Below are 144,179 nucleotides of genomic sequence, written 5' to 3'. Positions count from 1 at the left end.
ATAGTCTAAAATGTAAACCATAATATAAACCATAATGTAACCAAAAATTTAGGAAAGTATACAGTCTAAAATATAAATCATAATGTAGGCCATAATGGAACCATAGTTAGTAGCTATATTTCAATATCTGTACATCAGCTGTAGCAAATATAATATCCACATATAAAAATATCATTGCTGGGAAGGGGAAAAAAGAGTTTGATATTGGGTATATAGGAGTCCCCTATATTGTATATGTGACTTTACTATGCTACTGTGATCTAAAACTTTTTAGAAGACAAAATTTAAAAAATTTAAGAAAAAAACATGATGTAGACACTGAGGAAGGAATGGAAGAGATTGCCTTGCCACTGTATATGCAAGGCAACACCTATTACTGTAATGAAAGGCAAAGCACCAAAAACAAAGTTTTATTTTATTTTTATTTTTTAATAGCCCAATCTATTTTTTACCTTATTTTAGTTTTTCTAAATTATTATGTATTCTATTTCTAATTTTTAAATCTGCCAATAATATTTAATTTTCCTACTAATTGAATCTGGCAATATATTAGGCTTCATTTTTTTAAGAAGTTTGGATCACAGAGGGGTTCAACTATGGCAGGGGAGGAGAACTGGTGTGGGATGCATGGGTGGGAGGGAGTTCTCCAGGGTAGGCGTATAGGGTATATAGGTATGTTTGAATGTATGTTGGGTATTGTCACAATGGACAGAGTTATATATGACAACTGAGGGAATGTTGAGGTCACATCCTGAGGAGCTCTGTCACATTCCCCAATGCAACAGCAAAAATCCCCCAAGTATAACCACAAAGACCAGTGAAGAAGGATGGTCCAATGACGGCCCTTGATACTGATAACTATGCTTATGAGCCTGTGTGCTTGAAATTTCAACTAGTCCTAGAGCTTCAGGGTGCCTAAGAGTTACCTCCTGAGACCCTCCATGTTGCTCAAATGTGGCCACTCTCTAAGCCAAACTCAGCATGTAAATGCATTACCTTCACCCCAGCATGAGACATGACTCCCGGGTATGAGCCTCCCTGGTGCCGAGGGATTACTACCATCACCAGTTGGTGATGAAACTAGAAAAAGACCTTGAATGAAAGGGGGAAATGATAAAGACAAATAAGTTTATATGCCTAAGAGACTTCAAAATGAGTTAGGAGGTCATAAGAGGGGTCATGCTTATGCACACCTCAGGAGGATCTCAGAGATAGCCAAAGTGGATACAACCCCAGGTACTGGTGCTCCTGAGGGCTACGGAGACACACAGGTTCTATGGTTGTGACAGATAGCTCTGGAGTTCATTACCTTCCCAGTTGGCCCTACTTTGGAATTTGTTCTCCTGAATATGATGGAGTTGAACTCAGGTGTGACCTCTCTACACATACCTCTTCTGTCACTTTTACTGAACCTGTGATTGGTGCTAGGGTTTGTGTATACTCAGGAGACTTGAATTTCTGGACAGTCCATGTGCCAGCTAAGCCCTGAGTCTCAGCAGAGTTGCAACACCTAAATCCAGTTCATTGGACTTACCAAGGTCGGCTAACAGGGAAGTGAGAAGGGTCAACCACCACACCAGGGAACTGAAAGTGTCTAAAACTGCAAGCAGGAGAATTGCCATGTGGGATCTAAGACCCCTCTTGATTTAGATGTGGAATGGACATTTCCATCCCAGGGTCCTTAGGATGGAGTAATATAACATGGATTGGAGTGGAGCAGCTGGTATTCTACTATAGAAGTGTTGTGACTCTAGCCATGCAAGAAATTGTATTATTGATGTGGAGATGGTAGCCACAGGAGTTGCTGTGGGCAGGGAGAGGGAGGAAGAGGTGTGATATGGGGCATTTTTGGAACTTAGAAGTGTCCTGAATGATATTGCAGGGACAGATGCAGGTCATTGTATATCCTGCCACAACCCACTGGATGGACAGGGGGCAGAGTGTGAACTATAATGTAAACTATGGCCCATGCAGATTGGCTGTGCTCCAAGGTGTATTCACCAAATGCAATGAATATGCCTTACTGATGAAAGGGGATGTTGATATCGGAGGAGTGGGGGTGGGGTGGGAAGTGGGGTATATGGGAACCTCCTAGGTTTTTTAATGTAACATTTGTGTGATCTAGTTATTTAAAAAAAAGACAACAAAAATTTTTTGAAATAAAAATCTAATCCAATCCTGTGGTTGTAAACCATTGTAAATAAGATCTTTTGGTTAGGATACTTCATTTATGCTGTGACTCATCTCATTCAGGATGGTTCTTAATTTTCGTACTGGAGTCATTTGTGAAAGGGATGAATACGAAGAAGAGAAAGAAAGCTACAGAAAGCAAGAAGCGGTGAGCAACAGAACTTGGAAGAGAAGGGAGACACCAGCACAAGTTGCCATGAATCTTGCTATATGGCAGAGAAGCCAAGAATGCTGGCAGGTGGTCTTCGTGAAGAAAGCATTATCTTGGGAAACGGACTTTGGCCCAGTGGTTAGGGCGTCCGTCTACCATATGGGAGGTCCGCGGTTCAAACCCCGGGCCTCCTTGACCCGTGTGGAGCTGGCCATGCGCAGCGCTGATGCGCGCAAGGAGTGCCGTGCCACGCAAGGGTGTCCCCCGCGTGGGGGAGCCCCACGCGCAAGGAGTGCGCCCGTGAGGAAAGCCGCCCAGCGTGAAAAGAAAGAGCAGCCTGCCCAGGAATGGCGCCGCCCACACTTCCAGTGCCACTGACGACAACAGAAGCGGACAAAGAAACAAGATTCAGCAAATAGACACCAAGAACAGACAACCAGGGGAGGGGGGGGAATTAAATAAATAAATCTTTAAAAAAAAAAAAAAAAAAAAAAGAAAGCATTATCTTGATGCCTTGATTTAGACATTTCTTTGTCCTCAAAATTGTAAGCTAATAAATTCTCATTGTTCAAGCAAACCATATATTTGCTTTAAGAAGCATAGTAAACTAAAACAAGAGGAAAAAATTTCAAATCTGGGACCTAGGCTCAAAACTGTTAAGTAAGAACTAGAAAAAGAAGACCAAACTAAACCCAAAGTGAGCAAAGGAAGGAAATATCAGAAATTAGAATGGAGATAAATGAAAAAGAGAGAAAAAATAGAATCAACACAACAAAAGCATGGTTCTTTGAATAAATCAATAGAATTGACAACCTGTAGCTAAACTGACAACAAAAAATAAGAGAGAGGTTACACTTAAAGAGAATCAGAAACAAAAAAGGGGACATTACTACTGGACCAACTGAAATAAAAAAAGACTGTAAGAGGATACTATGAACAAGTATTTGCCAATAAATTAGCCTAGAAGAAATGGCCAAATTTTTAAAAGCACACAAACTGCCCACATTGAATTGAGAAGAAATAGAAGATCTTCACACATCAATTACAAAGGTATTGAATCAGCAACAAAAAACCTCCCAAGAAAGAAAAGCCTAGAATGAGACAGCATTGCAGGGGATTCTACCAAACACTCCAAAAAGACTTAACACCAATTCTGCTCAAACTTTTCTAAAAACTAAAAAGGAGGGAAAAATCCCCAATTCATTCTATGAGACCAACATCACTCTCCAAAGCCAGATAACGATACCACAAGAAAACGACAGACCAATATCTCTCATGAATAGAGATGCCAAAATCCTCGACAAAATGGTACCAAACTAAATCTAACAGCATAGTAAAATAATTACATATTTTATGTCCAGTGGGATTTATCCCACTTGACCTACACTGACATTACAAGAAAGACAAGAACTTAACAAACCAATCACATTTAAAGAGATTGAAAAGTCTAGGACCAGATGGCTTCACAGGTAAACAATACTAAGCATTTCGAGAAGAATTTACCCCAATCCTGTTTAAACTCTTGCAAAAAAACTGAAGAGGAGGAAAATTACCCAAGACATTTTATGGAGCCCATATCTCCCAAATAACAAAGCCAGAGAAAGACACTACAAGAAAATAAGATTACAGACCAATCTCTCTAATGAACATAGATGCAAAAACTCCAAGAAAAATACTTGCAGATAGAATCCAGCATCATATCAAAAAACTTATACACCATGACCAACTGGGATTTATTCCTGGTATGCAAGGGTGGTTCTACACATGAAAATTAATTAATGTAATACACTGCTTTAACCCAGTAAAGGAAAAAACAAACAAATGTGTGATCATCTCAATCAATGCAGAAAAGGCTTTCTTGATAAACACATATCCTTTCTTGATAAACACATTTTGAAAGATAAAAATTCCTCAACATGATAAAAGCCATATATGAAAACTCACAGCCAACATTATACTCAATGGAGAAGTGTTGAGAGCTTTCCCTCTAAGACTGGGAACAAGACAAGGATGTTCACTGTCACCATTGTTATTCAACATTGTTCTAGTTCTAGTTAGAGCAATTAGACAAGAAAAAGTAAAATAAAAACCATCAAATAGGGAAAGAGGAAGTAAAACTCTTAACTATTTCTGGATATTTAGAAAACTGTGAAATGTCTATAACAAAGCTACTTGAGCCAATAAATAAGTTCAGCTAAATGGCAGGATACAAGATAGACATGCAAAAATCAATAATGTTTCTTATATTAGTATTGAATAATCTGAGGAGGAAAGCAGGGGAGGGGAAATTCCATTTACAATAGCAACTAAAATACCCAAATACATATGAATGAATTTAACCAAAGAAGTACAGAACCTGTATGTAGAAAACTAGAAAACAATGCTAAAGAAATCAATGAAGATCTAAACAAATAGAAAGGCAATCCATGTTCGTGGATTGGAAGACCAAATATCATGAAGATGTCAATCCTACCCAAACTGATTTATAGGTTCAATACAATACCAATCAAAATTCCAACTGCCTACTTTACAGAAATAGAAAAGGCAATTACCAAATTCATCCAGAAGGGAAAGTGCACCTGAATAGCCAAAAGCATTCTAAAAAAGAAGAGCAATGTCCGAGGAATATTACTGCCTGAACTTGAAACATATTACAAAGCTACAGTGGTCAAAACAGCATGGTATTGGCATAAAGATATACACATTGATCAGTGGAATAGAATGAGAGTTCTGAAACAAACCCTTACCTCTATGGCCAGCTGGTTTTTGATAAATCTACCAAAGCCATGGTAATAGGACAAAAGAATCTCTTCAATAAATGGTGCTTGAAGAACCATAACCTTAAGAATGAAAGAAGACACCTATCTCACTCCCTTTATAAGAATCAACTCAAAATGGATAAAAAAACCTAAATATAAAAGCCAGAAACATAAAACTACTAGAAGAAAATGTAGGGAAACATTTTAAAGACTTTGTGGTAGATGGTGGTTTCTTGGACCTTACACCTAAAGCACTAACAAAAACAGAAAAAAATAGATAAATGGGACCTCCTCAAATTAAACACTTTTGCACTTCAGAGGACTTTGTCAAAAGGGTGAAAAGGCAGCCAACTCAATGGGAGAAAATATTTGGAAATCATATATACAGTAACGGTTTAATGTTTGGTATATAAAAAGATTTTACAACTCAAAAAAAAAAAAAGAACAATAAAAGGACAAACAACCTGATTTAAAAATGGGCAAAACTTGAATAGACATTTGTACAAAGAAGAAATACATCTGGTGAAGAAACAAATGATAAATGTTCAACATCACTAGTGATTATGGAAATGCAAATCAAAGCTACTGTGAGATATAATTTCATACCTATTAGAATGACTACTCTTAAAAAGACAGAGAACTACAAATGTTGGAGAGGATGTGGAAAGATAGGAACACTTATTCACTGTTGGTGGGAATGTACAATGGTAAGGCCTCTGTGGAGGAATGTTTGGCAGTTCCTAAAGAAGTTGAATATAGACTTGCCATGTGACCCGGCAATATCACTGTTGGGTATATAACCAGAACCACTGAGAGCAGTGACACGAACAGATATCTGCACACTGATGTTCATAGTGGTGTTAGTCACAATTGCCAAAACATGGAAAGCCAGGTGTCCATCAATTGATGAATGGATAAACAAACTGTGGTGTAGTCACATGGTGGATTATAATACAGCTCTAAGAAGAAATGAAGGACAACACGGATGACCCTGGCAGTCATTTTATTGAGTGAAGCTAGCCAGACACAAAAGGACAAATACTTTACGAATGCACTACTATGAACTAAATATATTGTCTTAACTCATGGAGTTAAAAACATAAATATGGATCACCAGAAAATAGAATGAGGTTAGAGAATGGAAAGCTGAGTGTTAACTTGTGCAGAATTGGTAAAAAGGTTATGTTTTAATCTTTGGAAATTTGGAAATGAATAGAAAAGGTGAAAGCCCAACATAATATTTGTAACTAGCAGTACTATTATATGGGTATGAAAGTGGTTTAAAGGGAAAATCTAAGGTCATGTATATTACTAAAAGGAAAGGTAAAAATATTTAACATAGGACCATATAGCATGGGAAAACTGCATGTGAAATATGAGTATGGATAAAATTGCATACATGAGACTGTTTTCTTTGAAATTGAAAAAATATATTTTAATAGTACAAGATGTTAATACCAGATAGAAACAATGCATTATGCTAAGTGAAAGAAACCAGACACAAAGAACTACATATTGTATGATTTCATTTATATAAAATGCAAATATGAATCAATTTATAAACTTTAAATTATATTAGTGCTTATGTACGGCTGGGGAAGGACTTCTAAGAGGTGTAGAGTTTTTCTTTTTGGAGTAATGAAATCAGTCTAAAGTTTTTTGAGGTGATGAATGCACCACATTTTGATTGTACTAAAAGCCATTGATTACATACTTTGGATAGATCATATGGTATGTGAATATATCTCAGTAAAACTGCTTAATAAATAAATAAATGTGAAAGAATAGTCAGAAATAGCTATGTACAGCAGGGAATGCATAGAGAGACTGAGAAGTGAAGAACTTCCTTTTTGTTTGTTTGTACAAATAAAATGTGGCATATACATACAATTAAATATTATTCAGCCATAAAAACAAAAACATCACACTGTAGGATGAGGGTGGAACTCAGGAATGCCTTTGTGGGAAAAATATGTTATGTCAAGATCATCTTATACTTGATGCAAAGGTAGGGCTTATAATAAATACATCAGCTAGAGAGAAGCAGAGATAAAAACAAGGACAGGAATCACCTGCATATGCTTTAGCAGAAAATTATGAAAGGAAATAAAGTTGTTATGAGAACAGATGTGGAAGGGAACAATAATTGTGAATTTTCCCTGGGTAAACCAAAACAGTTTCTTAAAGTTGGAAGCAGCAAAGTGCTTAGCACATAGAAAATGTACGTTATAGTAAATGTTCAATAAGAGGCAGATAATATAATTCCCTGAAATAAAAAGGACATATTGTGTACACACACACACTTATTTTTGTACCATTTGAGTAAAGTTGCATACATGATGAACCTAAGGAGCTTTAATATCAAAGCGTTCAGAAAAAATATTATGTGTATATATACATAAGTATATATGTATACATGCATACACATATATGCATATATACATATGCAGGAGAGGAAGTGCTTAAATGATAGAGCAAATAGGGCAAAATATTAAAGTAGGTGAAACTGGTTAAGGGTATATGGGTGTTCTATATACTATCCTTCTTATACCTTTTCTATAAATTTGAAATTATTTACAAATAAAATGAAAAGAAAAATCTCAAATTCACACAGAGCCATTTTATGAAAGTTTATATCAAATGTCCCAATGAGGTTGAGATCATTGTGTGCTCCCAAATGTAATAAACTCAGGCATTTTTTCCATCCAATGCTACATATGAATTTATACATATGAGTATAGTATTTTAGAAAGACCGGAGAACTGCTTTTTGGATGTTCAAACTTCTGGCTACGTATTTGGCCTTTCACCCAAACTAATTTCATTAATTTCATTTGAAAAGAACAACAGACACTCTCTTGCCATGGTGTGATACAGTGTACAGGTTTTCTAAATATTAATTAATTCCAATTTTACATACTTTACCTTTTGTTTCAAAGCCTGGAAGCTTGTATTTATCATCTGAATGACAGATTTTTCTAACCTTTTCTTCATGAAAAGAAATAAGAAAAAAAGAGATAATGTTCAATGGAATACAGCAAGTATAAAACATGTCTTCGAATTATTCACCTCTCCTTCTGTTGAAAGGTGGGAACTGCATGTCCCCTCCCTCTGATTCTGGTAACTGGTTGAACAGTAGAGGACAGCAGAATGAGCGTTCAGGTCATGAATGGTGATACAGCTTCTCCTTGGTTCTTGGAACATTTGTCCTATAGCCCTGAGCTGCCATGCAGGAAGTCCTTCTACATGCTGCCACTAAGCTAGCCCATGTGGAGAGACCACATGGAGAGATCCCAAGACCTCATGAAGAGGAGCAATGCCTGGCTAGTCCCAAGCAGATATTCCTGCTCACAGCACTGTCTGACTAAAATCACATGAGACCCCCAAGCCAGAACTCCCCAGCTGGGTGCTCTCAGAATTCCTAACCCACAGAAATTGTGAGAGAAAAGAAAATGAATGTTATTGTTTTAAGCCACTAAGTTTTGAGGTAGTATGTTATTCACAACCATAGGAAATGGAAACAAGGAAGGAGAAGAATGAGGGAATAGCAGAATGGAGTTAACTGAGCACCAAGTCCTGATGAGAGGGAATGGCAGTGAAAAGTAATTCAATTCACCCTGCAGAGGCTTGAAAAGATATAGAAATAGGAAGACCAGGTTCCAAGGAAGGTGGAGAAGTGAGGCATGAGCTAGAAAGAAAATTGTAAAAATGACCAGATCCCTCAAGTATCTGTCACAGCCAAATGGTTACTTCCTCTTTACCCTGGAAAGAGGGAGGGTATGGATTCTGTGGAGAAAATGAACTACGTAGGCTCCAAATTTGGTAACCTCAGGCACAGCAGACTATGATGGAGGGGTTCCACACTGAAACCATTATTGAATAAAATTCTATAATCCCCATTTACAAACAAGTTTTGAATGCCTTCTTCTTAACTGTGATGGATAAGTAAGGAAAGCCCCATTATGAAAACACACACATGCACACACTTACATATACATACACATATACATATATGGAAAGTTGAGGAAACAGATACCCCATAGGAAATAAAATGTAAAATGGAATTTTAATATCTTCAGAGAAACTGAGAGAAGATACTTCCTTCACCAAATCAAAACCAGATCTTATTAAAAAAAATGATTAGAAACAACTGAAAGTGCTCTTGTCAATTGGAAAATATGATAGAAGATGTAAATATTAAATAGAAGACATGAAACAAAGTTTAGGTCATTTCCAAAAACTAGGAAAAAGATAAGAAGTGAACAATATGAGAGACACAGTAAGAAAACTGTAGAAACAATCCAGATGATTCAACATCCAATGGTACATGCAACAAGAGCTGAACTGAAGTGGCTTAACAAACAGGGGTAAATTGTTCTGACATAAGAAACCTGGAGGTAAATACTCCAGGAATGATACAGTGGCCCTCTTATGTTGTTAACACCCCAAGTTACTATTATCTTTCCTTTTATCCTGAGAAAGTGGCTTGACTTTTTATTGCCAAATGGCTCTTACATCTCCAGTCACTGGTCTTTGTTCCAGGCAAGAAGAGGAGGAAAAAAAAAAAAAGGATTTGGCAGCTTTAACAGGAATGCAACCGCATTTTCAGAAACCCCTAGAAAATTTCCATTGTGTCTCATTGTCCAGAATCATGTTACATGACTATACCTTGAAGCAAAGGTGTCTGGGAAGCAAGTATTTTAGCTGGGTCTGCTAATGGTTCAAACATCAGGATTTCTCTTAGTAGGGAGAAAGGCATAACAGGTATTGGGTAGGAACTAGCAGAAGTTCTAGAAAGATTACAGATAAAAGGGACCTGAGACATTTTACATATATATATTTCCAGATTGAAAAGTTTCATTGAATAGTCAACCCAATTCATGAAAAAGACACGTAGGATGCCGCATTATCTTTGCAGTTAGGAGCACTAGGGTAAAGACATGACTCTAATTACCTTTCCAAAATGTAGGAAAAAGGTCATATTCAAAGGATCAAGTAAAATAATGGATTTGAACTTCCAGAAACTAGAAAACAATGGAGAAATACCATTAATATTATAATGGAGAAATACCATTAATATTATAAAAGTATTGGTACATTCTTCAGCAGAAATGAAAGTGCTCTGTGCTACTGGTGAGACAATGAAGCCCCATTACTCTACTTATTCCCCATTTGACTTCTAAAAATAACTGCTCTTAGGAGGTGGCTAAAGTTGGAGCTGATTACCCACTTCTACCTACTTCCCTGTACACTTGTCATCAGAAGTCTGATATTCTCAGAACTTCGCTCTTGACCTATATCCCTATACATCTATGTATAGTCACTAATCTCACAAATCTTCCATCTATACCCAATGACCCAACCCTTCCAATGTACCCTTTGGAATTCACGATTGATCATCAACAGAGCCCTCCACACCTTTAACCTCTTGTCTGAGTGCTTCCTTCACTTTCTTGATTTAACTGGAACTATGCTCTGCCCTAAACATATTCTTTCCCCATAGTCCTTTGTCTATGGTCCTATTCTCACAAAATATGCATCTGTGGAACTGAAGATGGCACAGGTGTTCTTCATGCTCCTCGTTGTCACTTCCTCTTTTCTTTTTAAAACATCACAATTATTTAGGAATACATACCAAAAGACAAAACTGCTCTGTACCCCAGTGTTGCAGATGTCTACAATCAAGCTTGTAGGTGCTATTGTTCATTGAAGACTTGGCATTGAGCTTTTTATTTTTACACAATTACTTTTTTCATCATTCTTGATGACTTCTCTAACTACAAAGATGATTCATTTTCCAATGTATCCGATATCAATATCAAGGCTTTGCTGTATGATTTTCTTATTCACAATGATCTTATCTTTCACTCCACCTTATTAGCCACCCTTTTCCATGGCCATACCCTAACTCTTCCAATTACTTGTATCTGCACAACCTCTAAAAATTTCAAATTCAAATATTTCATTCTCTAATCACCACCTCCTATCATTCCAGTTGACTTTTTTCTCAAACCTCATTTCTATAATTCCTTGCCCATGTGGTCCTCTCAATCTATTCATCCCTTTCATGTGCTTATATTACAATGATTTTCTTGCATGTATCCTCAATATCCATGCCCCTTGCTCTCTTCTTCCATTATAATCATCTTTCACAACTTAAACCCTGGTTAAATCCAATTCTTTGCCTCTCCTGTGCCTACATCAGTGAAGCTGAATTTGACTAGATAAAAATACAGTTTTCTTAACAGGTGTTACTGGACATTTGTGTCCACTAACCTTATTGGGACCGTAGTAAACTGGATTTTCTATCAAAGTTACCTAATCACTTTTGCATTCCACTAGATTTATACATCATAATTCCTCTCTCCTCAAAACTCTCTTTCTCCCCTTCTTCCTCTCCTCAAGATTGCATCACATTCTAATTTGTTGACAAAATAGAATGATGCAGAAGAGAAACTACCCATCTCCTCAAATGCTACATCAACTGGCTGGCAGTAACAATACCCATATGTTTGCCTTTCCTCTTGTTCAACCGTGCGTCTGCAGGTAAACAGAGTCCTCTCACCTTTCCAAGGATTTCCCCACTGCACTTAGACCCTTCTTCTTTGCATCAATATTTCCCTCCCCTCTCACTATATATGATTTCCATCAGTGTGTAAACATGCCTTGGTAAAATCAAATTTTAAAATGAACATCCTTTAACTCCATGGCCCTTTCCAACTTCCATTCTCTTTCTATGGTCCCTATGTAGTAAAACTCTTCAAAGGAATTCTTCTGACTCTACTCTATCCATTAGACTGTAAGCTCTTTGAAATCAGGACTGTTTTACTTTGGGTTTATCCAACAGAAGTTCTAGAGATAAGGATTTGAATGCAAGCAATTTATCATATAGGTTAAGAAAGCAATAGCAGGGAAGCTGGAAAGTGGTACAGGAAAGGCAAATGGTCCAATAAAATTTGGCACTACTAAGATGGCTGACTGTCATAGTGGGTAACTGCAGATAATTCCTATGGGGAATTTCTGGGAAATGGTATAAAATATGTCTCCTCTGAGTTATCATGCCAAACGGAAGATATTTATATAAATCTAGGATAATTATATAAATTAACTCCCCATAGTTATTGTTTGGAGGATGCTTCCCAAAGGTGCTAATTCCCTGGTACTTTCCAGTTGCAGACACTGGCAGTGAGAAACACTATGGGATTTGTGACAAGGTCCAAGTCCCTCACTTTTGTCTGATACACAGGAATCTTTTAACTTTTGGCAATTGTATACCCACAGACTACCATGCCTGGCAATTAATAGGGGCTTCAATCAATGTTTGTTGAATAAATACTTAGCCAAATGATTAATCAAGAATGAAGGTAATTTGACAAACGTGTTAAGACAATTCAATGGGCAAATACAAAATTGTCTAAATAAGAATTGTTGGGTTAATTTGATATTCCTATGCAAAAGAATGAATTTGGACTCCTACCTCACACCATACAAAAAAATGTAACTCAAAATCTATCATAAACCTAATGTAAGATTTAAAGCTATACAAGTCTTAGAAGAAAACGTAAGAGTAAATCTTTATGACCTTGAGTTTGGCAATGATTTCTTACAGATGACACCTTAAAGACAAGTGATCAAAGAAAAAATAGGATACACTGACCTTCAACAAAAGTAAAGTTTTCTGCTTCAAATCATATCATCAAAAGATGAAAAGATATCCCACAGAATTTGAGAAAATATTTGCAAATCATATATCTGACAAGGAGCTTGCATCCATAAAGAATTTTACAATTTAGTAATAAAAATGCAAATAACCCAAATAAAAATGGGCAAAGGATTTGAATAGAAAATTCTCCAAAGATATTTGAATGGCCAATAAGCCCATGAAAATTCTCAACAGCATTTGTCATTATGTAAATGTAAATCATAACCACAATAATATACTATTTTATATCCTCTCAGATGGTTATAATCAAAATGACAGACAATAATAGTATTGGTGAGGATGTGGAGAAAATGAAGTTGTACATTTCTTAGTACTAATAAACTTTATACATTAAAATTTATAAATTAAAAATTATAATTCATGTTTTGATACATAAATAATTGAAATCTGAGACTATGTCAGTTTATGCCTATTTGGATCTGTTAATGTGTCTGTTTCTAAGCACAGGACTCCTCTCCTAAATCTGTCAATGTGCCGAGAGGTTTGGTCTCTAAATCTATCAGAATTGCTCATGGCAAAACAAAGAACCCATGTAAGCTGGTCTAAGCAAAATGTAGGATAAGGATATTAAATAAGTGGAGAAACTTCCGGTTTGGTCAGAGAATGAGGCCTGGAGATTACTAGTTGAATAATACTCAGTCACCCCAAGGACAACCTGTAGGTACAATCATACCTCTATCAGGTACTGGTAGTACAGAGATGGAGCACTACCACTCTAACAGTGGAGTTCATGTGAGCTTATCACCACTCTGCCATCTCCTCCTAAAATGAATTCAGCCAGTACCTCCTTCCTTGCAGATATATTGCAAATGATAGTCTTGCAAAGCTACAACTAATGGTCAGAACCTATGTCACATGCCTATGTCCTTGTTGAAAAAGAGGCTGAAAAACTGAGTTCTGGCATCTGCCTTGGGGAGATGACATGAATAATAATATGGGGAGTTCTCTAAATATAGGAAATGTTTCTGACATTCATGGGTGGCCACCAATTGGACAAATATCTGTTGCAGGCCCAGTCTAAATATTTGATTATTTCCCTTTCTTCTGTGAAATGTGGATGGATATTTCATATTATAAGGTTACTTAAAGAATAGTTCTCAGTCTTATTGATTTAGCAAGATTTGAGTGATGGCAAAGGCTTTGCCTTTATTTCTGAATGCCATGGGAAGCCTCTGGAAGGTGTTATGGAGTGAATGATGTCCCCCACAAAGACATGTTCAAGTCCTAACCCCCAGTCCTGTGGATGTGAACCTATTTGTAAATAGGATCTTTAAAGATGATGTTAGTTACAGTGAGGCCAAACTCAATCAGGGGGCATCTTAATTCAATCTGATTAGAGTCCCTGTAAGCAGAAGATATTAGTACAGAGTAGAAGAGAGGAGAAGATGGGAAAATTCAAATGTGTAAGGGATGGAGTAGAGATTGAGTTATGGATTATTGACAAACCACAACCAGAATGCTATAGCCTTCAGAGAAACCATGATCTTGCAGGCATTTTGATTTTAGACTTCTAGCCTCCAAAACTATAAAACAATAAATTCCTTCTGTTTAAACCAGTCAGTCTATGTATTTGTCATAGCAGCCCTGGCAAACTTAGAGAGTTTTGAGCAGAAAAGCTATATTATCTGGCTTACTTTAAAATAACTCTGCATGAGGGTGTGTGCAGGACTGTAGCAGAGGACAAATTGACAGTCTATTGCAGTAAACAAGGTGAGAGAAGATGGAAGCATAGGGCAGACCAATAGTTGGAAAGTGACAAGAATATATCATATTGAGAATATATTTTGAGGCTAGAGTTTGTTGATTTGCTGATAGCTTTAATATGGAATGTATGAAAGTAAAGAATAATACTAAGGTTTTGCTTAAGCAGCAGAGCAGTCGTTTTCTTAAAGAGAGAACCTTTGTGTGGAGCAGGTTTGGCATGGAAATGGTAGTAGGGACTTAGGAGTTTAATTCTGGAATTGTTAAGTTTGAGATGGCTCCTAGACTTCCAAACTGGGAAGCATCAGAATGTAGGTTGTATAAGTCATGGGACTGGATGAAATCAACCAGAAGGTGAATGTCAATAGAAAAGAGCATAGTTCAATGGGCTGAGCCCAGAGATATTCGAACTTCTTACCACCAACTTCAGAGAGATTTATTATATTTGACAAAATGGATACAGAGCATAAGAGAAATACTGAGTGGCTTCCTGATCTCAGTGGTCCCAGCTTCTGTCTGGTTGGCAACACAGGCTCCCCCAAACCTCTTACCTGCATGTGCTGTGCAGTTGTCCTGGGATCACCAACTGTCCTTCAGAATCAGTAAATTGGCAGCAGTGAGCTCTCATGAGGTGGTTATTGTTTTTAAGGGTATATGTGAATTCAGATGTTCTTGGAGTATTATGAGTTTGTTAGGTAAGTTGTGAAATAATGAGGAAGCTCCCAAGTCTTTGGCATATGGCAGTGTTGAGATATTTTGGAAGAGTTGTTGTGTTCAAGATCTGATGCTACCCTTTGCCATATATCATGGATCCTCAATTGTCCTATCATTAGCTGGCCCAGGAGCAAGACAGTGGTAGACAGAAGTAAAGATGACTAAGTCTTGTTGGAGTCGACGGACCCAAAAGGTATCGGGAATGAAACACAAAGAGAGAAGGGAGAAGGAAACAGAAAGCAAGAGAGGAAAAGAACAAGAGAGCTGGGATCAGGGGATCTGCGAGTAGACACTCATCAGGCAACTTTATTGATTACAAGGGCCTCTTTATATACCACAGTGTACGTGTCTACAAGCAGGACCACGACAGCCTACGTGCCAATAAGCACAGACCTAGCACAAACATAGCTTACGTGACATTAAGGAGCAACTCATTAACTATCAGCATTACCTATAGTCTAAGGAATTTTAGAAAAAAACCTTATCCCAACGTACAAAGTCTAAGTGTTCTATACATTACAAAAGGTATGAGCTCATCTTTTCTTTCAGCCTTTAACAGCTTCAGCCCATTTGGCAGGAACTGCCAGTCACTGCATTCCTTAGGTTGCAAGCGTAGTCATGGAGACAGCACGAGCTAGCAGACGGCTCGTCTCTCCTTGAGAGGCCACTGTGCCTCAGTTTCCAACAAAGTCTGACTCTCAGCCAGGTGGTATATAAGCTCAACCCAGTTTTCTTATGACGTTGGCTCAACCCTTCCTTACAGCACTCATCTCCTTCTCCTTCTACTTCTTGCTAAAGCTGTTTCTGGACTTTCTTTACTTAGACTTTCATGGAGACTTTTATGGAAGGTTTGCTACATTTTGGGTACTTTAAATATATTTATTCATTCATTTAAGTTGAATCATCACAGCAACCCTGTGAAGTAAATGTTTTTTATTCCTATCCTTTCCACTTTGCAGATGAGGAAACCGAAGTTTATAAAACTGGTAAGTGACAAAACTGGAAACTAAACACAGGTTTGCTTGACTCCAAAGCCTGTGTTCTTTCTAGTTCTTCAAACTGCTTTTTCCTAATGATGTATTTAATGCGTTAAAGGTGAGCAGGTAACAAATCTGCTGGATGATTTTACTAGGAAAAATGGGGGTGGGGCAGTTAAAAACAAAACAAAATCAGTTGGATTTCTTTAGTAGAAATATCTTTCCAGAAAAGTGGATGGCAGTCGAGGCAGATGAAGTTATCTCTGACTGTCTTCCCATACTGACTAATTTGGTCCGAGGTCATTTTAGAGGAAAAGGTAACTATAAATGATATTTGTATCCATATTACCAAACCAAACACCCATGATTTGAATTTTTTGCATTCTGGCTGATGGTTTCTGCATTGTAAAGTAACAGCCTTTATGTTTCAGCCAGTGTTGGTGGTGGGTGGATGAGAGGGACAAGTAATTTGTATTAAGGAAATCCAAACTCCTCAGGGAAAACTCCTCCCCAAACAAGTCATTTTACATTTACAATGTATATCCAAACATCCCCTTTTTTTCTCCCACTGAATTGTGGCTTTGGCCTCCATCTCTGAACCAGCCAGCCTTTGAGCAGATGTAGTTTTATAGTTTAGGTTGAGAACTCCAGATACAAAAGCTTACATGAGTTTTAAGAATGAGCTGAGATAACCGCTAAAGAAAGCTCTTGCTGGAGGAGCCACAAAGCCAGGAACAAATCTCCAGGCCATGTAATCACTAGGGGTTTATGCAAACATCTTTAAGGAGGTTTACACAAATATACATCCAATTTCCTCTTTGGAAAGGGCTGTTCCTTTCCAATGAGTCAGTGTTTAACAGAGCTTGGCAAAGCTTGAACCTGTCTGTTGGAAGAAGATGGGCTTTTAAAACACGTCCTATTCTTTAAAGGAGAAAATAACCCTTAAGCTGCGTTTTCATGGCCCACCACAAGCAGCAGGGACAGGGATCCTGTTATCAAGGCATTCTATGGGCTGGTGTTTCATTTCCAGACGGTGACTGCACTCTGCTTGCCTGCACCTGCCTTCTTATCTGCCTCCTGCAGGCTAGACTTGCCTTTGTGTGTGCCATCTCTGAGTATGTATCTGTGAACAAGGCTGGGCTTTCTGGGCTTTAATTTTGAATGAGATGGAAAACACACTCAGCAAAGCTTCTACCTTCTGTTACTAAGTGTATGTGTGTGGGGGGGGATTTCATTTCATGTTTCTGCCTCATGAGAAGAAATGAGCTACATTGGGTGTAGAGATGGTGGGATTGTGCTACAATGTGCAAATTTTTTTTTTTTTTTTTTTTTAAAGAATTGAATGTTGGTCTTCTTTTACGGTAAGTACTGTTACATTAGATTTTTTTTTAGAATTTTACTAATCTGAAATAGGAATCATTTGTGTTGCGCCTCAGATCAAGGACTCTACCAGTTCAACAAACCTGGCCAGAACACCATGTTTCACATTCCCAGCAACTCCCAGTTTGTGGTACTGCAAAGCTTCTATTGCAAGAATAATTCTCTACTTTCCTGAACAAGTGGAATGTGAACTGCAAGTGATACAAGTACCTCTGCACTGAAATCACCATCTGTAGATTATAAAATTAGAGAAAACAGATGAAGCAAAATGGCTTATTTGGAGTCAATAGTGTAGCTCTCAATAAAAAAATTTGTAGTGCCTGCTCCTCTTTCACTCCCAAAATAATGTTTTCAATAAGATTTCTTCCAAAGTTATCAAACAGATATGGGATATTTTTGGGGGGCGGGGAGAAGATAAAGTGGATATACTTGGAAGTGTTTTGTGACACCATTTCTCCACCATTCTCTTTCTCCTTCTGATTGTTACTCTTCTCACACTCTTGTCTCTTTTGTCTTGTCACCCCCACATTCACTGTCCTCCCCTTTTGGTCCCAGTTTTCCATAACAAATAAGAAACTGGGCCATCTTTAGCAGAGACCAGCTGGCAGGGTACCCAAGAACCCAAGTGCCAGGGAGAGAGGTGGGAGAACAAGGTACAGCCTGAAAGGGGCAGCTGCTGCTGGCTCTCATTCCGGAGCAATTCCCACATGGAACCCCAACAGAGCCACAAGGAGCCCCAGTTCTGCTAAGCACAATTGGCCATGGACAAATGTGGTTTGTGTAGTCCCACAGACAGCAGAAGTGCCAGTCTGAGAATGGAGTAGCAGGAGTGGTAGACAGGTGTGAGGGGCCCGACTAAGGGACCCAGAGCACACAGTTCTGTGCCTCAGTCTTTGCAAGGGACATATGACTGTCCCAACTGCTCCATCCAAGGGTATAACTCCAAGTTTCATGGTATGTTCTTAGAGTTTAAAACCATGGACAAGTTTTAATCAGGGAAAGCTAATGCCATGTAACCCTGTATATGAGGGATGAGTTTGATTTTTACATGTAAGCTCCCTTGGTTATAGGGATACAAAATGATGGCAGTAAAGATATTCCATGTTTTGTTCATTTTCAGTGTGTTGAAGACTGGTATGTTACCATGAAGGAAGCAATCCATGGCTCCAACTGTTGAGTTCCCCTCCTGAGTACTGTTGAGTACATTAGATTCTCAATAGAAGTTTGATGAGTTCATAAATATAGTTCTTATTCCATGGAAATGTGCTCTGTATTTTTTAGTTCATTACAAAAGTTTACTAATCCCATGGCCTCATCTCTAAAGATTCTGCTAGATGGCTGAAATCAATCTGGTGAAGATTTTATGTTAGAGCTCATTGATTATTAGAACTAAAGGGATCTTTGACATTACTTTGCCCAGAGGATAAGGACTGACTTGCGGATCTCCAGAGTGTTTTTGGTAGAGGAAGGAATGGTTGCTTGATTTACTGGGCAAACGCATTTACATTTTAACAATGGAAGAGTGGGACTGGTGGTGGGTATTTTAGCAACTCTGAGAGCAAAATTGGGAAGCTCTTTGAACTCAGGTTTGTTCTTACTTATTCTGCAAGACTGACATAGCTGGCCATTCCCTTCCTTGTCCCCAAATCCCTTACAGATTGCTACTTCCCTCACTGCCCTGGCCCTACAGGGCAGAGGTGAGATGGAGAGTCGGTCCATGTTAGAGCCAGGACCCAGGCACGGCCATATCCCTTCTCCTTATATCTTTGGCAAAGGTGAAAGAAAGCTGCAATGGTTGTTAGGTTTTACTATTGGCCCACACTTGCCTCTTTCTGGCTTGACTGACACCAGAAACAGCAGTCCATCAGAGGACTCGGCCTTACCTACGGAGCCTGTGAGATAGTCTCTATCTCACAATCACTGACATTCAATCCAGAAACAAAACAGACAGCAGCTGTGAAGGTGGAGGGGGCGGGCCTTTTTTTTTTTTTTTAGAAGGGATCATTGGTCTGCTTTCTCTCTTCCTCTTCTCCACCCTGTGCTCATTTCCTTCAGATTGCTCTCCAGGTACACAAGAGGGCGCCTGAGCCCATGTTACTGTGCTTTCAGCAAGGCGAATAGGATCCAGCGACTGGCAGAAAAGCAGTCAGGGTGTGTGACAGATGATGACCCCTCCATGCAGTGGCACTGCAAGGGAAGGGAAGATGCAAACTCCACCCAGGCACCTAAGTGCATGGTGTGGGATTTGGGGCCCACTTTTGAGTGAGGCATTGCTCAGCTTGGAGAGTATCCTGGGGAAAAAGGCTGTGTTGGTAAGATCACTGGAAATGGAGGTGTTGGAGAACTGGCCGAAGCTCTCGGGACCTTTTCGCCTGGAGAAAAGTTTTATGGATGATGGGCATGATCTCCACATTTTCTGAAGGGCTTTCATTTGAAAGAGGGAATAGTTATTTCATGTGGCTCTAGCAGCAGAAGCTATGATATTTATCAAGAGCGAGATTTCAGTTTAATGTATAAAAAGAACTTTGTACTCGTGAAAAGCATCATGGTTTGAACAATAAGAGTCCTGAGTTCCCAATCTGGTCAGCCAGCTACTGACTAGTTCTATGACGTGGACCAGGCCCAGCCTCAGGTAAACCGGGGTAATGCTGTCTCTTTCATAGGGTTATTGTGGAGATACGATAATTTGAATAAGGTGCTCAAAATAGTGTCTTGCATTTTTTTGAGAGCATAATTTTTAAAAAAGACAGTAGTAGCCGACCTTGAACACTTGTGCTATGAAAACCTTTTTGCCATCTCTCATTCATGACCTCGAAGTCCCTAAAACTCTCCTACCTTTATTTTACAAATCAGGAAAGGGGGGTTCAGAGAGGTTAAGAGATTTGCCCAAGGTCTCAGGTCCATGAAGTGACCTAAGCCAGGTCCGTCTGTCTTCAGAGCTGTGCCCCTGCCAGGACATCATGCTGCCTGCCTGTGTCGATGTGGGGTCTTCACCCAGGGGGCCCCTGGGTCTGGTGAGCTCTTGGCGGGTTTATCTATCACACACAATGACGCAGGGGCACATATGTTGTTCTGGCAAAGGCAAGGCACATTTTCCAAAGTCAGTCGAAGCAGTGGATGAATAATACAGGGAGAGGGATCAACAGAAGGGGCAGAGAGGAGGCCAGCGCCGCATCAATTCCCCTGCCCCCAACAGGGGCAGCAGAAGGTGCAGCTGGCAGGGGCCCCAGAGCGGAGCTGCCAGCTCAATCATCTTGCCGCTGGATTTTGCACAGCTTTCCTTCTTTCTCTCTCGTTTTTGACACTTGTGATTATTACCAATCCTGGTGGCGCTGACGCATGGGAGTGCAATGGTTACCATGGCATGCTTAATAGCGAGAGCAGATGTTTGGCAGGCTAACTCCATGCATTCTAAATACACAAGGCGAAAGTCGGTGGAGGGCATAATTGATTTGCTGACTGCAATGGGATATCAGCCCATGCCCGCTCTGGGCCAGGGCACCTTACCGCTGGCTCTCTTTAACACGGCACACAGTCTCATCATGAGCTGACCTCCGGTACGCCTCTCTGGCCTCACGTGTTATCGATTCCCACCTGCTCTCTCCTCTTCTGCTGTACTCAACACCTGCAGCCTCCCAAACAGGCTATGATCAGTCTCATGCCTGGGCCTTCGCACAAGCTGTTCCCCCTACCCGGAACCCTGTCTTTCCTAGGAGTGGGGGAGGGATAACTCTCATGTACCCCTCCATTCTCAGCTTGGACACCATGCTGTCTAGCATGCTTTTCTTTAAGTCTAGGTTGGCAGGACCACTCGGTGCTTCCTTTGTCATAGAACTTACTCCTGTTCCAATTGCTGCTTTAATAGGTTATCTTCCTAATAGATTATAAGTTTCTTGAGTGCAAGATTATTCTTTGCAAGAATAATCTTGAATATAAATTGTTTGAAAAATTAAATGAAATCAAACTTCCATTCAAATTTCTTGCAAAACACCTCACAAGTGATTATGACACTGAGAGCCCAACCCTCTCCCTTTGAACAGGATTATCATCTTTGGACAAAGCACACTTTCCTTTGTTCATGCCATTGCCTCTACCTAGAAATGGGTATTTTTCTCTCACTTTTCTCCACCTTTTGCAATGGTCAGGAGACCATCATGTAAGATACATCCCAATTGCCATGTAAACTTCTATGATATCCCTTTCCCTAAACAAACATGATCACTTCCCAAATCACATACCCCTTTTATTTATTTATTTATTTTTAAAGATTTATTTATTTATTTAATCCCCTCCCCCCCCCCCCGCCCCCACTGGTTGTCTGTTCTCTGTGTCTATTTGCTGTGTCTTGTTTCTTTTGTCTGCTTCTGTTGTCATCATCGGCAGGGGAAGTGTGGGCGGTGCCATTCCTGGGCAGGCTGCACTTTCTTTTGCGCTGGGCGGCTCTCCTTACGGCACATACCCCTTTTATAACACCCCCATCCCTACTGCCCAGTTAACCCCCACATCATGCTGTGTCCATCTCTTTCAGGATCCTTGACTTTCTGAGATGCAGCCAAGTACAGCAGTTATGGGCCTGGGCCTGAGTTCATGCCTCAAGCCTGCCACTCATTTTTTATGTGTAACTTTGGACTCATTAAATAACCTCCTCCCACTTCATTTCCCTCTTTTGTGATATAGGGATAATCACACCTACTCTGGGAGCATCTTTGTGGATTAAATGAAACACAGAAGAGAGAAAATATATAGCTCAGCACAAGACACACAGTACAAACTCTTTAAATAAGTAATTATATACATATTTGCCTGATGCCACCAATGAGACTGTGCCCTCAAGGGTGAGTGCCATATATGCCATATACCTCTGTGCATCCTGCAGATGGTCCAGGTTCACGGGTTTCAGAGTCACTGCATCCCTCTGAACTCATTTCCTTGTCAGTAAATTGGGGATATGAGGTAATCTTGAGCATTAAGATCGAGCATTTACCTTTTAAACAGGAAAGCTCAAAAACAATTTGAGCCCACTTAAAAGGGCTAGTATTAAATGAAAGGCATAGAGCAGAGGTATTTTGTTTCAGCTTCACTTTGAAGATGCCAGTGCTGATGCTATTTGGCACCTGGTTATTACCCTGAGACAGGTTCATTTTGTTTGGGAGTTCTGAAGCAGGTCACAGGGTTTTCCAGAGGACAAAACCACTGAGAATTAGCCCAGAGATTTGAGAAACACTGATTTTGACATTATTTTCAAATAATCACAACTGAAAGTAAACAAACTACCAGTTTTGTGACTATGACTGAGTTATCAAATTATTAAAGAAGAGTAAGAAAGTGTATTCTACATGGTTTGCTGTAGGATAGTAACAAGAGCAAACATTTGTGAGGTGCTGAGATGAACCCCAGCTGGATAGAGATGGTGGGATTGAACGGTCCCCACCAGTTCAGTTATGCCAAAGTGTTTGCAACTTTTTTCCTATCAAGTCTGTGATTTTTAAAAACTTTTGGAGGAAATATAATTGTGATTTGTATAGCTCATATGAAGTAGATTTCTTGTATTACTTATTCAACAGTTATAATATCAATCGTTTTTGTAAAGTGAAGTGGTACATAATCCTTCCCATTCACCTCAGTACTCCCTTGATTCTGTGCCTCTGTATATGAACTTCAGGTGTGTTCTAGCCCCATGTGGGTGGGAGTCAACTTATTCCCACTCTCTCAGCTCAGGTGCAGCCATTGGAAATCTGTGAATGAAGACTCTGGGTTAATAAGCCCTTTCTTAGTTTGCCAAGCTGCTATGACAAATATCACTCAATGGGTTGGTTTGAACAACAAACATTTATTAGCTCATTGTTCTGGGGGCTTGGAAGTTCAAAATCAAGGCATCAGCAAGTCCATGCCTGCCTCCTGCCCTCCCCCGCCGCAAAGTTTCCTACAGTTTGGTGCTAGCTTACTGCAATCCTTGGGTTTCCTTGGCTTGCATCTCCATCTCCCATTACATGGTGATCTTTCTCTCCTTGTGTCTGCTCTTCTCATTTCTGCTGACCTCCAGCTTTGGCCTATGTGGCCCTCTAAGCATCCCTGTGTTTGAATTTCTTCGTTTGTAAATGACTGCAGCAATATGGATTAAGGCCTTCCCTGATTCAGTCTGGTCACATCTTGACTAAAATTAACATGTTCAAAAGGTTCTATTTGGGAAGCAGATGTGGCTCAACCTGTTGGGCGTCCGCTTACAACATGGGAGTTCCTGTGTTCAGGTCCCATTGCCTCCTAAAAAAGAAGACAAGCAAATGCTGCCCCTGCCACAATGGGCTAGATGCCACCCTTGCATAAACAAGCTAAGTGCCACCAGCCAGCAGATGCTGCAGCCTGTGGAGGAGCAGATGTGGCCCATGCTGATGGACACTCACCTCTCATGTGGGAGGTCCTGGGTTTGGTTCCCAGTGCCTCCTAGGAAAGGTCAGCAAACAATGAGCAGACAGACAAGTGAACCATGGGGAGTAGGGGATAAATAAAGAAAATAAATAAATCTTTAAAAAATTAAAAAGTCCTATTTATAAATGGGTTCACACCTGCAGCAATTCAACTTAAGATTCAGAACATGTCTTTTGAGGGATATGTAATTCAATCTGCTACCATCCCTCTAGACTTTAAGGACTTCTCTGGCTTTAACATGAGGTGACACCCCACGGAGCACTGATGTCTGGAACCCTGGAGTCTAAATCTTGATTTATCAGTAATTTGTGATACTGAGCATGACTTTTTTCTATTCTGGGTTCAGGTTTCCCCATTAGAAAATACTGGGTTTGCATTGATTGAGGTGATCATATAGCTTTTCTTCTTTAGACAGTTGGTGTGAATTGCATCGATTAGTTTTTGAATGTTGAACCAGCCTTGCATTCTCAGGATAAATACCATTTGGAATCATCCTTTTTCATTAATTGTTGGGTTTGATTTGCTAGTATTTTAGGGACTTTTGATTCTACATTCATGAGGAATATTAGTCTGTAATTTATTTGCTTGTTATCTCTTTGGTTTTGGTGTCTGGGTAATCTCAAAAAAAACGAATTGGGCAATGCTTCATCCTCTTCTATATTCTGGAAGAGTTTGTATAGAATTGGTATTATTTCTTCCTTTAATAGTTGGTAGAATTTTCTAGTAGGACTGCATAATTTTGCAGATTTTTCATAATCAAGCTAGCCTCAGGATGACAGAAGGTCCTTCCTGATTGACTGAGGGTCTTCCCTGGGAAAGGCTTAAAGGGATGTCCCACCTCAGGCCCTTTCAGTGCTCCCTGTGATTGGAGGAATAGGGGAAGCCCCTTTTCTCCAAACCGTATATGGAGGGCTCCTCCTCTCTGATCATTTCTGATATTCTCTCTCTGACCTGCAATTCACAGCTTCTCAATTGAACTCAAATCCTTGGCTCTGGCACTAACCAGTCACATGACCTCAGACCTACCTTACCTGATCTTTCAGAGTCTCAGTTCCTTCATCTATGACTAAGTATGATATGTTGTAGATCACAAGGCTGTTGTGACAATCGAATGAGATATACTTACAAAATGTTTGACATAGTAGGTTTCCAATGAATGCTAGTGGTCATTCCTAAGGAAACAGGGAGAACCATTGTATATAGGTCAGGGGACCCTTCTGGGTAAAAAGTGTGTTGGCCTACTTCTGAATCTGGGATCTGGGTTAGAGTTTTCTTAAGAGTCAGAAATGTAAAGGCAGAACTTGTGTTTTGGTTTGTTTTTATTTTTATTTTTGCCATCTGTTTGATAATATGAATGAGTTTACCTTGGAAAAAACACACAAAAAATGATTGGTGGATGGGAAAATGTGTTATAATACTCAATTTTACTCCTTTCATGGTGTGGAGAATGCCCTCTTCACTTACTAAAGCTCCAGAGTTTTGTTTCCTAATGGGTGTTAGAAACCAGGTATTATAGCTATTCAAATTCAAACTAGAACATAGAAGAATGGTTCCTTTTGATTTAAAAAAACGTCATGAGTCAGCTGCTTAGGGAAATGCCTCGCTGATGATATTGGTACATAGAAGCAATTCCATCAGCCTGTGAAGCACATTTTCAGGAGGCAAGATTGGCAGGGTAGAAGAGCTTTGGGACATGGAGCTGCCCTGGATGGTGCTTCAGAGGCAATCACCGGACATTGTAAATCCTCACAGGGCCCACTGGATGGAATGGAGGAGAGTATGGGCCATGATGTGGACCATTGACTATGAGGTGCAGAGGTGCCCAAAGATGTACTTACCAAATCCAATGGATGTGTCATGATGATGGGAACGAGTGTTGCTGGGGGGGGGGGGGGGGGGGGAGAGGTGGGGGGGGGGTGGGGTTGAATGGGACCTCACATATATATTTTTAATGTAATATTATTACAAAGTCAATAAAAAAAAAAAAAAAAAAGAAAGGGCAGAATATTAATGAAGCCCTCAGAGGGGATGGTAGCGCTGTTTCAGTTCTGGGCAGCAGAGGGAGCTGTTGCCTTCTTTTCCTGAAAGAGATTTGGCAGGCAGGGTACCCTAACCAAGTTTGCGAGGGGATGCTGCTTCTTGCTGGCCGTTGTGGAGTTCCACGATTTACTTAGGAAAACTACATTCGGTTGGCTCTTAGACTGCACGAGAAAAACCAAAAGGGCAAAAGGATGTCTGGTTGCAATAATAGCTAACTGCATAAAACTTGCAATGATCTAAGCATTGATGTATGTTTATATATGTTAACTAATTAAATTTTCACAACAGCTGTAGAAGGTAGGTAATACCATAACATTATATATATATTATATAATAATATTGCTACGCCCATTTTGAAGATGAGGAAACTGAGGCACAGCAAGGTTAAGTGAATTCCCCAAGATCACACAGTAATTGCCGGAGCCAGGATTTGAACCCAGACTGCTAGGTTCCAAAATCCTTACTCTTAACCATTAATAACATTTCACATGTGTAATTTTGATCACACTGTATCTTACAAACAGTTCTATGTGGTTAATACATTTTATTACAATTATTTAATAAATGAGAATTTGAGACTCAGAGAGAGAGAGAGAGAATGAAAAAACTCTGGGCACTAAACGTTCCCAGGTAATTTCTGAAGACACTTTTAGTGCTAGCACTCTAAGGTTTAGGCTTCATAGAATTGGCTAATAACACAGAGTTAAAGTGTCAGAGAGCAGGACTCAGTCCAAGTTTCCTGACTCCAGGCCCAGTGCTTCTCACTATACACTCTTTTCTGCACACTGCCCTCCTCAGTGCCAGGCTCTGTGGAGGTCTGAGGGGCTAGGAGATGTGGAACCCTGCCACTGAGCTGTGGGTGGTGTGAACTATACTGACCGCTACCCTACTTGAGCTTCTCAACCACTCACCCAGGAAATGTGGGTCACAATTTTAGCTCTCTTCCTTGGTAGCCTGGTGACCTTGGGTCTTTCTAATCAATCTGGGGATGTGAACTTTCAGAGGGCAAGACTGAAGGACAGAAGAAACAAAGAGACCACTTTCACCTTTGGCTGGGAGAGGGAAATGGCAAGTCCCCGCTCCTGAGTTTTCTTTTTATTAAAACAGGTATTTTGACTAAACCATCTCAAAGGTCTTTTCTAAGGCTAATGGTATATGGATCTGTGCATTTAGGTAGGCTACAAATCTATTATTAAATCTAGATCTGATGTTTTGGGACCTCAATCCAAGGGAATGACACTAATGCAGGGTCTATTGATACTTGGGGCTGGATAATTCTTTGTTGTAGGGGGTTTTCCTGGGTATTGTAGAATGTTTATCAGCATCCCTGGTCCCTATCAATTAGATGCCAGTAGCACTCCTCCTCACCTCAGCCTTTCCCCCTCCCACACACGGAACTACACTTTATTGGTGGTAATGCACACACTGGGGTAAGCCAGGAGGACAGTGGTTTGGGGTTGATAATGATGATGGTGGTGATGATAATAATTATAATAAATAACATGTTTTCTTTGGCTACTATGTCTCAGGTCCTGTTTAGAACTTTGTGTATTCTGATTTCAACTTCACAACCACCCTCTAAAGTTAGTAAGGTTAATCCCATTTTATAGAGGAGGAAACCAAGGCGCGGAGATGAAGTCACCTGACCGAGGTCACAGCAGTGAGCTTGGAATGCATACCTGGGCATTCTGGCTTCAATGCTCACTCCATCTGCTTTCCTTAAGGTGGTTTATACAGCACTGTTAAAGGGAGGGCCACAGACTGGTGCCCATCCATGGACCATTTGCTCACAGTGTGTGAGGAAATGAAGCAATTACATCACTATGAACACCATTTAGATCAGCTAAGAATTTTTGTAGCCAGGCTTTCTCAATGAAGTATTGCATAGTCTTCTAGCTCATAGTCCACTGCTCTTTCTAAGCTAAACTCTACATTCTGATCCTATTAAGAAAAGGCCCTCTTCCTCTCTCCAACTCCATATCGTGGAAAGGATCAGGAAATGAATTACCTTCACTTCATGAGGTACTCTCTTATTATGTAATGACATAGTTAGTAAAAGAAACAGTTATAACTCTTCTGGTCAATATAACTTCCATTAAAAAATCAGACTTCCCTTTAAAATCTCTCTGATATTATGGCAAGAGCCTGCATTTTTAAAATTAATCCTAACTTCCTTATTTACAAATTATGTGAATTTAGGTAAATTTTTAAGCCTCTCTGACCCTCAGTTTCCTCATCTATCAGATGCACATAATCCCATCTACCTTTTCAGTTGTTGCAATGGTCAAATGAGATGATGCATATACTGTGTGTACTGAGCCTAGGAGTCCAAGCACACAGTAGAAGTCAGTCACTGTGAGTTTTCTCTGTTTTTTCTACCTCATATGTACTTCTGATCTACTTCCAAATCTCTAAAACTGTCTCCTAAACACAATAACTAATAACAGTGGAATCTAATCTTTATCGCTAGTGTACAATCCATATGGGAGAATGTCATTCTTTCTAAAATCAGGACTAATCAACAGAGTCTCGAGGCCCAGCTCAGTCCTGCCATGAACTTGTGGGAACAGATGGAAAATGGGCTGGGCAGATGGGAAAACTCCATTTTCCAACAGGAATTATTTATTTGTGAAGTTGGAACCACTTGGAAAGAATATTTTGAATTAGGAGGATGAAATATTGTAAGATTCACCACAGGGCCATGAAATTAACTAATGCACTGCAACTACCAGTGTCACTGTGAGGCAGGGAGTAGAAATAATAATGGGGCTTTTAAAAAATGGTCCAAACACATAAATTATTTACCCGTGTGTTTGTCAGCGTCAATGGCTCCCTTGAAGCTGTTATGCTGATGGCATCATCCCTCATGCCCTTCCTAAAGAAGGCTGTACGCATTGTAAGTTCCTTTGTCTTTGTGATCAGGTTATTGCAGAACATGAAGAGTATAAAGTACATTGATAGCATTTTATGAGTCCTGTTTCATGTTAAACACTGTGTATGGTATGTTCATACCTTTTACCTAGCCCTTAGGATGATCATGCAAAGTTGGTACTTTTAAGCCTACTTTAAAGATGAAGAACCTAAAGTTTGGTGATATTAAATGATTTACCCAAGTCACACAAATAGTATGTGTCTTAGTCGGAGTATTCCAGAGAAACATAAGGAATGGGAAATAAGTATATGTAAAGAAATTTATTATAGGAATTGGTTCACGTGACTATGGGAGCTGACAAATCTGAATTCTGTAAGGAAGGCTGCAAGCCGAAAACTCTGATGAAGGCAGATTCTCCAGAGATTAGTGGATGGTTGATGTAGAGGTAGAAATTCTTCTTTATGACTTCTGAAATTCTCAGTTCTGGATTTTAAGATGTCCAATTGATTGCATGAGGAGACTCCTCACATTGTAGAAGGCAATCTCCTTTGTTGATTGTAGATTCAGTCAACTGGAGGTGCAATCAACTGATTGTAGCTGCAAAGTCATCCGTGACAAACACTCATAATATAACAACCAGGCTGGTGCTTATTTGATCAAACAACTAGACAACATAACTTAGCCAAGCTGATACATGAAATTAACCATCACAGTATATAACAGAGTTTTACCTGCCTCTAGTCTTGCTTCTTGGAGCTGGTTCCCCAAATGTCCATGAAGAAATCAAAACATGAATTCTATGGAATCTAGGGTCTTAGCAGAGCCTTAGCAAGGTCGGTATAGAGGCTACTTTTTCCAGCTACCACTTCCACCTGGAGCATCATGCTTCAGGTGTATATAAAAATAGGCAGTTCCCAGAACAGAGAGGTGAATGCATATCTCGGGGGTTTAATTTTCTTGCTTAGCCTACCCTGAAAACCCACACTTGCCCCCCATATGATGTACCCCAACCCTGTTTTGGCCAATTGCTTCTCTTCTGCCAGGAATCAGCCCAGTCATAAACACTCTAGGAAGCCTTCTCCGACATCAGCCATATTCCCATCCCTGGGCTGAGCCATGTGCCTCTCTGTTGTGTTTGGGCACGTCTGGTTTCCCTCTCACATTGCACTTACACATTTTAGTACTGAACAACTTCCATACCTACCTTCCCTAACAGTTTGAGTACTGTCTTATTCATTTCTGTATCCCTAGTACCCAGCACAGCACCAAGCACAGTGGGATGCTTATTAAAATAGTTGTTGAACTGATGAGTGAAAAAATGAATGGATAAGAATGACAAATGTTTCCTGTTAAAAACTTCCATGTGGTATATGTCTGTGTTATTCATGATAACCTCAGATCTGCAAACAACCAAGCTATTCATATATTGTTAACGCCATATCAGGCTCCTAAAAAGGGCTAGGGGAAACCATGGTATTGGCTGAGTAGCATTCTCAGAGTGAGTGGGATTAAGCTGGGAAGAGAGGTGGATGGGAGTAGACAACAATTTCTGACTCCTAAGTACCAGAAAGAGAAGCTACCAATAGATCAATTTCACATGAGTGTCAGTGTTGGAAGGAAGTTCAAGTAAGTGATATTTGTGCAACAACATTACCTAGGAAGTCCAAACATATCTCGGAAAATCCATTCCAACTGTTCACCAAGGCCTGACCCATAGTAGATGATCAATAAATACTTGTTGAATAAAAAAGAGAAGTACCTGGAACAAGACTGAGCCCCTCTTCTCCCTCCTCATATGTTAGAGGCCCAGGGTAATTAGAGGCCCTAGAAGAAAGTTGCACCCAGTCCATTACTGGTTTCTCCAGGCAACCCAGAGCAGAGTCATCACAGTCTTTGGAGCTGGGCAGACCTGTGTTTGAATCATGGCTCTACTGCTCTTCTGCTAAGCTTCACATTCTTCATTCATAAAGTAGAAATAATTCCCATCTCCAAGGCTGTAATGAAAGTTAGGTGAGATCACAGAAGCTGGACTGCAGCATGTGCTCAACACTGAGTTTCCTTCCCCCTCCCTTGGGTGCAGTGAAACTTGGTGTGAGGTAGAAGGAAACCAATTCCGAAGTGCATTGGTGTATGGAAACAAAATTCTTTGCATACTGACAGTCCGGCTCTTGCAATGAGGCAGTCCTGTTGCTAGTAGCTGGATAATAAGCCAAGATGGAGTAGAATTGGGCAGGTGTGATAAGGAACAGCCACTAAGAACTGTGCAGAGAGCAGGCAGACTCTCATCTCTGTCTTTGACTCCTCCTGTACCTTTAGCAAAATCAGAGAAGTTCTCAAGAGTCTCAGCATCTTCACCTGCAAAATGATCAACATTATTCTCTAATTACATCTGTCTTTCCTCATCTTACTTCTGGCCCATTCTTATGCATTTTCCTTTGGAACAGAGGGCATACATGGAAACATATTCTGGATAATGCCTAAACTTCCACAATTTCCCTGGCGATAAATCAGTCTCTCCAGGGTAGGGAAAATAATGAGCCCCAAATATTCCTACCAGCAGCAAAGTATAGATTGGCTTTCAGGCTCTCACTGTGTACTGGACTTTGTACTAGATCTGGCTGAGTAAATAGCAGGCGTCCAGTTAGACAAAAGGCCGTGGACCTCACATCAACTAGGGAAGGTAGTGTGCAAATAAGTGATTGCAAGTGTGGTGATAGATACAAAAAAGCAGAGGACAATAATCCAGTCTAGGGATAGTGATGTCTTCTTTCTCCCTTTCTGCCCTTGGGATAAGGAGTCTAAGCCCAGAGAACCACTTGGATCTTTCATAATCTATATATTCTATCATTCATAGACTCCTATACTTGGAATGGATAACTCATCTTACCCATCACACACAGATTTTTATTCACCTTTTGTGATATTTGTGCAAAAGCAAAAATGAGGGAGAATAGGAAGGCTGGTACATAGTTCATTGTTTCTGATTGTTAATATGTCTTTTCTTATGATAGCCAAAATCTATCAGCCTATCATTTCCTCTTCCAATTCCTGGCACCAAAGAGGAGCAAAATTTTGCTCCTATCTGCCCTTCTGTCCCTTCACTCTCTCTCCCACATGCTGAATATGAGGGCAGGTGGTTCCATGGTTGAGTAAAGCATAAGAAGTATTGTTAATCAAGGTCAGCCCCAGAGGGAATGGTCTGAGGTTGAGATGCTTAATTGATGTGGGCAGTTTTTTTCCAGGGGCACAGACATATGAAGTCAAAAATGCATGGTGTAAATCAGAATTTGCATTATGAAAAATTCCATACAGTAAAGGCAATATGATTTTGATCTTAGAGAATAATAAAGGACTTCAGCAGTTAAAAGTGAGTGAAAAGAGTATTGCAAGAAGATAAAACTGCATGTGCAAAGGCAAAAGGACCTAAACATGCATGATCTTCTTAGGAAGCAGTGAATGATCAGTGTGGATGAAATAAAAACAGGAATAGTGGCAAATGAGGCAAGAGAGCTGGGTGAGCAAAGGAAGGGAGTGAAATACTTACTTCTAGTAAGAGTTTGGACAAGCCACAGTTTGGTCTTTAAAAGATAACGAGCAGTAATGCATTTAGTATGCAATTTTGCGACACTTTAATTTATTCAACACTATTTAATTCCTCCTATAGGTCAAGTCTTGTACATAGCCCTGATACTTTGGCAGCGCAGAACATGGGACATTGTGTATGTTTTATATGTATTTGCTAAAAAATGAATGTGGAAGATGTCTTGGAAGTTTTCAGTGATGGACCCCACCTTGGACAGCCTTTCCAAGATGTCTTGTGTAGTTCTTAGGCATTTTAAATGCTATTTGAAAATTGAAAGTACTGTGCTCAAATACATTTGGATTAAACAAGGATAAGAGGAAATATTTTTTTAACTGAATTGGGTATTGAGACTCACCAAAGAGGAAGGGATATATATATAGCTTGATGTTTCCCAAGTTTACTTGAATATGGAATACCTGCATGATAGGGCATCACCTGGACTTCCTGTTCCAGGGAACATACGTTAAGAAACACAGGCCTATAAGTACCTGAAATAAGAAATAAAGGTGCAGAAGTTTTTTAGTCATTAAGAACACATAGTAGAAGGAGAAAGAGATATTGGAGAAAGTTAGACATTTCTGAAAATATCTGTCCAACAAGGAACATATATTACATTTCACATTCCACTGGTGACAACTAGTGCACAAGATTTGTCTGGATACAAAGAGGACAGGGAAATGTAGTTCCTGCTGGAGAGCTACTTTCCATCTTCAGTTCCCTACCGTGGAAGAGGGAGCACAAACTGGTGGAAATCTAGTTATTCCTGTCATAGTGTCTCAAAGAAAGGCCGCATGACTGAGTTGAAGAGAGAAAACCAGAAAAGTCTTGAAATGCAATTTTACACTTCAGAGTTCTAAGAGCTCTTGCTTGTAGTTACATCCCTTTCCTCTTATTTGCTGTGGTGTATCAGTAGGCTTAGGCCAAGTTATGCCGTGGTAACAAACAATCCAAAATTGTTAGGGACTTAATTTGTGTTCATGTTCAAAATTCTGTTTTTATTGTTATGTGCACATGATATGCTGTCTTCTATACTGCACTCTAAATCCTAGACGGCAGCCATAGACTTAGATGGCTTGTGATGGAGGAAAAACAAAATATGGAAGAACTCTACAATGTACTTTAGAGTTACTATTAGGAGTGATATGTTAGTACTACTGGATTTTATTGACCAAACAGGGTGGAGTTGTCAATTCTCTCAGTGATAGAGGAATTACAAATCACAGGCCAAGCCTGCCATCTATGAATTAGGGAAGTATCATCCCCAGGGAGAGGAAATAAACTTTGAACAATAACTATTTTGATAAATAATTCAATATACCACACAGGCAAACCAGAATTCCCACCACTTGGGATTAAGATAGAGAAAGCTCCTGTGAAGTTGCTGGTAATTTCAGGGACAAGTCACACTTTCAGTTATTTGCAGTCACTAATCATTAAATAGAGAATTAAAATTTCTACTCTGACAACTGTCAGAGGTAGGAGTCCCATTCACCTGGGACTGAGATTACCAATGCTCCTGTGCTCAATTCTATCCTGGAGCCAGCATCTACCATGAGGAAAGGATCTCAAGTCCTTGCTTGTGAAGGGCAGCACATACTACCTACAGTGTGTGTTTAGGGTGGGAGTATTAGGGGGAGAGGATGGTAAATCTTGAAAACTGGCAGGTAGAAAAGAGATTAGATGTGGCTTGCACGTCTCTTCCCTTTTCCTGGAAAGATTATCCCACCTCATCGTCTGGAAAAATCCAGCTCAACATACCAGCGTCAATACAAGTATCTTCTCCCTCAAGAAGCTCTCACTGTTGTGCCCCCATTATTCTCAGGGTAAATCTGTGAAAGAGCTTAACACACACACAATTGTTCATTTATTTGCTTACATGTCTGTTCCCTTACCTTTCCCCCTTCAAGTTCCTCCCTAACTTGAGTCAGTTCTTGAGACAAAGTTTTCTTCTTTTTGTCCTTGATGATTAGAAGGCCCAGGTATAAATAAGGTTAGCACAGTTATCATTGCAGTGATTGGTCAAACTTTACATTCTCTCTGACCCTAAGGTGGGTATAGAAAATACATTAAAAGAGAGACAGATTTTAGAAGAACAAGTTGGAGTTGTCTAGAAAGGAAAAATGTCAAGTAGTAAGAGCCCAATCCCTGAAGGTGTTTAAGCACAGGGAGGCAGAAGGAATCTGGTCTACAAGAATTGGGGGAAATAGCTTTGCTTGTTGGAATCTTCCAGATATTGACATGTCCATCAGTATTTTGGAAGTCTGTGAGACAGAACTTGGGTAGGTGTCTTCCTCATTTAACTGTTGAAGATGGTAGGAAAGTGGGATGTGTGTTTTGATCGAGGGCTTGATACAAAGTACCCATTGCTTTCCACCAGATAAATCTCCACAGGCCTTTGTCAGAGCTCAATCTGCTTGTGAATTTGTCTGGAATTCATTCCCAACAGCACCATCTGTTTGTGATTGTCCTACCGTCTGACCATTTACCCTCTGTCAATATCCCTTCTCTGAGCATGTAACACCACCACTTGGAGTCTGCCCATTGGCCAACCTGGGTAAACTGAGTCTAAGGAGCTACTGGACAGGCATGAGAGGAGCAGGAGAGAGAACTTCTGATGTGCTGACATTCAGGGCCAAGATTTGTCAGGAGAGGCCCCACCAAGCTTTCACACAGAACCTGGGGCGAGAGCATTTGGCCAAGCCAGAGCCATATTGTGCCCCAGGCAGTCTGATGGCTCCACAAATAATATTGATGCCTTTTGTTTGGAAACTCTTTGTGGAGGCTTCCCATTTCCCAACAAGCCACACTAAATGTTGGGCCTCCCCCAAGCCACTTTGCCTTTTGCACAGTCCAGCAGCCAACTGTGCAGGCAGGGGAGGGCCCCTGAATGCTAATGAGGGGAACGGCTGGCATTCCTGAGGCTCCCCCTCTCTGCGAACCCTGCCTTTGTTGCTAAGGAGCATTGGAACTGTAGCTGAAAGGCTCTTAAAAGAGTGGGGAGTGAGGAGAGAGAAAGAAGAAAGGCGAACATTTGTTTTCAGAGCTTCACAGTTCTCTGGCCAGCTCCAAAGCTGTCCAATTTCTGATCCCAATTAGAATATCAAATCCCGTTATTGTTTCTCTTAATGATCTTGGGAAATTCCTCTGAAGAGTCAGCGAGCACTTAGCAAACTCTTTGGAGGGTGCCATCTCTATGGATGTGCTTCTGGATGTGTGAACACACATGCCAAAGAGGCCTGAAAACATCCTTTATCCCAGTCACCAGAAGGCTGTGATGAAGTGGGGAGAGCTAGAAGAGGGCAAAAAGCTGCTGGGTTTTCACAGTGTTCATGTAGGGACTTCATTCAACAGCCACTTACCAGGTGCTCCCTCAGTAGTGAATCTGGACTCTGTGCTGGGAATAAAGATGAGGAAGCCCTTGGCCCTAGTTTGGAATTATCTCCAGAATAGCTGAGGAGACAGACCATACATACTAAAGAGAACTCTGCTCTAACTGTGACATACACAACACTGCTGGTCTTTGGATTTGCGTCGAACTAGATTGTAACCCTGGTGCAGTTACTTTCTAGCTGTAAGTCCTTAAGCAAGTACATTTACCACTCTGAGCCTCAGTTTCTCATCTGTATAATGGAGATAGTAATGACAACCTAGTTGGTTTATTGTGAGGACAAAAGCAGGTGAGAGAATGAGAAATAGGAATGTGGAAGACACAGTACCTGTCTTAGTGAGCCAACTGTTGGCTTGAAAGGTGTCTACACCTGGGAAAGGGACTTAAAGATCTGGCCCATTGATTGGGGGTAAAGTGAATATTGTATGAGAATAATATAACAAACTAGTTTGCCCACGTGCAGCATGTCTATGTGCCAGACACATTGCTGGGTGATTTGTACACTTTATCTCCTTTCATATGAATGACTCCGTGGAGTAGGTAGTATTATTTTCAGGCTCAGAAAGGTTAAGCAGTTTGCTCAGGGTATCACAGGGAGATGTTGCCTGCACACCTGGTGAGATCCGGTCTCTGGCTATGCTGTCAGTGCTCTTTCCCTCTTGAAAGGCTGCGGCTTCTGGAAAGTTGGGGCAGCCTCAGTTCACACCAAGCTTCTCCAGGGCAAACTGGAGGTTAACCAGACCCTCATTTAGAAAGGTTGTAGGAAAAAAATGGTCGAGACCAAAGACACCACGCTTTCTCTACTCACTGTTTATTATAAGTTCCCAGTGATACAAGCCATAGGGAACAGACAAAACACCACTGATGTGAGAGAAAAGACAGAGGAATGTAAAAGAGGATTTCCCAGAAGTAAACCATAGAGACATCCTAGGCTAGAGGTTGTAATGATATTCTGAAGCATAGATACTAATGATTTCATGACATTGCCCCACTTGTGCCCAAGGTTTGTTTCATGGTCGGGCCTCAATTAGCACCTACTATCACATAGTTATGTTGATAGCTAAGCTTTTTTCTATGACTCGAATTGAATTGTGGTTCTTTTAATGTTGACTCAGAGCAAAAACTGATGACCTTTTACTTCAACAATGTGCTAGTCCTGCAAATGAATGTGCAAACACACATGCACACATACACAGACAAACACAGTACATCTTGGAGAAAAGCAGTGGAGAATTCCAGGCAGGGCATGATCCAAGGGCAATTTGCACTTTGCTCAGATTCACTTCAAAATTGGTTTTTGCTGCAGTATAGAACTGACCTTCTTATGCCATTTTACAGAGAAAAATGTTCAAAACATTTTGAAGATTCCTGAATGCTGAGTAGCTGTAGAAGGGACATGCAAGTTCCTTACTACATGCAAGGAACTGTCCAAATGACATTGCTCTCAGTGTTTATAACTGTCCCGTGAAAGAGGTAAGATTGCTTTTGTTTTAGAGGTAAAGAAAAGGAAGGTTAGGGTAAGCAATTTGCCAAGGCTACCACCTACTAAATCTCAGTGCTGGGTTTTGGCTGTTTTTAGTCTTTTGTTTGTCTATTCTCTGTGGAAGTATGAGCATGAGGAGTGGTAAATGTGGATTCAGATCTGGCTGTGATTACTCTACTTATAGAAGTATTCGTTCAGTCAACACTATCTGAGTAGAGGTTATATGTCATCTCTAGGGACACCTTTTATGCTGCATTCTATGTAAACGGTTTTCTTTCCAGTTGTTTATCTTGAGGGGTGCTGAAGCTACATATCAAGAAGTAAACTAAATGACTGACTGACTCAACATTGAATATAAAGAAATGGGTAAAGGCAAGCGGATTTGGCCCAATGAATAGGGCGTCGGCCCACCATGGGAAGCCCAAGGTTCAAACCCAGGGCCTCCTGACCCGTGTGATGAGCTGGCCCACGCACAGTGCTGATGTGCACAAGGAGTGCCCTGCCACGCAGGGGTGTCCCCCCGCAAAGGGGAGCCCCACACGCAAGGAGTGTGCCCTGTTAGGAGAAGTGCCCAGCACAAAAAAAAGTGCAGACTGCCCAGGGATGGTGCCACACACATGGAGAACTGATGCAGCAAGATGATGCAACAAAGAGACACAGATTCCAGGTGCCACTGACAAGAATACAAGCGGACATAGAAGAACACACAGCGAATGGACACAGAGAGCAAACAACTGGGGAGGGGGGGATAGGGGAGAGAAACAAATAGATAAATCTTAAAAGAAAAAACAAAGGAAATGGGTAAGATAAAAGCATTGTCCTTCAGGACCTCGTGTGGGGGTCTGAGAACTCCAACATCATAATCAGTGCTTCCCTTTACTCAAACTGTTTCCCTAAGCCACTTACTTGCAGAGATGTAGGATCCACAATAGACTTCTTAGGTCTCACACCCTATTTACCAGGGCTTTTCAGGAGGCTCTAACCCTCTTGCCAATTATTAACTGGCACAATTCAATGTACCCCTTACCTTTCATTTCTCTGAGGGCCATAAAACCTGCCTTACAAATTTGTCAGGGTTGGATGAAACAAAATATGTCAAGCTCCCAGCAAATAGTAGTTGCACAATGCATATTAAATTGTTTGATCTAATATTCTAATTTTTCTCACTTGATATTTTGATAACATGAACAAACCATGCCTGTCTGCTTATGCCCTTGACTTAAAATGTAGCTAGCAGGATATAGGATGTTCTAGGATGATGGGGAGGTGGGCAGTCTGCCACAAGTGGCACTTTTCTGGGTAGTTCAAGGATTTTATAATCATGTCAGAACTAGAACATCCTTAGAGATCATTTATTTCAGTGGATCCAAACTACTCTGTTCTTAAGATTTTATTTATAAGATTTCGTGAGGCACCTGACTATATAAAACAAATAAAAAGGGATGCTCAAAGAGGATGTTCTGTTTGATTTTCCCCTTGACTTAACATCTTCTTCCGGTTTCCCACACTGATTTGACAATCACCTAGTTTTAGTGACAGTACTGGGAACACCTTTGACTCTGAAGCCCCAGACCTATTCCTCCAGTGAGCTCATGCTACCTGTGTGGTGTGATGTGGGTTTAAGTGTATAAGTGTGTGTTGCAAGGCGGGGGAGGGGGGCGAAGTTGGAGAGGATAATAAGGATAGAAGAACATGGTAGCTGGAAGGATGTTTCACAAGGTTGTCCTCCCCAGAGAGAGCAGAGAGGATGTTACTTATTCCCAGAATCCTTTATCACAGGAGTCCCTTCTCAAAACTGTATCCAGTACTCTTGGAAAATAGCCCTGGAGGCAGTGCAACATGGTCTAGTTTTATACTGGAGAAAACACTGGACTTGTTCAGAAAACTCATTTGGAATTCTGCTTCTAGTGCTTTGAAATAAGATATTGTAGATTAATGCTATTACTTCCCTTCTAATGTGGAAATCCCTCCTAGAATGGTGACTAGGAAACGTATTGACTTATCCAAATATGATGCAGTTGGGCCTGCTACAAGCCAGGCACTTTTGGGAGTTGACAATGTTTTTAACTATATGGAGTTGCTAGGTTTGCAGAAATACAGTATTATCAGCAATGTAGAATAAATCATGTAATGGTAATGATAGTAATAAATCTCATTAGAATAGAAAGGTTTTTGAAGTAATTGTGTTCTTGCCACATCAGAAGAGAAATCCTAGTTTTCCCTGATCACTTTGAAGTTCTCATAAGTGAGCATCATAGTCAGAAACCAAGTCCAACAATAGCTGCATCTTCCTCAACTCTGACAATGCCTCCAACACTGCACTCAGGCTGTGGAGAAACACGTGTCTGGGTAAAAGGGGAGAAAGGGAAACATCTGTTCTCACAATATGGGCTTGTTATTATAGCTCCTTTAAGTACCGCAGAGCTGGTTCCAAAAGCATATTTTCTCCTGAACGGAATCTCCGCAAGGCCTGGTCGATTTTCCGAGGGCTCAGGGACAGGTTGTAAATGAGATTGTAGTTGTGAATGAGGCGTCTGGCTCGTTCCTTCTCCAGGACTCCTGTGATTGGGTTGGATGGGTGGAAGGTTTTTGAAAAGAGGAAGGTGAAAACAAAAAAAGAAAAAAATGTCTTGGCTTGAGTAGCTGCTAAACACTAAAATGCTAATATTTCAAAAATTTAAGCTTGTTAAATATCAAGTGACACCCTAAGAAATTTACAGTCCTAGATTATATATTATAGATTTCAGGAAGATTTGGAGATGATTTGAAAGAGGGTGGAGATGGAATCCAATAAAATCTAAATAAATATAATAAATTCTAAAGCAAGTTAAGTGTGGTCTTTGTGTTCTTTTTGCCATAAAGTTTTACAGACCCATTTCTGAAACAAGAGGGGGTCTACGAAAAACAATTCCTAATTACCCTGGTTTATTTTCATCTTGTTGAAATATCCAAACATGTCCCTAACATGCAGTATTCAAACTGCTCATCTTTATGCATGGCTTGAAATTTATTTCCTGTGACTTCTCCAGCTTGCTGTGTGATCATAGGTAAATCAACCTAAATTCTTGTGGTTCAGAATCTGAATCTGTGTAATAGAGATGGTGGTGCTTCTCATCACAGGATATTTTCTGGTACACCCCATTTTATACACCAATGTCAAAATGCTTTAGAACATTGCGTTTTCCCATGTTAGGTCTAGGTAGGTTTTCATTGTTGGAGAGAGGAGTTTAAATGTAGAGCACATTGAGAAAGATCAATTATTCATTCATAAGGGCCCAATTGGGGGCTTATATGTGTCAAATAGTGTGGTTGATGCAATAACAATAATGATCAATACTTATATAAAAGGTAATATGTTTCAGGTCCTGCTCCAAGCATTTTGCCAATATCAACTCATTTAATCCTCACAACAACCCATTTTATGGAGGGAGAAATTGATGCATACGATGGTTAGTCACTTGTTCATGCATTTAACCACCACATTATGTTATAGTATGGGGGGAAGAAAATTCTTCAAATAAGGGTTGCATTGTTTCTCAAATATGCTTTAATTGAGAAGCTCTGCACTATAGGTGTCAATACATAGCTTTTAAATATTTTTATTGAGATTAAAGCTATATGTCTATCATGTTGCTCTTCTACTCACTTATAATAGTGCAGGGCATAATAGTGATTTTCATATTCTTAAATGTCCCTTGGCCATTTTGTAGAAAGCCTCTATCAGTCCCTTAGAGTTAACTTTCTAGTGAATGCCTGCCATAAATCTCTGTTTAAGCTACCAACTACTATTCATATTTAAATGTGCAAGGACTATTGGACTTGATGCTTGCCTTAAACTTCTCTCTAATGGGTGTTAACAGTGGGCTTCAGACAGGTGGAGTATTAATGTTATCTATTTTATTTCATTCCTCCCTTCCTTTCCTCTTTCCCTCCCCTTTCCTTTTCCCTTTCCTTTCCCTTTCATTTCCTTTTATTTTCCAATCCATTCTATGCTACTATTCCATGCCACACTATCCTCTCTCCTCCATTCCCCTCCTTTCCTCTTCTCTCCTTTCTCTTTCCTTCTATTCTATTCTATTCTATTCTATTCTGTTCTGTTCTGTTCTGTTCTTTTCTGTTCTGTTCTGTTCTGTTCTGTTCTGTTCTGTTCTGTTCTAATCTCTCCTACTAGAATATAGTCCTTTCTTTCATACAAATCTCTTTCTTTTAAATTGGCCAAGTGCATCTCTGGATTGGGTGGCTGCTCTAAGTTCTGCCTTGGTTTTCTACCTCTAGACATTTCCCATACTCTGCCTCTGGAAATATGTCATGGGCTTTGGATTAAATTTCTGATTGTAAGACCCTGGAGAAGGTACTTTAACTTTTTGAACCTCAGTTTCTTCAACTGAGAAAATAGGCACAAATAAATTGTGTGAAACTGAATAAAATATTAAAAACAAGCACAGTAATCAGTACTAGCAAGCACTCTGTAATGTCAGGTTTTATTATTATAGGATATTTGTAATAATTATATGATTAATGTTATTGGTCTATTTATTAGGAGGCACCAGGGATTAAACCCAGGACCTTGTACATGAGAAGCAAGAGCTCAACCACTGAGCTACAACTACTTTAAGATCAATGTTATTTAAAATACACGCTTATGTTTATTAAATACATGTAGTTTATATTTCAATTAAAAATTAAAAGTAGTATTAAAAATACATATAGAATCATCATTGGGATATAGTTTTAACTCTTTTCTAAACTTAAACCATTGATAGAGCCTTCCTAACATCAAACATTAAGTCCATTGACTGAAATTTATATCTGTCCAATTTACTGTCATTAGGGGATGCCCAGAACAGCTGCATAAAATAACCCTTACAATCCATCTCAGTTCTGTAAAACTTGTCCCTTTCCTACCAGTCCCAAAGTGAAAACAATAATAATGAGAACCTCTTTAACATTCACTTTATTTTAGAGTCTACAAAGAACTTTCAAATCTCTTATCTCATTTGATCCTTTCTCAAATCTGGGAGGTATGTTTTATTATTATCAATCCTATTTTACAGAAAACAGGCTTGGAAATTATAAGTGACTGGCCTTCAGAACTCAGCAATTGGTGGAGTCTGGACTTGTATTTAAGTCTTCCAATTTAAAAAACACCATAAAGTCAACAAACAAAACCTCATGCTCTTTCTAATGCATCATGAGAGCATGGTGTAGTGGGAGGTCAAACAGAACTGAATTTGAATTATTACTCACCCTTTTACTGGCTATTACTTTATCACTTTGAGCTTGACTTCTCTGTAAATAAAGACATGAATCCCTTCACCATATGGTTGATGTACAGTGCATGTAAACTCCAGAGCCCATTCAGAGAAGGTCCTTTAGGGATTTTGTTCCCTTCTGCCTCCTTGAACTCTAAAATATTTTCTATCTAGACTTTAGCTCACTATGCAAATTCCAAATCCACTATTAACCCAAATATTTATCCTACCCATCCTTATTTCTTCAGAAAATATGACCAGTTATTCATAGCTTCTCCTTATTTCTTCTCTTCAAGGATATTTTCTTGACAACTCCCATTAGAGAATATGCACAAATAGGTTCCCAGAAATGCTGATTTGATGATGGATGATCTGCTTTCACCCTGGATGAAGAATACCCTGGCCTACATATTTCCTCACACATAATAAAGAACAATGATTCATCAGTGGGCAAAGTAGGTATCTTCTCAGCATCTAGAACGAGGCCATGGTGGTCTGCTAAATAACCACTATGGTTAATAAACCAACAGAATGACCTCAGTTAATCCTTTTTCCTTATTAAAGACAGTTGTAGATGTTCCCAGATCTGGCTGACACATTCTTTGGCTGTTGAGGAACTAATGAATTTCATAGAAACCATGAAAACAGACATAAATAGTGAACAGGTCATGAGAAAGCCATTCCAAATTTGACAGAATCTGCTTCCAAAGTCAACAAAACTCCATTCTTCCTCAGAACAGTTCAGAAGTATGAGAAAGGTCCTGGTGTTTATGGAATTTCTTAGCAACTACGTTTATGATCTACCATCTATCATCATAACTTGGTATTTCTTTAGAAATGCTTTTTCTAGCTACTCTTCTTGTTTGTTTGTTTGGTTTCTACTTGTAACCCCATCATCCCTGTCATAGTTCTGGGTGAATACCTAGACCTAGGGCTATTTCAGTAGCCTCTTGATCCCTTTCCCCATTATCTCTCCTAAATAGCCCATCTCTTTTGCTATGTCTTCCTCTTGTTGAACCGTTGGTGGACACTAGCAGAGAATAGAGCCTATTCTAGACCTTGGGAGTCATGCAATAAGCTCTCATCTTTCCCATACAATCCACAGGAACTCCCACTCCTGCCTTGCTCACTCTCTTGTGCGTCATGCTCATTCCCACCTTCTAGGCTTTGCAGAAGATAGTTTCATACCTGGAATTCTTTGCCCAAATATCCAAAGTATGCCACTCTCTGAGGCATACCTCATGCTATCACTCTTCTTTGAAGCCTTCTCTAAATTCTCCAGCCCACAATAGGTGAACGCCCTTTCATCTCTTCTCTCTTTCTTTAAATTCTTTGACATTCATTTCTGTCAATTACAATACTTTATTATATGTACATTTCATTCTTTGTTTTTTGGTAAACTGGCCTTGAACTATTGCCAGTCTCTGTATCTTACCTAAAATCTACTGTAAGTCTATCCTTTCTGGTTTCCTTCCTGATCCAGCCTTGAGTACAGTGCTGGACTCTTAACAGATTTTAGTAAATAATTTTCTAATTCAGCTAGATGATTTTTTCATTTAAATTTTAGTTTTTTTCTTCTCTCTTTGGTGTAACTATTAAAAGCCTGTGCATCTTGTATATAGTTTTACTTTGTGTGGTCTAGAATTAAATTACTTTAAAAATCCATAACAAAACAAAACAAGACAAAAACAAAAACAAAAGAGAAAAACAAAAACAAAAAACATATGCTCAGAGAGTGAAAAGAAAGACATTGCTATTGTTATATGTTTACTTCTGGAGAGTGCTAGGAGAGAAAATATGTATATTAACTCTTTAAGAACCATAATATCTAATTGAATACGACAGTTTCAGTCCATATACTTTTGTATCTGTCTTCTGTTCTCCATTTTCCAGGTCTCTCAGTTAGTTCTGGGCCTCATTTTCTCTCATGGACATTGCAATAGTCTCCTTTCTCTTTTGCCTGCTTCCAATATCCCCTTCATTCTGCTAACAGCCATCTAAGGATCTTTCTGAAATACAACTTTGTCATGTTACTCCTCTGCAGAAAAACTCTCCACTTGAAAACCCTCACTATCTTTGGAATTAAGTTCACATTCCATGGTCTGGTATTCTGAGATCTGATCCCATTGGTTATTTCCACCATCTTTTAATATTCTTCTTAATAGACCCTATATTCTATCAAAATTCTTGCATTGAGCATCACATATAATATTTACCTTAGCTAAACTTGCACTTTTGCCAGAAAGGTCCCTCTATTTCTTTTGTGTACAAACTACACTTTATCTTTAATGATTAATTTCACATTAATGTTGCCTTTCCCAGCCTTTCCCATTATACTATCAGGAAGATATTTTCCTTTCTTTGAATGCCCACATAGCACACTCCATTGACATTTATTGCTTTCCAACTTGGGTTTGGTTATTTATGTACATTCTTTCATTTATTAAAATTTGTTGAATAGTGTTGTACAAGGTGCTGAGAATCAAAAAGGAAAACAGTCTACTAGTGAAATAGTAATTAACCCTCAAAAAAAAATACAATATATCAAATATGATAATGGAAGTTAAAGAAGCATGAGAGTCCAGGTGAAAATTGGCCTAGATATGTCTGGAGAATCAGGGCTATCTCAAAGACGTGGTGCTTGGGTTCAAATTTAAAAATTGTTTAGGCATTAATTAGCCAGTGCACAAGATGGGAAATTGGCAGGAGCTGGGGTAGGCAGAGGAGGGGCAGACAGCACAGGTGGTGGGCATAGAGTGAGAAAGTTCACAGATACATGTCAACTTATTCATCATGACTGGTTAGGGTATGTTAAAAGAATAATAACAATGGGACTGGTCAGGTGGACAGAAGCCAGGTTTTTCCTTGCTAAAGAGTTTGGAGTTCATCCTATTAGCAGTAGGAAGCCACCAAAGTATTTTCATTAGGGAAGTTACAAGATTGGATTGTGGATCAGATTTTGACAACAGAATGGAGGAGGGACCAAAAACATGAAGAGACTGTAAGCAGCCTGGTAGAAGGATTCATGTCTGAGTCATTTTTGTATTTCCCAATCATTCTTCGCATAGCGCCAGGCACGTGGTTTATATAAAATTGTACTTATTCAATAAGTGAAAGGAAATATGTTCACTTTTAGACCAGAACATGAATGGAAAGGAATGTCAGCTTTGAGCTTTGTATTTTACCTGTGTTGTTCAGATCGCACAGGTAGAGTGCATTTTCCAGCTTCCTGAATCTGTCTATCCACATCTCACATTCTTCAGACTTGCTCTTCATGACTGGACACACAAAAGGCTGGGAGACTGGCCTTATCTTCAAAGAATTCAGAGGATCTTTTGGGGCCAGAGTCTCAGCAGGAGAGTTTTCTGGCTGCAGCTCCTCTTCTGGAGTTTTCTACCAAAAGAAAACAAGCATCTCACTGGCAACGCATTCACCACCCAGAGCTTCTCCAGTCTCCTGGCCAATGATGAGGCCATACAACTAGCAAGATTTATTCCAAGGTCTGGAATAAATAGCTAGGATGATGAGTTTCAAATCCTTAGTGCCATAGGACATCTGCCAAGTCTTACTAGATTTAAACTACTGTGCCTAGTGTTTTTTGTTTGTTTGTTTTAAAGGGAATGGTGAACTCATGACTTTTATTTTAGTTCTGACTTGCATAAAGCAAAGGTTTTTGCAATTGACTGAGGCTTTTCATAATGTTCTATCTACTCTGTTTTGTCCTAGTGGGATCCATAGGGGATTGGCTTCAGGCAATGCTTATACTTCTTGTTAGGAAAACCTCTGGATCATGAGTGTCAGGTTCTTGCCAAGTGATTGAAGCAATAGTAATATTATCTTAGGCTCATGGTCCATCAAAAAGGATCACAAAGCACCTTTAGTTCTGTGTGATCCCTTTGTTTAACAAAAGGAACCTGAGGCCCAGAGGATGGAAGCTATCACCAAAAGCACACAGTCAGTGGAACACACAAGACTCGCACCATGGGTACAGGTTGTCTAGTTCATTCTGATAACCAACCCCATGCCCAGTAAATATTGGAGGTGCAATAGGAGTTTTTAGAGTAAATAGATAACTGAGTCCCAGCAATGCCTTGTAAGGCATTCAGCTACCTACCATGTGGAGAGAGTGTGCTCTATTGTTTTATCTGTCAAGCCCTGCTTTTCCAGGGATTTCTCCTCCTGCCAATCCACATAGTTGTAGAGAGAACTGTCATGTTCTAATTGCATAGTTCAGGACTAGCCATCTAATGCCAAATGGGTTAATAAGGCAAATTCCATTGCACAGGAATTTTAGAAATATTTGTGCGAGGTAATGATAGAGAAACAGAGATCATTTCTATGTGTGAGAGATTGGAACTCTAACAGGTTTTCTACTATGTGGAACTGAGAAAAAGCTGGTCTGCTAAGAGACACTGATGAGAAATGAAATTGATAGCAGAGAGAAGAAAAAAGAGGCAGGAAGCTCTGATGATCTTCAAGCCCCTGGTTCTAGTTTATTCTTGCATTTTGGTCCTTAGGTAATATAATATGCTCCTCTATCCTTCCAATAAATTAGCTAGTAGAGTTGGTTCTGTTAATCACAACTCAAATAGTCCTACTACTATACCATAAAAATATGCCCCTAATTTTTGTATAAAATCTGTACATACCAAATTTTTAAATGCCTGAATTTCACCAACTTTGTACCTTTGTCTCAAACTTCTCACATATAATCTGTGAAAATCTCAGCTCTAAAAAATAGTAATTACAACAAGGAGAAAATTTTTGAACTTAATGAATATACATTAAGCAGCTGCTGGGAAATGAGAATTATTTTGTTTGAAATAATTGAATGCTACATAAAATTGTACCTACATGAATCAGTAAATTTTAAGGGATGAATAGAAAATAAATTAATTTTGATAAAATCAATTTGGGGAAAAGCAGAATGTTATCATAAAGTAAACTAGAGTATTGGTTCTTATACTTTTTAGGGCTTTGAACTACTTTGAAAATCTAATGCAAGCTTTAATTGGTCTGTCCAGGTAAATGTACATTTGCACAAATTTTGATGTATGATTTTAGAGAGTTCCAAGATGTCCTTGGATCTGAGAAATTAATTTTAAATAGTTTTATATTTCTGCAGACAGCATATCATTCTCTTTAACCACTAAAGGTAAGTGGAAGGAAATTGACTTGGGCCTAAATTAGATTCAGTTCACTCACTCATGCTTTATTGTTTTGGTCCAACTATGTCTGAATTCCTTGTTTGGTACATAAGACCATTCATGTTTTTATTCCGAATTATTTCTCCAGCCTTATCTGTTTTCAGTCCTGCATATATCTTTTTCTCCAGTTACATAAACCCTCATTTTCAGGAGAAGATGTGTTATGCCTTTATGCCTTCAAACATGGTGTTTTCTCTGTTATAAAAACCTTCTTGCCCTCTATTCCTTGATTGTTTGAGCTTCTACTCATCCTTCATGACACAAACTCACACAGCCTTTCTCGTGGGAGCTTTCCCTGACCAGCTGCAGCCTGGCCAGGGACTAGTCTTTGTTGCCCCTTTGACTATCATAGTACTTATCACAGGGTATTGTGGTTGTCTTTTTATTATCTCTCTCCTTCACCTGAGATCTGGAGGATGGGTCTGTGAGGTAGTCATTTAGATATCTCCAAGGTCTAGTTAGTGGCTGACATATAGTAAGGTTCTCCAGACATGCTTTCTGAATTAATAAGTGAATGAATGAATGATTTTCTATGGGACCATCGGGAAATTGCTTTACCAGCCCTCTGCTTCAATTCTCCTTTCAAAAAAAGTGAAACAATGAATGCTGCTTATATAGGAATGTGAGAAGAATCAATTATTGCAGAGTTGCAATAAAAACCTCAAACAAGAGGCAAAAAAAGAGCAAAGTGTATTTCTTATAATCTTATTCACAACAGACTTAACACTCAAGGAGAAAAGCATTTGCTGTTGTTTCTTACATGGCAAGAGGCTTGCCAAAATGGATACTATTTTCTAAAATATTTCAAAGTGTGAAGTGCATGAAGAGGCCTCCCGTCATTTTAAGATGAATTATGTTCTAATCTGAGTATTTAAAAAACAACAACAAGAGAAAAACTTAGGCTGTTTTTCAATTCTGTCTGCATTTTCTCCTGGTTAAGTGCTAGGAATATTAAAATGGTTTTTAAATTTTTGCCAGATTTTTTTTTTTAATCAAAGGGCCCATTAACATTTTGAAATATGATGTCTGGAGAAAAGGTCACCTACAGTTTTTGGAGATGGACTTAAGATATTAAAATACGTCTCATACTCACCTTGTATTTCGATGGTTTTTGGTGGATTATTCACAGCTTTGGAAGGACACCTGTACAGATGGCACAAGTCCAGTTTCTTGGGGCAGAGGCAAACCCATCACTAAGTGGTGGTGAGGGGTTTCTGCATACCAGCTAGGACAGGAACCAACTCATGCTCTAGGGTTTCCTCTGCCTTTGCTCTCTACTTGAGGAGAGTCTCAAAGTCAAAGAGGTCTGATGTAGAGTGGTTGGGTTAGCACCAAATTCCTAGAGGGGAGGACCCCACCCAGTATCAAAGCATCGAAGGCCAAGGATCTGTGAAGACCTTCCCAATCCCTATGTACCCCACATGCATACCATGTGTTTAGTTGTGCTTTGAGACAGCTCAGGAACTTCAGGCTCCACTGGAGTGCTAGGGATTTCCTTTCTATTCTCTCCTAAATCAAAAAGAAAAAAATGGAAGGTTTATTTTGTTTTCTTCATTTAACACACAGGCATATTTGGGCAAAGAAAATATTGAGGCTCTGCCGTGTGTTTGGCACTATGTTAGGTGATGAGGATATACTGGTGAGTAAGAAAGATGTGGTTGCTACCCTGATGGCGCTCACAAAGGGGAGGAAATGTTAAATGGTTACTCAAAATTATTATTTAATTACAAATTACTGTAAGTACAACAAAGGAAATACAGGGAAATATGAAAATATTTAAGCTTATTTCCGGGCAGGGCTGGAAGTGGTGGGAGATCAGATCTTGGAGAGAGAGACACTTAAACCGATGACCTGAAGGATGAATAGGAGTTATCCAGGCAGAGGAAGTGGTGCTGGGTGGTGATGTGGATGAAATTTCCAGGTAAGCGGAGACAAGAGTCTGTAGAGAAGTCTTGAATTAGGAAGGCTTTTATTGTTTAGAGGGTAGGAAGAGGCCTCATCCCATGGTCCTGTTTCTTAATTGTGTGGGCCAAAGTGTAAACTATAATGGAAACTATAGTCCTTGGCTAGCACAATGCTTCAATATGTGTTCATCTATTGTAACACATGAACCACACAAATGTAAGATGTTGTTAATACAGGAAAGTGTGGGAGGGGAAGGGGGTGGGGTATAAGGAAATCCCCTATATTTTTGATGTAACAGTTAGGTAATCTAAAATTTCTTTAAAAATAAAAATAATATTAAAGAAAAACCTTTTCCACCAAAACAAACAAACAAAAAAGCAAAGAAGCAGGCATTTGGGCCCCTCTCTCCACTCAGGTTAGTGCCTGAAGGATCAGGTGCCAACTTCTTTTTCTTGCCCCTTCCTTGTTCCTTTCAATAGGCAGAGGCTCTGGAAGGGAAGAGGTTCGAGCAGCATCCACATACTACAAATTCTGCTTCCCACATACTACTTGTTCCAGGTTGCTGTCTCCATGAATGGAAGCAGTTTCCTCAGGATGCAGAAGAAAACCTGAGGACTTTCTGCTGAATCTTCTAAGGATTATTGACAGTATCATTCATTCCTCACTCAGCACCTTGGATCAACTTGACTACTTATTTATTTACTTTACAAATCTGGTGATAATCACACAGCAGAGACTTCTAAGACCCGCAACTTCAATATTCAATAACTAATTCAAATATGAAATTAACAAATATAAATTATTTCTGAATTGGTCTCACTATTTTTAATAAAAATGATTCAATCAATATATTTTCAGCAAAATGTATAGAGAGACAGTGCAACAGTGGTTGTGGGTGTAGGCTCTGAGGCCAGATATATTGAATTTGACATTTTAGCTCCTCTCCTTATTGATTGCATGATCTTATCCTCTCTGTACCTCAGTTTCCTCATCTGTAAAATGGGAAACATGACACCTGTAGGTTACTGTGAGGATTAAATGACCTAGAAATGTAAAGCAAGTCCAATCAATCCTCCTTATTCATGTATTCCACATTTGTGACTATGCCTATTCGCTAAAATTTATCTGTAACCCTCAAATCAGTACCTGTGTTTCTTTTGCAGTCATTCATGGACGTGTGTAAAACAATGAAAATTTTGAGTTTCAGGTAGACACATACCCAGCTGCAGTTGAACAAGGCCAAGAGCCCTTGAAAGGGCAAGTGTCCTTTTGCAGTATATTTAGTGCTACGGTTTTTGCATTTTTGTGCATTTTTCGGTAATTGTGCTGTTTAGAATGCCCCCACACATAGTGCTAAAGTGCTTTCTAGTGTTCCTAAGTGCAAGAAAGCTGTGATGTGAAAATATACCTCTCAGGTAAGATTTGTTCAGGCATGTGTTATAGTGGTATTGGCGATAATTCAATGTTAATGAATAAACAACATATATATTAAACAAGGTGTGTTTAAAAAGAAACACACATAAAATGATGTTACATATTGACTGGTTGATAAAAATGTTATAATCAGAGGCTAATAAGAATCTAACCCTATATTTACCCTAGTAACAATGGTTCACTATTCATTAACTTATCATTCTTGGTAACTTTGCAGAATATAACTACTATAAATAATAAGCATTGACTACCTGGAACGTAGCAAGTGCTCAATAAATGTTAATGAATATTGTTATCTAGGTAATGATGCTCACAAAAATAAATGTATATATCAGATTGAAAAGGCTTTTGTTAAACAGACTTTTAAAATTGCACCTATGAATTTTTATGTATCTTCTCCCTCAGTTTCTCAAGGAAGAAAGTGTGATTTTAATATTTTTTCTGGATCCCCAGGACCCAGCACAGAATAAATCAAAATAATGTTTAATGCATGCTTGCTGATTGGAAAATAAAGCCACTTTATATGTACGTTCTGTTTCCCAAAATCCCGTTTCAGGCCCTTGGAGAGGAGGGAATTTTTTTTTCTACATTTCTTTATCCTCCACAGATGCCATATAGAGTAAACTATAATACATGCTTGATGAGGATCATGATGGCAGACAGTTAGGGCAGCCCCTCTGAAGCAGCTCTTATTAAATTTGCTGAAGATTTAAGTTGTCATGGGAACACATCATCACCTGGTAGCATTTACTTCTATTTATTCAACCCAGTATGTTAAAGAAAATCTTTGTTTGTTGCAGGTGAAAAAGATTCAAGTTATTCAGAATCACAGAATTTGAGAGTTAAAAGGGATTCTAGAAACAGTATGGCATAGGGCACGAAGATGAAATTTGGTGTCAAACAGACCTGAAACTAATCCTGATTCTTCCCTTTACCAGCTGCAGGCTTTTGGACCCTAAATTTGTCATTTGTGAAAAAGGATATGAACAATTTGTAGTAATGCTATTGATAGAAAATAAAATTACCTGCATAAAATAGTTAACATGCAGAGAAAATGCTCAATACAAGGTGTTATAGTTTGTTGTGTTATTATTATTATGTGACCTTAAGCCACTTAGTTTCTCCAGAGAAGAGAGTCTAACATTCACTAACATGGGGTAGGCATTTTGCTGGGCATTGTTCACATGCATTATCCCTTTTAGAATAAGATCTAGAACCTAGACCTTGTCTCAGCCCAGTTCTTCTCTACTCTCTTTACTTCAAAAGTTCCATTAGGAACCTTTCTCCTTCCTAATACTTATAAGCAAACAAATAGGTAATGGGTTGCACATGTAAAAATTATTTGAGAAACCTAACTGAGGCAAAGATATTTTTTTCTTTCTAAAGCAGCAGGAAGGATAAATAATAACCATCTGTCAAGTCTGCCAGTTGAAAATTTGTACTGGACGAAATAAGCCAAGCTGGCTTCAAGATATTTCCAGGTGTTCAAAGGGCCAGATTTCACAGGGCTTCCAGTGGATTCTGAGAGTTACACAGCCACCCTTCTAGGCCACTCCAACTAATGACTTGAGATCAGTGGCCTTGAGTGCTGGCTGCACATTAGACCCCCTGAGGAACTTTAAAAATAACCAATGCTCTGGCCTCACACCATACCAATTAAATCAGATCTCCAGGGGTAGGAACCTAGATCAATACTTCAAAAAAAAATTCCCTAGGTGATTCTAAAGGGAAGTCTGGGTAGAGAGCAACAGATTTAAATAAAACTCTGACCTCACTGGACCTGCTGAATGAAGCTTTTGTGAAAAGGAAACTAATATATGTTAAATACCTACTATATGCCAGACATTTCCCATATATTTTCTCACTTAATTTAAAGAATAACTCTGTGAGATGGAAATTGTCATCATTTGACTGTTGAGGAAACTGAGGCAAAAAGGTTCGTTTACCTGCTTAAGACAGTAGAGGTAGAGTCAGATTTGGGGGTCTCAGAAATAACCCCAAACAAATCCTGATAATACCCTCCAGATATAAAACCCTCACTCATTCATTCATTCATTCATTCATTCATTCGTTCACTAAGGACCTCCTATATGTGAGGTACTATCCTAGCCACTATGATTTAACAACCAACCACAAAGGATCTTTCTTCTCATGGAGTGTACATTTCAGTGGTGAGAACAAACAAATAGGTATATAAAATAATGTCAGTCAGTGAGAAGTGCTTATTAGCACAACTAAAGCCCATTATGGGGGGTGGAAAGTAATGGCAGTTGTTTTTTTAGATAGGGGATTCACAGATGGCCTCACTGAAGAAGTGACCTTTGAAGAACAGCCCTGAGCAAATAAATAAGGGAGTAACCCATGCAAATATCTGAGAGAAGAGTGTTCCACACAAAAGCTACAGCAAGGGCAAGCACCTAGAGGCAGGAGTGTTTTGTGCACTCAGACAATAGCTGAGAGAAGAGTTTAGCTGAAGCAGAATGAAAAAAGAAGTGTAAGTGTTCACCGAGTTGAAGGGCCTTTCACATCACTTCATCTGACTGAAGCTGATTTTTTTTTTTTTTTACTTCCCAACATTCATTCCCCATACAGTGATTATCCTCTTTATTATCCCCTTCTAGTGATAGCAACCAGAGTTTGGTTTGCTTTGTGGAGACCAGTTTCCTGCCCCCCAATCCCAGCACTATCATTTCGTGGAATTGACCCCCAGCTCTCATTCCAAATTTGATCTCTACTAGTTTAAGCCTAACAGGGTATTATCACACACCCCAATCACAGTCACTCATTCAAAGATGGGAACAAAACTCAATCTAAGCCTCTAAAACTAAAGGAGATACTTGCTACCATTTCTTAGAAAGTAAAATTATCTCTTCTTTTGGGCAGGACCTACCAAAAGAGAGTGCTATGAAGATATAATGACTGTAGTTGGCATAACTACTTTGTTGGGGAGTTGCTGTGGAGCATGTACAGCCTGAAGATGAAGCCAACACCAGGTAAAGCTGAGAACCATAAAGAAAGGAGATATTTGGTCTTAACGTTTGAATGCCTAGATCAAACAATACCTGCAGCCCTTGCTGCTGCTGGACTTTTCAGTTAAATAAACTAAAATCTCTTTATTGTTTAAACCCATGGGATTGGCTTTTCTGTCCCTTGCAGTAAAAGTACTCCTAGCTAATAATTGGTAAAGACGGATTTTCCTAAATAAAAGGGAAGCCAAACTCTTGGTCATTCTTCCATGTTATTTTCAGTGACAGGCCTTCAAGAGATGTGTGAGGGGCTCAATGAACCTCTGAGACTATCCTCATTCCCTCTCATTTTCCCCCATCAGCATCCACAGAGATTGCTTACCTCCTTACTTTCTGCTTCCCCTTCTTCCTCTCCCTCACTCACAGGCTCCACAGTGAAGAAACTCAAAGTTGAGGGTGTACTTCATTGTTTCAAAGACTACTTTAGACCTCAGACTACACTGTTGGCAGCCTACTTGCTGTGCCAAAATGTAGGTCAGAAGAGGGTAATACGTGCCTGCTAACAGCAACAGCAACAGCAGTCCCAGGATCCCACCCCACTTCATGGTTTGCATGTGTTGAGGTCACCAGCAAAAGCATAGCCCAGGCACAGTGTTGAACATAGAGTAGAAACAGAGCCAGGTCATCTTCAGGAGTGGGCATAGGTCCCCCATAGCCAATGGGTCTCAATCCGTGACCAATACAGGCAGGTGGCTATGCATATGTGCCTTGTGCCATAGTGGAAGGACACTGCTCCCGCCTCCACAGCAGAGGTAGACCAGGTACCAGGAAATGGACATCTTTTAGTCAGACTGTCTCCAGTGAATGTTTACATATGCTTGGGAAGGAATGTGCTGCCGGGCAGGCCTCTACCTGCTAGATGTGTTTTACCTCAAAGACTCCTCAGAAGAGAGGCTGCCCGTATTTATCATCCCGTCCTAGGAATAGGCTAACACATTCCCCAGCATAGGGTTTATTTGTGGATCACAAGGAAAGATGGCAGGCTGTGCTGAGATTGTTCTCTATCACACCTACCATGATATGGCATGACCTGTTCTGGGAAATCAGTCTAACCTTATATCATATAAGGTCAGAAATTAACTAGAAACATCAAGAAAAAAATTTCTAACAGACAAGTAGGGCAGGAAGGTGGCATGGTATAGTGGAAAGGCTTTGAAGTCAGAGAGAAAAAAATTCAAATTCAAACACCACCATTTTTAGCTTTGCGATACAAGATGAATTAATCATACTCTCCTAGTCTTGGTAAAGCCAGTGTAAAATTGGGATAATAATTAAATCTAATTGAGTTATTCTGAAGAACAGAAATTAAAATATACAAAGTGCTTGAAACATGAAAATTTTTAATATTAACACACACACAAGTTCACAAATCATAAAGTCACAGTTTGTTGAACTTTCACAAGCTGAACAGATCCATGTAACAGCCATTGACCATAAGAAATAGAGGACCAAAAGAATCTAAGAAGCCCCTCTTGTGTCCTTAACTAGTCACTATTCTACCCTCCTCTACTACAGTAACCACTATCCTGGCTTCTATCCCCATGGGTTAGTTTTGCCTGTTTTTGAACTTTTATGGAAGGAATCACTTAGTGTATACTCCTTGGCTAATACTACACAACCAGCAAGGGAGAAAAGACAAGAAATCCCTAAACAAAAGGGAGAAACTGCACCCAAAATAAATACATCTAGCAAGCCAGATGCAGAAACACCAACAAAAAATTACAATCCATACCAAGAAACAGAAAGAGATGGCCCAATTAAAGGAACAAGATAAGTCTGCAGATGACATAAAGGAATTAAGACAACTAACCTTGGATGTTCAAACAAATCTCCTTAATACATTCAATGAGATGGCTAAAGAGATTAAGGATATTAAGAAGATATTGGATGAGCACAAAGAAGAATTTGAAAGCATACATAGAAAAATAGCAGACCTTATGGGAATGAAAGTGCAGTAAATGACATTAAAAATACACTGGAGGCATATAACAGCAGATTTGAGGAAGCAGAAGAAAGGATCTGTGAGCTCAAAGACATGGCCTCCAAAAGTGAACAAACAAAAGAACAGATGAAGAGAAGAATGGAAAAAACTGAACAGGGTCTCAGGGAACTAAATGACAGCAAGAGACATGCAAACATATGTGTCATGGATGTCCCAGAAGGAGAAGAGAAGGGAAAAGGGGCAGCAAGAATATTTGAAGAAATAAAGGTGGAAAATTTCCCAACCCTATTGAAGGACATAGATATCCACATCCAAGAAGCACAATGTACTCCCATGGAATAAATCCAAAGAGACCAACTCTGAGACACATACCAATCAGAATGTCAAATGCCAGAGACAAGGAGGGAATTCTGAGAGCAGCAAGAGAAAAGCAATGCATAACATATAAGGGATACCCAATAAGATTAAGTGCCAATTTCTCATCAGAAACCAGGGAGGCAAGAAGGCAGTGGTATGGTATATTTAAGATACTGCAGGAGAAAAACTGCCAGCCAAGGATTTTATACCCAGCTAGATTATCTTTTAAAAATGAGGGTGAGATTAGAATATTTACAGATAAAAAGAAACTGAGAGAGTTTGTAACAAAAAAGACCAGCTTTGTAAGAAATACTGAAGGGAGTATTACAGCCTGAAAAGAAAAGCCAGGAGAGAGAGGCCTGGAAGAGAGTCGAGAAATGACAACTGTATCAGTAACAGTAACTAAAAGTGTCAAATATAAAATGAAAGACAAAACACAAAGATCAAAATGGATGAAATAAGAACTGCCTTTACAGTAATAACATTGAATGTTAATGGATTAAACTCCCCAATCAAAAGACACAGAATGCATTAATGGATAAGAAAATATAAGCCATCTATATGTTGTCTGCAAGAGATTCATCTTGGACCCAAGGATACCAATAAATTGAAAGTGAAAGGTTGGAAAAAGATATTCCATGCATGCAGTAACCCCCCCCAAAAAAAAAAAAAAGCTGGGTATGCTGAGAAGGCAGTGTTGAGAGGAAAATTTATAATCCTCGATGCTTACATTAAAAAAGAAAAAAGTTAAAATCAATGACCTAACTACATAGCTGGAGGAACTAGAAAAAGAATAGCAAACTAATCCTAAAGCAAGTAGAAGGAATCAAATAACAAAGATCAAAGCAGAAATAAAGGAAATTGAGAACAAAAACAATAGAGAAAATTAACAAAACCAAATTTGATTCTTTGAGAAGATTAACAAAACAACAAACCCTTAGCTAGACTGACTAAGAAAAAAAGAGAGAAGATGCAAATAAATGAAATAAAAAATGTAAAGGGGAACCTTACTACTGACCCTACAGAAATAAGAGAGATCATAAGAGAATACTATGAACAACTTTATGCTAAAAAACTTGACAATGTAGATGAAATGGAAAAACTCCTAGGAATGTACAAACAACATAACTGACACTAGAAGAAATAGAAGAACTCAACAAACCAACCACAAGTAAAGAGATTGAAACAGTCATCAAACAGTTTCCCAAAATGAAAAGCCCAGGACCAGATGGTTTCACAGGTGAGTTCTACCAAGCATCCAAAGAAGATTTAATACCAGTATTACCCAAGCTCTTCCAAAAAATTCAACAAGAAGGAGCACTACCAAACACATTCTATGAAGCCAATATCACCCTAATACCAAAATTGGAAAGTAAGAATTAAAACTTTCACTATTCGCAGATGATATGATTGTATATCTAGAAAATCCCAAAAAATCTACAACAAAGCTGCTAGAGCTAATAAATGATTTCAGTAGAGTGTCAGGATACAAGGTCAATACACAAAAATCAGTGGTGTTTCTATACACTAATAATGTACAATCTGAGAAGGAAGTCAGGAAAAAAATTCCATTTACAATAGCAACTAAAAGAACCAAATATTTAGGAATAAACTTAACTAAGGATGCAAAGCACTTGTATTCAGAAAACTACACAGCATTGCTAAAAATTTTTTTTAAAGACCTAAATAATTGGAAGAACATTCCATGCTCATGGATTGGAAGATTAAATATCATTGAGATGTCAGTTCTACCCAAATTGATATACAGATTCAATGCAATCCCAATAAAAATTCCACCAGTGTTTTTTTAAGCAAATGGAAAACACAATTATCAAATTTATCTGGAAGGGTAAGAGGTTCTGAATAGCCAGAAACATCTTAAAAAGGAAAAGTGAAGTTGGAGGACTCTCACTTCCAGACTTTAAATCATATCACTCAGCTACAGTGGTAAAAACAGCATGGTATTGGCATAAAGATAGACACATAGACCAATAGAACCAAATTGATGGTTCAGAAACAGACCCTCACATCTATGGCCAAGTGATTTTTGACAAGCTTGTCAAGCCCTCCCTGTTGGAGCAGAACAGTTTATTCAAAAAATGGTGTTGGGAGAACTGGATCTCCATTGCTGAAAGAAAGAAAGAAGACCCCTACCTCACACCTTACACAAAAATTAACTCAAAATGGAGCAAAGATCTAAATATAAAAGAAAGTACAATAAAGCTCCTAGAAAAAAATGTAGGGAAACATCTTCAAAACCTGGTGGTAGGTGGTGGATTCCTAAACCTTAACCAAAAGCATAAGCAACAAAAGAAAACATGGATAAATGGGACCTCCTCAAACTTAAACATTTCTGTAATTTAAAGGACTTCATCAAGAAGGTGAAAAGGCAGCCCAGTCAATGGGAGAAAATATTTGGAAACCACTTATCTGATAAGGGTTTGATTTCCATTCTATATAAAGAGATCATACAAGTCAACAATAAAAGAGCAAGCAATCCAATTAAAAAATGGGCAAAAGATTTAAATGGGCAAAAGATTTAAATTTCTTCTTTGAAGAAATACAAATGGCCAAAAAGCACATGAAAAATGCTCCATATCACTAGCTATTAGGGAAATGCAAATTAAAACAACAATGAGATATCATCTAACACCACATAGAATGGCCATTATTAAAAAAACAGACAACAATAAGTGCTGGAGAGGATGTGGAGAAATAGGAACACTCCTTCAGTGTTGGTGGGAGCATAAAAAGGTTCAGCCTCTGTGGAAGACAGTTTGGCTGTTCCTTAGGAAGCTAAATTTAGAACTGCCATATGATACAGCAATTCCTCTACTAGGAATATATCCAGAAGAACTAAAAACTATGACATGAACAGACATCTGCACAACAATGTTCATATTGGTGTTGTTCACAATTGCCAAAAGATGGAAACAATCTAAGTGTCCATCCACCAATGAATGGATAAACAAAATGTGCTATATACATATGATGGAATACTATGCTGCAATAAGAATAAATGAAATTGGGATATATGTGATAACATGGTTGAATCTTGAAGACATTATACTAAGTGAAGTAAGCCAGACACAAAAGGACAAATATTGCATGATCTCATTAATATGAACTAAATACAAATAATAAACACATGGAATTAAAACCTAGAGTATAAGTTATAAGGTGATAAGAGGAGGGTTAAGAAGAACTATGGATGCTTAATATATGTAGAAGTTTTAATTAACTTAACTGTAAAAGTGTGGAGATGGATAGAGTGGATAGTAAAACACTATAGTGAGTAGCAACTGGTTTATAAATGGGATTGTGGCTGAAAAATGTAGTCTGGGAAAGTAAATGTCAATAGAAAGAAAGCTAAAGAATAATCTAGGGACTGAATAACACAGTGAACCTAGAGGCAGTTGAGAATTGTGCTTAAGGGTACAAATGCAAGAGAGTCATTCTGTGAGCTAAAGCGGATGTACATCATTATTGAAGGGAGATGGGAATATGGAGAAACAAGGAAAAACTACAATTGGTGTGACCTATAGACTGTGGTTAATAGCAATACTATAATATTCTTGCATCAATGCCATGCTGTACTGTGTTGATAATGAAGGTGTATGGAAAAAAGTGTGCCAAATGTATGCTATGGACCATGATTGGTGGTAATAGTCTGATGATATTATCTCATAATCTGTAACATATTTTAAACAAAACATATTTTAAAAATATAGTATGGGTTGGGGGAAAATACACCAAATATAAGATAATGTAGTAATATTTTGACGATGCTCTTGCATAGTTTGTAACAAATGTTTCACACCAATGCAAAAAGTTGGTGGAGGGGTGATTTATGACACCCCTGTGTGATGTTAAGTATGTTTATTTTGTAAGTTTTCAATCTTTACTATACACTTATTGTTCCAGTTCACTAATCTTCTATTTAGTTGTAATCAATATTCTGTTAAATCCCTCAGTTGAGTTGTTTTTCTTTTGATTTGTTTGTTTGTTTGTTTTAGGAGGTACCAGGGATTGAACCTGGGAGCTTGTATGTGGGAAACAGGTGCTCAATCACTTAAACTACACCTGCTTCCTCAATTGAGTTTTAAAAGTCATTATTATATTTTTTTGTTCTAGAAATTCCATTAGATTCCTTTTATAGATTCAAATTCTTTGCTGAAATTCTCCATCTTATCTTTAATTGCATTGACCATATTGACAGCTATTTCAAAACCCATGTCCTATTTGGCATCATTCTTGTTTTTTTTTTATTGGAAGCTGGAAGTTGTGTATGAAAAAATGCTAGAGATTTTGTCTGATATTGCCTTCCTCCAGAGAGGATTTCCAGCCTCCACTTCTGTCTGGTAGTTCGAATAGAATTCCAAATTGTTTAACAATCTTCAAATAAATATCCTTTTTTATGCTATCTCATCTTCTAGATCCTTTTGCCAGGGGGTTTAGTTTGCTGCTGACTAGACTATTATTGTTATTAGTTTTATTCACCAATATTTAAAGCCCTTCTTTCACAGGTTTTTGGAATTCCAATTGAGATGATATTTATAATTTAAGGCAATTTGTATAAATGAGTCCTTTTAATAAGGTTGTAATGGAATATTTGAAAAAAGACCCCAGGTATATGGAGAAATATGAAAAAAAACATAATTACACACACATATAATGAGTAGCTTTCTTTAGTTTATGTATAATGCATCATTTTCACTTTTATATCATCTACTTGTACAGGATCTAGAGAAAAGGCAAATAAAATGGTTCATTCAATGCTTAAGAGCATTGAATAATCATAGATTCAGCAATACAGAAATGTGAAGTGATCAAGTCATTAAATTCCTTAGGTAAGCAACAGGCTATCAAAAAAAATGCAGGGGAGTGCATTTGGTCAAGCAGTTGGGCACCCACCTCTCACATGGGAGATCCCAGGTCTGGTTCCCAGTGCCTTCTAAAGAAGATGGGCAGATGCAATGAGCTGACACAATGAACAGACAATGTGCAGAGGAAATGAAACGACAGCCAGCAGACAAGGAGAAGATAGATGAGGCAGCCATTTTTTGGGGGGTATTTTTAAAAATGCAACACCACCACCACTACCACAACAACCCTCTTGTTTGTTGAATTCTGTATTATCTGAAAAAATTTTGTTTGTCAGACTCAATTATCCTATGAAATCAATAGGGTAGGTTTTCATTTCTATGTTTTGCCCATTTTTGTTGTGGGAAAAAGAGTCAGAAAGAAGTAAAATAAATACAGCAACATAAGGTAGTTATTTAGTTGCAGTACAGAGACTTCAACCCAGATTTGTATGCATATTTCTGCTATACCATATTAGTGTACTTATATTATATAAGAGACAAAGAATGAGAAAATGTTTGGTTTAAACATCTGTTGTTATCTTTTTTTTTTTTTAAGATTTATTTAGTTTATTTATTTCTCTCCCCTCCCCCCCCCCCCACCCCTCCCTGGTTGTCTGTTCTCTGCGTCTATTTGCTGCATCGTCTTCTTTGTCCACTTCTGTTGTCAGTGGCACCGGAATCTGTGTTTCTTTTCATTGTGTCATCTTGTTGTGTCAGCTCTCCATGTGGGTGGCACCATTCTTAGGCAGGCTCCACTTTCTTTTGTGCTGGGCAGCTCTCCTTACGGGCGCACTCCTTGTGCGTGGGGCTACCCTACGCGGGGAACACCCCTGCGTGGCACGGCACTCCTTCCATGCATCAGCACTGCGCATTGGCCAGCTTCACACAGGTCAAGGAGGCCCGGGGTTTGAACCGCCGGCCTCCCATGTGGTAGACGGATGTCCTAACAACTGGGCCAAGTCCGCTTCCCTGTTGTTATCTTTTGATGTAATTGTTCTGTGTTTTCAACAAGACTATGAGTTTTTTAAAGTTATAGACTGTCATAAAAACTTGAACCCTGAATATCAAGTCTCCCAGACCCATTCCACACTTCTATACTCTTTTCTGTAACGCCAAGGCTGTAAATCTACAATTACATTTCCTGGATTCTTTTGCTAACTGTCTTCTGGCTAAATTCTGACAACTGTTGACATTTTGAGAGAGATTAGAATGTGAAGGGAAGATAGATTTTGTTTTCAGATTTTGTCAGTACCTCTCCAGCATCTTTGAAGAACTATGGCTACAATCTTCTCAAATACATTTCAAATACCAGCCATGTGTGGAACTTCAGAGGTCAGATGACCAGTCACATGACACCTGTGTAGTAGTCTCAGCATTGTCCACGTGGTGCTTTGTCAAAGATTCAAGAACTAGCTACCACCTTTAGGACTTGAATCCTAACCATGTAGTGCTCCTTTAAAGGTCCAAGACAAGCTGTGTGGTCATGCCCTAGAAATCCTTTCTCTAGATGTCTGGCATCTTCATAGAGATCCAAGAACCAGCTGTATAGTAGCATCATGGTCCTAGATTCTGATAATAGCACCCCTTTTCCTATGTTCCCCCTGCCCTGGGGATGGTAGCTGTTATCTACAGTTACTAATCACAGGGTTTCCTCACTACTCCCTATTTGCTCTTCCAACACTTGTAAAACCAATCCCTTGTAGTAAATCCCCTTGGTTTGAAACACCTAGCAAGGTTTCTAAACCTGGATACAAATGGATACAATCCCCTACCCCATCGGTACTTTGTATTTTGATCCAAAGGGTAATCATTAAATGGTTGATGGATGTAGTAAATAGAGAAATTACAACAGCAGGTTAATATCAAAATGCATATTTTTCACATGTCATATTTAAAACTTCTAATTACTAAATATTTTGTCCAATATATCTTTATATTTTTCACTTAATAGTATGTTTTAGAAATCTTCTTCTATGTACTGTCATTTCATTAAATGGTTCCTAAAGGAACCTCCTTTCATTGTTTACCTTAAAAAATTTTTTACCAAAGAAATGCTGCACTAAACATATGTATAGATATTTGTATATAAATCTTGGAGTTTTTTTTTTTAATGTCTGAAGTGCCTATAGAATAAATATCTAATTATAGGATACCTATATCTAAGGGATTACACCCTGAAATTTTAATAAATAATATCAACCTCTGTAAGTGTTCTGCATTAATCATAATGGGCTACCACTAGAGAATGCCTCATGATAAAATGAAACTTGGAGAACTATGCCTTTTATGACCCAACTGGACTAAAAGAATAGCCTTTAAGTCAATTCTCACTCATATTTTTACTTCACTGGTGAGCCACTTACATTTTAAGGAGGAATGAGATGAAACCCAACAAGCAAAACATTCTAGTTAAGCAGCATAACCAACGACAGTTCTAGGGAATAGGAGATCTCTCAAGAGTCCATGATTTTATATGAGGAATTGCTTCCTAAACCATTTTCTGTGTCTTGCAGAGATACCTAGAGCAACAAAATAACCGAACTTACCTGTGGGAAAATCAGATGACAAATCAGAGGAGGCTTTATTCAACAACTCAACAAAATTCTGCCATCTGTCCAAGGAAACAGAATAGTGTTAATGCTCAAAAAATACAATATTGGTCATCAATATCATTGCCCTGGAAAATTTTTATACCAAGAATTTGCTATTGAGGGAGGTTTTTGAGAGCTGAATCATCCTGGCTTCAGTGCAGAAAACAGAAGCTATGTTAGGTATTTCTATTAGAAAGGGCTTTAATGTAGGGAATTAGGTACATACAAGATTATCACAAGGGCTAAAGAAATGGAGATTGGGGCCTGCTGCAAGGCTATGGATTAGGCCTTCACAGATGTGGTCCAGAGATCAGGGACCTACCGGAAACTTTGACTAATCTCTCAGTTGCCCCTAACCATGAAACAAGTGACTAGACAGTAAAAGGTGCTTTTCAGCCACTGGAAAACTAATGCCTGCCAGGGTCTGGAGTCACCATAACTGCAGGAAACAAATAAATAAAGTGTCTGCTCCTACCCCACTTTCTGCCTTCTAAATCTCCTACAATTGCATCTCATTGAAAGACCCTACATCAATTCCAGAACTTTAGTGTCAAGAGAGTCTGAGAAATATACTTTTTAGTTTTCCAAATTATGGTAAATATTGCAACACAAAAAAGAACTTAGACAGGGTGGATATGGTTATCAAGTGCCACAGCAGTTAGTGAAGCTAAGCAGGAATGGTAGTGGGCAATATGTCTGCATGTGATAATTAGGGAGTCATTCAAAGCTTAAAATTACTATAAGCAAAGTAGCGGAAATCAGTTATTTTTGCTTGCCCAGGATTCACCATTTGTTCCTCTGGGAAAAGCACCCCAGTTCCCTTTTGGATACAGTATGAGTGGGACTACAAAGTCCCATACCATTCCTTAGTAAAAGATTTGATCTACCTTGTCTAATTAATAGCGATCTCTCATCCTGCCCTCATTAGTTTCTGGTTTTGGTCCTTCCTACATTTTACTTTTCCCTAATTCTGTGAATCACCTCATATCCTTTCAAAGATACTCCTTTTTGTTAATATTAGCAAATTTCCTTTGCTAGCAACCAAACTGTAATTAAGATTTTTTTCTTCCTGCCCATCAGTAGTAATCAAGCAAAAATAAAGAGGAATTTGTAGTATATATTCTGAGTCTTCTAGAAGAATTCTAATTTCATGTGATTTTATTCTCTTTAAATAAAAGTGATTCATTAAATATGTCACTAGTTTATTTTGCTTGTACCTTACAAAAGGTTTCCTATACATGATTCATATACATGACGTTACAAAGAGCCAGAAGAGCTCTTTGGCCTCTCTATATATCTTGATAGTGGGTTTTGAAAATATGACCCCAGAACTTCATATCACTTTGGGCACATGGATAGATAAGGCATGGATATGCAGGAGGGGCCAGAACCAGACATCAGATAAGCTGATGACTATATCACATCTTCAGGACTAGGCAAATGAGAGAGGTAAAGAAGAATCATTCCCAAGGAATATTAATAGCCACACAAAGAACTGATATTAGTATGAATATGGAAATGAACTGCAATAGCACCATTTCCTGTCTTCTGCACTTCCTGCAATTTCTTTATAGGACTTCTTAAAAGACTCAGATTTAGGCTTAGAATATTTTCTGACCCTTTAATAAAAACAATAACAACAATTAAGCCCCCTAGACCCATTCATACATTAACATTACATAGTATTTATTTTTCAGAGCACAATGAAGATGTATCAGGTAGTATTCTCTTTGAACATAAAATATTCTGGGCAAAATGGCATCAGAAACTCTCCTGCCCCTTTTTGATTATGTGCTCATAGCAGGGGAAAGAGATTACCAAAAAGGATATTTCCTAAATGTTGAACTCGGATAACACTTTTTTTGAATGGTGTATAGGATTTAAGTGTCCAATAAAGACATTAAGATTCATCTGGTAAAATGTTTTCCTTTTCCCATGTCTTTTACATTACCCCAGGACCTTCAAAGAACCATGACAACTTAAATGTAGGAATGGGTTCTAGTTGGTATAACAACCACTATAATTCTAATTAAGAATTAGTAATTACAAGTCAAGATTCTGAAGCCAGAGAACCTACATTTGAATCCTGGCTCTATCAGTAACATTGGTTTTAGCCCTCACTGTGCCTCTGTATCTCCATTTACGCATTTGAAAAATAAGTGTACTTACCTCAGGGGGCAGTTGTTAGGATTAAAAGATTTAATACTTATAAAGCACAAAGAAAAATGCCTGGAATATAGTAAGCACTATACCAATGCTGGCAATTGATAAAAATAACTTTATTAAGATTATTACTGTTAGACTCTATGCCCTATATGAATTAGGGGATTCTGGAAGACAAGACTGGAATTAATGAACTCTCAAAGGCCAGATCTGGGTTCTAAGACCCAACTGTTGGGCAGATCCATACCAACATCTCTAATCGCTCCCTAACATTTTGCTATTCTCATTAAAAAGTAATTGTTGAATCAGACACCTCATGTTTCTTTTATCTCCTAAAATCCTCTGGTTGTTCCTGGGATTAGTAAATGAGTCCTTTTCAACCTAATTTCTCTCTCAATAATGGGCCAGATGTGTATGATAAGTCCTACTTGTGGCTGTGTCAATTGCTCTACTCTATTCACAAAGCTTCCAAAGCAGATTCATTATTTATCTCCTCTCCCAATACATGCCTTGCGTGCATGTGTTTTAAACTGGTTCAAAGCATTTAATTTTGCCTATACAATTTTAGAGCATTAGTTTGCCTCCTGTTCTCTCTCTACCCTCCTTAATTATCATTCATTGCAAAGTCACACAGAAACATTAAATGCTAATTCTGACTTACATGTTCCTGGCCAAGAACAGGGAAAATAATTTCCATCCAATACAACCTGAATTCATTTTACACGAGAGTGATTAAGAGCAGAGATTTGAAATCCTAATCAAGTCTTTCTCAAAATCGCCTTACCCTGGCAGTCGTTCACTAATGTTTCTGCTAATTGGTAGGCAAATGGCAAAAAAACAAAATCTCAACGTTAAAAAAATACAAAACAAACTTTGCAACAGGGTTTGCAAAATTGCTCCTGTCATCAGCTCTTGCAACATGACAATTTAAGAAGAGAACACAATTCATTTTATTTGGTTAGATGGGGCTAATCCTACATCACCATAATCCCTCCTGATGTTTTATTGAGTCTAAAGGACATTTAATCAGGAAGCAGCTCAGCACTAGAATCCTGCTAATTAGCAAGCAGCCACATTCCAAATGGGTTCCCAATTGAACAGCAGATTAATGGACAATATGTACTAAAATAATGATTCGTGCATTCAGCTCCTAAAATGTGTGCCTAAATTGCATCTTTAATCTCTTAAGGATATAGGTTTGCATACAAAAACTCTTAACAGAATGGGTTTTAATTCAACAGAAGAAGCTTTAGCCAATGGCTTTTTAAGGATGAGACAGGTTTATTTCTTATAAGTGCAATTCTTCATTGGTTCTCATAGTTTTGATGCCCTTGAACAGTCAAAGGTCAAAAACAGGTGAATAAAGAAATCTCTGTGTTTCTCTTATCTGTACATAAAATTTTCTTAAATTGAGAATATGGTAATTATAATAGGCAGCCTAACCTCATTTACTTATCCTTTCACTCTTATTCTCAGATCCCTGATTTTGGAATCTTATTCTGGATCCCAGCTTTTAATCAGTAAATATCTCTTGAACCTCTATATGTGCCAGGTATAACGTGGGCTTCAACAGTTGCTTTTTTCTCTTTAGAGTGGAAATTTCAATTTTGGTTTCTGTTTTTTCTGTTTAGCACTTAACTCAACTTTCTGCTTTTGCTGTTTATCTATCTCACTCTTACTATTCCCAAGGTTACAGGGAAAGGAAACTCCTATGTCCCAAACCTTGTACCATGGAAATTCACTGGCTAGGCTCAATCTCCTAATCTCATTTATTCATTTATTCATCAATCAGACCTCGCCATAATCTTTACTCTTCTTTATTTTTCTATATTGCTCTCATCACCATGAGATATGGCATATATTTAGTTTATTTGTTGTTTTCCTTCCTCTAGAATACAAGTTCCATGGAGGAAGGGGCTTTGTTTGATTTATGCCTATGGATAAATGAATCCAACAACTATTTATTGTATACCCACCATGTGCCAAGTACTTGGCTAGATATTAGGAACATAGTATGAGGAAAACAGTCATGGTCCTTGCCAGCATGGAGTTCACCATCTAGACATAACACTAACAAATCTTGCAAATAAATATATAATTAAAAGCAGTGATAAGTGCTAGGAAACAAAATGACCAAGTGCTATGAAAGAATACAGCACAAGGAAACTGATTTTATTGAGGAAAAGCCTCCTTCAACTCTGCCAAGAGGCAGGAACTGGGATGAATTCAGGTATCTGTTTCTCTGAGAATGTTTTGAGACTCTATCTCTCCCGTAATTCAGTTCAATTTCATATATATTTATGGAGCACCTACTCTATGCCAGGCATTGCTCTAGACACTAGGGATACATCAGGATCAGTAAAGATCCTGTCCTACCTTTGGTACTATAGTCCATAGTCTATCAGGGAAAGACAGAAAATATCAATAAAAATAATAAAGTATATAGTACACAAAAAGGTAATAACTGTATAGAAGAAAGGAAAAGGAAAGCAAGCTAAGGGGCGATGTTACAACTTTAAATATGGTGGTTAAGATGAGTCTCACTGAGACGGTGGCATTTGAGCAAAACCTGAAGAAAATGAGGGACTTAGCATGAAGATAATCTTGGGAAAGAGAATTCCTGGTAGAAGAAACATTCAGAGCATAGGCACTAAGGTGAAACTTTACCTGGAGGCTTGAGGAAATAAATAGAATCCAGTGTAAATTGAACAGAAGGAACAAAGATAGTTATAGATGGAACCAGAGAATCATGGGCGGGTGGGTGTAGATCATGTTGAACACTTTAAAAGAACTTTTTTTTCCCCTGAACATAAAAGGAACTCTGCAGGGTTTTGAGTAGACCAGTGACATGATCTGGTTTAGGTTTTAATAGATCACTGTAGCTGATGTGTATTGAGGATAAGCTAGGGGGGCCACGAGTAGAAGTAAAGTCTAGCTAGGGGGCTATTAATCTGGGAGAAAGATGATGGATAGCTTGGAATTTCATAGTAAAATACTGGTGGTGAGAAGTGATAAGGTTCTGGATATATTCTGAAGATAGAGTTGATAGGATTTAATGATGGAAATGGATATGAAATGTAAGAAAGAGAGAAACAAGGATGACTGATACATTGTGTTTTTATTCTCATTCAGCTCAAAATATTTTCTAATTTCCTTGTAATTTCTTCTTGGCCATGGGTTATTTAGAAATGTATTATTTGTTTTCCAAATATTCTGGGATTTCCTAGATTTTTTCTGTTATTGATTTCTAATTTAATTCTATTGTGGTCAGAGAATATACTTCGTTTGATTTCAATATTTTGATACTTTTAAATTTACTGATATTTGATTTTATGGACCAGGATATGGCTTATCTTTTAAATATTCCATGTACAATTGAAAATCATATGTATTTTGTTGTTGTTGGGTGGAGTGTTCTGTAAGTGTCACTTAGTCAGGTTGTTTGATAGTGTAGTTTGTGTCTTCTATATCTTACTGATTTTCTGTCTACTTGTTCTATTAATTACTGACAGAAGGTTGCTCATTTCTCCACCTATAATTATGAATTTGTCTATTTCTCATTTCAGTTCTACATTTTTTCTTCATGTATTTTGAAGCTGTATTATTAAGAGTATAAACATTTATAATTGTTATGTCCTTTTGATGAATTGACTTTCTGGCAATACATCTTGCATTAGAATCTACTTTGTTTTATATTAATGTACACTCCAGCTTTCTTTTCATTAAGATGATCATGATATATATTTTTCCATCCTTTTGCTTTTATATTTAAAATGGGTTTACTGTGGACAGCATTTGTTTGGGTCTTGTTTTTTTTTTTAAGTGAAAGTTGAGAATCTCTGTTTTTTAATTGGTGCATTTGGACCATTTATACTAAATGTAATCTTTGATATAGTTGGACTTAAATGTACCATCTATTTTTTTTCTCCATCAATTACTTATTCCCTATTCCTTTATTTTTATCTTCTTTTATATTGTTTTTGTGCTTTCATTTTATCTCATTTATTGTCATTTTAACATTAAATTTCTCCTTCAAATAAAATTATACTGCTTATAATATAAGACCTTATCACAGTATATTTTCATTTCCCATCCTAGATTTCAAGCTATTGTTGCCAAACGCACTTTTACTTATATTAAAATATATCATAGTTCTTATTTCTGCTTTGAACAACTATCTTTTAAACAAATTTGAAAAATAAGAAAAAAAAAGTCTTATACTCACATATTTACCATTTACAGTTCTCTTCGTTTACTCAGGTAGATGCAAGAAACCATCATGGGTATCCTATTACATTTAGTTATCATGTCTCCTTAAGTTTCTCTTGTCTGTGATAGTCTCTCAGACTTTCCTTGTTTTTGATATTGTTGACAGTCTTGAGGAGTTCTGTTAAGGTGTTTTGTAAAATGGCCCTCTTTGATTTGTCTGATATTTTTTGAATGATTAGACTGGGGTTATTGGTTTTGAGGCACAGGCATTGTATTTTTCATCTTTAGAAGTTCTATCTGGCTCTTTTTAAATATCTCCCATGTCTCTACATATTATGTTCATGCTTTTCTATACCTTATTGAGCATGTGAAGTATAGTTAAAATTGATTGCTTACTATTTCTACTGTCTGTATCATTTTTGAGCCTGCTTCTATTGGTTTATTTTTATTCTCATTATGGGTCATATTTCCCAGCATTTGTCATGCTTGGTAATTTTTTTTACAAATGTCAGATATTTTATATTGCTGTTTTTTCTTTTAGAAATTTGGGCACTCTATTCTGGAAGTTAGGTAAGTTACAGGAACATGTTTTAATCATTTGAAGTTTTGTTAGGACTTTTGAGATAGCTGTGCTTCATGTAGGGAGAATTTAGCCCTACTACTGGGTAATATCTTCTGAGGATTCTACTTAATGCTACATGTTTTAGGAGGTCTTCTTTGGCTGGTGAAAACATGAACTATCCCCAGCCTTTTGTGTGATCTGAGAATTGTTCCACCTATTTCTTTCAGTGCTTCTTTCCCAGGCCTTGGATAGTTTCCTTAAATTAATACATAGTCATTACTCATATGAAGACTCAAGCACAAGTCCTAGCAGATCTCCAGAGAGATTTCTCTAGGCATCTCTTTTCTCTCTGCTACTTTGTACTGTGAACAGTAGTCTCTTTGACCTCCTTAAACTCTAAATTTTGCCCTAACTCAATATCCTCAAACTCAGGTAGTCTGCTGGGATTTTTTGTTGTTGTTGTTATTGTTGTTTTAATTAATTTTTTTAAAAGAAGTTTTAGATTACATAAATGTTACATAAAGAAATATAGGGGATTTTCATCTGCCCCATTTCCTCCCCTTTCCACACTTTCCCACGAGAACTACACCCCTCATTGGTGTGGTACATTAGTTACAATTAATGAACACATATTGAAGCATTGCTACTAGCTGTGGACTATAGTATACATTATAGTTTACAATCTGTCCCACACTATTTTGTAGGTTATTACAAAATGTATAATGTCCTGTATCCATCACTGCAATGTCTTATAGGACAATCCCAAAGTCCAGACAATGCCCCCATATTACACCTATTTTTTGGTTCATTCATGTGCCAGTTGAGCCCTGAATCTCAGTAGAGGGGCAACACCTGCTCTCTAGTTCATTGAACTCACCCAGGACTACTAACAAGGAGATGATGATGGACAATACCCATCCTAAGGAATATGGAGTGTCTGCAACCACAAGCAAGACAGTTCTATTCATCTGCTCCATGGGATCCAAGACCCGTCTCAGTTAGAAGCACAGTGGGTTTTATTTGATTCATCATTCCTGTGCATAAGCTAGGGCAATTATATATAATTATATATAATTCTTGCAGGGATTACTGCTCTGGGCTACCTCATGCCAAATGACTGAAAACCATTATTTCATATTTTGTTTTATATTTTAGTTGTTTAAGGTGGAAGGGTAAATCTGGTTCCTGATCATCCATAATGGATGAGAGTGAAAGTTTCTTTCTTTGTCTTTCCAGGGCCAAAAATATTCTTTGGTTTTAAGTTAAGCAAACCTTCTTTAAATGAGCCTTCATGTAATGGAACAGATTGCTTCACATACCAAATTTATAGCAGTGTCTTAAAGACAGAATTCTGTGTTTGGTATCTTTATAGAGGACTATGATTCAAAAGTCAACTTACTTTATTTCATCTTGGTAACCCAAATTTTGATGGTTAAGCAACGTTTCCAGCAGGCTCAAGGTGAGATACAGCCCATGTTTTCCACATATAGCCCTGACCTGCAAATAAGAAAGGATTTGAATTTTCAATAGAATGATATTAAGACATTTTTTTTCTCCCATATTAGAACCTATATGATTTTGATAAGAATTTAATACTCAGGAATGCATTCTACCATTGGAATATCATTGTGGACAACAGTGTCCAAACGAATGATCATGATCAACAGCAATTTTTTTTCTTAGTTGACTCAGAGGCCACTGAGCTTTGAAATGATGGTCTAACATTTTTATCAGTCATTGGATGGGTGGTCAAAGTCCAGACATTATTTCCCTTCATTCTATAAATAAATTGCTAAATAATTTTGTCATCTACTTTGACTTATAAAATAAGCCTGTAGTGTTAGTGGGGTAAATATTAGTATTTATATTTTATATATGAGGAAACCAAGGCTTAGGGAGATTAAATGACTTCCTCAATGTCACATAGTTAATAAATAATGGGATTTTTCAAGAAAACAATTTCTCCATAAATATTTGTTGGATGAATGAATCAACTGTCATTAAAGCTTCCAAGTACTTAATATTTTCTGAGTCTAGCTATAAAACTAGTTCTCTTCTCAGGTTAATGGGTAGATGACACTTAGATTCAAATTCATCAAACTTTAAGGGCTGTGACAGCATGTGTTGTGCGTTTCACATAGTAGTTAAACATATAGACTTTGGAATCAAACAGACCTTATTTTGAACAAGATCTATTACCTGTGATTTGTATGTACTTGGGAAATTACTTAACTGTTCTATGTCTAATTACTTCATATACTAAATGAGGATGCTACTTTCTACTTCCCGGGATCCTGAGTGCTTTATATGAGAAAATAAGCACTTAGAATAATGCCTGGATCTTAGGAGGCATTTGATTAATATTTTTTGAAATGAAGAAAAGAAGGAAGGGAGGAGAAACAAAGAAAGAATGTGAGAAAGAGAGGAGGGAACAAATGAAGATTGTTCAGTATTTGGGCTTTGATAAACAGTATTTTGAGAGGTAGTTCAACAAATCTGGGGTTGAATCCTGTGCATGTTACTTACTAGGGGTGGAGGAATAATCTTAGGGAAGCTTAAAAGAGGAAAAAAAGATTTATTTGGAATCTGGAAGATGAATAATAATTTTCCAGAAGAATAATGGGTGTGAAGAATTCCAAGCAGAGGAAAGAGCATGTGCAAGCAGTAGATAAGAAAAATGCATGGTGCTTTTTATTTTTAAAAAATATATTTACATGATCCATTCTACTATAATATTTCATATGCCTTAGCAGTCTGGGCAGTATATATTTCTTTATTTGTTGTGCTTCTCTCCAAGACAGTGGCTTACTAAAGTCTGGAATTGTGTCTCAATCATTTCCTGGTCACCATTGCCTGGAACAGTGCTAGAATATAAAAAAAAATCAACAATTTTTAGTTAAATGAATACGTGGATGAATGAGGGAATGAATGAATGAATGAGTTGAAGTCACTGAAGAGGGGAGCGCATTTGAGGGAGATTGGCAAAAAATAAGGTTAGAGAGTTAGACATTGGTCACATATTACTCCATAAATAAGAATTGAATTGTCCTCATGATTAGAGCATAATGATGTATTTTTAAACATCAATATTAAGAGGTTATTTTAGAAACATAGTTAGCTTACTGCTTCTGGCAACATTGAGATTTGCTCAAGGCTAAAATGAACAGCAAATTAGAAATAGTACATCAGGGTTCCTAGAAGCAGACTGATTGATAGCTGCTGAGAAATGACTGCTGACAGTTATAGAAAAGGCAATGGAAACATGTACCAGAAATGTCTAGCAATTGAGTGTTACTCAGTGGAGGAACAAAGGTCCTTGTTTATTGTAAAATCATTTAAGGTATGAATATTCATAATAACCCTTAGTTAATAAGAAAAAGTCAAATTATGTGTAGTTCCCTTTGTTTAATGAGGATATATTTTAGTCAAAAGTAAATAAAATGATATTTCTGCTATTGAAAAAATGAAAAGTGAAATAAATACTTCATTTCCCCAAAATGTTCCTTGAAAGAGTGGTACACAGATACTGTTTCAACTTCTTCCTTTCTTATTTATGCCTTCATTTGCATGTTAGCCCATCACATTACTTCAACTGTCTCACCAAGTCACTAGTAACTTCCATAGTTTAAAATTTAACGAGCACTTTTCAGTTCTAATTATAGATAGTTTTTTTTGAAGCATGAGGCATGACTAATCACAGTCTACGTTCACCAGGCAAACCAGGGTCATAGCTGGAATCTTGCTGCAAAGAGCTGAGGTTATGTTCAAGATTGAACATCACATTCACAAACCCAGGTAACCTCAGTAACAGATCTTCTTCCTGTTGATAATGAGAAAGCTACATGCAAATGAAGCAAAGAGTAAAGAAACAGAGCGACCTGTGTTCTAGCTAGTTTCCCTAGGGAGGAAGATCTGGGAGTAGTTTGTGATATGAAGCATAAAAAGGGTGAATACAAGAAATTAAGAATATGAATGATATTACATTGAGCCTACATAGTTGGGAATGTCTTAGGTTCTACAGACCTGTTGCATCTATTCCTGACTTTGGTAATGACCGTGGTAATTAATGATAATTGTGTGTGGATCCACATAGAATAAGTAGACCTGCCAGAAGCCATCACTGCAACAATGATAATTGTGTGTGGATCCACATAGAATAAGTAGACCTGCCAGAAGCCATCACTGGTACTAAGTCAGGCCAGAAGGAACAGGATATGATAAAGATATTTTATATGTTTCTATATTGATTTTTTCTGAATTGTCAAAATTCCATTGAGCTGAATGACAAGATCCATAGATAATTCTCTAAGACTGCATTTATTTGTCTGGGAAACTAGAGATGATCTGTGAACCTTCTGAATGTGATGTGTGGATGCACTTTTTGTTTTTTCTGGCAAGAGCATGCATAGCTTTCATGAAAAGCTCAGAGGTCTCTGATTCTCTTTCCCGTACTCCAAACAGATAAACAAATACTGGTAAAATAGAAGAACCCTTCCGGTTTAGACATAGTCTGTCCCCAGTCTACTCTGAAGTCCTATGTCCAGGAGCAAGGAAACTGGGGCATAGTTGTGTATCTTTCTGTGCCCAGTGCTCCAATTTGCCTCACATTCTGGGGACTCAGAATTCCATTTTTCATGCCTTCTACAATTCTAATATTCTTTGAATTTGTTTCAAATTCTTAAGAGATGCCAGATGCCTCACAAAAGGCAGAGCAACTTCAAGGAAAATGTGTTCCATTTCATTGGATTAGAAAGAGAAAGTTAAGCTTTCAGGATTAGCTCTTGTGGGTAAGAACGTTCAAGGCCTGCTCTGACAGCCAGGGCTTGATGTCCAATGATTTGACCCTGGGAAAGGTCCTCCTTCCCTAGGCTACTTTGAAGTGAGAATTCCATCTTTTTTTTTTATAAGGAAATAAAATTAATATTTACTAAGTGTTTCATATGTCAGACCCTAAGTGTCTTTTAACATACTTATCTTGTTTAATCCCTCATTTAACAGCCACACAAAGTAGATATTTGGAACTTGCATTTTCTACTTAAAAAATCTGCAACTCAAAGAGTTTAAGTAAAAGTATTTTTAAAATTGTCAAGTTGTTTATGCTTTACTCTGAGTAGTATCATGTGAGAACACTCAAACTTCACAAATGGTGTTATGTGGTTTCCAATTTAACAAATAATTGCTACCCTTAGACTATTTCTGCCCATCTTCTTATGAACATAGTAAAGGCCACTTACTATGTGTGGAATCTTCTGTAGTATTTGAGTCCTTTCTAGTGAAACATACTTGCATGTATAATCTTATGAAAACACACATATTAACATGAGATTTATCTTTGCACAGTTGGCTGTATACATGAAAACGCAGAGGAAGAAAGTTTTGTCCTAGAATGAGAGCCCACTTTCAGCATATTCTGCTCTTTTTTCTTTATTAACACGTCAACTTTTTCTTTTAAATTCTCTTCTCAACTCCAATGCCTATCTACCTAGACGAAAGGCATTTTTCAATCTTTCCTTTAAAACACCTCCCTCTATCTCTCCCTCCCTTTCTCCCTTCCTTCTTTCCTTTCTTCCTTCCTTTTTTCCTTCTAATTTCCAGTCATTTCTACTCCCCTGGAATTCTAACTCTTGTGTGCTAGACTCAGTGGAATCTTTCAGATATCTTCTTCCTAATTGGAGTTCTAATTCTGGCTTCTCAATTTCTAGTCTCTCCTGGGAACCCTGGCTCTACCACTTGCAAGCTGTAGCCTTTGAATGATTCAATTGGTCTATCTGAGATTTAGGTTTTTCATTTGTTAAATAGGGTTGAATAAAAATACCAGCCTTTGGAATCCTGTATGGTATGCATGACTGTTTTGTAAACTCACAACTTCTCAAAAAAACAAACTAAAACAAAACAAACAAGCAAAAAAACAAACAAAAAATCAGTGTTGAGTGAAAGAAGCAGTCAGAAATTCATACACTGTAATTCATTTGCATAACAATCAAAATAGGCAAAATAATAGATAAGGAAAATTTAAATAGGTGTTAAAATCATAAAGAAAGGCAAGAGAATAATTGCAAATTGAGTGTAGTGCTGTTTCAAATAATACCAGCCATCTTCTCATTCTAAAACAGTGCAAAGGGCCTGCATGGATAATGGTGGCCCCTTTCTAGACACTGATGGCAGAGCAGGCTGCATGTCCCAGCAGCTAGACTGCAGCATCCTTCTGCCCTTATCAGCAGGGTGGTCTGCCTTTTGTAGGAGGCATCAAGCCCCTAAAGAACGTCTCACCCTCTCATCCCAGAAATGATGTCTTTCTATTGGCTGAGATTGTTACCTCCCTCCTTCCCAGGCTCTTTCTTGAACACACTATTTAAGTATCCTTTAAATGCCCCTCTCTCAAGCCCAGGTACCTTCACAGCCCAGTTCTGATCACAAATACCCAGGACCAAAATACCTCTGACATGCAGGGACCTGGGCATCTGCTGACTGTCACGAGTAAAGCTTAGAGACTTGAAACTTCAGGACCAGAAGGATGGTAGAATTACTTGGGTCGCATCCTCTTAAGGATGCTGAGACCTAGAGACAGGAAGTGACTTGCTCAAGGTCACACAGTTGGACAATGATGAGCTAGAGTCCAGAGTTCCTGACTCCAAGTCATCTGTGCATTCTGGGACCAAATAGTGGGCACCTGCTGGAGACTGGGCAGAGCAGTCTAGGCTCAGTTCTTCATAGGTGAAGGGCTCAGGGCCTGTGCCAACCCTGTTATTAGTGCTTAGACCCTCAGAACCTCTTTTATCATTCTTTGCATTCCCCCACCACCTCTCTCCCCCACTTTCCTATCATCAACCAACCACATGGCCTTGGGAGCTGCCCTTCTGGGAGACCAGAGGTACTGAGAGAAGGAAGGGGGCAGGCAGTTTTTACAGGTCCTGTTTTCAATTACTCTGCAACTCCTCCCCTTTAGTTTTCCTAATTTAAACATATGTTCTGCCAACTCTAGACACTTCAGTCCTTCAGGCTGGCAGCAGCTGCAGGTACCTGCCTGGGGTGGGGGTGGGGACTGGCAGCCATGAGGAGAGTTGAAAGGCTGAGCGATTATGGACCTTGTTTCCAGCTCGCCTCCTCACTGCACATGATGATGTTTCTCCTTCTACCCCGCTCTTCCCAGAGCTAATATACAGGTTTTTAAAAAACTGATAAAAAATGAGAATAGTGGTTACATTGAAGGGAGATACAATCAGGGAGGAGCATACAGAGGAGCTTCTAAGGTACTGGGCATAGTTTATTTCTTAACCTGAGTGTGGGATACAAGTGTTCTTTCTATTGGTAGTTTTAAATTCTCCTCCTAAATATACCCTGGAGAAATTCTTGCATTTGCAAAATACCTTCATATCCTTTTTTGTATATATGATATCGTTTCAACTTAAAAGGCCATTCATTCAATGCATATGACAAAATTAGGTAGATATGTGTGTATACTGACGTGGGAGGGGGGAGCTGGAAAATATATTAAATGACAAGTATGTTGCAGAACTCTACAGTGTAATCCCATTTTAATCAAAATATTACGGTGTCCATTGAAATAAATCTGAACAATACATAGTAAAATATGAATACCAATTATCTGTGGGATGGCTTCCATTTCAAAATAATACAGTTCTCTAGCATTTCAATATTCTGCAGTAATCATATTTACTTTTGTGGTCAGAAAAAAGTAATAAAGACTATTTTTACTCATATAAAAATACTTAGCTAGACTGTAGTATTTTGCAAGTAAGTAACTTTTTAAGTGTTAAATGAAATACAGCAGGTGAAGCATTTAGCACAGTTCTTTGAACTTAGTAAGGACTCATTAATGGGTAGTAGTAGTGAGGTGATGTTAATGGAGTCATAATAATAATGATACAGATTTCACTTGTAACCAGGGTGGCTTCATGATAGGAATTTGTTTGGTTAAGGAAGATACATAATTAATATTGTTCTGGATCTTCCCCCATGAAACATATCTGCATTGTCAATTAATGCTCTAAACACAGTGCTAACTTCTATCAGAAATAAATTATATCAGTTCCTAAAATTTGGTCTTCTTACCAAATAGAATACCACATTCTTACCTCACTGGAAGTTGGAAGGGGGTGTAAATGAACATTTGACTTTGGAAAAATATTATTCTACTGTGAAATATTATTTGGCTGTTGCATAATTCTCTATTGTTAACATAAAATATAGTCCAACATAAACAATTCCTGCATCAATTCTGCACATTTCACAACTCCGTTTCAATTTTGTTTTTCTCCTCTAGGACACAGAAAACAAGCAATTGTGTAATATAACCCAAAGACTGAATAGAGATGATAACTGCACCTTATTATTACAGGCCCATGTCCTGGGGAAGATTTTTAGAGAAGACCAAATCTGAAAAATAATTTGATTACCTTGGGTGGAGGGAGGCAGCCAGAGAATGAGCGATCTTCTTTCCGAAAACTCAAATTGAGGTTCTCTATGTTGAGTTTGCCATTGGTTGCCCTTAGTGCCATCTTCAAAATTTCTGACAGGCTCTTATTCACTTCTAACTGTGAACTGGAGTCTTGAGGTGAATTACTGATTGGGTTGGGTAGGAGAAAGGGTGTGAAAAGACTGTTCACTCAAAGCAGCTGTCTGTATACATACCATGTCTCTCATATCCCTGACACTCACTGTCTGACCAGAGCACCCATCTAATAAGGCGATCTAAATATCTGTAACCTGGTCATGAGGCCATATTTGGAGATTTCACAGACTAACTCAAATCTGCACCATTCTAGTGAGGTACAACCAATTTGACTGAAACTTTGGGAGGTACCAACCAATTTGACTGAAACATAGATGAAAATTCAAAATCCATCTTTCTAGCTCTTTTTATTTCCAGGTTGACAGAAAAATTAGAAGGGATCAAAGTAGTTTATCTGCTTGGTCTTAACTTTGGTAAGCCCAGATAATTTTTAAGGGAAATCAAATTTCCATAATGTGTCCATAGCCATTAAGCAAAACAGATTTGGCCATAATATATTAGGGATATATCAGTCTATAAGTTGTAGATTTTCCTCCCAGTTTTTCATGAGCTTGTGTATTTATTTACAGTGATTTTGCCCACATATATATACAGTAAAAAATATTATACTTTTTATTACTAATATTATATCTGCATTTTGAGTCATAGTTAAGAAAAAATTCCCCAATCCAATATTATAGAGGAAATCACCTATGTTTATTTGTACTACTTATACAATTTTATTTTTTACATTTGAATCTCTAATCCATTTGGTATATATTTTTATATACATCATGGATTCTTATATGATACATGAGGAATAGACCTAAACTAGATGAACTTTCTGCATTATCCTTGATTCTGCTCTTTATGTCTGAAAACCTTTAGAAGTGTTTTGGGAGTAATTATTTATCTACTGCATTACTCAGCCAAACGGGTGCTGAAGTAAAGTATCAGAAATCTGTTGGCTTTATAAAGGGTATTTATTTGGGGTAAAATCTTACAGTTACAAGGCCCTAAAGCAGGGGTTCTTAATCTTTTTTGCTTCATGGACTCCTTTGCCAGTCAGGTCTAAAACACTGACCCTTACTAAATCCACACTATACTGCATTATTTTATAAATATATCACACTCACACCAACACATCTCCACAAGAATCATATTTTTTTGAATCTTAATTCAAGCTCACAGACCTCTTGTTAAGAACCTCTGCCCTAAAGAGTCCAACTCAAGGCTGCTTTTCTGACCAAAGTCTTTTGTCACATGTTGAAGCAAGATGGCGGGCGATCTCTGCTTCTTTTTCTTCTTTAGGCTCTATGGGCTCAGCTTCTTCTGATCTCAGCTGTTTGCTGGCATAGGGCTAGTCTCTCTTCTTAGGGCTTTCATTGTTTGAGCCTTCTCCTATCTGTCACGTGGCAGGACTGAATAGACAAAGTTCTTTCACGTCTTTGGAGCTCTCTCTCTTCCTGTGTGTCTTCTTCAGTGAGTGTCCATTTATATGATTCCATCAAGGGGGGCAGGAATCAACCCTGAGTCACTCCCTACTGACATGGTTGAATCAAAATTCTAATCTTAATAGGCAATTTAATCAAAGACATCTCAGGTGAATCTAATACAATCAAAGAGGATCACACACAGAAGAACAGACCAGTTTACAAAAATAATCCTTCTCTTTTGGAATTCATAAATAATAACAAACTGCTGTATTTACCATCTGGTATACAGATACATGTAACTATTAAGATTGCTTATCTCACTGACTAATGTTATTTAAATATTAGATGTAAAACAATTGTACATAAAAGTGTTCTAATTATTTTACAAAACTAGCTTGAGACATTTTCTCATTTAACATTCAAATGTATTTCTTCCTCCAGATCCAGGTGAAATATCTCCTCCTCTTTGAAGCTTTTCCTGATTTCCACTTTCTCAATTTACATGCCCCTTCCTAAAAGGAACTGTTTGTCACATATCCCCACCTTCCACCTATCTACATCAGTTTTCCTTCAGTGGTATGCTGGAAAATCTTTAAAAACCACCTTTCTAGGAAAAAGCCCTAATTTGTAGCATTTACCACATTTCATGGTGAAAAATACTCTCATCATGATCAATTTCAAGCTACTAACATGACATCACCAAACCCAGAGTTGGGAAGAATGTTCCCAGTTTCAAGAGCTGGCCCCCATGCATGCCTGCTTTGATATATATGCTTTCATCTTGTTCTTTTCCTTAATTGCTAAAGGAATTCTTTCCCTTAGTTGCTAAAGGAAATAATATTCCTAACACTTCCTGAATGTTCTACTCTATCTTCTTTTGGCTCTGTGATCCTTACTCTAGCTTTGGCCCAAAGTGTACTATTCTAATTACTTAATAATACATAATACTTTCCAAAAGTTTGGTACAGGAAAGGAGTAGTAGATATTTGCCTTTGTTTTGGTCACCCAGTTTCTGTACCTCCTTCTCATGTTCAGGGAATCCCCAGCTCACAAGGCAGAGTCTGCCTTCCATGCTAGCAGAAGAAAATGCCAGCTTTTTGCTTTACTAGCCACTCTGCTGCAAGGGTACGTTGCCAGGCCCTGCCAATCAGATGTCTCCAATTTGAATCAGAAGTAACCTTTCCATTTTTTCTTTCTTGCAATACCAATTTTTGGAGATAGGAATTCATCAGGGTTTGGCTCCAACCTCCATACACTTAGTACTGAATAGGAAGGTGTTATATGGGACCCACCTACTGCAGCTAGCTGGTGGAGTTTCTTTTTTTTAAAGTTCTATTATTTGTTTCTCTCCCCTTATCCCTCCCCCCGCCCCATTGTCTGCTCTCTGTGTCCATTCGCTGTGTGTTCTTCTGTGTCCACTTGCGTTCTTGTCAGTGGCACCAGGAATCTGTGTCTCTTTTTGTTGCGTCATCTTGCTGTGTCAGCTCTCCTCATGTGCAGTGCCACTCCTGTTGCACAGGACAGCTCTCCTTATGGGGTGCACTCCTTGTGCGTAGGGTTCCCCTACACGGGGGCACCGCTGCATGGCAGGGCACTCCTTGCTCACATCATCACTGTGTGTGGGCCAGCTTACCACACAGGTCAGGAGGCCCTGGGTTTGAACCCTGGGCCTCCCATGTGGTAGGCAGGTGCTCTATCAGTTGAGCCAAATCTGCTTCCCCTGGTTGGGTTTCTTAGAAGGCCTTCTGCAAGAATTTATTTCATCTAGTCCAACATAGGTGATGAGAGTTGTTGCCACCCCTGCTGCCACTGGCAGTGCTGGAACCTTTGTGAACATCACAGAGCTACCCCATTAAAGGTTCTATGTGGCAGAACAAGAGGAGTGCATTTTTCTGAACAACACATTACTTAGCAAAGAGCCTGGATTCATTACAGGCCATCAGTCCTGTACATCTGTAAACCAACTGTCTCATTTCTATCACCTTTTCTGATGTGCTGAAAATGATCTCTTTATGAACCTTTTTTAAAAAAAATAGAGCAGATATCCACATGCCCCTTCAAGTGCTGCAGGATCTATTAAATAACTGGAGGTGCCGATTAAATTTAGTGAATATTTATGAACTTCTCTCATTTGCAGAAACTGTGATAGAACTATGCTAGACACGATGTTGGTCAGGAACAGACAACATTCTTATCCTCAAACGTACCAAGTATTTTAAGACTTTTGCATTTATGAACTTATTTACTCTCATAAGGAAATCTATGAGGTGAAGTTTCTTATTATCCCAGTTGGAGAATGGAAGCACAGAGAAGTTAAGTGAGATGCCCAAGGTCACACTGCCACAAAGTGGCAGAGACAGGTTGTGAGCCTAAGCATCTGGGAGGGAGGCTGTGCTCCTAACTGTTATACATTGTTGTTTATCTTGGCAAACGCAGAGAATATCTTGCTTTACTGTGCCTCATCTCTAATGATATTCCTCACATCCTACTTTGACTTTGGGTCATTTCTACCCCTTGAGGTTATGTGAAGGATTGTTGATTCCAGTACCTCAACCTTTCTTTGCTAGCATCTGTAACCCAGGAGTTCACTGACTGAATGTATTTCTAGAATCAAACTTTATAGATGAGTACTCCATCAGCACATGATCCTTTCTTATTTGATTATGAGGTTTTAAATTTTCACATAGCAACCTCCTAAAAAGATACATGCTTGATGTTAAGAAACATGTGCAATCACTTTCTATGCAGGCCTGAGAAAACCATAAGCCAAGTGTTGGTGAAGACAAAGAGATTCTGTATTGGATGTGGGCTTAGAGTAAATGACCCCTGATATCGTTGCCAACTCTAGAGGTCTAGGAACAATATGCCCACCAAAAGGGAGAAAAGTACCTTTGGTTTTGATCTCTATGGATGTGAGTTTTCCTCAGGTCACCATCTGCAACTGTTTTGCTTTGCTGTGGGTCACCAGAAGCTGCACTTTTCAAAAACCAGAGCAGCTTTCCATAATTCACCTGAAAATTAAATGCAAAATAGAGCATCCTCATTTAACTAACATATAATGGAAGGAGCCCTGCTCAGGTAAGTGTGCTTGGAAATTTTTTTTTTTTAGGCAGTACCAGGAACAAACCCAGGACCTTATACATGGGAAGCAGACACTCAACCACTGAGTTACATTCATTCCCCAATAAGAACCTTTTTGTTTTCATTTCTTCATTTGTTTTGAGGAAGTATTGGAGATAAAACCTGGGACCTTATACATGGGAAGCAGGTTCTCAACCATTTGAGCTACATGTGCTCCCCTATTTGGGAAATTTTTTATCACTAAATGTTTTAAACCTGCTTGAAATTATAGCATGGTAATTATTAGTGCTATTGTCTAAATACTCCAGTTATTCTCCTTTCTAGATTAAAGGTAGGATTGTACCTCCCAGTTGTCTTGTGCTTAGCCATGTGACCTGTTTTGGCCAATGAGTTGTGAGCAGAAGTATCATGTACTGTTTCTGGGTTGAGGATTAATCTGCTATGAGACCCTCCAGAGCTCCCTTTTATCTCCTCTGTTTTCATGACTAAAAATGCTCCAGAGTGGCTGCTTCGTTTGCTTGAGTCCTTGAGCTAAGATGACTGCTGAGAAGGGCCCATGGCTGACTCATTATGGAAATGTAATATATATGAAAAATAAATGTTTGTTGTTTTCACTCATTGAGACTTTGGGGTTGTTTTTTCTATGGCCTAACAACCGGTCTGTCTGCCTGACTGCCTATCTCTATCTATCTATCTATCTATCTACCTATCTATCTATCTATCTATCTATCTACCAATCTAACATATTTATTATATGCACATGTAAAATATGTTACATATTTAGATATATTTAGATTATTTGGGGACAAGACTTTATTAGCCTAAGTGGAAAATCATAAGATCTTTGTTCTACATGGGAAAGGACTAAAGGAATGTCATCCATTTACACCATTAGGCTTGATGACATTCTGGAGACTCTGGTGGGTAAATATTTCTAAGGTAGTGGATGTAGATGGCAGTATGGGAGGGAGGGAAGCTAGAAAGGGTTCCTGATATAAATTAGGTTTCAGGTCAGGCAATTTGAACTGAAGATTCATACAATTTGTATTAATAAGTTGAAAGTTGCCACTGTTGCTAAATATTTCCCATAGATGTAAAAATAATTCCATTATCACAGGGTAGAAATGAGCAAGGGAGAGTACTAACATTTATTTGAGCACCTATTAATTGCTAGGCACAGATAATTTGCATTTATTATGTTACTAAATTGTAAGAATACCCTTTATAAGATTTATTTTATTTATTTCTCCCTCCCCCATTCCCCCTGCTGTCTGTTCTCTGTGTCCATTTGCTCTGTATTCTTCTGTGTCTGCTTGTATTCTCATTAGGTGACTCCAAGAACTGATATTGGGACATTCTGGAGTGGGAGAGAGGCGATTACTCTCTTGCACCACCTCAACTCCCTGTTCTGTCTTCTTATTTCCTCTCCTCTGTGTCTCTTGTTGCTTCATCTTGCTGCTCCAGCTCTCAGCATCAGCTAGCACTCCTGCGCAGGGTGACTTTCCTATGCTGGGCAGCATTCCCATGCAGGGGGCACTCCTGCGTGGGGCAGCCTTCCAACGTGGTCTAGCACTCTGTGTGGGCCAGCTTGCCACGTGTGCCAGCTTGCCCTCAACAAGAGGTGCTGGGTATCGAACCCTAGACCTCCTAGATGGTAGATGGGAGCCCAATTTGTTGAGTCATTTCCCGAGAATACCCTTATGAGGTTGATTTTTTCCACATATGGATATAAATGGACTTTTATCTTAGGGACTACTAGTAAAAGTTATTTTCAAGAAAGAAACCAACTTCTTAATTCTGTTACTCTGGTCAGTATAAGTAAGATAAACAAAAGGATTCCATACATAAAACAGCAAGATGGACATACCATTTCAGGAGTGCCTCTTCTAGAAAATCTCTGGCAAAGGATCTTGATTGCTGGTAATTGCAGAGGAACTTCATGCCTCAAGAAGAGATGGATCAACTGAGATTGGAGAAGAAATCCTGAAGAGATAGGGTCCAGGATCTTCAGTTCTTTCTGAAGTTTATCTAATAAGCTGGAGCTCAAAGTTTGTGATTTGAGTTCTCTTCTGACAAGGGCCAGAAGAAAACTATCTTCTCTTGTTCCACTTGGCCTTGGATCAATACCCTGACATAATGAAAAGAAAAAAAGAAAAAAATCAACATGGCTCTGAAACAAGATATCAGACAACCAATGTAAAGAAAGCAGAGGCACAGTGGGACTGGTGTTAGACCATCCACTTTCAGGCCTGACTGAGAACAGGACAAGCTGATAACACCTGAACTAAGTATTCATTCTGAGTGTAGCCACTAGTTTATAGTGGATCTGACTTTCTTTTCCTTAAGGAGAAGAAAGGAAGAAAACCATTTCAGAGTATCTACTCTGTTAAAAGGCTTTTTATTGCACATTGTCTCTCTTTTAAAAATAACTTACAATTTTATGAGGATTTGGAATAACAGGTCTTAGAGACCCATTGGCTCTAGGAATTTAGGGATACTGTGGGGGCAGATACCAGAGGGAACAGGGAGTACAGTGGTCCTTCCCTGGCACAGGAACCCCTGAAAAGGAGAAAAATAGGAGGAAGTTCATTCGAGACATGTGGAGTGTGCTTGTGGGCTTCCCGTGGGAAGTTCCTAGAAAGCTGGATGGATATATGGATCTAGAGCTCTGGAAAGAAATCTGGTGTACATCAGTCCATTCTCAGACTTTCATATTACCTACTCCACATAAAAATATACAGTCAACAAATAATATACCTTCATCCACAATAGAAAACAACTCAACAATTCAGTATACGCACCTCATGTACATCAGAGCTGCCCCTCATCATGTGTGTCAAGGACCAGTCTCTACGCTTTCTCCTGGGAGGGCCATGGATGTAGGATAGGGATTGGTCTCCAGTAGGTACAGAGATACAATGAGCATTCACCTGATTGGGAATCTGAAAGAAACAAAGACAAATATGTGCAAGGAGCAGAAGAGGAGGGAGAGAGGAGTTAGAAAGAAGAGAGAATATGAATGAGTCAATCATTATTTTAAAATACATTCCCAGTTCCAAATGAACCTCAGCTTACTTTCATCCCAATAGCATGTGTTCCACAGAACATTAACAATTAGATACTGCTTAATTTTTGCAAGAAAGAAGGTGTCTGAGACATGCAGAAAAAAAAAACAGTAGAACATAAAGTGTTTGAAAGCAAATATGATGTTCTTATTAGAAATAAAGGCATCCTTAGGATGTAATTAGCAGGTTCAGGAAGGTCAGCAAAGGCAATTGTGAGCCTTGTTAAGAATGGAATAGAAGATATTACAAAGCCCAGAATATTATATTCCAAGAGCAATGTTATTAAAGGTTATAATGGAATGAATGATGAAACAAGGATCAATAAAATCCCATTCCCCTTGCCCTTGAACATGGTTATTTTTAATATCAGGTAATTGAAAGGAGAGATGAACACTGAGTATCTGAACTCAACTGATGGTCATGTTGCATAACCTATCACTATGGATAGCAACCTACAGAAGCTTTATAGTCACGAAATATTTTAACAAAAATCCAAGAAGCTCTAGTGAGTGAGCAGAGACTGGGAAAGTTGACAGAGAGTACGAGAATAGGTTTAAAAATAACGAGTTATTTATGGGGTATGTATTTTGTGCAAGACTGTATGAGTGCTTTGCTTACATCATTCAATTTAATTCTTTCAGCAACCCAATGAGGTAGGCAGTATTAACTCCTTTTATATATATATATATGCATTTGGAAAGCTGAAGCTTGCAGAACTTAAATAACTTTATTCCTTCATTTAACAAATACTTATGGCTTGCCTAGTCTGGGCCAGGCACTGTCCTAGGCCCTACAGTGAACAAAACAGATCTGCTCCCTGCTCTCACGGTACTTGCAGATGGTGGGAGGTACAAGCAACCATAAAAGTATAATGTGGGGTGACAAAGGCCACTATCAAAACAGTCCAGACATCCACCTACCTTGGCCTTGGCAGTTGGGTAAGGCCTTCTGGAAGCAATGACATCAAAATTTAGGCTTGAAATATGAGTTACATTTAAGTTTGAAGGAAAGAAAGAACATTTCAGGAACTAGATACAGAAAACCCCAAAGGCATACATGCATGTAAAAGAGAGGTGGATACTTTCAGAGAATTAAAAGTAGTTCATGTTCACCTGGTGGGAAGATGAAAAAGAAAAGTCTGGAGGGGAGGGAGGCAGAAGAAAGAGGGCTAATGGCTTTGTAAGCCTTGTTAGTGCCTGTGCTTTATCCTGGGAGTAATGGGGAACCATGGAAATGCTTTTAGCAGAGCAATGACTAGATTAGACTTGTCCAAAATTTATTCCTTAGGAAATTGTGAAGATAAGATTCAAACCCTGTTCTTCATTCTCCCAGGATGAGAGAGATTCAACATTTAGTCCACAAAGCAATTTCACTCTACAAAAATATTTGGTTAGGTAGTTCAGACATGCTTCAGATGTCTTGTATCTATTATAATGTTTTTAGCAAATTATTTGCAACATAAAATATTTGTTTTCAGCCACTTCTAAATGATTTCCTGCCTCTGAGAATTCATACATTTCTATATAGTGGTATTCTAAAGTAGCAGTTATCAATACTTTATTTCAATACAGTATTTTTATTTTTACTTTTATTTAAACAACATAAGTTATTGAATGTTTTTATTTTGGCCCCAGATACAGACTCAGGTGGACAAGGCAGGTTTAATTCTTGCCCTCGTAGATATTTGGGCCATGACTTCACAGACTAAATATTATGTCCCTATAGATGGAAAGGGGAAATATATTTTACTCCTTAAAAATGCTGTGAAAAATGAGCATTATGATGTATATAAAATATTTTGTAAATTCTAAGACTACATTATGAATTTATTTGTTATTTTTTGGGTGCCTCCCTCCCACAGAATATGAGCGCCTTAGGGGTGGGAACTCTGTACTGCTGACTCCCAGCCTGAACACAGCGCTGAATCTGGTTCATAAAGAAAGTGTCACAGATGCTGCTGATGTCTTGTTCAGGTCAAGGGTATGCTGGTACTCAGATTTCTCCCTTTGCTGATATAAACCTCTATGCACTGTGGTTTGTCAAAAGCAGAGCGCTTTCCTAAAGGGTCAAAGAGAAAACATGGAAGTTTTGTTCAAGATCCACCGTATCTCTGATCTCAGGAGTAGCTACAAGTGTCTGGCACCAAAGATTTCTCTCATTTGCTTTACTTTGAATGACAGAATACTTTTGGGGAAGATTCAATAGCCTGCAATGATAGTTTTGTGATGTTTACCTAAAATAATAGGTAAAAATGAAGTACAGAAACTTAAAACAGACTTAATAATACATCTTGGGGTGGTGGAATTTACAAATGTTGGAAGTATAAACAATTATTTCAAAGAGTGTATATAAATAAAATGGTTTTTAAGATAAGGACAAGCTGAGCACAAGAAATTGTCTTAGTATTGTGCGATAGATAGCTGTGACTTGAGAAAGAATTTCCAGAGACCAGATCAAATGCAGATTTGAAAACTTCTGTTTTTCAAACACTTAAACCAAGGTCTTCACGTCCTCAAGAAAACTGTTAAATGGCTCAAAAAAGGGTTCTAGTGATAATGAAAAAAACAAGGCAAAAATTTCATGTGAAAAGTTTCAATACAATTTTTAAAGAAACATGGAATTTGAAAAGAAGTAATATTTCCAAGTTGATATTATGCAAAATATGTGATTATAATACATGCTATAACAAAACTAATACCAAAAACATTAAAAGTAATCAATTGACTGTTTTATCTGATTGAAAAATTATAATTTCTTTACATTTTAACTTACAATTATGAAAAATTTCAAATATAAGCACATGTAGAAAGAATATAGAATGAAACTCCATATACTCATCACCAAACTTCAATTATCAACTGACAGTACTATTTTATCTATACCCACACCCACATCACCCCACCAGAAATGATGGGAACTCCACACAGCATATTATTTCAAAATATAGTTCTCAAAGTGTGGCCAGAAGTCTCAGCTTCACTCAGAATTGGTTAGAAAACAAATTCTGATAGCCTACCCTAGATCTACTGAACCAGAAACCCTGGGGGTGTGGCCAGCAGTTTAAGCTTTAACAAGTCTTGCAGTAATTCTGATGCATGATGATGAGAAATATAAAAATAATAACATTATCTTGCTTAAAATATTCTTTATTAATAAAAATTATCCTTTAATATAATCAAATGTCCAGTCAGCATTCATATTCCCCCAATTATCTGATAAATGCTATTTATACAATTTGTCAATTCAAAACAAAAACCAAATGAGATCCATATATTACAATTTGTTGATGTCTCTGGCCTTTTTTTTTTAAACATATATAGATCCCTCCTTTCCTCTCTCACTTCCTTGTTTCCTCCCTCCCTCCCTTCCTTCCTTCCCCTAAGCTGTGTTATCTGCCTTATACAGTTTTCCACAGTCTGGATTTAGTTGGTTGCATCATTATAGTGTTTAACATTTTTCTGTCCCCACTATTTCTTGTAAAATTTTATAGAATCTTGATAATATTCACATTTATTTATTTTTTAGCAAGGTTATTTCATAGGTGGTATATTTTATCATAGAAGGAAATGCTACTTGGCTGTCTTTTTGTGATGTTAGCAGGCACTGATGCTCATTGCTCAAATCTATTATTTCATTAAGGCTTTGAAAAATGGTAATATTATTACTTTATCATTACCTCATTTATTAACAGGAATATTTCTATAAAGGAAAACTTCCTCTCATCAAAATTTGGTTACCTAAGATAACCAAATAGTCTTTCCTTTACTAAGTGGTTTTCAAAATAATGACTTTTCCCTAACATTCTTCAGAGGTGGGCGATTTTTTAAAAGAATCACTGTGACATCACTGATTTAAATATATTTGATGTATTTCAAACTATTACAATTATTATATTTATTGACACCTGAATTGTCCCAACTTTGGCTAGTGGGAACTGGGGCATTTTTGACAATATTTGAGAAGCCTTTGATATGGGCATTGCTTTGGGTAAAAATGGATGTTCCAGGGTCAAACCTAGAATCAGCTTTTGGAATTTTCAGGAACGTGATGCTGGTGCAAGGGTGCTCATTGCTTTTGGGGTGGTTATTGTTTTTAAGCTTTTTCAGGGGACAGAGATAGGAAACACATGTTTTTGGAAGTTCATACTTATATTTCCAGTTAAAATGTAGGGCTGCAGAGGTTTTATATAATTTCATCAATATTATATCTATATCTTATTTCTCCTACACTAAAAGTCCAAAGTACAAATAATAAGATAATGACTCATTTGCTTTATCCTACAATGTACATACTGAGGAACAACTTCAGCATAACAGTTACTGAAAGATTTTAAGAATTTTTTTTTAAAAAATATGTTCCTTAGGTTATATATTCTACTAGGGACCCACACTGAAGCCCTTGTGTTTCAAAGTCATTTAAAATAGTTTTACTCTGTTTGTTTTTACTCCAAATTAATATACAGTCAGGTTCACATCTTCTCCTCCAATATATTCCTCTCCTACATTTAATTAGGATTACTTATATGACAAGTGGAATAGGGTAGAAATGGTATTTCACTTCTGAGATTAGGTTATAAAAGACACTGTGACTTCCATTTTGATTGCACATATTCTCTCTCTGGTTCTCTCTCCGATCACTCATTCTGTGGGAAGCTAACTGCCATGCCATGAATGGCCCTAGGGAGAGGCATAAGTGGAAAGGAACTGAGATGGCTACGACCAGCAAGATACTGAGGACTCTGTCAATAGCCACATGAATGAGACCGAAAGCAGATCCTCCACTTGCAGGACAAGCTTTCAGGTGACTACAGTCCTGGTGGACGTCTTGACTGAAATTTCGTGACAAACCCTAAGCCAGAACTACCCCGATAAGCAGCACTTGATTTTTTTTTTTTAAGATTTATTTATTTCTCTCCCCTCCCCCCACCCCAGTTGTCTGTTCTCTGTGTCTATTTGCTGCATGTTCTTTGTCCGCTTCTGTTGTTGTCAGCGGCAGGGAATATGTGTTTCTTTTTTTGTTGTTATTGTGTCATCTTGTTGTGTCAGCTCTCCATGTGTGCCGCACCATTCCTGGGCAGGCTGCACTTTCTTTTGCGCTGGGCGGCTCTCCTTGCAGGGCACACTCCCTGCATGTGGGGCTCCCCTATGCGGGGAACACCCCTGTGTGGCAGGGCACTCCTTGCGCACATCAGCACTGTGCGTGGGCCAGCTCCAAATGGGTCAAGGAGGCCCGGGGTTTGTACCGTGCACCTCCCATGTGGTAGACGGACGCCCTAACCACTGGGCTAAGTCCTCTTCCCTGCACTTGATTTTTGTCCGCAGAAACAGTGTGAGATAATACATTTGTTGTTTTAAGCCTGCTAAGATTTGGGATAATTTGAAATGCAGAAATAAATCATTAATACAGGTTTATGTAGTTTACTGTGTATTTTGTTCATAGGAATTACTTTAAACATTTATCTTTGTTTTATAATTATGTAAAATATTTACATATTCCTAAAGCCAAATTTATAAAACAAGATATATTCAGAGATGTATGACTTCTATCCTTGATGCTCTGGATAGATGATAGATAGATAAATAGTTAGATAGGTAGATATTACCAGGTAGCATAATCTATACATTTTTCTCTTCCTTGCCTTTATTAAATTTATAATATATCCACTTAATTTTTCCATATGGTGGTATATAGTGAAACTTATAAATCTATGATAGATAGACAGATCTAGCAATATATAGTGATATTCCTCATTTCTTTTTATAGTTTCATAGTATTCCATTGTCTGGATATATCTTAGTTTATTCAACCAGTCCCTTCTTGCTGGGTATTTATGTTATGTCTACTCTTTTGATATTACATGTTGTCTTAGTTTACCAAAGGCTGCCAATGCAAGTACCAGAAATGGGTTGGCTTTTATAAAGAGGATTTATTTGGGGCAAAAACGTACAGTTCTGAGGCCATGAACGTCCAAATTAAGGCATGAGTAGAGGTGCTTTCACAGAGGTCCTGCCAAGCAATGAAGCAAGATGGCTTCCAATCTCTGCTGAGGTCTCTGCCTTCCCCCTCTAGAATCTACAGCTCCAAGAGCTCAGATGTGACAGCCAGGCATAGAGCTTGTCTCTTCCAGGCCTCCTCTTTCAGTCTTTCTGGGATTCTCTGCTTTTTCAGCAGCTGTAGGTGATGGAGTCCTCTCTCACATGGCAAGATAAAAACTGGTGGCTTCCTTTATTTGTGCTTCCATTTATATCAGACCCTGCAAGAGGGCAGACACCCAAGCTGGTTCATGCCTCACTGATGTAGTCCAATTAAAAGCATCACACACCCACAGGAATAGGTTAGTTTAATAATGTAATCTTTTGGTGACTCTGGGGGGATTCACCAAAATTCAAACTGTCACCCAAGTAGTGTTGCAATGATTAACTTATATAAATATTTTTAACATTTTCCCAATGCATCTTTGGGATAGATTTTGGAAAGTAGGAATTTCATGTCAAAAAATAATTAATTATTGCTAAATTTCCTTCCAAAGCAGTTGTTTCATTAAAATTTTCAGAATTTTTGCGTATCTAATAGGTGAGAAATCATATTTCAGATCAGTGTTAATTTACATTCCTCTTATTAAGAACGAGGTTACATGTTTTGATATGTTTACAATTATTTTTCTGTGAACTGTCTGTCCATTTCATTTGTCCATTTCCTTAATGACTTATTGTCCTTTTACCTCTTTATTTTTACATAGATTTTATGTTAAGGATTTATGTATGATATGTTGAGGATTTTTTCCGAGTTTGTCATGTGTTTGTGTACCTTGCTTACATGTGTTTTCCCATATATTTACAGTCAAAAATATTACATTTTTATTATTGCATATGTATTTTGAGCCATAGCTAAAAAAGTCACAACCAGATTATAAAGAAAAACTACCTTTGTTACCTTTGTTTACTTGTACTACTTGTAAAGTTTTATTTTCTACATTTGAATCTCTGATCCACTTGGAAATATATCGCAATACACACCATATACAGGTAAGGCAGATGAGGAATAGACCCACTTTAATTTTCCTCTGTGACTATTATGGGTTGAATTGTGCCCCTCCCTCCAAATATGTCCTAATCCCTGTCCCATTAATGTGACCTTAATTGGAAATAGGGTCTTTAAAGACATGATTACTTGAAATGAAGTCCAACTGATTAGGGTAAAAGCCCTAGTCCAATATGACTGGTGTCCTCATAAGGGGATACTGTGAACTTAGAGATAAGAGAAGACAACTATATAATGACTGAAGCAGAGATTGAAGTGCTGTGAATCAAGGCATGTCAAGGATTGCTGACTGTAGTAGTTTGGTATTATTTATGAATTCCAAAAAATAGACATCGGATTATGTTTGTAAACTCGCCTGTTTGCACTTTAGATTGTATTGGATTGAGAAGTTTCACTTTTACTTGATTAAATAATGATTAAGGCTTTGATTGGGCCACATCAGTAGAATGTTGAGTCCCCAGGGACTGACAGAGAAAACTACATGGAAGAGCAGAGGAGTTAGTTGGAACTTTGATGCTGGAGTTTTGATACTGTAGCCTGGAAAGTAAACATGCAGGAGAAACAGATACCTGAGGAAACACAGAGGCCCTGGGAAGAAAGGCAAGCCATTCACTAAGAGTTTACAGTTGACCACGTGGAGAGAGGAAATCAGCTGAGCCCAGAGAGAATCGAGCCCTGGGAGAGAGACGACTTATCCCAGCCCACAGCTGATATTGGAAGAAGCTGGGACCACAGAGCCTTAAGAGGAAGAAGGCAGCAGCCATCTTGCTCTAAAACATGGCAACAGACTTTGGTGAGGGAAGTAACCTACCCCAAGTAAATATCTTTTATAAAACCAACAGAATTCTGGTATTTTGCATCAGTACCCCTTTGGGTGACTAACACACTGGCAAACAAACTGAGTGATGTACAGCAATGAAGGATTCTCCCTAATAAGTTTCAAAGGAAGCTTTGTCCTGTTGACACCTCAATTTCTTGATTTCAGACTGTCAGTCTCCAGAACTGTAAGCCAATAACTTTTTATTGTTTCAAGCTGTAGCAGTTTGATATGGTTCATGAATTCCAAAAATAGATATTGGATTATGTTTGTAAACTGGTCTGTACCTGGGCATGATTAAATTATGATTAGGGCTTTGATTGGAGCACATCAGAACAGTGTTGAGTTTCCACCCCTTGGTAGGTGGGGACTCACAGATAAAAGACATGAGTTTCCACCCCTTGGTAGGTGGGGACTCACAGATAAAAGGACAGAGTTGGAGTTTTTTGATGCTAGATTTTTGATCTGGAGCCTGGGAAGTGAGAAGAACACAGAGGAGTAGAGACGACTCCTTAGACATGGCAGAAGCCCGAGAGAGAGAAACAGAGATGGTCACCTAATACTCTACAGCTGGCCTTGTGGAGAGAGGCAAAGCCTAGAAGCCTCATAGTCTATCGCTGACCTTGTGGAGAAACTAGAGGAACTGAGCCTGGAGAGAAATGACCCCGGGGAAGAGAGAAACCCACGAAGACTGAACCCTGGCAGACGTCAGCAGCCATCTAACTCCAACATGTGGCAAAAGACTTTGGTGAGGGAAGTAAATTATGCTTTATGGCCTGGTAACTATAAGCTTCTACCACCAACTGATTTCTGGAATTTTGCATTAACACCTCTTTGCATGACTAATACACATGCCTGCAGGTTTGTGATACTTTGTTATGGCAGCCTTAGGAAACTAAGACACATACAATTACCCCAGTATGATTTATTAAAAAGTCCATTTTTCCCATACTAATTTGAGATGTTGCCTTTATCATATACAAAATGATTATGCCATTGGGTCCATTTCTGAATTTTTCTGTTCAGTTTATTTGGTCTTTCATCTATTCTTGTTTTAGTATCTGGTATAGGTAGCCCCATGCATGTGGCTCTTCTTTTCATGATTTTCCTGACTATTCTTGCTTTTTATCTTTCCAAATTGCCTTTAGAAGGAATTTGGCTAGCTCCAAACAACAATAAAACAAAATAAAACCTGATACTATTTATATTGGAATCACATTATATTTAAAAATTACCTCAGGGAGAATTGACATCTTGATAGTCACATTTTCTGTATGTGAACAGAATATGCCTTTCCATTTGTTCAGATCTATTCTTGTGTCTTTCTGGAGTGTTTTTATTTTTTCTCATAAAGTTTGGGATATTTCTTATGTTTATGTCTAGGTATTTTATTTATTTATTCATTAATTAGTTATGCATGCATTTATTTGCTATTGCAAATGGTCCCCTTTCTTCCATTTTCTTGTCTAACTTGTTTTTGTTTATAGGTAGGTATACATACATATACATGCCATTGATTGTGTGGATTGATTTTAAAACTTTGGTTTGAAAATTGTTATTGTTTTGTAGTTTTCCATTATTAGTTTTGAGAATTTTTGATGTATAATATCTTCTGAAAATAGATTGTTTATATCTCTTTCTTTCTAATCATGATGTCTATAATTGCTTTCTCTTACTTAATTGCATTGGCTAATACCTCCAACATAATTTTAAAAACCAGTAGAGATAGTGGGTACTCTTGACTTCTTTCAGACTTTAATAGAAAAGCCTCAAGTGTTTCTCCATTAAGTAAGACATTGCCTTTGGACTGAGGTTATTACTGCAAAGACATTTTAGAAAAAAATGAATAAGGCTCAATTTTCGTTCTCAGGGGCATTATACACAGACAAAGAAACAGCATATTTTAATAGTATAACAACAACCACCATGAAACAACCACAGATTGATTTTGAAGTACTAGAAGAAACAGTAAGCTCAGTCTTGGAGCTCAGATAATGATGCTTCTTGGTAGAACTGATAACTGAGTTGATGCTAGTATGATTAGGAATTAACCAGCTGAAGATGGCGAGAAGAACATCTCACACAAAAAGAATATTATGGGCAAAGAATAGGAGATGAAAGTAACACAACTCTACTTGAAGAAGAGAAACTCAGTTTAAAGAAAAGTGGGGATGGGAGAGAAGTGGAGAGTAGATAGTTGTTTTAGTTTCCTAGGTTATTCATGCAAATGCTAAACACAAAGCAAGGCTAAACCAAATCTGCTATCAGTGGCCCACCACAGCTGAACCCAACTGAGATAAGTAAAAACTGCCATAGCTTACAGGTAGATGTGAGAATAAATGATTAATGATGTAAATGAAGGAATATTGGGATGATTTGTTACACACCAATATTATCACAATAGCTTCCCAATACAGTGAGGGAAGCTTAGAGACAGGAAACAGTTTGAAGATAATTGAAATCATCTAGTCTGACAAGGGTAATGACACAGAAACTGAAGAAAGGATAGTTTTGAAAAACAGGAAAGAGGTAGAATTTAATGAACTCAGTGATTGATTGGATATCAGAGTTAGGGAGAGAAAAGAAGAAAGGTTAATGTCCAGGCCTCTTGCTTGCACAATTGGGAGAGTGGTGGGGTCATTCTTTGAGATGCAGAGCACAGGAAGAAGAAAGAACAGGATCAAAGGTTCTGCTTTGAATGTTTTGAATCTGAATTAATGATACACATCCAAGTGTCCTTGACATCTGTCTATTCATCTATACCATGGGGTTAACACCAGTTGCCTTGACTTACCTCACTGGGCTATTGTGGAGAACAAACAAAATAAAGGATGGGAAAGGGCTTTAACAAGAACACAACATAGAAATCAATTGTCATAATTATTAAAATTAAAGCTAACACCTTCGTTTTCATGTTGCCAGATGCAAAAAGTACACTCCAATTTTATTTTTGAAACTGTGCTACTGGCTTTGTTGCTAGTCACACATCCTTTTTTTATTTTATTTTATGAGAGACAGCAGAGCTGATGCTTCTGGGAAACAATATAAACAATATTTGTATTTTCAAAAACTTATCCTTAATGATTGGATTTTGCAAGCAAAAAGATAATAGAGCTGGCAGTCAGAGGAGCTATCCCTTTTTTCTTGTGGGGACTTGGTCAAATAATTTAAGCCCTATTGACCTTTCATTCTGTATTTATGAAATGAAGGTTTATACTTGTCAATTTCTAGGATCTCTTACTGATCTCACTTACCATTAAACTATTGATTCTCTTAACATTTTCAGTTTTATTTACCTCCTACTAAGCATACTCTTCAAATTTGATCTGTAATTTGGAAAAGAGTTTCACACTTACTCATCCTCACCCACGTTGGCTCAATCTTTATCAGCAACATTTCTTTTGGAACACATTCAGCCAGTCCAGATTGCCTGCTACATCCCAGGCAGGAAAGCTTATTTTCATCTATGTGTGAGGGATAAGGATCTAGTAGGAGTTCTGATTCATTTGCTTCTTTTACTGCAGCAGGTTTCCGTTTACCACTTAGTCAAGGTGGTAATGAGGGTCTCTGTACCAGGCAACTGTGGCTGCCATCTGGCAGGCCGGCTCCGTACACGCGGCAGACAGAACCAATTAGTCAGTCCCCCACACCTCCCACGAGACCTTCCTGTGTTTGGTGCCTGGGTGTTAGCCCTCCTTAGCCTCCCACAAGAAATCTCATTGAGTTCTGGGAGGGGAGAGGCACTCCATCTCCCTCTGGTACTACAGAGCTAGCAAAGAAGCAGCTCTGTCATGGAGGGGTCCAAGAATCCTTTACCCAATGTACTTTCTACCCATTAAATGTGTAATGGCAGAGTCCATGGCAGGAATGTATAGTTTGATGGGTAAGAGGAGTGTCGAGAAACAGATTTCTACTTATAAGAGACAAACTGGAAATGACCTAAATGCCCATCATAAGGGCTTTTAGAAATTAACCATATTATAGCTATAGCAAGGAATGGATACTTTGGTAAGGACCTAGAGGCTGAGCTTAAAATGATCTGCCTCTTCCCATCTTTATGACCTGGTACTGACCTCTCTGTTTCTTAATTCCCTCAAGCATGAACTGAAGATAATAGATAAGAGTTCCCATCTATTGGGTACTTGGGAGTAGTCAATTGTTATGTATATAAAGTGCTTAGAAGAGAATCATAAAAGATGATGCTTAGGGATGCATTTTTTTTTAGTGCCAAGGAGTAATTATTGATATGAAGTCAATCAAGCAGGATAATCAAAGGTATTTCATTCTATACGTCTATGCAGTGGGAAAATAGACCACTATGTTAACAGCAGTTTTCCTTGGTTGATTCTTACTTTCTTCTTACTTTTATTTATAATCGCCTCCATTTTCCAAGATTTCTACATGATTAAGTAATATTTTATATTTAGAAAGTTTTACAAAATATTTAAATACAGAAAAAAAGGAAAGAAAATCTTTTTTTTTTTTAAAGTGCTGTTGGAATTTTTATTGGGATTGCATTAAACCTGTTTATCAACTTGAGTAGAATTGACATCTTAATGATATTTAGTTTTCCAATCCATGAACTCAGATTGATTTTTAATTTATTTAAGCCTTCTTTGATTTCTTTTAGCAATGCACTGTAGTTTTCTGAATACAGGTGCTTTACATCCTTGGTTAAGTTTGTTCCTAAATATTTTATTCTTTTTATTTATTTAATTAATTAATTAATTAATTAATTCCCCTCCCCTCCCCCGGTTGTCTGTTTTCTGTGTCTTTTTGCTGCGTCTTGTTTCTTTGTTTCTTTGTCCGCTTCTGTTGTCGTCAGCGGCACGGGAAGTGTGGGCGGCGCCATTCCTGGGCAGGCTGCTCCCTCCTTCACGCTGGGCGGCTCTCCTTATGGGTGCACTCCTTGCGCGTGGGGCTCCCCTACGCGGGGGACACCCCTGCGGGGCGTGGCACTCCTTGCGCGCATCAGCACTGCGCATGGGCCAGCTCCACACGGGTCAAGGAGGCCTGGGGCTTGAACCGCGGACCTCCCATGTGGTAGAAGGACTCCCTAACCACTGGGCCAAAGTCCGTTTCCCAGAAAATCTTGATAAACATTTTATCCCCACACTTATAAGTAACATACACCATCAAACTTTTGTCAATGGTGAATAGAAATAACAATGACATTTACCTTGCAAGGTTTATTCCAAGGAGCAAATGAAAATATTAATCTGAAAGCACCTAGTCAATAATAGTTGCTCTCTAACTCTAATATTATTGCCAAGTTTATCCTTGGTGAGGGACAATAACAACACAAGAATAAATATAATTTAATGCCAGAGTTGAAATTTGAAAAAACATTCAGAAATCTTTAGAAATCCATAATAGGTTATTTTACCTTCGCAGATTCATTATCTCCTGCTCCATCTAGGGCCTAATTTCAAGGACACATCATGGGCAAGCAAGATGAATAAATTAAATAGGGATTAGTTGCCCAGAGTTCCGCCTTAAGTTGAGCCACTAACATTTTGAGCAAGTTACTTTAATTTCTGGACCTCAGTGTCCAATTACACATTGTAAAGTATAATCTTGGGTCCATTGCTAGGCTGTTAACTGCTCCTAAATTACAGTCCTTTCCATAATTCTTATGAGCAAAAGATCACAATTCCATAGGTTTTTATTTTCCCATATGACTAAAGACTTGCTAGTATCAGAGTAATTTAGTAAGGACTATTAACATTATAAACTAAAAATAATTATGTTAGAGTTTACTGCAGACTCTAATTCAGTATTCTACTAAAATATCTGGCTGTCACTTAATGCTTGGCAGCAATGCAAAACTCCTACTCTATGTATCTGATTAATTGCCATTTCAGCAATTTTTGGAAATGATACTTTGTTATCAATGAATCATTAGTTTTGTCTGGATTTGGATCTAGTTTTCAATTGGGGCAATTCTTGCTTTTTAATTACAAATTACTGATCATTTAGATTCATCATTATCAAATGAGTTTGTTGTGGATTGTTTGGCTGATTCTTAAAAGAATGCAATGATATATAATTCTATCAAGAAAGTTTTAGTCTTATGATTTTCTGATATCTGGGCAAGATTGCAATGGATTTTGAAACTGAATGATCTCTTCCTGTACTTTTAAAGCAGAGAGCTCCACCACCCCAACCACTTCAAATTGGCATGTACAGTGACATTTCATTGTATCAGTGAGTCATTTTTCTATGGTGAAGTAGAAACAGTAGAAGAGGCTGACAAACTCAGTTGGTGGTCAGCAAAGATATAACATACAAAATGAATTTAACTTCCTTTTCAGGTTGAAAAAATTTGATTCAAATATTTATCTTATGCAGGATATAACAATAAGTATTTATTAAAAAGTGTAAGTTTGTGTAAACCCGTGTTTCCAAACTAACTCTGAGTTTTCTTAGCAAATTACCAAGAAAAGTTCTGGTGTTTCTCATCACTCACTTTGTCATCCAGAAATCTGCTACTGCCTCCTTCTGTTAAGATGGGTTTTTGGCTGTTCTCTGGTTTCTTGCTCTCTTCTGTGTCATCTGGGTTATCATCGATTTGGAGATCAGTGGGGTCAGTGGGAGGTGGGGAGTCTCTCACCACTCGCTTTGATTTACCAGTTACTGATTTCTGGAGTGCTGTTTGAGTTTCTGTCTTCAAGCTCTCATTCTCCTTGCTGTGAAGAAACAGTTTTGCACTTCATTACTCACAAAACAGATTATGCATGCTCTAGGCTGGCCTAAGAAATGGAAGACTGTAGTCTCTAGTCTCGTGGTATGAACAGCGGTTACTCAGCATGGTGGAATGTAGACGCAAACATTGGATACTTGTCTGGAGATCATTTGCCATGGAGAGGCCGTGTTATGATCATCTCAGGTTTATCTTTCCCCTAACTTCTTCCTCATACTCTTAAAGTGAATCTATTTATCACTCCAAAATCCTTACTGTGAGTAATAGCAGTATCAAAACGGAACTCTACAGGTTCACTTTTCTTAATTACAAATCTAACAGGTATTTTCAGTCTTTGCAACTAGAAAAGGGCAAAAGTCAAATAAGTTTGCCTGTCTCAGTTCTGCTCTATGTGCTCCTCAAGTGCCTCATCTTGAGACCATTTTTTTCATCATCAGTCCTCCATTTAGGTTTAATGTTAAAGAGAAAAAAGAAAGGAGAAGAAAAAATCTGCATAGTAATTATTCAAAGAAATAAAAATGCTTTGAAGAAATGAAAACAGTAATTTTTAAAAAATTGTTCTATCTTGTTTAATCACTAAAGAATTGCAAATGAAAACAAGAACAAGGCACCATTTTACACATAGCAAACTTCTTTGAAAATAAGAATCTCAAACACTGAGAGCCACATGAATAGAACTAATTCTTAGAGTGAGTGACCTGACAATACATATTAAGAGTCAAACCATTTAATCTAGTAAATCAATTTTTAATAATGTGTATCAAGGAAACGCAAAAGAAGAAAAAGTAGAATCTCTAAATATTAGTAATAGGTAGATTGATGGACTGTTTCATTCTATGTTCATGTGATAGAATATCATGAATTCATTAAAATAGTTATAAATGTTTCAATGATTTCAACTATGTAAAATGCATGTAGGTAATGTATGTGTTTATGTGCTAGAATACATCTAAAATCTAAAAGTAAGTATGTCAGGGGTTAGCAGTAAGGATCTTGGGTGGAAAGTCAGGGTATTATATTGTAGTATATAACATTATATCATAATATATCTTATAAAACTATTACTCCAAGATTTTCTGTATGAGAGAAATAAAAGTTATGCCTCATGCTTCTAAGACATTCTGTAAATGCTTTATTTACCTTATTTATTTACATTATTCCATTGTTGACAAGTGGAAAAGATCCAATTAAAACATATCATCTTATCTGAGCATAAAGCAACTGCTACAATATTTATTGATTTAAATAAAACCAAACCATAGTCAATGATTTGAATTTATAGGTAATCCTCTTGGTAGTTTCATAGGTTGAATTATTACCCCAGTTTAGACATGTTTTTTATTTTAATCCACATCCCTGTTGGTGTGAACTTAGTGTAAACAGACCCTTTTGAAGATGTTATTTTCAGTTAAGGTGTGGCCAATAGAAGCAGGGTAAGCCTTAATTTGTATTACTAGAGACTTTATAAGGAAAAGAAACTGGAAGCCAAGGGTCAGAGAAGGTCATAGGGAGAAGCAAGGAGTCAGCAGAAAACTGGAAGACCAGAAGAAAGGAGAAGATATTGCTATGTGACCAGAAAATTAAGGAACCCCAAAGATTGCCAGCAGCCAACACTGGAAAGCTACAGTCTTTGGGAGGGAAGGCAGGCTTGCTGATATCTTGATATTGGAATTCTGGCCTCTGAATCTGGGAACCAATAAATACTTGTTTAAGCCACCTCATTATGTGGTACGTGTGATCCCAGGCTGGCAAAGTAAGATTGTAGTGGTGGTATGAAAAGGGAAGAAAAGCTAGGAAAGAACCCTGAGGAATACCTACATTTAAAGAGGAAAGAAGAACAATAAAAGGACATTGAAAATAAATGCCCAAGAAAGTAGGAGGAAAGCCAGGAGAGTGGGGTCTTGGCAGGAAAGTGAGGAGGATATTTCCAGAGAGAGCATCATCAATGGTATATAATGCAGCAAAGTGTCCAGTGAATTTAGCCATGAGGATGTCATTAAGAGTCATGGTACGAGAAGTTTCAGTGAGGTAATGGAGGCAGACACTAGACTGAAATGGGTTGAGGATAGAATGGGGGTTAAGATACTGAAGACAGGAAGTATAAAGACCTCTGTCAAGAAGTGTGACTACAAGAGGAGAGAGAGCTAGAGTAATGACTGGGGTTTCAAATAGTGATTCATTTTTATTATGTTTAAAGATATAAGGGACTTTAACACATATAAACACCAGTGTTAAAGAGCCAGCTGGGATGGAGAAAAGGAGAAGATATAATTGATGAAATAAAACGAGCCTTGATTAAGTAAGATGGGATGTCATGGAGAGCGGAGATGCAGAAATGAAGCTACAGGGTAGTGTGGTAGGGAGACCGGTGACAAGAGCTTGATCAATTTGGTTACAGCTTGAATTTCTTTCTGATATACAAAGTATAGTTATCTGTTAAGTCTTAGAGAGAAATAGTGGTAGGAAGTCTGAATTAAGCACAGATGGTTTGAAATAACTGCTAGGAAGGGTGAAAAAGATTGCTGATCAGAAAAATAAGAAAGCCTGACCAGCACAACTGAGTTGCCAGTTAAGTCTGGGGACCATGAATTTTTGTGACATCAGTCTAGGACTGCCTAATAGCCATGGTGAAGATGTAAAGAAGGCAGATGGTGGCACTCATCCAGGGCTGGGGCTTTGCCAGACAGGTGCAATTAAATGACAATTGAACAGGATGGGAATATTAGGAGAGCATATATATAGCAAATAGTCCTTGCAAAGAGAGAAGAGATATAATATATGGTCCCTGCTCTCAAGATATCTGTCATTTGGTTGTCCGAAAATTATATACATAATATATAAACTTGCTTCTAAATGTAAGAACAGTGGTTTAACTTGGTGGAATGATGGGGATAGAGACTGGGAGGCAGCCCAAGGGGGGCTTCTAGAATACTGCTACTATTCTGTTTTTTGATCTGGTTGTTTGTTACATGGGTATATCACATTTGTGAAAATTCAGTGAGCTGTATAATTATGTACACTTTTCTCTATATGTAGATATATTTCTACAATGTGTTTAAATACATTGGTATAACATTTACATAAATAATATGAAAAATACTTAATTAGCATATAAATAAATGCCAAGTGAATGCTACAAAGAATCAGTGCTACTTGGAGTTCATATGAAAGAGAAATATCTACATCGGTTAAAAAACAATAACATTATTGAGCATCTAACTGTATGATAGCTGTACAACAAGTCATTTACATGCATTACTTTATTTAATCCTCAAATCAACCCTATAGGACAAGGAATTAAACCTCAGCATACTGGATTGTAGAACCTTAGATCCTAAGCTCTCACCCTACTGCATGTAAAATCAGTGAAGGATACATGGAAGTTTTGGATTTTGTGAGGAGCAGAAAGTAGAGAAGAAGGCAACTGAAGCAGGAAATGCATGACTTTAAGGCAAAATTGTCTTGGACAGAGTTAGCTCTTCTGGATGAAGGCAAGGGAGATATATTGTTGCCTTTGCTTTAATCACCTCCAAAATCCTTTTGTGGGAAGTTTCAATACATAATTGCCTGAGAAATATGAAGTGTGTTCCCTGTCTGTTAAAACAGCCACAGTAGATGTAAAACCAAAAATAACCTGTTAGGTCTGTTCAAAATAAAACTGTTTTTTTTTTTTTGAAAAAGTACATAACACTTTAAAAATTATCATGAAAATGACTCCCCAGCTGAGAAACGACATGTGTCTGTCCTTAGCACAAACAACACACATTGGTTGTTATGTTGTTCACAAACTCACAGTTCTTTCTTCTATTTTGTGTGCTATCTACCTACATTACTGAGAATAGAAATTTGTCATTTCAAGAGAAGGAAAAAAATGCCATCAATGCTGCCTTGAAGCAAGACAGAGCCAGGTTCACATATGTACTTCTGACCTCAGCTGCTGCTCCCAGGGATGCTGTTAAGAGTTTAGTGACATCTAAGAGCTAGAGCAATTAGGGAAGATTGCTATGTGGCTGGATGATAAATGAATGAGGAGGAAATTGTCCAATTGTTCCCTCTCTCACACTAGATTCTTTCTGAAAACCAGCCCTTTAGGGCCACCATTTATTAGAGCTCAGAGTTTCAGGGTTGGAAAGAAATATCTCAAGGGCATCCTACTAGCATCTTCTGCCCAAAGCGATATAGGGATCCCCCATTGCCCCACCTCCATGTAACTCCAACTCACTAGATCTCACATTTTATTTGGATTACACCTCTGCTGAGAACATAAAATCTCAAATGCAGGACCCAGAGGGCTCAGCAAAAAGGTCACCAGATGCCATCTGAGAGGTTTGCCAGCCTTGGCAACAACTCAATGCCACCAATTTCCAACTGTGCACCATCTAACAGCCTCTAAACCCTCTGGAGAAGATAGCCTAGAGTGTGCCAAAGCAATGAATGGGGATCTAATTTCAGTAAATGAAAGCATGTTCTTGTTTGAATGTAATAAGATAATCAACACAACCAGACTTTTCTTTTTCAAAAAGACAGCAACAAAATAAAATAATAAAATGGGAATGGGAAGGGGCTGCAGCTGAAAATCTTACCAAACTCCATGGGGAGACTGAAATGTGAAGCCCATGTTAATTTAGCAAATGTTATTGTGATGAAGTGTGACATTTATTTTTTTTTCTTTTTTCATGACATGTACTATTATCATAGGTTTTTAATTTTCAGAAAGACCTTAGAAGTCCTTTAATCCAATTTCCAAATGAATACCTGGATCTTTAGCACTGTAATTATATATGTAAGCATACATTCCAATTATATCTTCTAAATGCTTAAATGTATTAGCTACCATACATAAACTCACATAAATTCTTTCAGGTTATGCTAAACATCCTGAAAAGTAGATATCATGATTACCAGTGTACAGATGAGAATATGGATGATCAAAGAGATTAAGTAATTTTCCCAGTGTCACCTTGCTATTAGAGATCTAGATCCTGTTCCCAGTTTTGTTTGGCTCCAAAGCCTATACTCCATCTGTATTACTCCTTAATTTCATACCCATGTATACAAGCTATCAATCATTAAATGATAGTGGGTTTTATTCTTTTTTAAAATGTTAATAAAAATAACGTGGATAAAGGCATCTTTTCCATCTTCTAACTTGGATCTAAAGGCTCTCTACAGAACACATAAGTGGCCATTCAATCTTGGATTGTAACTTTCCAGAGAGAGGAAATTAATTACATTCCCCGCCCCCCAAATCTTAAAGTAGCCCACTTCATTCTTCGTAACATTGATCCAAATTCTGACATCAATGAAAATAAAGTTAATTTCATGGTACTCATGAATTTCACAGAATAAAAATGGTTTCTCAAATTAGGGCATTTTGGCTGCAAAATTAGTAATCAATTTAATCAGTAAGTTTTCTTTGGTATGATTTATTTTTAACTTCCAAAAAATGGTATCCCAACCAGTATTACAACCTTCTTTCCTCACTTAATATGCAATTCTACGCCAACAGATAACATTTATAACACAGTTTTGACCAGTTTCCTTGCATCTCTCTTACTCTTAGATATTCATGTCTTCCTTCTAGGTCTTAGGCTGGATCTAATCTAACCATGGTCTTCAAAAAATATCATCTTTAAACAGTTCATAATTATAGAAGGAAGCAGACATTAAGATACATTATTATAATATAGTGTGATAAAAACAAAAACATAGAATTATATAAAAAGAAGTATAAGACCTGTTGCTGATTGAAACATTTACCCCTCAAAAGACATGTTCTGAATCTTAATCCACTTTCCTGTGTGTGTGGACTCATTTTTAAACAGGACATTTTGAAGATGTTATTGTTACTTAAGGTATGACCAAACTGAATGAAGTGGGTCTTAATTCATATTACTGGAGGCCCGATTGAGAGAAATTTTGGACACAGTTGGAGAAGTCAGAAGACATAGAAGCCAGATGTCAGAAAAAGCCATAGACTGAAATCAGAAGACAGATGCAAGGAGAGAGATATTGCCATGTGATCGAGGTCTACCTTCACCAGAATGCTACCAACTCCAGGAGCAGCATGGCTTTATCAGTGCCTTAATTTTGGACACTGGTATCTAAAACCATGACCCAATAAATTCTTGTTGCTTAAGCCAACCCATTGTGAGGTATTTATCATAAAACTGTGACTGTTGAAGCTCTTTTATGAATCCCCAAAAGAGAACTAATCCATTTCTGTGGGTTTGAGATCCTTTTAACCAGACAACGTCAGTGATGTGTGACTCAGGTTGAGTCTCCACCCTCAGAGACCCAGAGAAAGAAAAACTCAGAAATAGGGAGCTGCCATATTTGATCCTGAATTGTGAGAGAAAGGATTCCATTTTCACACACAGCTGAATTGCAATGAGAGCAGTCCCCCAGGGCTCAAAGATGAACTGTGTGCTTGACAGCTGGCAGCTGAACTTGAGAAGAAAGTGGAGCAGCTAAAGTGGAAAGAGGAGGCCCAGAAAGAGACAAGCCCTAGACTGGTTGCTCACAGCGGAGCTCCAGGCTCCAGGAGACTGTAGTTCCAGTGAGGAAGGCAGAGACCTTGACAGGGATCAGTGGCCGTCTTGCTTCACCATGTGGCTGGACAACAGGATCAACAAACAATAACTGACTTTGATGAAAAAGCATCTCTGCTGATGCCTTAATTTGGACGTTTCATGGTCTCAGACCTGTAAGCTTTTACCCCAAATAAATCCTCATTATAAAAGCCAACACACTTCTGGTACTGTACCCACACCCTTTTGGCAAGCTAAAACAAAAGCCCTGGCAAACTAAGACAGGACCATAGAGGAGTTTGAAACCAAATCTGCTTAAGAAACTTGGAAATGATTCCATGAAGGAATCGATACATAAAAAACAGCTGAAAGAAAAAAATAAGAGGTAGAAGAGCATCCTATACAGAATGAAGGACTTGTTCTTGGAAAAAATGGCAGTGATTCCTAACCTTTGAACCAGAGACTACCTGTTTCATCATCGCACAGGCTGCTGGATGATAGATAAAAGGATCACTCTGAACCTATTGAACTGGAATTTCTCAGAACAGGATGAAAAAAATTGTATTTTTAATTAACATCTTAGGTGATTCCTACTATGTATGCTAAGGTTTGAGAAACAACAATATGGAAAATAAAAAAGGAGGGACTTTTTCAAAATTTTGTAAAATTTACCCATAATTAAGGACAGTATAGTATAGTTTATAGTGGTTAAAAGCTTGGACTCTACATCCAACAAACCTGAATTTGAATCCCAGCCCAAAATATAACTAGTTGTGGGATTATTCACAAGTTGCTTCATTATCTCTGATTTTTAGTTTCTACTACACAAAATGAGAAAAGTAATAATAATCAAGGTAAGGTATAGAAAATATTTAGCATAGTGAATGGTGCACAGTTAGCTGTGGACAAATGATAATTTTATGTAAGTCAGAAGTTAAAGCACTATCTCCTTCATCACACAGACACAGATACAAGGAATGATCTCTGTTCTCAAACAGCCAATTTTTCTTTAATACGTAAAACTAAAGTTCAAAAAGTCAAGGTTTTGTAGTACATAGGAATTGAGGTAAATCCATTTAAATAGATAAAAGGAAGGTATTAATTTATCTGCCCATCTTGTTATTTACCAATCATAGTAAATACAAGTTATAGAAATCACCGACTTTAAAAAAAGCAGACTAATTAATTAATAAAAATCGATTCTGACAAAATATCATTCTTCTGAATCTTCTGAATAACTTTTCTCAATTTTACCAAAACATCCACAAAACTTTGTTGCACCATGATGTTCAACAGGTGGATTAGACTAACAGCTTGCAAACTGTGCCACTTTTCAATCTTTGAGCCAACATTTACTGGCTTGAAATTAATGTCTTTTGCACTTGTATTCGCTCCTGTTTTGCTTCTGCAAGTCTAAGCAAAATGATTGTGAAAATGCCTGGTCTCAACTAATTATCTCAGTGCCTCAGGGCACATTATCCAAGCCTGGTCGTCTATCCATACTCTGAGGCAATGCAGCATAAACTGTTCTCACTGGGGACTAGCCTTTGAATACATCCATATATTCTATGGGAATGGGGAATAATAATTATTACTATGTTATTTTGTTTAATTGTATTGACCTAAACCAGGCATACATAAAAAGATCATGGATTTTTATGTAATGTACAAATATAAATCTGTGTTATCGCAAAATTTTAAGTGGCAGAATTACATGTTGCATGGTATTATATTATCTCTTTATGTACACACAAGCTTTCATTTTGTTTGGTTTTGCACTTAAATTAAACCAAGGTTTTATGGTTTTGTAATTGGGTTTTTCCAGTGGTCAATATAATGTGTGTATCTTTACACGTCAATACTTATTCCTCTACAACATTATTGTAAGTGACTAAATAGTATTCTATTGTATGGAATTTTTAACTAGTTTATTTAGTCCTGTATTATTGAATTTTTGCTGCATTTCTAAATTATTACTAATTTAAACATTGCTGCTCTGCTGAATATGGTTTCTTTTGTCAATCCAGATCTTTGATACCCCCCAGGAAGCTGTCTTGGCTGGACTCTATCAACAGTTCCCATGTTCCTGGATTCTGGTTGGTTTTGGCCAATGGGTAGCCCTTGCAGAACATGGCTTCTTCCCTGCAAGGTTGCCTCAGGTTACCTGTATCTCTTGAGAGAAGATGACTACTTTTCTCAAGGAGGCCTGAAGCATAGAATTCTCCCTCCACTTAGGTTCAGTAACATTCCTTTCCCCTCATCCCTTCTGACCCAGGGTGATAACAGCTTTGAACCTGTTAGCTCATGATTCCTACACTGTCCCTTGCAGGTCTTTTACACCCAGCCTACATTTTTGCAACTATTTCCTTTGTAAAGACAGTCTCTTTGAATAATCCTAATTTGAGTGTGTCATCTGTTTCCTACTGGGACCCAGACTTATATACTGATGTGAACATCTTTCACACTAAACCATTATATCCATCCATAATTGTTTCCACAGAATTGGTTCAGAGGTAGACTTTATGCTAAATTACATAAAGTCTTTTATTATATAAAGTAGCTTAAAAGCTACTTTTAAGGTTTTTGAATTAAAAATCCAGTAGCATATGAGTGTTTTCTCTAAATCCTTGTCAACATTGGGTATTTCCATTATAAAAACATTTTTGTTTGTTTGTTTGTTGTTTGTCTTCAGCACTAGAACTTTGGGTACACTGCTATATCTTCAAGGTCTGGCACTCAGTAGATGCTCAATAAATGCTTGTGGAAAGGATGTTTATGAATTTCAAATATGCATTATTTCTAAAGCTCTTAATATTAATACTTAAAAAAGATCAATCCAAGTAAAAAAGAATTTACTATAAATTTGGCTTTGGAGAGTTAAAATATGACAGTATATGGGTTCCCAGAGAAGTCACTTGGGAAAATATCAGAATTGCTCATTTGTTAGGTATAAATATCAGTGTATATTATTTGAATATTTATTATTCTTCCCCATACAAACCTTCAGTCAGCTCCCCCTGAGCTCAACATTGCTGTATCAACAGTGTGGTTTAGGTCATTAACTCTTGGCATTGAAAGGATCCTCAGAGGTCAGTGGTTCCATTCTCTGTCAGGGCAAAAGGCATGCCAACTGATGAGCTATCCTTCATTTGATCTTTTTTAGTGATTTATTACTTATGGCTCTACTATGGAGACTCTGTTGCCTTCTTTATTCTTTCAGCAAACATTTCTTGATCATTCAGTAAATGCCTAAGACTGTGGGGATACAGTGTGAACAAAACTGAAAAGTGGGAGTAGATGTGGCTCAAGCAGTTGAGCTTCCACCTCCCACATGGGAGATCCCAGGTTTGGTTCAGGTGCCTCCTGGAAAAGCAAAACAAACAACAAACAACAAACAAAACAAATGGAAAACCCAATTCAGGGAAGCTGATGTGGCTCAGTGGTTGAGGATGGGCTTCCCACGTATGAGGTCCTGGGTTCATTCCCTGGCCCCCTGTACCTCAAAAAAAAAAAAAAAAAAAATCGACAAGTGCCTACTCTTACCTTGGGAATCTTTAATCACTACAAAGTTATTCCTAATGGAAAACCCAAGTCTGCTGTTATTCACTGGAGCATTTCTATTCACAGGAGTTTGTTGAATTAAGTGTTAATGTTAAAAGTTTTAGAAATGAATGTATACATGGAATTCCATCCACATTGCTTGTACAAAGAATTATTGAGCACCTATTGAGTGCCAGGCCTTGAGTATACAGTAGTGTGCTCAAAGTTTTAGTGCTGGAAAACACACATCAGATTATATAAATTCCTCTCACAGGACACACTTTCCATATTGCCCTCTCCTAGGCATCCTCTAGTGTGCCAGTGTTCTTCCTAAAATGTGGCACCCAGAAAGAAGTTTCTGAATAGAGTGGGCTCCCACATTCCTCTCCTGGATACCCTCAACTCTAGATAATCCTGAACACAAGTAAAACCAAGACATTTATTCATTCTGTATAACAATGTACATATATTCTTATCTAAGGAAAGGCACTGCATGTATCTCTATTGAAATTAATCTTGTTGGTTTTAGCCCATTTTTTTCTTGCAAGGCTTTCTAGTATTCTGTCACATTCATGTTTACTAAATATGTTTGTCTGTCTGATTTCCTTCAGTTATGGATTTTTTTAAAAAGGTGAATAAGAGTAGGATCCCACACAAATCTTCTCACCTCACTTGTTTTTTTATAAACTGTTCATGATTCTTTTTGTATGGCTTACCAACAAAAACTCGCCAGTCTTAATACTACCCAGTCAAGAATTCTCTGTCTTGTTTCAGGACTTTGTGAGAAAAAATGTGCCAAATAACTGCCTGAAATCAACAAATATAATGTTTTTATCATTCCTTTCATTTAGAGCTGCAGTAGACCCATCAATAAATGGAATGGGACATGTTTGGCATAATCTGTTTTTAGTCAACACATGGCAACTTTTAGTGATCATCATTATCATTTTTCAAGTTTTCACAACTAATACATTTAATCCATTGTCCTGCAATTTTGCTAGAGATTATCTACCAGCCTCTGATTCTGTGATTTTACTACTCACTTGTATCTCCTTCCTGAAAATGAGAATATTTTTCTCCTGTCACCTGGCACATCTCCCTTTGCCATGAGCTATCAAAGATTACTTATCATGGTTCTGTAATAACATCTGCATGCTATTTTAACAGCATGGGCTTGTAGACTTGTATTTATTTGAAGCAGCTAAGTATTGCCTTTCTAGATCTTCACTTCTATTGGTACCATGTTGCTATAATTCATTTATTAGGCCCTATACATTTTTAAGACTTTGTACTCAGTGCAGAGGATATAGTAGTGCACATAAAATTTACAGTTCAATGGGGAATAGCAGACAAATGCATAGGAAATTGTCGCAGGTACAGTAATCCATAAGGGTGCTACAGGAGCCCATAGGTGGGATAGGCAAACCTTAGGTGCTTAGTGGCAGGCCACCATCAAGTTTGCATTTTGCTGTACCTGGGAATGGGGCGTCTCAAGCCTGAATGTACATACAAATTACCTGGGGATCTGGCTGAGCTGCTGTCTCTGGCTCATTATGTTAAGTTGAGGCCTAAGATTCTGCATAATTTCTAACAAACTCCCAAGCGAGTCTGATGCTGGCAGCATACTGACTATACTTTGGGGAGCAAGGCTTTAGAGAATAGATTGGAGAATGAGAAGATTAGAGGCAGGAAGCTTGGTTGAAAGGCTGCTATAGTCATCTAGGAGGAAAATGGTGATGGTACAAACTAGGGGATACTTGCTTCATTCTTTTCAGCCTGTGGAATAATCTTATTGTGAAAAGTATGTATACCAGATAGGTGGTGAATATTTTTACATCATGTATCAAGAAATTTACGTGCTATACAAGGAAAGATGGAGGGAAAGCTTGATTCCAATCTTGGTTCTTAATAATTGTCTGGGAATTTCAACAACTCTAAGACCACTGTGGTCTTAGTTACCTTATTTCATCAGTGAAATGGAAGGTTGCTCTGCTTCTTTAAGGTCACTTTCAGTTCTGACATAGAACGCTTTTTATGAATTACTGTTCCAAGCAGGTAATCCCTTCTTATTTTTCTGATCTAGCTCTAGTTAGTAGAAACAGCATGACTTACTTTTAGATTATTCATATATATAGTTCTTCCCTTTTCATCATAATTTATCTACAAATACTTCCATCTTTTCTACATGGCTTTTAGGAAATTTGAGTTGAATGTGATTACACTGAATGATTTCTGTTTTTCTTATTCATTATTAGTGACTTTCTTTTGAATTCACATTGCCCTTTTAGAGAGTTCTTTATTTTTGAGCATTTATTTACTTATGCTTCTTATTTAGATTTTTAATAATGGGATCGAATGTATCAACCTAGCCCTGGCCTAAGGGTGTAGTAGCAGATGACTAAAATGCTTTGGAGAGAGACATTCTGGACATGATGAATTGTAGTGTTAGATCTCTCTGTATCTAAGCATCAGGAAGACTTTGAGAATTATTTATTTTTGAGTCATTCAAGGATATATAAACAAAACATTTTAATTGTCTTACTCATTCCAGCAACAGTAATATCAAGACCATAAAAAACAGAAAGGAAAAAATCTGTCTTAATATTAAAACATAGCTTTTTTAAATACTATCAAGGGAGAAGCAGAGTTGTGATTTTTATTTCACAATTAATGGAGCTGATTTCATATATTCTTTTATGTTTTGGTTCCTAAAGTATAAAAATAGAAAAAGAGACACCTTCTTCTAAGATAAAGGGAATTTTTTACTCTCTTACAACAACACTCCCCACCCCACCCTTCTCTTAAGAATATATTAAATTCTAATATCTTTGGGAAAAGGAAAGGGTTTGGAATAGAAAGGGGCTATATAAACCATCTTAGGAAGGAATGGAAGGATAAAATAGTAGTGTAGTCTTCCAAATAGAAGGAGAACTCTGTGTGGCACCCAAATTACTGTTATATACCTTTCTTGAAAATCATAGGGATTTGCTAGGAGATCTTAAAATAATCACGTACTTCATCACTGTGTCTTAGTTTCCTCATCTATGAAACAGAGGTGAACTGCCTCCAAGGCATAGAACATAAAAGGATGGCAAGCATTTCATAGAAACAGAATTAATTTTCCATTACCTATCTTCTATCCTTGGATTTGTATGCTTCAACAATAATAGCAGAACCATTTATTAAACACATTGAATATTCAAGGCACTGGAAAGGTGCTTTGCATAATTTTTGTCATTTAAACCTCACAATATCCCTACTAGATAGTTGTTGTTTTACCCCACTTTACAGATGTAGAAACTGAGGTCAGAAATGGTAATTAACTTTCCTAATTCAAAAGGCCAAGAAAGCACAGAGCCTGGACTTAAATTCACACCTTTCAGCTCTGTAGGGATCTCATGTGCTGCAAGGCTCACTTCCTGTGCCATGGCAGACCTTACTGACTGACTATAACATTTGCTTTGGAATCTTTCTGGGCTGACACTATTGTTTGTAGGTAGATGAAACGGATTTGTCCTTCTAAGCCTACACTCCATTTAACAGTGGTTCTGATGACCTAACCCTCAGTGATTCTGATTCAGTAAGGTTGGACCCCAAATCTTAATTTTTAAGATGTTCCTAGATGATTCTGATTACAGTTAGGTTTAGTAACCACTGATTTATGCACCTATGTTCAAAGATGTCAGGTCCTTCTTATGTGTCTATTTGTTTGGTCTGTGGGTTTCTGAAATAGAGGAAGGGGCCAAAAGAAATAATCTTGGAAGGGAAAAGCAAATATTTATTTACTATTTATTTAATATTTATAGAATGCCTACTGTATGAAAGGAAGGTCTGGAACCTTCTTTTCTTTTGTGATCCCGCAAAACTCTGGAAGGAACTGCTAGTCATAACCTTCTGTGCCAAACATCTAGTGGATTTTGTAGATGTGAGTGGTATCCCTCAAATGACTGTGATAAGCTTGGAAGAGAAGAACCACCACTTAGCTATGCTCTGAGAAGCCCCTGCTTAGAGGAATATTGAATGTGAACAAGAGAAAGTGAAAATCTTATAATTTATGATTCCTTATTAATCCCACTTCTCTTATTCAGAACAAATTGTCTAAAAATCCTCCTCTCCTCCAAAGAAATTACTACACGTGGTAGTTTACAAATCCAATGGGGAGATGTAGCAACACTCCATTAATATTTATAAATGTTGCAATGCTCATATTTCCTATCCATTTGGAAAATCAGCTCAAGTAATTAAGGAGTATGGGGAATTATAAAGATGAAAAATATCAGGAAAACAGTGTGCCTGGAAGTTATCAACACTATTTTACTCCTACATCTTAATGACTTAATATTCAATGGATGGCATTTTTAAATTTTAAATTTCCGGGTTAAAAACAAAACAAAAGTTCATTATCATCTAAGCAGCATAGAGATTTTTCAAATGGCAAACTTACATCTTTGGCTTCTCCACGAGATATCTAAAGTATTTACTTCCAATGATTTTCACCACTGTCTCAGGTATTGCATCTGATCCATGGGGAATTTTCTGAACTAAAGACATGATGCTTCTCAAAACCTTTGGGGTGAAGAATAAAGAAATCATTCCTCTTAAATTTCCACTAGGTGACTCCAGCAACTATCTCAAAAATTATGACAATAATACCAGGACCCAGCAGTGCCCAGGACCTTTACCTACATTATCTCACTTAGCACTCTTAATAAAGGCATGGAGAAGATACCCTTATTTACTATTATTATTCTTGTGTTTCAATCAAAGGAAGAGGTATAATGAAGTGATATAATGTAACATCACAAAGCTGGGAATTAGCAGACTTAAGAATCACCCCTAAAATGTCAGCAAAACCCATGCACTGAACCGGTAGGGATTCTGCCATCCTGTGCTGCAGTACATCAGGTAGTTTTCTAGTAAGATCAGAGAGGTAATCAGGGCTTTAGTGGGACATGTGGAGAATTCATATTCAGCTCTGATCCTCAGTTTCCCCATTTTTTTCAAACAGGATAATTCGGGTTCTGCTCTCAGGGATTTAGAGTAAATCATTGAGATAATGTGTCCAAAGGTACCTTGTACATTGGAAAGTGAGATTTTGTTGTTATCCCTCCTGTTTCTGCAACAATCCAATGAACCTGAAAATTGAAATCCTGCACCAGATAAGTGCTGGTTGTTTGAACAGGTCTGATGCCAACAGAAATTTAGAAATTATGTAATCCTGGCCACAGGCTGACCACTCCCTTTCAGAGCCTCAGGGATCAAATGGACTTTAGAAAACCTTCCAATCCAAACCCTAGGAAACCTAGGCCCAGAGAGGCCGTGTTTGGCAGAGCTGTTTCCATCACCGCTCTAGACTACCGTACTTCGCAAAACCCCGGTGTCACTTAGTGTGTGGTCAGCGCTAAGACAGCTCTGTGAGGGAAGTTCCATCCAGAGGGGACTCGCAACCTCTCTGAAGCAGTCTGGAAACTTCAAGGACCAGAATTTGCGATAGTCAAGTCCCCTCGCTTTCCAGCAGCTGCGCATCAGCCCTGAGACCTTTCCCGGCAGAGAGGAGAGCGCGGCCTTACCACGAAGGGGGCGCTTCCCCCACCCAGGCAGCTCAGCGGTGCGTGGTCAGTGCTTCTCCCCGCGGAACCGGACACGGGGCCCTGCGTGCCCAGGGCGAGGGATTGGAGTCCAGGAGTCGAGCCAACTACCGGGCATGACTAGCTGCGGAGGCTGTTCCCGCCCCGTCGGTAAGGACGCAGAGGACTGTTGCTGGGCGGGGACCAGGTTTCCACCCACCTACCGGCGGGCGGGGCTACTTGGGCCCCAAGCCCGAGGCGTGGCTGCTGGCAGAGCCCAGGTGTTCTCAAATCTGTGCCTTGGCACGTTCTCAGGAGCTGGCAGCGGCTTTCTTTAAGCCTATCACTCTCATCTGTGTGGTCACGCTCATCCCACTCTTAAAACTTTATTCCCCTTTGTGAGATTTGCACATGGTTAGGAATCTTATATGACCAGTTCAAATCCATGGTCCTCCACCTTAGGACTTTGGGTAAATCCCTCCTCATCTCCCAAGATTCCGTTTCCTCATCTGTAAAATAAGGAAAAATAACACAGACCTAAAAGTTGGTGACAGAATCAAATAAAAATTTTTAATAATTCTAACCAGTTTTGAGTGGCATCCATCTTCCAGATCCTTTAATGCTGCTTCCTTTTTAGAGTCAGATAACAATTATCCTAGGATAATTGTATTCTTATTTTAAAGATGAAGAAATCAAGGCTTGGGTTGTTGAGAATTTATCCCAGACAGTCTTCACAAGATGCAGATCAATCTTCCCCATAGGTCTGCTACGCCCCTCAACTGGTCACCTGTCTCAAGGGGCTCCCCACCCACCATGGAGAATGTCCATGGTTTCACAATCTTCCAACCTCTGGCCTCAAATTAAATCTCTAGCTTAGTCTCCCACTCCTTATCCCAGGCTTGTTACACTCCGTCCAACTCAATCTACTCATTGGACTGAATCTACCCTTCATTTTCCTGTCGTTGTGTCCTTGTTCATTGTCTTCTCTTTGTCTAATTCCTCATTGTGTCAACCTGTTTATCTAGCCTTTAAATTCTTTCTCAAATGGTCAGGAGTATGCACTGCACTTGGGAGTCAGATACCCTGGGGGTTCAAATGCTGCTGTGCTAGTGCAATGTGATCTTGGCAAGTCATTTAATATCTTTGTGCCTCAGTTTCATCTTCTATAGAATAAAAATGACCTTATATGAGAGTTAAGTGAGCTCTAAAAATAAAGCTCTCAGAACAACGTGTGTCACGTAATAAGCAATATAAATGCTTGCTATAATCATTATTATCATTATTATCTTTCAAGAAGCCAAACCGGATCCCAGAAGCTGAAAGTAATTTCTTTATCCCCTATATATGTGGTTTCTTTCTTTTAGCCTGCTAGAATGGCCATTTGTTTGCTTGGATTGTCACACCTTCCTGTATTATGCTTGCGGTAGACTGAATAATGACACCCTAAGAGGTCCATGTCCTAATCCTGAGAGCAGGTGAGTGCTACTTTATATGGCAAAGGGACTTTGCAGATGTGTTTGAGTTAAGGATCTTGAAATGAGAAGATTATCCTGTATTTTCTGCATGGACCCTAACTGTAATCACTAGTACCTTATAAGAGGGAGACAGAGGGAAATTTGATTATAGAAAAGGAAGTAATAGATGTGATGATGGAAGTGAGAAGTTAGAGTAATTCAAGGAAAAGGCCATATGCTAAGGCATATAAGAGGTGTATTAGTCAGCCAAAGTGGTGCTAATGCAAAATACCAGAAATCGGTTGGTTTTTATAAAGGGTATTTATTTAGGGTAAGAGCTTACAGATACCAGGCCATAAAGCATAAGTTACTTCCCTCACCAAAGTCTATTTCCACATGTTGGAGCAAGATGGCTGCCGATGACTGTGAGGGTTCAGGCTTCCTGGGTTCCTCCCTTCCTCAGGCTTCTTTTTCCTGGGCTCAGCATTCCTCTTTATAGGGGCTTGCTTCTCTTTCCTCTGTAAGCTTACTTCCCAGGGCTCCAGCTTAAGGCTTCAGCATCAAACTCCAACATCAAAACTCCAACATCAAAAATTCTTAACTCTGTCTTTTGCTATGCCTTTTATCTGTGAGTCCCCATCCTTTGGAGGGCACTACAGGCACAAGAGGTTTACCTAATTACTTAATCAAGTAAACCTATGAATTCAATATAATCTAATATGCCTAGAGGAAAAGATTAGCTTAAAACATAATCCAATATTTCTTTTTGGAATTCATCAATAATATCAAAGTGCTACAAGAGGCTTCCAGAAGCTATAAAGGCAAGAAAGCAGACTCTTCTTAGGGCCCCCAGAATGAACCCACCTTTCTGACACCTTGACTTTAGCTCAGTGAAAGTGATTTCAGACTGTAAAAGAATAAATCTGTGCTGTTTTAAACCACCAAATTTGTGGTAATTTGTTATAGCAGTCACTGGAAACTAGTAGTACGATACTATTGAAGGACTCTGTTTTCTTTTTCTTCTCTGTATTTATTAAACATTCAGAACAGTGTCTAGACTATAGTAAGTGTTCCATAAAAATCTTTTGAATAAATTAATGAGGGAGAACAGAACAAAAATTAAATGCTATTTTTTTTTTCCTGAAAATGGCTGAGTATTATACTTACTCATTGGAGTTCTGTCTACTTAGCATACTTTCCTATTATTCCTTTCTGTGAAGAGAAATCCTTCCATTTGGAACCTCTTTTCCCATTCTGCAGAGTCCTTTTGGGGCCTGTGAATCAAAGTGTTACTGCCATCTCACTTCTTTATAGAACTCATTGTGCTCTATAACTTAGGGAGGCCAAGCAGAGTTCTTATCTATGACCAATATTTAGATATTGAATGAAAAAGATGTCTTCCGTCTCATGAGGTTACTAAACTGTGATGATAAGGTATTGAGATTCTAGACTGCTTTTTTCCAGTAAAAAAAGAAGCCTGCCGACAGAAGGAAAGAGAACTGAAAATGGATCCAGCTGGGGAATGGAGTGGAGAGTAAAGAGCCTGGATCCAGCTATTCCTGATACTAGTTTCTGAACTTCTCAAGCATAGGAATCAATTAATACCCCTTTTGTTTAAGATATTTTGATGTGGACTTTATTAGTCATTGCACAAGAGTTCTGAGTAATACAGATTCTTAAACTTCAGGTAGTTAGGTTTATGTATGGGATACACTTAATTGACTGAATGGCATTTCGAGTTCCACTGTAAATTCTATGATGAATCTTGAAGAAGTAAATTGATTTTGATCAAATCAGATATTCTACTAAAGGAGGAAAATCTCATCTTGAATTTATATATCTCTATAAATGTCAACTTGAAACATAATGACATTAGAGGGAGGCTTTCCATTGGTCAGCTCTTCTACCAGTTTGAAGGTATTCAGATGAAATTTTATGTATTTTTCAGAACTAAGGGAACCTCTGCTTTGTCACTTACATCGTGAGAGATCTTGAACAAGTAATTTAGTTCTTACCTGTAGGGTAGAGACAATAGTTAACCTGTATGGTTGTCAAGATTAGAGATAATATGTTTAGAGCTTCTGACATGTAATAGGCTTCCAATAAAATGTATTCTTGTTTATAACAAAAGCAACTAACATTTTGTGAATGTGTACTATGTGCCAGACACTGTGCTAAAGGTTTGCATTTAGTATCCCATTTAATCTTCACAACAACCTTATGAAAAAGGACTATTACCATCTCTGTTTTAGAGATGAGGAACCTGAGACTTAGAGAGGATAAGTAACTGTCCAAGGGTATGCAGCTATGAAGACTTAGAGCTGCAATAAAAATCCAGTTCTTGGGACTCCAAGATGGAGTCGCTATTCTACACTGCTTCTATGTGTGTTTGTTTGCCATTGTTATTATTAGTATTAATACTAATGTTTTTTATTGTCATTGTAGATTCTACAACAGAATTCTTAAGGGGGATGGCCCTTTCTTATCTGGGATTTTCTACTTTACATACTCCTTTATGAAATGATAGAACTGCAGAACTTCTCCCTAGTGGTTTATATTAAACAAGGCAAAACAAAAAGCTATGCAATAAATGTCTACATAAGATTAAATACTGTGGCAAAAACTGCCTTCCTTGGATTCAACTGCTTTAGATTATGAGTCACCAGAGAAAGATTCCACAGAAACATCTCCATTCGCTAGAGTCAGCTCTCTTTCTCTGTTTTCCCCCAAAGAAAGATTAATAGCTGTAATAAGGGGACCAAAGAATGTCCCCTCCTAAACCTTCATGGTTTTGCATTTACCATCTAACAGAATAAGGAAGAGGGAAAAAAAGCCTCTAATGTTTTATTTTTTCCCAGAGAAGTCAAAGTAGAATGAGTCTAATAAATAAGAAGCAATGAATAAATTCTATTTTGAACAGTTTAGTCATTGATCTATCAAAATGAAGCATTTTTGCAGTGAAGTTGCTGTCCATATAGAGGCGGGGGGGAACAAATACTGATGTTAAACTTAGCCGTACTGCAGAAAAAATGGAGTAGTATACTCCACCACCACCAAAAGACACAGGACCCAAGGTAATGCTCTTTATGACCAATAGAGGACTGGGTGGGAAGATGAACAAGGGCAAGCTAATAGGATGCAAACATGGTCAGATTACCTCCTCTTTAAAACCTGTTCACAGCTTTGTCATAAAAAGACTGCACAGCATAGTGATTAAACCAGCAGACTTTAGGCTCTGACCTACTGGGTCCAGAGCTAGGCTTTACACTTGGTATTGTGTTACTTCAGCTATGCTACTTTGTCTTTCTGTAACTTTATTTCCTCATGGATAATACCACTTGCTGAAATGAAAGGATAAACTGAGTTAGATGTAAAATGCTTTAGAATAGTGTTGGGTGTATTGTAAGAGTCCCCTGCTATTAGTGTTACCTCAGAAGGATAATATACATCTTGATTCTGGCCTCCTTGGTTGAGTCCCAATCTCATCTCCCATTCCTTTTCTCCCCACCTAATAATATTCCAGCTGCACCAAGTTACCTGCAATTTCTCAAACCTTCTGTCAAGTTTTATTCCTACATGTTTTTGCCTAGTCCTTTTTAAAATTTTGTTTGTTTTGTGTGTTCTTTTTGCTTAAAATGTCTTCCTCATGGCTACATTTCTAACTTTCAAGATCAACTCAAATGTGACTGTCAAGCTATCTATTCCCCACACACCTAAGCAAATGGGTCTGCTCTCTTCAATAAACCAGGAGATTTTAGCACCTACCACTCTTAATTTTAAGTACTGGGTTAGATATCTTCTCCTCTATTCTATCGCTCCTGTTTATGCTAAATTCTATGTTTTATTCATCATATAGCCAGTTCTAAGCATAGTGCTGGCACACAGCATGTGATCATAAATGTCTCTTAAATAAATGAAAGAAAATAAACATATGTTGTATAATTGGCAATAACATAATAATAGTGATTATGATAAGCAAGCAAAATTTAACAAAGGATAGCAGCTACTATTTATGGAAGGTTTACTACATACTCGTCACTGTGTGAGGTCCCTTACATGTGGTACTTCATTTAGTTTCAGTAATGATTCTATAAGGAATATATTATTTTCTTTGTTACACACTTGAAGAGTTTGGCTTGTGGTGTTGACTTAGTCGGGTCTCTTGTTTGTAAATACCAGGTGTACTGTGAAAGTCAGCTATAGCAAAAGGGGAGTTTCTCCTGAAAGCAAAATACAAAAATGTACCCAGGCCTCTGGAACAGTCAGGAAACATGGAGTAGCATTTCTCTTTTCTCCGATTTTTGTCCCTTCTCCTTTCTATACAGCAGCTTTATTTATTCAGTCAGGAAACATGGAGTAGCATTTCTCTTTTCTCTGACTTTTGTCTCTTCTCCTTTCTGAACATCAGTTTTATTTATTCAATCTTTTACCAAGCACTAGTGTCTTCTGATTCCCCAGACCATAGGAGAAAAAGTCACCGATCACAATTCATGTGCTAACATCATTTCCATTCAAGTGACTAGCAAAAGACCCATTTGCCAATTACTAGAGAAGAAATTATGATTTTCCTATTTTGGGTCAGGAAACATCTGAACCATTCAGTTGTTGCATTGGAGAAGGGAGAGATGATGGTAGAATCATGTACAAAACTGTTGCTAGGAGCCCTTAGTTGTGGGGAAGAGATGGTACCCAGAAAATTATAAAGTGCTAGAACCTGTTAGAGGTTAACTTGTTAGAAGGTTGAATAATTTGTCCAAGGTCATGTAGCAAATGCACAATAGAGCGATGATTCAAATTCACATCTGACTCTAAAGCATTGTATTCTTTCTTTTAAAAAATCTCTATGGTACCATAAAAGTGGCTTGGGAAAATGTAGTTGCAATAAAAGGTCCTAGAAAATGAATGACTGCAAAATAGAAAGTTCTAAGCCATAGAAAGATCAGATGGCAATATAATTCTAGCCATCTCAGCCATTAGTAGAGTAACTGCCCTGTACTATTAAGAACCTTACCTGCTTTTAAGTTTTAACATTATAAATAGAATCACAGAATCTCAACTTTGAAATGAACCTCACAAGTTATCTTGTCTAACCATCTCACCACCCAGCCAAATGGAGCATGAATATTCTTTACATATTCGCTCAGTGGTTCTGCAGACCTCTTCCATATGGTAGAGTATTTAAGAGCACTGATTCCGAGACTGGAAGTCTTGGGTTCAAATTTTGGCTCTGTCACTTATATGTGTCCTTGGGCAGTGGGTGTGGCATTTATGCTTTAGTGTCCTAATCTGTAAAGCAAGGATAATAACACTAACTATATCATTTTTCTTCAAAGTAATTGTGATGGTTAGGCTAATGTGTCAACTGGGTCAGTTAATTGTGCCCAGTTGTTTGGTCAAGCAAATTATTATACAAGGGCATTTATGGGCTTGAGTCATCAGTGATTTTACTGCACAGATGGCTGATTACATCTATGATCAACCAGGGAGATTGCCGTCAGCAATGAGTGACGTTTTATCCAATCAGTTGAATCCATTTAAAGGGAAAGTGATTTCAGCATTCAGAGAGAATTTCCCACCTCGTCTTTGGAGAGCCACCGTTTCCTGGAAACTTATGAAGGATCTTCATTGGACTTTCATTGGAGCCCCTGGCTTGCAGCCTGCCTGTGGAACCTGGACTTGTGCATCCCCATGGTCACATGAGAGACTCTTAGAAATTTTTGTACTATTTACAGATATCTCCTGTTGATTCTGTTTCCCTAGAGAACCCTGACTAATACAGCAATATTTATTGTGTACTTCTCATGTGATAGTTCTAAGTGTTTTGTATTTATCAACACGTTTAGTATCATAATAATCCTATGAGTTTGGCAGTACTGTTTTTAGTTAATGAAACTAAGGCAAAGAGAAGTTAAATACCTTGTCCAAAGTTACCCAGTTAGTGGTGGGGCTGGGATTCAAACATGTACCACCTGGCTATAAAGCTTATTAAATATTATTTATGTTACACCATCTACTGATCATGGAAAGAGCAAACAATATAACATAGGTAAATGACTTAGCACAATTTTTGGCACACTCTGTGTGTTTACTGAATATTAATACTGCTGCTGCTTGCTGTTACTCTCCTCGCAGTCCCAATCTTTTTACTACTGGTCACCAAGCCTAAAGTGTCATAAACTCCCCAGTTCTTGAATGCTTGTTGGGGAAGGAATGTTGTTCCATTTTTTGATACTGCTTCATGGATTGGAAGAGGGAGAGAACTCCCATGTATATGTAGGATCTTTCACTTCCCAACAACTCCACCCATTAATAAAGATGGCCTGATTAGGATAATGGTCTTTCCTCTTGGGGAAAAGTAAGAAAGTGATTGAGAGAAGTAATATCTCTTGATAGTGCCCCCAAGTAGCCTAAATTAATTTTATCATATATTAGTATCATGGATATTTTTATTAAGTGTATATTGAACATAATTTTAAGACACGATGGTAAATTGTTTAGGATCCAGTGGTCACTAAGATTTGAGTGAGCCTCATGATTTACCAACAGAAGAGATTAAACATGAGCATAAAAAAATCATACATCATAATACAAAGTAAAACATAAAGAGGGGTAATAAGAAATAAATGTGAAAATTTGAAAGAAAGATTATTTTGGAATAGTAGGATTGGGGAAGAATTCATAGAAGAGTTAGCATTATGAGTTGGACCTTTAAAGATAGGTGTAAATTTGACATATGAAAAAGGAGGTTAAAACATGCTTACCAGAAGGAATAAAACAAGCAGAGACTCAAAAAGTAATCAATTATGAGATGTGGTCAAGGACAAGTGTCTAATTTTTGAATTTTATTTTGGAGAATGGTAGAAGACAAACTGGGGAAGTAGGTTTGGGCAAGATTATGGAAGACCTTAAATACCAGATTAAAATGCATCTAGTATTTTTGACTAGGACAGAGAGAATTTGTATGTGCTATTTGACAGCATGAATGAAATTACTGCACCCAAAGTGTTAGAAAAGTATGCCATGAAGACAAATAATACCTAAATCTCAGTGGTTTAACAAAACGAAATCTTATTTTTCATTAACACATTCTGCTGTGGATTTGGGCAACTCTCTGGGCAATTATTCTCCATGTCCTACTCAACATAAGGTCTACATGAACCCTATGGCACCTCCATCTCAACACATGCTTCCATGGTTGTCGTGGCAAGGGAAGGAAGTTCTGGAAGCTTACACACCTGGAACTAAGTGCTTTGTCCTTAAAGGCCCGCTCACACTATAACTGCTAATAGCACATTGGCCAGAATGAATCACATGATCCTACCTACTGAGAAAGGGGCTTAGAAATACAGTTTCCTCATGCCTATAAAGAGGGGTGAATTGGATAATAATAACCCCTAGTAATGTCCACCACACCCATTCTTTTAAAAAAAAATTGCCTTGATTCAGAGCAAGGTAGTATTTATAAGTAAAGTGCAAAAACATAAGATTTCTACTATACTATTAACAGAAATCTTCCCATCTGTTGCATTTACCACTTTCCAATGAAGGAAATGTTGTTTACAGTTTATCCACCCACAGCACATAATGAAAGAAGGATACCTACTTATTTCTGTAATCTGCCTGTTATTATCTCTAGAGTAGCACAAATTGGTGTGCATTGCTTGTGATGTAAGCTTCGCCGACACACAGCTGACACCTCATTTGCTTCAGCTGCAAAATGCAGTCTAACATTATAAACCACAGTCTCCAGAGGAACACTCTGTCAGAATGTGATGAGAGAGAAACACATACTTAGGGAATTAAGAACGTATATAAAATGTGCATTCCCAAAGCCTCCTATATGTGTCCCATTATTAGGTAGAACATAGGAATAGTATGGTTTAATCAAAAGTGCTTGACCTTGGAAGTTAAGCAAAGATGAGTTTGAATTCTATCTGTATAAACTATTTGCTCTATGACTTTAGCTTCTTCCTTTAAAAAAAAATGGCATTAATAAAAACAGTTGTTGAAAATTGTATTAATGAGAATAGCTAAAATTAAGAGAGTGGTGTATGCCAAATATTACATATGATATTCTATGTATGTATGCATATCTATCATCTCTTTCTCTCTCATCTATCTACCTATATCTATATAATATGTCTACCAATATCTAAATACCTATTAACATATGTGAAAAATACATTTGACTCAGTTCATAGGTAGTGGGGGGCACGGAACATTCCAGCTGAAGGCTAAACTGGAATTTAGATTTATCTGATTAACTGAACTGGTGATTTGGGCCTCAGAGAGTGGATTTCCAAGAGTGGCTGAAGGAAAATAATAAAGTGGTTTTGTGTGAGTATCTAGGACTGAGTCTGAAATGGGATGGACATTATAATGTTTTTCTGAAATGTATGACTATGTACACAAGTCTACATGCAGCTAGAAAAGATGATAAAGGAGATAATGTGGGGAGACAGAGACAGGGACACAGCAGCACTTGTTTGGTGAACAGGTTGCAATGTGTATCACAAAAGGGAAATAGAGGATATTTTCCTCTACTTCCTCATGAAGGCCCTTGTTGCCTCAGCACTGTGAAAATCATACAGAATACAGCTCTGTTACAGGGTCTTGAGGGTTTGATGCTTTGAGCGCTCTGGACCACATCCCCATGGAAGGCATCTCCTTTGTGATTGTAGCATGTGGCTATCCTTAAATGGCTTCCTGGGCAGTTACCATACACTCAAGGGAAGAAAAATAAAATCAACAGAAGGACAGTGTTGGTAGACTGGTGAGAATGTATGAAATACCTTTTCTGGGGTTCTTTGAAATTCATGGAGGGCTGTGTCTCTGATATCAAACCCATAGATTCTGATTTAGGGCCTGACACGAAAGTGCTAAGAAAATGGTTTATGTAAGGATGAAAGAAGTGATGAGTAATTGTCTCTTCCTCCAAGTTAATGCTCCATTTCTCTGTGGTCAGTATTGGCAACATTTCTCATTTTATAGGACCATCCTGCGCATTGCAGGGCATCTAGCAACCCTAGCCTCCAAACACTAGATGTCAGGAGTACATTCCAACCATTGTGGCAATCAAAATATGCACCCCCCATTTCAAATGCCCTTGTGGGGATGGTATTCTTTCCAGGTGAAAATCATTGATCTAATGGGACTCAACACCGCTTTACTGCCTCACAATCAATATTTTGATTACTGTTAGCTGTTAGCTCCAGGAAATCACAGAATCTCTGTAGAATGGGACTTTTCCTCCTCTCTCTTTGCTCAGTACATTGTGGGTGGGATTTTTCTCTTGCTCCCTCTGCTCAATACTCTTGGAAACTCCTAGAAGGGAGCTCCACTTTACATCCCAGTGTGCTTGTCCAAGACAGTTATCTCTACCACAGTCAACCCAGAATGCTCCTGAGGGACTGATTCTTGCTCTTCAACACCACCCATTTCTTGTTCTCTGTTATCAGACGACTGCTTTTTCTGGAAACTTCTCTCCTCTGGGTTACATCTGACAGATGTGGAAACAAGGAATCAAATAAGGATCAAAATATCAGCTTTATTAATGGTCCACTAAATATTAAAAATCACAACTGGCAAAAATAGACCTTTTTTATATCCCTGATTTGAGACTGCATCCCACCAGTGGTGAGAGTTGAGTCTGCAGCAGTGTCTGAGTTCATATACTCAGCCAGGGCTTAGAGTATCATACACTAAATCACCAGGAGAACATAAAATGTGAAAGAGAGTGCATTTCCCTTTCAACATTGTGCCATCTTCCCTTGGTAAAAACAGGCCCCAGATATGTTCGCTTTCCTCATTAGCATTAACTACGCCTCCCTTGAGGCGGCAAAGTAAGGGGTAGAGAGAGAGGAGGAAATTACTTCCTCCGTACTCTGAGGTATAAATACAGGTTAAAGAGGAAAAAGATTCTTTCCTATTCTACTTTATGCAATATTTTATTATATCATTATACCTTATTATTTTCCCATTTTGTATTTATAAAACAGCCACAGAGTCTTAGAGAAGTATATTGCCTAGGTCATTCAAATAGTAATGTCTGGATTTCAACTCAAGTTTGCCTCATTACTAAAGTGCTGTCTATCTATCTAATCTATCAATATACATATATTGTAATACACACATATACTTAGTTATGTTTTCTTTTCAGTTACACATATGCAGTTTTGTTTTTTTTCTTTTTCTTCTTTTTTGTTAGTTTTTTTCTTTTTGTATTTTATTTGCAGTTTTTAGTTTTCATTCTTCTTGAGGCCTCTTAGAACTGGGGATGCAGACAGTTTATGATCTTGGACTCTTTAATAAGACACCGTGCTTGCTTCAAAGTATGTACATTATAAATTATCTTACATCTTCGATTCAGGTAGAATGGTGTTTAAACATTAGAAAACTCATGGTGGATAGGGAAAAACATCAGAGCTAGAAAGAACCTTACATGGAATTTCACCAAATCTCATTTATGGAAAAACTGAAGCCCAGGAAAATACAATGAATTATTTAGTCACAAAACTAGGATTCCCTGTGATATCATAGGTCATAAGGCATACTAGGGCCTTGTGGATTCTGGAAGAATATTGTATGTGGGGAAAGGAAATGGAGGAAGTAGAATAATAACTCTGGAGAAGAAGATGCCTATCAGTATTATTTATTTGCTTATATACTTAAAAACAAAACCACATTTCTTCCCTCTCCATCCTGAAACTATAGCAGCAAAACTGCCAGTTCTTATTTAGGCCACTCGGTGGCAGTAAAACAGAAATGTCTGCAAAGAAAACAGAAATCCTTTCAGAATTATAATACGTTTTATAGACCAAGACAACTGCAGTTGTAAAACATTATGGTGTATCAATTGGCATATTTGCTGATCAAATCTTTACAAGGCTCAAATAGACTCATAAATACTGGGTTCTCTAGTTTGGCCTATTCATGCTTCATGCTTCTGTTAAAGACATTTTGGAGGGCTGGATATCCAGCAAATGGTTGAAATATCAAAGCAATATGCCACTGCCAATTTGTTTTCCTGTGATTGAGGGAAAATATATATGCCTTGATTAGAAGCACTACCCAAATAAGCAAAATCTGCTGCATTCAAAGCTGTGCTCATTTCCCATGCAATGCACAACTCAGGCTAGAGTTAACCAACAGCTACATCAGGTTTGTTACTTGATTTTTATAAGTGAGTTCCAATTCCTTTACCATTTCCTCAAGAGTCTTACAAGGCAGAGATATTTCCATTTTTCTTATAGTTACTGACTGATGATAGAATTAGGATTTTATAATGAAAGTATCAAATTGTAGGGTAGGAGGTGACATCAAAATTCTCCTTTCATCTAAAAGCTGATCTCACTTGACTGGCGGAAGAGGAGACTGACCTGCAGCATGACTGTCAACATTTAACAGTGGGAAAACTGAGGCCTAGGTATTCAGCAATTTGACCAAAGACATATACCTGGTGAGTGAACTAGCCAGACTCTGAAGCCAGATTTCCCACAAGGCATTGAATGGACTGTGGAACTGGTTATCTTCAGAGACCAATCCAAGAATTTTTGGCTGCCAGAGCAAGTAAGAAGCTAAATACTTCTTGCTTTGTTTTTTTAATGTAGGTGCATACACTGATCTGGTTATTTTAGAAGACAGGCTGAAACTCCTAGAAAGACCCACCTTCATCATCTGGTTACTGCTTCATCTCTGGTCTCATCATTTGCCAGTCTGCTTTTATAGACTATGACTGAGGAAGCATCTTTCAGCTTCATCCTCAAAGCTCACGCATATATTCCCTTCACTCTCCCTAGAATCCTGTGCTTTCTGTTATTTTTATCTGGCTAAATTCTATTGAGGCTGGATTTAGCGGACCTTTTATATATTCCCTGAATATTCTCCCTAGGTACTTTCCTCAGAGAGGAGCAACCCTTTGTTATAATTGCCTGAAACTTTGCTAGTAGATATAGTACAGGGATCATGTCATTTTAGTTATGAAGTGCTTGGCTCTCTCATACTAGCCTCAGTAAGAATTTATTACATAAAGAAATATGTGATCCTTTTCCCAGTCTTTATACAATGGTATTCTTTTGTAAAAAGGAATATTTATTCAAGAATCTTAAATAACACAGAGTATGTCATGTTTATTGTATATTACATGTATTTACAAACATTAAAAATAACTGAGTTTTTATTTTTAAAATTCCATAATTTTACATGTGTGTACTTATTATTATATATAATATCTATGTGTCTATCAAATATAGAGAGAATTAATTGTTTCTCTAGAGAGAGATAAAATAATAAATAGCTTTCTTCTACTATATGCCAGGCACTGGATTAGGTCTTTTCACATATTGGTGTTATTTAATTTTAAAATATAAGCAGTTAAAATGATGTAATTACAGCTCAGGAAATTAACTTGTCATGAAGTCAGAATGCAGAAAAGGTGGATCCACACCCAGATATGCCTTTCTCAGAAATTCATGATATTTCCTCTTTCCCAAAGTGAATAGGACTCAGAGAGCCCATGTGAATTTCCTAAAGTAGTATTAAGAGACAGAGCTGAATAGTAGAATCTGGGACTTCTGAGATTTATCTAGATGAGCACTCTCCCATTAGCATCACCCTTTCTACTCTGCACAATGAGAAAAGAAGGTAAGAACTCATTTTCATGAGTTTCATGAAACTAGAGTAATTTGGCAGATTTCAAGATTTTAGGTGGCCTAGTCTTTCCACTGGTTCTGTTAACATTGAGAAATGCATGCATTTGGCATTTGCTTGGGACCCATGTGAACAGCTGCTAAACTTGTGTTAGCGAGTTCACAGATCCCTTGATTCTCCTGACTCAAGTTGCTACAGAAGCTCAGCAATGGGAAACACAGATTTTTAAAATCCATTTGTTTGTACTTAAAATGCATCTTCCAGCTTTCCCATTTCTTAGTGATTCTCTTCCTAAGCCATCTTGTTCAGCATTTGTCAAAGAAATATGCCATTTCCAATTTAGTGACATATCTAGCCAGAGAAACCTAAGCACCAGAATTCATTGAAAAAATATATTAGAAACAGTTTAAAAATGGAAATGGCTGTGTTTACTCTATAAAAAGCAAAGCATTTTAAAAAATCAATAATATGAACATCTAATGGTGATAATGTCTTCCCTGACTCATAGGGATATTTAAGAGTAAAATGATGTAATTGATGGGAAACACTTTGAAAAATAAGAGCTCCATGCAGCACAAGATATTAAAATTATTATATGATTGTCCTTAAGCACAGCTAAAAGTGAGCCTCTCTTTTACTCAAGACCAACTGTCATCATTTATAAATCATTTCTAAAATTCCCAGAGTGTAAAGGATGTCTGCAGGGCTCCAGGCACTTGTCCTTGTTTTTGTGATCACTCAACTGGAGAGTTCAATGGATATGACCAAGTCTTCAAGATGGGGATTAATATTATTAATAATTGCTACCATTCACAGATCAATTCTATGTTCAAGGTACAAAGCAACCTGTGTTTATTATTTTATTCAAAGCATGCAACAATCTTTTGAATTGCCTTATTTTACAGATGAGGAAAATGAACCAGAGAGCAGTGAAATACTTAGATGTAGAAAATGGAAACGTATCTGTCTAAATCCACAAATCTTATCTTTAGATTCACTGTTTGCAGTGGATTATGTAGTAATAGATTTGACTTTCAAGCATACTTTACTACAGGCCCTCTTCTTGACTTGCTTCTCCCCCAGAACTTTTTCCACTAGGTTCTGGTAGGGCTGCTAATACTGCATACCCTTCCATCTGGCTACAGGACTGAGTGCAACCAAGCCTAGCCTGTCACAATAACTCTCTCATACTAGCCTCATTAATTGACTCAAGAGGTGGGTACAGGATGAAAGCCTTACCAATAAGTATCTGTGAGATTTAAATGTACTAAAGTGGAGAGAGAAACCTGCTCTCTTTCTTGTGGTGTTGGTAGCTGGGGTAAGGTAAGCCTTAAGAAGTTTATTTATAGTAGAAAAAAATGAAGTCAGCATAGTACCAAAGACCAGAGATGGACAGCACTCAGATTGCATCATTTAAACTTCTAGATCCAGCAGTGTGTGATGTGAGATCCATTCTGCCCCTCCCAGTCATAGGAGTCAGTAAATACCATTGTTAAAGTTAATTTGAGTGAGGTTTTGGCACTTACAATCAAAAAGACTCTGATTAATATAATAAGTAAAACAAGATATATTCATATACCTTGTCTGCCTCCATTCTCACAACAACCTAGGGACAATACTCTTTTCAATGACTTTTTTATAGAAATTAAAATAAAATTTAGAAAATTTAGTGACAGACTTGAGATTCATACTAGGTGATTGAGCCTCCAAAACTCCTGTTTTTATGACAACATCCTACTTGATAAGGATGGTGGAATCAGACCAGAAACATCTTCACAGTCATGCTAATGAGCTTGATTACTATAAAACACTAAAACAAAGGTAGCTAATAAATCACATTAGAATAATCTTTTATTATGCACCATCAAAGATAAGTACTCTTTACAAATATTTTCTAGTTATTAAGGAATATACGTTTCAGTCCTAAACTTATTTTAATAACATTGATTTAAATAAGAAATATATTTCACACTTGCAGGCCTTCTTGACAACAGAACTCCGATCACAATATGACCTGGGTCATCATTTCCCTTTTCATATCAGGTAACACACTTCATTGTGTTGGTAATTTAATTGTTTATAGCTCTCATTAGAGTGTAATGCCCATGAGGCTAGGTCACACTGCCATGAGAATAATCCCTTCTGAATTCCCAGTTCTTAGTCCAGTGCCTGACAATTAGTAGTTGCTAACTGAAGATCTGATTCAGGAATGAATATAAAAATGGATGTAAATATAAAATGGACTCAGATAGTAATTGTAATGTAATTCAATCACTTATGTTTTATGGATGACTTTAGTACTTCACTTCGCCACAGATAGCTATGCTTTTGGGTTTATGTGTATTTTTTGTTATAGTTTCTCACATTCTTCCCTTTTTCAAGCTTTCAGGTATTCACACAAAACTATGAATCTGACCCTGTTTAAGTCAGTGTATAGAAAGAAAGACATGTCTCTAGTATCTGACAGACTCTGACACTGCCTCTTAGTACCTGTGTGACCTTGAAAACACCCTTTCACATCCCTGACCTTTACTCTCCTCATCTGCAAAGTGAGAATCCAATAAGCTACCCATAGGTATGTGATGAGGATTAATTGAAATAAGTCCATAAAAATTACCCAGTTGGCAAACAACAAACTTCTTTTTAATGAGAATTTTGGAAGAGTAGAAAATTGAATACTAAAGTGGTCCAATGAGTTGAGTGAAAGTTTGAGTGCTGCCTCAAAACAAGAACATGCTTGGGAGACTGAGGATGTTACAGGGGAAGAGTTTTCAGTATGGTCTTTGTGTCAGCTCTGGGTGTCAGACCATCCTGAGGACAATGCCAGGTTGAGAACAAGGATATCTTTCTGAAAGATGGAACAACACAATTTGCTTTGAGAGCAAAGGAATGTTTTTCTTCAGTAAATGGCTCTCAGAATATTTTGTGAACACTCTTTCAGAGCCACACTGTCTACTCTGTCTAAACATGTTCTTAGTGATCCAATTCCAGACAGTTGTGCAGGATATTATTCTAGTATGTACAAATAACTTAAAATTTCCCCTTTTAACCAAAATCAAATATAATTCAATGCACACCATTGTACAACTATCACTACCATCCATTACCAAGACTTTTCCATCATCCCAAATAGAAACTCCATACAATTTAAGCATTAACTCCCTAGTCACTATTCCCACCCTGTCCCCAGTAAGCTATACTCTAGATTCTGACTCTATGAGTTTGCTTATAATTATTTCATACCAGTGAGATTATACAATAATTATCCTTTTGTGTCTAGCATTTCACTTACCATGATGTCTATAAGTTGTCATATGTATCAGAACTATTTATTTTTATGGGTGAATAATATTGCATTGTGTGTACATAGGACATTTTCTTTATCCTTTCATTGGTTGATGGGCACATGGGTTGCTTCCATCTTTTGGCTATTGTGAATAATGCCACTATTAACACTGGTGTGCAAAATATCTGTTCAATTCCCTACTTTCAATTCTTTTGTGTATATACTTAGAAATCTGCTAAGAGTTTTCAAAATGTAGGATTTTGAACTTTATCAAATACTTTCATCTGTTAAGATTATTATATGATTTTTATTATTTATTCTGTTAATGTTGTAAATTTCATAGATTGAACTTTCAAGTGCTAAACCAATAAGGAATAAGCACAAATTGGCCATAGTATTTTATTTTTATTGCATAAATCTGGATTTGATTTAATATTTTATTTAGGATTTTTGCATGTTCTTGAGAGTGATTACTCTGACATTTTTGTCTTTTTTATAATATGCCTGTCAAGTTATTGTATCAAGATTATGCAATTAGTTCCCCTTTTTGATTATCTGGAAAAATTGTAAGATTGATAATTATTTGCCCCTTAAATATATGGAGGAATTAAGCAATAGAAGCATCTGAGCCTGGAAGATTCTTTTTTTGTTAGAGAAGTTGTAGGTTTACAGAAATAATGCATTAAATACCGAGTTCCCATATGCCACCCTATTATTAATACCTTGCATGAGTGTAGTTCATTTGTTACAATTCATGAAAGAACATTTTAAGAATTGTACTATAAGCTATACTCTATCATTTACAATGCGGTTCACACAGTCCTATGTGTTTTTATAATTTTTATTCTAGCAACATATATACAACCTAAAATTTCCCCTTTTAACTGCATTCAAATATATAATTCAGTGCAGTTAATTACATTCACACTCTTGTGCTACCATCACAAAATTTTATTGCCAAAACTTTTCTATCATCCCAAATAGAAACTGTAAAATTTAAGTATTAGCTCCTCATTCCCTACCTCCACTCCATCCCCTGGTAATCTTTATTCTAGTTTCTAACTATAAGTTTGTTTATTCTAATTATTTCACATCAGTAAACTAATACAATAGTTGTGCTTTTGTGTCTGGTTTATTTCACTCGACATAATGTTTTCAAGGTTCAACAATGTTTTTGCATGTATCAGAACTTCATCCATATTTTTATGGCTAAATAATATTCTATTGCACATTTATACCACATTTTGTTGATCCATTCATTGGTTGACTGACACTTGGGTTGCTTTCATCTTTTGATAGTTGTGATTATTGCCACTACAAACATCAGTGTTCAAATATCTGTTTGAGTCCCTGCTATTAATTATCTTGGGTATATACATAAAAGTGAGATTGATGGGTCACATGGTAATTCTATACTAAACTTTCTGAGGAGCTGCCCAAATATCTTGCACAGCATCTGTACCAGATTATATTCTCGCCAGCAATGAATGAGTGTTCCTCTTTCTCTACTCCTCTACAAAACTTGTAATTTTCCATTTTTTGACACAAACTATTCTAATGATTGTGAAATTGTATGTCATTGTGGTTTGTTTTTTTTAAAGATTTATTTTTTATTTATTTCTCTTCCCCTCACACCCCGCCCCCACCCCCTGGTTGTCTGCTCTCTTGTGTCCATTCACTGTGTGTTCTCTATTTCATTTATCTCCACTCTAATCTTTGTTATTTCCTTCCTTCTGCTTACTTTGGGTTTAGATTGTTCTTTTTTCTTGATCTTCTAGTTTTGAGCAAGTTCTCTGATTTGAGATCTTTCTTCTTTTTAAATGTAAACATATAGAGGTATAAATTTCCCTTTTAGCATTTTCTTTTCTGCCTCCCATAAATTTTGGTATGCTGTCTTTTCATTTTCTTTTGCCTCGAGATATTTCCTAATTTCCCTTATGATTTCTTCTTTGACCCATGTGTTATTTAAGAGTACGTTGTTTAATTTCCACATATTTGTGAGTTTTTCATTTCTCCTTCTGTCATTGATTTCTATCTTAAGTCCATTGTGGTTGGAAATGGTACAATGTATGATTTTAATATTTATGAGTTTATTGAGACTTGTTTTGTTACTTCATATATGGTCTATCCTAGAGAAAATTCCAGGTGCACTAGAAAAGAATATGTATTCTGCTGCTGTTGGGTGAAGTGTTCTATATATGTCTCTTAGGTCTAGCTGGTTTCGAGTTTCTTTCAAATCTTTTATTACCTTATTGATCTTCTGTCTAGATGTTCTATCCATTATTGAAAGTGGTGAATTGAAATCTCCTACTATTAATATGAATGCATCTATTTCTCCCTTCAAATCTGTCAATACTTGCTTCATATATTTTGGGGGCTCTACTGTTATGTGCATATATATTTAATATTTATGTCTTCTTGTTGAATTCACCCCTTTCATCAGTATGCAGTGATAATCTTTTTCCCTTTTTACAGTTTTTGGCATAAAGTCTATTTTATTTGAAACTGTGGCCTTGGCTGCCACAATGGCCCACCACTTTCTCTCCATCACCTCCCTCACCCTGCCCAGCGTGCATCCCCTGCCCTGGCTCAAAGTCCAGCTAAGATGTGGTGTATTCTGAGTTGCTGCCAACACTAGCTGCTGCACATCCTGGGCTTTGACTTCCTGCTGCTGATCTGCCAATCACTTTTTCTCTGCTGTCCCTACTTCATGAAGTCACTGGTCATGCTTGGTCTCGGTGGACCTGGTGCTGTCAAGGAAACTCAGTGCTCCCACATTGTCAAGAAATACAGTTACACTCTCCTTTCTGCAGGAAAATTTCTTCAGGATGAAAAGAACCCAGAATCACAGTATGGTGAACTCCTTGAAAAGTACTTTAAAGAAGGAAAGATTGTGCCAGTGGAGATAACAGTTCATTAATGAAGGAAATGGGTCAGACAAAGACTGCCAATGCCTTGCAGAATAAATTCTTGATTGATGGGTTTCCCAGGAACCAAAACAACCTTCAAGGTTGGAATACGACCATGGATGGGAGGGCCGATATAGCAATCATTCTGGTTTTTTTTTTTTTTTTCCTTCACTGTAATAATGAGATCTGAATTGAACAATGTCTTGGGAAGGGAAAGAGTAGTGGTACAACTGATGACAGCAGAGAAAGCTTTCAGTCAAAAAAGGCAATTATTTGGCTTAAATAAGGAAATGGGGAAAGTCATGAAAATAGATGTTTCTAAATCTGTTGATGAAGATTTTGATGAAGTTGTGAAGATTTTTGACAACGAAGGCTAATTCTAAACCGAAAAGCATCTTAGAAATCAAGCTTGAATATTGCTTTGATAGCTGCTACCACATCCCTTTCTAAGGCAATTTTAATCTTTTTGTAATTTCATCTCAGTTAATGTCTAGAAAACATGTAGTAAAACAAATTAAAATTTTTTAACTTTTTTTTGTCACAGGAATAGACATTGAGTTCAGGTTCAATTTCATCCTAATTATGGTACTCACAAACAAATGTATCAGCTAGCTCTTCATTTTTATTAAAAGATATCCTTTTATAGTCTGTGCCTTCTATGAGCAAAAGTTCTTGGTTGATGACTTCTTCTTTCATAACTTTAAGTATTTCATACCACTGACTTCTTGCCTCCATAGATTCTGATAAGAAATCAGAACCTAATCTTACTGGGAATTCCTTGCTTTTCCCCTGCAACTTTCAGAATTCTCTCCCTGTCCTTGGCCTTGGGCAATTTGATTACTATGTATTTGGGTGTGGTTCTCTTTGAATTTATACCTTTTGGAGTTCATTGATTTTTTTTGAATGTTCATATTTATGTCTTTTGTTAAATTTGGGAAGTTTTCTGCCACTATTTCTTTGAATATTCCTTATGCTCCTTTCTTTCTTTTTCTTCTTTGGGACTCCCATAATGTGTGTATTGGTGCACTTGATGGTGTCTCACAGGTAGCACTTCATTCTTTTTTTTTTTTAAGATTTATTTATTTATTTATTTATTTATTATCCCCTACATTGTTTTGCACTTACTATCTGCTCTCTGTATTCATTTTCTGTTCATTCTTCTGTATCTGCTTGTCTTCTCTTTAGGCGACACCAAGAACTGATCCTGAGACCTTCTGGAGTGGGAGAGAGGTGCACAATCTCTTGCACCACCTCAGCAACCTGGTCTATTGTGTCTCTTATTGTCTCTCCTCTGTGTCTCTTTTGGTTGTGTCAAATTGCTGTGCCAGCTCTCTGAGTGGGCTGGCACTCCTGTGTGGGCCAGCTCTCCATGCAGGCCAGCACTCCTGTGTGGACCAGTAGTCTACATGGGCTAACACTCTGTGTGGGCCACCTCTCCAAGTGGGGGAGCTTGCCTTCACCAGGAGGCCCTGGGAATTGAATCCTGGACCTACTATATGATAGAGAGGAGCCCAGTTGCTTGAACCACATCTCCTCCCATTTCATTCTTTTTTTATTCTTTGATATTTCTGCTCCTTAGCCTAAATCATTACAGTTGTTTTGTTTTCAGGTTCACTGAGTCTTTCTTCTGCCACCTCCAATCTGCTGCTGAAAACCTCTAGGAATTTCATTTCAGTTATTGTGTTCTTCAACTCCAGTATTTCCATGGAGAGTGTCTCATATTATTCATTCATTGTTTTCCACTTTTCCCATAATTCTTTCTTTGTGTTTTCCTTTATCTACTTGAGTGTTTTGAGTATGATTATTTTAAATCTTGTGTAGTAAGTTAAAAGTCTGGTCCCTTTCATTGATGGTTTCTTGATTTTTTCTCACATTCCTTTGGATGGGCATCTTTTCCTGATTGTCTTCATCTTGTAATATTTTGTTTCATACTACACATTTTAATATCTTAAAGTGTTAACTCTGGGATTTAGTCCCTGCACTGCTGCTGCTCTCTTAAATTTGTGCAGTTAGTGATACTACAGATTTTCTTGAATGCCAGGGACTAATCAAACAAACAAAGGCAAAAAATACCTTTCACTCTCTTTGCAAATGGGTTTTTGCTTTGGTCCTTCAGAGCTTAGGCCTCCTATCAAGCAAATCAGCTGGAGGAAAATGGGAAGTACAAACTCTTCTCTGTCTTATCTGATCCTGTGTGCTCTTCTCTGTGTTATCTGATCCTGTGTGGAGCTGGAGCCAGGAAACCTGTTTTTTCTCCACAGCCTGTGTTGACTAGAGGCCCCAGGAATTCTCTGCTTATAGTTTGAGTGAGTACCCTACCTAATTCCTTTGGTAGGGTACTCCTCCCTGTTCTGAGTGCTCTTTAGAGTGACTTAACTCAGGTGGTCTTTTGCTCCAGGCTGTTTCAACTTAATTGTTTCTCACATTGTCCAAGCTGTCTGCAAGAGGCTTCTCTGACCTCAGGATAATTCTGGGAGGGCAAGTCTGAGAACTGTTGCCCAGCTCAGTCTCTAAGACTTCCACCCTATAGATTGGCACAGACATACATGCACCCCAGCATACACACAGGGACCATTCTCCTCCCTGTAAAACAGAGCCAGAGACCCACAATGGGAGTGCAAGCCGACTCTATCCTGTGTTGTGGAGCAGGTAAAGGAGAGGCCAGCAAGAGCACCAGGAGCTCCTTATATGGCTTTTGAAAATGCATTTTATTAATTCAGCACTTGCCATACTAATGCAACTTTTTAACTGTTTTATATAGTTTTGAGGAATGCTACTGTCTTTAAGATTCGTCTGCTTCCTTTGCCCCAGTGAGGTTGAAACTGTGGTCACCTTCAATGTAGGCCCCTATCTAAAGTAGTTCAACAAAGGTGAGATCTGGGGTCAGACCACATATTCCCTGTGTTTGGAGGACTTGTTCTTCATGCCACATCTTGGCACCAGCAAATGGAGCCAGGAGCTGGAGAACCATTCTCCATGGTTACTGACCATGAGGCTGAGGGAAAGGGAATGGGTAGCTGCTGAACTGAGAGTAAAACTCAGTCTTTATCACAATTTACCAGTCTCCCTGCTTTTTCTTGGATGCTGCACAGTGTTCCCCTAGACTCTGGAATTTTAAAAGGGTTGATTCAGATAGTTCCTGCTGGTTCCTGGAGCCTTTGGTGGAGGGACTGATTCCTGGAGCTTCCTACACTGCTGCCTTCCCACAATCCTCTTAGAGCATCTGCTTTTCTAGAAACTTCTTTGGTGGAATGTTTTTAACTAGAAATTTAACTTTTAAAATATATGTAGAGTGTTCAGATTTTCTACTTATTCTTGTGTCAGCTTAGGGAAGTTTTTTTTTTTTTTTTAAGGAATTTGGCAATTCCATTTAAATGTTTAATTTTTGGCATAATTATTCATAATTTCCTCTCATCTTCTATATGATATCTGTAGAATATGTTGTGATGTGCTCTTTTTCAAACCTGGTTATTTTGTTGTCTCTTTCTCATTCTTTTTCTCATTCTCTCTCTCTCTCTTTTTCTCTCCTTGATCAATCTTGCTAGGAGGTTATGCATTTTCTTATTCTAATATTTACTTTTGCTTTGTTCTTTTCCTCTATTGTATTTTTCCATCTCATTTTCTGCTCTTTTTTATTTCCATCCTACTCTTGATTTAATTGATTTTTTAGCATTTTTTTTTCTGACATATGTATTTAAGGTTATACATTTTCCTCTAAGCCCACTTCACTAGTATCCTGCAAATTTGATATGTTATATTCTAATTACAATCCAGTACAAATTATATTCTAATTTCCAGTGTGACTTTTTAAAATTCAGGGGCCATTTAGAAATATTCTGCTTAATCTCCAGTTTTGAGGATATTCTACTTAGGTTTTTGTTGTTGCCTTCTAGCTGTGAATACTGCAGTCAGAGGTCATACTCTGCAGCATTCCAGTCATTTACATTTTGTTGATTTTTTTAATGTTCTAGCTTATAGTCATTCTGATAAATGTTCTATGCATTTGAAAAGAATGCATGATCTGTTATTGTTGTTTTCACTTGCAGTGTTCTGTTATCTGTAAACTCAATTGAAATTCTTGTTTCAAGGTTCACTTCTATATAACTCCACCCTAATAAATCATACTTTTACTTACAGCTTTTCATTGTACTCATATTTAAAGAGTGCCTCTTACAAGCAGCATATTGTTGTGTTTTGTTTTATCCAGTCTAACAATCCTGTCTTTAATTGGAATATTTAGTTTATATATATTTAATGTATTTATTGGAATATTTTCACTTAAAATTTTGCCTATGTCTAGCGTTTTATTTTTCCCCTTTTGTTAACTTGTTGATATAATGATTTTACCATATTTTAGTGATTATCTCAAAAATTACAACATGCATCCTTTAATTACAGTCTAATATAAATTAGATCTTTTACCAATTTTAGACATTCCTAGGATTTAAGCCACTTATACTCCATTTACTCTGATCCCAATCTTTTGTTAATAGTTTAAGCAAATTAATACATACATTTTAGAGCATAAGATTATTATTATTGTTTTGTACAGACAATATTCATTTAGGTTTATCTATTTATGTACCCTTTTCCATTGCCATTCATCCTTCCTGCTGTTCAATTTTATTGACTAGCATCATTTTTCTTCCATCAGAAGACGTACCTTCAGCATACTTTTAGTGTACTTCTGTTGACAACACATATTCTCAGGGTTTTGCTTGTTTGCTTGTATGGAAATGAACTTTTTTTACCTTTTGCTTTTCACTTCTCTTTTAATTAATAGATTTTTATTGAGGAATAGTATATACATTCAAGAATAAAAATCTTAAGTGTGCAGTTTGATGAATTTTCACGTTTACTACCCAAATCAAGATTTTCAACATGTGCATCACTCCAGAAGGTCTACCACTTCCTAGACAAGACTCTTCCTCCAGTAGTAACTACTATTTTGAGTCCAATCACAATTAGTTAGTTTTGCCTGTTCTTGAACTTCATAAAAAATATAATCATGTGATATGTAATTTTGTTTTCAGCTTTTTTCACTCAAGATTATGTCTGTGGAATTCATCTATATTGTTATGTGTAGTAGCAGATCATTTTTCTTCATTACCATGTGAATTGTCTGAATATAATACACTTTATTCTTGTATTCTATTGTTGATAAACATATGGGTGCATGGGTTGATTTACATTTTAGAATGTTAAAGAATAAAGATTTAATGAAAATATTATTGTACATGTTTTGTATAGTTTGGGGCCATAAACAGCTACTTATGTTGGTCATAGTCCAAGGAAAATGTTCATTTTTCATAAATATTTTCACTGATTTTAGCTTTTGAGTTGCTAGCTATTTACGTATTTAAAAAATAATATTCATTAACTTCTGACTCCTATAGTTTCTGTTAAAGAGTCAGCCATCAGTTCTGTTATTGATCCTTAAAAGGTACTGTTTTTCTTCTGACTGCTTTTAAAGTAACTCATTCTGCTTTTGTTTTTCAGTAATTTTACTACAATATACTTAGGTATGGTTTTCTTTGTTGATACCCTGCTTCATTATATGTGGCTTGATGTTTCCTAGCAATTTTCAATCATTAGCTTTCAAATATTGCCTTGACCCTTTCTCTCTATTTTCCCATTATGTTAATCCAAATATTTATACACATTTAATCACATTTCAAGTGTCTCTCATGATATATTAAAAATTTTCCTATTTTTTTGTTCTTCCTCCTTTAGCTTGGCTATTTTCTATTGATTTAACTTCCTTGTCTCATTCTCAAATCCCAAATTATTGTTATGTTCATATTGAGTTCTTAATTTTGATTTATTGTATTTTTAAATTCTAGAACTTTCACTTCATTATTCCTTATTGATTCCTGTTCTCTGATTATATTCTCCAACTTGACATCACTTTCTTAAACATATTACTTACAGTGTTTTTAAAATTCATGTCTGATGACTCCAAATATCAGGTCATCTTTGGTTCTTTTCCTATTGTTTATTGTTTTTCTTTTAGTCCTGCTTGTTGGTGTATCTGATATGTTCATTTGAATGCCAGATATTGTGCATGGAAATTTTAGAAGCTTCTAGTCATGTAATTTTCCTCCCGAGTTCACAATATCCTCAAGATAGATAATAAAAGGCAGAGTACTTTAATCAAGTGAGGATTAAGCTGACTGATTCTAGGTGGCAATATTTGGTAGTTCCATTTGTCTCTGGTTCCACATCATATTTACAGTGTAGTCCATTATTTTATTTGATTCTTACATTGTATCAGGAAAGATTCCTTTGGCTGCTGCCATTAAAATATATATTTATATATATATCTATATATATTTAAAAATAGCTTATGCATAATAAGTTCATCATGTTTCAGTTGACTAAAAGCTGCTGGGAACTATATACCAGATATGAGTTGGCTTTTAAAATGAGGATTTATTAGGTTGATAGTTTACATTTCTGAGTCCTATGAATGTCAAAATCAAGGCATCATCAGGAGATCCTTTCTTCCTGAGCTGTAGCTGTAGGCAATCAGGTATATGGCAGGGAATAATGGTGGCATCTGCTAGCCTCTGCCTCCTCTTCTAGGCTTCTTTGCTTTCTCCCCAAGCTGCAGTGTGGGTGATCACATGGCAAGTGTCCATGTGTCTTTCTCCTCTCTGGGCCTCAATGCTTTCAGCTTCTAGGCTAAAGT

The 144,179-nt window shown here is 37.8% G+C and overlaps 1 protein-coding gene and 1 pseudogene across 1 annotated transcript; one reads left to right on the top strand and one right to left on the bottom strand.

Annotated features, from left to right (window-relative positions):
- Window positions 1-36,698: 36,698 nt before the first annotated feature.
- On the bottom strand, window positions 36,699-117,380 carry C9H1orf87 (chromosome 9 C1orf87 homolog). The gene is made up of 12 exons (XM_004483872.2): window positions 117,195-117,380; window positions 116,069-116,190; window positions 101,321-101,540; window positions 86,730-86,870; window positions 85,796-86,056; window positions 83,737-83,858; window positions 79,317-79,482; window positions 72,299-72,396; window positions 63,921-63,985; window positions 49,275-49,354; window positions 45,824-46,031; window positions 36,699-39,945 (listed from the first exon to the last, which is right to left on the bottom strand). Exons 2-12 carry the CDS (start codon window positions 116,173-116,175, stop codon window positions 39,785-39,787), a joined length of 1,629 nt encoding a protein of 542 aa, XP_004483929.2. The 5' UTR covers window positions 116,176-116,190; window positions 117,195-117,380; the 3' UTR covers window positions 36,699-39,784.
- A 19,819-nt stretch (window positions 117,381-137,199) lies between these two features.
- On the top strand, window positions 137,200-137,865 carry LOC101439204 (UMP-CMP kinase pseudogene; annotated as a pseudogene).
- The last annotated feature ends 6,314 nt before the right edge of the window (window positions 137,866-144,179 follow it).

The sequence above is a fragment of the Dasypus novemcinctus genome, chromosome 9 (assembly GCF_030445035.2).
Source record: "Dasypus novemcinctus isolate mDasNov1 chromosome 9, mDasNov1.1.hap2, whole genome shotgun sequence".
NCBI classification, from domain to species: Eukaryota; Metazoa; Chordata; class Mammalia; order Cingulata; family Dasypodidae; genus Dasypus; species Dasypus novemcinctus.
The sequence above is the reverse complement of the archived record's forward strand: the minus strand, read 5'-3'. Positions and strand labels throughout refer to the sequence as shown.

Coding starts and splice junctions, on each gene's coding strand:
- C9H1orf87 (XM_004483872.2), bottom strand. CDS start 116,175: ATGTCTTTAGTTCAGAAAATTCCCCATGGATCAGATGCAATACCTGAG. Junction 83,859..85,795: donor GAAGAGGCACTCCTGAAATG/GTATGTCCATCT, acceptor TTTAATTTTCAG/GTGAATTATGGAAAGCTGCT. Junction 46,032..49,274: donor AAAGCACAACTAAACACATG/GTATGCATGTGG, acceptor TTCTTTTGGTAG/AAAACTCCAGAAGAGGAGCT.